General features: G+C 51.7%; 6 protein-coding genes and 1 long non-coding RNA gene across 11 annotated transcripts in view; 6 read left to right on the top strand and 1 right to left on the bottom strand.

Annotated features, from left to right (window-relative positions):
- Window positions 1–24,789, top strand: part of PLEKHM2 (pleckstrin homology and RUN domain containing M2) — a gene marked incomplete at its 5' end in the record, with an annotated part of 28,133 nt that extends 3,344 nt beyond the window's left edge. The window contains 19 exons of the mRNA XM_080358671.1: window positions 7,801–7,907; window positions 8,822–8,931; window positions 10,549–10,648; window positions 11,148–11,235; window positions 11,733–11,919; window positions 13,951–14,010; window positions 16,510–16,747; window positions 18,502–19,266; window positions 19,518–19,587; window positions 19,676–19,766; window positions 20,449–20,513; window positions 20,818–20,906; window positions 21,503–21,635; window positions 21,731–21,921; window positions 22,193–22,258; window positions 22,760–22,919; window positions 23,368–23,547; window positions 23,626–23,742; window positions 24,432–24,789. Of these exons, the coding sequence (XP_080214797.1) occupies window positions 7,801–7,907; window positions 8,822–8,931; window positions 10,549–10,648; window positions 11,148–11,235; window positions 11,733–11,919; window positions 13,951–14,010; window positions 16,510–16,747; window positions 18,502–19,266; window positions 19,518–19,587; window positions 19,676–19,766; window positions 20,449–20,513; window positions 20,818–20,906; window positions 21,503–21,635; window positions 21,731–21,921; window positions 22,193–22,258; window positions 22,760–22,919; window positions 23,368–23,547; window positions 23,626–23,742; window positions 24,432–24,569 (2,955 nt within the window). The 3' untranslated portion in view covers window positions 24,570–24,789. The remainder of the gene's footprint in view (window positions 1–7,800; window positions 7,908–8,821; window positions 8,932–10,548; window positions 10,649–11,147; window positions 11,236–11,732; window positions 11,920–13,950; window positions 14,011–16,509; window positions 16,748–18,501; window positions 19,267–19,517; window positions 19,588–19,675; window positions 19,767–20,448; window positions 20,514–20,817; window positions 20,907–21,502; window positions 21,636–21,730; window positions 21,922–22,192; window positions 22,259–22,759; window positions 22,920–23,367; window positions 23,548–23,625; window positions 23,743–24,431) is intronic.
- Window positions 24,790–26,563: 1,774 nt separating this feature from the next.
- Window positions 26,564–28,632, top strand: SLC25A34 (solute carrier family 25 member 34; the record flags this gene model as incomplete). Its single annotated transcript, XM_080358783.1, has 5 exons — window positions 26,564–27,040; window positions 27,624–27,689; window positions 27,997–28,149; window positions 28,235–28,369; window positions 28,450–28,632. The coding sequence occupies 5 exons, from the start codon at window positions 26,564–26,566 to the stop codon at window positions 28,630–28,632; spliced, it is 1,014 nt and encodes a 337-aa protein (XP_080214909.1).
- Window positions 28,633–29,518: 886 nt separating this feature from the next.
- On the top strand, window positions 29,519–33,022 carry TMEM82 (transmembrane protein 82; the record flags this gene model as incomplete). The annotated part of the gene is given in 7 exon segments (XM_080358782.1): window positions 29,519–29,564; window positions 29,567–29,668; window positions 29,740–29,812; window positions 30,045–30,219; window positions 31,152–31,560; window positions 32,675–32,862; window positions 32,960–33,022. Coding segments are annotated over 7 exon segments (1,035 nt in total). The 5' UTR covers window positions 29,519–29,539.
- A 3,117-nt stretch (window positions 33,023–36,139) lies between these two features.
- On the top strand, window positions 36,140–38,749 carry FBLIM1 (filamin binding LIM protein 1; the record flags this gene model as incomplete). Its single annotated transcript, XM_080358985.1, has 7 exons — window positions 36,140–36,335; window positions 36,684–36,805; window positions 36,899–37,010; window positions 37,098–37,267; window positions 37,375–37,553; window positions 38,236–38,353; window positions 38,636–38,749. 7 exons carry the CDS (start codon window positions 36,140–36,142, stop codon window positions 38,747–38,749), a joined length of 1,011 nt encoding a protein of 336 aa, XP_080215111.1.
- Window positions 38,750–42,488: 3,739 nt separating this feature from the next.
- On the top strand, window positions 42,489–50,815 carry LOC308049337. Of its 4 annotated transcripts, none has more exons than XR_013923277.1 (7): window positions 42,489–42,640; window positions 43,016–43,306; window positions 45,633–45,785; window positions 46,115–46,201; window positions 47,315–47,447; window positions 48,790–48,930; window positions 50,302–50,815. It is a non-coding gene; the product is annotated as an uncharacterized lncRNA (long non-coding RNA). The 4 variants fall into 4 exon arrangements; XR_013923278.1 differs by having other exon boundaries at window positions 42,490–42,640; window positions 50,305–50,815; XR_013923279.1 differs by lacking the exon at window positions 42,489–42,640 and adding an exon at window positions 42,755–42,852 and having other exon boundaries at window positions 50,305–50,815.
- Window positions 50,816–52,934: 2,119 nt separating this feature from the next.
- On the top strand, window positions 52,935–119,127 carry SPEN (spen family transcriptional repressor). 2 transcript variants are annotated; one of them, XM_080358557.1, is made up of 15 exons: window positions 52,935–53,060; window positions 70,402–70,722; window positions 73,991–74,467; window positions 94,659–94,819; window positions 96,322–96,522; window positions 97,360–97,511; window positions 99,482–99,607; window positions 100,134–100,247; window positions 101,376–101,489; window positions 102,855–102,955; window positions 104,942–112,883; window positions 113,438–113,851; window positions 114,676–114,870; window positions 116,046–116,204; window positions 117,675–119,127. In XM_080358557.1, exons 1-15 carry the CDS (start codon window positions 52,978–52,980, stop codon window positions 117,804–117,806), a joined length of 10,692 nt encoding a protein of 3,563 aa, XP_080214683.1. In that variant the 5' UTR covers window positions 52,935–52,977; the 3' UTR covers window positions 117,807–119,127. The 2 variants fall into 2 exon arrangements, with proteins under 2 accessions (XP_080214683.1, XP_080214684.1); XM_080358558.1 differs by lacking the exon at window positions 101,376–101,489.
- A 9,298-nt stretch (window positions 119,128–128,425) lies between these two features.
- Window positions 128,426–138,625, bottom strand: part of ZBTB17 (zinc finger and BTB domain containing 17) — a gene marked incomplete at its 5' end in the record, with an annotated part of 10,659 nt that continues 459 nt past the window's right edge. The window contains 15 exons of the mRNA XM_080358781.1: window positions 128,426–128,804; window positions 128,904–128,993; window positions 129,878–130,093; window positions 130,175–130,305; window positions 130,395–130,515; window positions 130,597–130,713; window positions 131,182–131,269; window positions 131,378–131,678; window positions 132,368–132,510; window positions 132,603–132,841; window positions 133,704–133,832; window positions 133,931–134,095; window positions 134,326–134,514; window positions 134,663–134,869; window positions 137,504–137,588. Of these exons, the coding sequence (XP_080214907.1) occupies window positions 128,518–128,804; window positions 128,904–128,993; window positions 129,878–130,093; window positions 130,175–130,305; window positions 130,395–130,515; window positions 130,597–130,713; window positions 131,182–131,269; window positions 131,378–131,678; window positions 132,368–132,510; window positions 132,603–132,841; window positions 133,704–133,832; window positions 133,931–134,095; window positions 134,326–134,514; window positions 134,663–134,869; window positions 137,504–137,588 (2,508 nt within the window). The 3' untranslated portion in view covers window positions 128,426–128,517. The remainder of the gene's footprint in view (window positions 128,805–128,903; window positions 128,994–129,877; window positions 130,094–130,174; window positions 130,306–130,394; window positions 130,516–130,596; window positions 130,714–131,181; window positions 131,270–131,377; window positions 131,679–132,367; window positions 132,511–132,602; window positions 132,842–133,703; window positions 133,833–133,930; window positions 134,096–134,325; window positions 134,515–134,662; window positions 134,870–137,503; window positions 137,589–138,625) is intronic.

The raw sequence follows: 138,625 nt of genomic DNA, 5'->3' as shown, positions 1-138,625 counted from the left end.
ATTGAGGCAGAAGGCTGGAGGTGCACATCTTACACTGCGTGTGCAGACCCTTGTTCACTCAAGTGCTTGTTTTCTTGCAGGAGATGGTACAGCAGTGGGATTGGAGCTCGTGCCGCAATAAGCACGCTAGAAATGCCAGCAGCTTCATATCCAGCCTTGGGCAGCCATGTCCGGGTAGCTGGGAGCTCTCACGGGTGATCTGGGCTGTGCTGAAGCCGCTAGCACCCATGTTTTGTATTTCCTCGTTGGGTTTCTGTGCCCTCCTGCCGTGGCGGTGGGTTAAGGAGAGATTTATTGTTATCCTGCTTGTGATTAGGCGGCAAAAATGCAAAGTTCTTAAGCGATGCTTGTTGCGGGCAATTCCAGAAGCTGAACTTAAATCAGAAGAGAGATCAGAATCCAGGATTTTGAGGCTTTTCTCGGTTCCCAGGAACTCTAGCGCAGCGGATCCTTGGTGCATGTCAAGCGAGTGCAGCGCTGCTTTTTGCCCATGTTGCGGGAGTTCTTGCCAAAAGCTCTGGCTCTGCTCCCTTTAGGCATGACTTTGGGAAGCTTTACACTTCCCCCTTGGTGAATTAATGCCTTTTCTGTCTGGTTCCGGATCAGATTTTCAGCATTATACCAATGAAATGCCTTGGCAGCCCCCAGGCTCCCCAAGCTCTGCATTGCAAGAGGTGGTGATGGTGGAGATGTGTATTTCGATGCTCCTCTAAGGGCTTTGCCTCTGCCTGGCGAGCAAACAAAGCCATTAGTGGTTCCGCTGAGAGCACAGCACTGTATATTTTAGGTTGCTCGAGTATTTTGAGGTTTATCTCTTTAGAAATTGCTAATGCTGCGTCCTGACGCAGGTCTGGCGACCAAACAAGGTTCGTTGTGTGCAGTTGCAAAGGGGTTGGGTTCTGTGGGTACCTAAACCCATGTTGTCTGAAAACAGAGGGGGCGTTTCTCAACAGCAGCTCTGGGTCTGGCTGTGATACCCTTTTTGGGAGAAAAAACATCTCATTTGTTCTCCTACCACTAAGGCAAAACGTTTTACTGGGAGAGAGGTTGGTTTCGGAGGACGAGTCGCCGCGGTGGGTTTTGCGCAGAGCGCCGGAGCGGCACCCCGAGCCTCCCATTGCGCAGCCTCTGCGGCCACGGAGCGTTTTGAGCTTTCCCCGCCTCTGAAATCCTGCTCTGAGAGGCGAAACTGAAATAACTGCGGTTGATGGTGAGAGATTTGAAGCCGGTGTGTGAACAGCAGCTCTCGGGGCGAGCGGCGCGGCGCCAGGACTCGCAGGGCACCAGGGTCCTGCGCTCGCTTGTTTTGGTGTTGTCACGGGTGCACCCCGAGGTTAGTTTAGGGACAACAAGGTCCAAAGCAACTTTGATTAAACGGGTGAGAAGCAGGGTTTTAGCGCTCCAAAAGTGACTCGAATACAGGTTCGGATATCAGTTGAGGAAAGTTATTAAGGGGCAGCAACAGGAGATCCACAGAGTGCATGCACGTGGCTGCACCAAAACAATGCCGGCGCCGGCCCTGAGTGTGGGAAGAGTCCACACCTGCCTGATACGGTGTGGGGTTATTGTAAAGGGATACATGTGCTTGTATTGAGTATGGAAAGTGTACACTCGTGATTCTGCGAGGGGAAATTTATAATACACTCGCAATCCTGCGAGGAGAAATACACATGCAAATGTGCATGGAATATTACATGTGCTTATGTGGAAGCACGGGAAGAAAATGCACCCACAATTCTGCGAGGATTAATTTGTACACGTGCTTGTGTTGAGCACGGAAAGTATAAATACACGTGCAAATGTGCATGGAAAGTAGATACACTCGCAATCCTGCGAGGGTTAATTTTACAACGTGCTTGTATTCAGCATGGAAAGTACACGTGCAAACGCGCATGGAAAGTAGATACACTTGCAATGGCGCCTCGGCGCTCCCTTCTCCTGTCAGCCCTGGCCGGGGGCTCTGGGGCCGAACAAAGGAAGCTGTTGGCCCCAAGCAGCGGAGACAGAGGGAGATGTGTCTGCTCCTTCCATGATGGAGGAGAGAAGGGGGTTTGCATTCTGCCACAGGTGTGTTTACCAACCGGATTTGGTTTTTTCCTTCCTGTGAAGCCTGGTTTTCGGTTGTGCCGAATGTGTGCCCTTTCCTTTGTTGGGCGCCTGGCTCCCATTCCACAGCACCCAGCTCCGAACTCATCCCCTGCTCTGCGTGCTCTGCTCGCCGTGCCACAGGAACGGGACGGCCCAGCCCGCCGCGAGGTTTGCCGCTCAGAAATCACGAAGGAAAGTGCTTGAAAAGCCTCGGCGATGTGGGAGCTGACGAGCGTACGTGTCCCAGGAGGTGACAGCCTCGCGGGCGCCGCGTTGCGAGTTCCTCCAAGCTCTGCGTTTCCAGCCACGGAGCATCTTTGCTGCGGGTTTCAGCTTCGCTTGCGTCAGGCTCCTGTCTCTGCAGGTCACGAACACGCTTTGTTTCTCTGCAGGCTGCTCTGTCGTCACTTGTGGTGCCTTCAACGTGCTGAGTGTCGATGTGTTTTGTCGGGAGAGCTACAAGCCCCAGGTGGGGTGTACAAATCAGCTGGGCGCTGAGGCCGGTGCTGGTTTGGAAGCTTGTTGTAAGAAACACTGGGTCAGATCGCGTGTGCGACCTACAAATTATCCTGGCAGAGCCGAACTTTAGGGCTTTGTGTTATACAAGTGGGAATAACAGCCCTGCCGTGAAATTCAGCCTCCTCTTCCATTCACCGCCGAGTGTCTGCGCTCTCGTGAGCAGGTGTGGGGTGGCGGTTCTTGTGTGTCCATCCTTTCCCTTCCCGCCGCCTCTTCCCTCGGGGCTGAGCTGCCATCGCTTGCCTGGGACACGCTGGGTCACCCGCTGCCTGGTTTTGGTGCTCCCTGGAGCTCCGGGTTTGCTCCCGAGGGTGCTCAGCTCCGGGTGCAGCCCCAAACCGAGCGCCAAGACCCAGACCTGGCTTCTCCATCGGCAGTCTGAAAATCACGTTGCTGCGTTCACAGGAAACAGTGTGGGTTTGCTCTTGCAGCAGAGGGTTATTCTGACTGTACAAGCCACCATCCTCATCCAGTCGTGGTGGAAAAGCAGGTGCTGGGAAGAGTTTTGAGGCTGGCAAAGGGTTTGCGTCTCCAGTTGCCGGCCTGGATGGCTCACAAAATACCGCCCTCGAAGAAAAACACCTACTTGATGGCTTGGAAAGGGTAATTACAAACCTGTGGGTCTCTCCAGCTGCTGGGGGAGATGGTGAGAGGATGGGAACTGGGGCAGAAAAAGGGGTTTGCAGTTTCTGTTTGGTTTGGCTGTCTGTATGGCTTTGATTTTGCGTTCCCATTTGCCCTAACAGGGACAGCGGGTTCCGAACCCCTCTCGCCTTTCCCGTGCAGGTTCGGGAGCCAGAACACAAGGGGTGCCCGACCGGGCTGTTTGCTTTTCTTTCACCGTGTTTGTCCTGCCAGGGAAATACCAAGAGAAGGAGGGAAATGCACTTGCTGTTGGAAAACTGCTGGTGGAACATCTGCGAGACAGATTTACAGAGTCAAGACTCCATTGTGGGCAACCGTGAGGGGTGCGGACAGGTCTGGATGCTGTATTTCAATCAAGTGGTGGAAATACCGGAGAGATTTCAACTAAAAAATGATTAGATTTGGAGAAGGGACTTTACAGCGTGCCTCCCTGCTTGATTTTTGGCATCTCTTGTAGCACAGGAGCTTTGCAAATAGACCTGGAGAGCTTTGTACTCATTGAGAACCAGTGCAATTAGTAGGCTATGAAATTGTGCAAGGAATTACCCTTTCCTTTGCCAGTGCAGGGTGTGGTGTATCACCGCAAAAAAATCAACTTGTGATTGATAAACAGCATTTAAATCCACTTTCTCCTTAATGAGGACAAGACGCGATTGTTCGGAGCGCAAACCCCGTGTTCCGCCCCGTGCGAACCTTGGGACAAACGTCCTTCTGCTCTCTCCGCTTTCTTCTCAAACGGGTTTAATTCGCCGGTCTGGAGTGTTTGGGCTTTGGGAACCTGTTTGCTGAGGAGGGTTTTGTCCGACGCCGCTGCTGGGACCCGGTTTGGCTGCGGAGCGGTCTCAGGGCATGGCGGGGATGCCTCCCGCATGCCGACAGCTCTTATTTTGGCCACAGGAATGTCTATAAATAAGCCGGGTCAGGGCTGGAGCCATTCGTCCTGCCCCACACGTGTCCCCATCCCAGCCAGCGCCAGCCCTTCCATCTGCTTTTGGAGCCACAAGGAGCCGGTCATCTCTCCAGAAAGCCCAGAGATGGCCGATATTGCTTTTGGTTGATGCTTTTTAACCTTATTTCTTGCCTCTTCCCTGATTTCTTTCCCCCGTCTCGCTGCCCAGGTATGGCAGGGATGCTTAGTGGATGCTTCATAAAGTTTGGTCACCAAACAGGTCCGGCCGCGCTGTGATGAGGGAGAGGTCACTTGCAAATTATTCCTTTGTGTTTTATAGCTATTTACAGAAGCAAACGCTCCATTTAAATGGCATTTTTTGCAGGGCCGTGCCACATCGCTCCCGCATGTGCTGTATGATCGCGGGTCATCTGTGGTCTGTGCCTCTGCCCTAAGATGCTCGCGGTTGTAATTCCAACAGGTTTCCAGCACCGTGGATCTTGGAGCAGGGATGGGGACCTGTGGGAAATGATGCAACTGGGTTTTGTTCCGTGACCAGGAAAGCTGTTGCATTGTATTTTTGCTCCATGTGTGTCTTCACCCTTCTTCCCAAGCCCAAAATGCCTCCCTGTCAGCTTTGCAAGTCTCAGCCACCCTGACTTTGGGGATAACTCCACCCTGGGGATCCTGAAGCTTGTTCTGTCTTGTTTTATCCCTGGGCACGTAGTAGCTTGGTGGGATTCACCTTCCCAATCTCCTTTTGGGGCCGTGCATGTTGTTTGCTCAGGGCTGTGAGCCGTTGGCTGTGTTTATTTAGGAGAGATGCTGGAAGTTGCTCCGTCCCTTGGTGCAGAACCATCTGGGCAACGTGGCAGCGCATCTTTGTGCCTGCGGGTGGAACGAACCCTTGGTGCGCTTCCCCACGACCGACAGTTCCCAAGTGCCATGAGATTGGAAATTGGGAACAATTTCTTCCCCAAAGGGCTGTGGGGCACTGGAACAGGCTGCCCAGGGCAGTGCTGGAGTCACCATCCCTGGAGGGCTGGACAGACGGACATGAGGTTCTCAGGACATGGGGCAGAGACAGGGGTGGGGAATGGTTGGACTCTTGATCTTGAGGGACTTTTCCAACCAAAATGACTCTGTGATTCTCTCCAAATCCGAAACTGCTGAGCGCGCGTTTCTCGCCCGCAGGGTCCCACGTGCCCGGGGCTGGTGTCACCGCGTGACCCTGAGCAGAGCACAGTCACACCAGCTCGTCCTCCGGCTCCTGCGCTCGCACAGGGGCAGAGTGGAGCTTTTTGGGGTGGGTTTGCTGGGCACAGCGCTGTGGGGCTGGGTTCTCCCTCCCCAGGAGGAGGGTGCGATGCTGGGTGGCTGGTTTGGTGGAGCAGGAGGCCGCGTGCGCCTTGCAGAGCAGCTGAAAGTAACACCGAACTTTAATATAACGCAGAACAAGCCCTCCAAAACTTTTGTGGGAGGATATTTGGCTTTTCTAGAGAAAGGAAAACTCTTTTTCAGAAATTCCCTGGTGCTCCTCGATGTTCGGAGGTGTTGAGATGAGACAACCGGTGTTTGCATCCTCTGCTGATGGGCTGTCAATCCCTGTAGGGTTGAGAGCTGTGAACTGGCTGTGAGAAGGACTGTAGCAAAGGTCTAAGTTATTTTCGGAGGAGGAAGGGAAGGAAAAAAGAGGAAATGCTTCTATTTGCTCATCTCTTGCTGCCCAGAATGTCCCTGTCATGCGGAATTTCTCTGGTCGGTGACAAAGACTCCGAGTTCCCTCCAAGATGTATTTTAGCGAGCATTCCCATGGTCCACCCATCCATCGCCTGACGGATACAGCTCTAAATTAGTATTTCTGCTTCTAGTGTCCTTCCTGCAGCTTAAAACACTGGCAGCAGGTACCTCCTGAAATAGCTCTTGAATCGTGGGATTTTAGGGCATTCTCCTCCCAAAAATGGATAAGAGCAGCTGAGCTGAAACGCTTCGGGTCTCACCTGGGGGTTGTGAAAGAGTTTGTGCGTGGCCGGAGCACCCACGGGTGCCTCTGCAAACGAAACGTTATTGCGTGTTTCCCTCCCCAGGGGATTTACCGGCTCGACGAGATGGAACAGGGACAGGCTGTGCCATCGGACGAGGGAGTTTGGCGGCGATTCCTTGGGCTCAGCAGCTCTTTCCCACGTAGGGCCGGGAGCTGCTCCATGCAGGAACACGCCTGGCTCGCCCGTCTTACCCAAGAGCTCTGGAGAGACTCAAATTCTCCAAACCAGGAGGGTTTTGGAGCTGGATATATTCATATTTTTAAGAGGGTTGTTCCCCAGGGGCCGTGAGGTGTTCTCTGTCCCCTTTGAGACCGGATTAATTTATAAAGGAGCTTCTCCGGCTCTAGTAATAACTCAGGAGGATAAACCAGTTTTGGGGGACAAGTCAGACTCGACAAGCACAATCCCGTCAAGTGTTTGGTGTTTAAATCTACCGTTTAACTGGTGAGGTTTGGCAAAGACCAGGTCACCGAAATAACATACATACAGGTGAGGTGTTGCCGTGGCTTGGCTGAACCGTGCTTGCTCTGCCCAACGGAGCGAATAAACGCGGCGTCTGGAGCGGAGATTACGTCCCGGGCGAGTAATCCCCCTGCCCGAGCGCCAGGAATGCGCGAGACGGGGACCTAAATAGATCCGTAAGCTCAGGGGCAGGAGGAGGTCAGTGGGGAAGGGATGTGGGATTTGGGTGGAAGGGGATTTCTAGGAGTTCCAGCAGGTTTCGCAGAAGCGGAAAAGCAATTTTGGCTGTTGTCAGCAGAGGCCGGGGCCGGCACTGGCTTCAGAGACTCCACTGTAGCTGCGAATGGGTTAACGAGGATGGGTTGAACTGTCCTGATTTGTTTGTTTTTTAAAAAGCGACAACTATGTGATGCGACGTAGTGATGTAACATTGCCCCAGCAAAGGACTCGGGATTAATTGAGCTGCCTTTGTCCCATATGCACGTCCCTCCGTCCTTATCTGCGCTGCCCTGTGCATTCTCCGTGTGCCCGCTGCTGTTCGTCTGGAGATCTGTACCCGCCTGGGTTTGAAAGCTCGAGCGTCGGTACCTCAAGCCATCTGTCGTAATAAAACCTCTGTCTCTTCCCGGCATCCTGAAATTTTGCTGATATCCCGCACAGATTTAGCACAGAGCGCGTGTCCTGCAAGAACGATGCTCCTGGGCCTGGAGCATCTTTTACACCTGGAAGCGACATCTGTCCCCAACCAGGGCTCCCCAGGGACCTGTGACCAGGAGGCTCCAGCAGAACCCAGATCTCTGATTTATTTCTGCTCTGAACAGCTTTGCGATGGCAGCAAAAACCACCAAAACCCCACCATAAAAGGCTGCAGAGCTGTTTGCTCAGTGAACAGGGAAGTTGGTTGCGCAGCTGTGGCCACGTCTCTGAAAAGTGCACGAATCTTTATGGGTGAGGTTCTCCCTGTGAGTTACTGCCTTTGGGGTGCCCTTAGAACCAGTTGCTACACCCTGTAAGTAACCTGCATTGAGGTTTAGCAAGCTGAGAGATTAAAAAAAGCTATTTAATGCTGGTTGTGAGCATATTGGCATCCCCATCCGTGTCCTCGGTGGCTGTAGAAGGGTGTTTCAGCCATCCTGTCTCTTCTTTTTGCAGCTGCAGAGTTACTTTGCTGCCTGTGAGGATGAGACGCCAGCCATCAGAAACCATGACAAGGTCCTGCAGCGGCTCTGCGAACATCTGGACCACGCTCTGCTCTACGGGTGAGTGTGGAGCTTGGCACTCTGGGTGTTTGTCACCGTGCGTGGAGCCTCAGCGTGGGGAAGCCATCTAGAGTCAGAGTTATTTTTGTTGGAAAAACCCTCAAGATGATCGAGTCCAACCACAACCCACCCCTGTCCCTGCCCCATGTCCTGAGAACCTCATGTCCGTCTGTCCAGCCCTCCAGGGCTGGTGACTCCAGCACTGCCCTGGGCAGCCTGTTCCAATGCCCCACAGCCCTTTGGGGAAGAAATTGTTCCCACATCCAACCTCAACCTCCCCTGGCGCAACTTGAGGCCGTTTCCTCTGCTCCTGGCGCTTGTTCCTGGGGAGCAGAGCCCGACCCCCCTGGCTCCAAGCTCCTTTCAGGCAGTTCAGAGATCAGAAGGTCTCCCCTCAGCTCCTGTTCTCCAGCTGAACCCCCCAGGTCCCTCAGCCGCTCCATCACATTGTGCTCCAGCCCCTCACCAGCTCCGTTCCCTTCTCTCCACTCACTCCAGCACCTCAAGGCCTTTCTTGGCGTGAGGTGATCCCGCCACCCCTCTGGCCGCCATTTTTTTGTGTTGTGAGGTGATCTTGGTGCCGCCATTTTGAGCCCTGAGGTGAGGGGCCCAAAACTGCCCCAGGATTCACGGTTTGGCCTCACTGTGCCCAGCACAGGGACGGTCGCTGCCCTGGACCTGCTGGCCACACCAGTGCTGGTACCAGTCAGGATGGTGGTGGCACACACTGGCTCATGTTCATCCCCTGTCACCAACATCCTCAGGTCCTTTTTCACCCAGCACTTTATAGCCGCTCTTCCCTGAACCTGTAGCATTCATGGGGTTGTAGTGACCCAAGTGCAGGACACAGCAGTAACTGGGATGGAAATAACAAAGCCCTTGCTTAACCTTTGTCTGATTTTTCTTTCTTCCAGCCTGCAGGACCTCTCCTCGGGCTACTGGGTGCTGGTCGTTCACTTCACCCGCCGGGAAGCCATCAAACAGATCGAAGTGCTTCAGCACGTGGCCACCAACCTGGGACGCAGTGAGTATCTGCAGACCTGCCCCGGAGCTGAGGACAAACCCCAGTTTGGGGACAAACCCCAGTTTGGGGACATCCGGCAGGTTGTGCTGGTGGCGTGTTCGGGGCTGGAGCTGCAGACAGACCGAGAGCCAGCGAGAATCGTTTTGGCTGGAAAAGACCTTTAAGACCAAGTCCAACCATTAACCCAAGGCTGCCAAGTCTACCTCTAAACCATGTCCATAAGAACCTCATCTGCGTGAAACATTTCATCTGTTCATTCAACGTTTGAAGACCATATTCTTACAGCAGTCAGGAGAAAATACTTGGAAATACAACAAATATAGAAAGAATACTTAATAACTAACAAATAATACAGGATTGCAATATTAACCAAGTATTCTCCTATACTATTTCAAGCTAGAATACTGAAGCCTGAAACAATTCCCATGTGTTAGCGCTGACACAGAACTGCAATGCATAAAATATACAAGCAGGGAGGGAAAGCAGCTTTGCAAGAGGTAGAAAAGCTTTTATAAAATCTTTAGGCACAATTCTTTGCGATCTTTTAAAAGCCATCAGGCTGTTACAAAGCAATAATGACCATTATACTTGTAGTTGTACGAATCTGTTATACTTTTGTTCCAAAGGGTAGAAATAATTTCATGCACTCTAATATTTTGTTTCCTTCCAAATTGTTTGAAGATTGGTTATTTTTCTCCTGTATATGTGGTTACAGAAGTTTTACAGGCTCTCAGGAAGTCTTACCACCAGGAGTTACGCAGCAAAACCGATGCACTATTATTTAACACTTTTTCAAGGGGCGCAAGGGAATGCAAGTGCTGTTTGCATAGGTTTGTGTGTCGAAAAACACACTCAAAATCCATACAAATATATTATTGGTTCTTTTAGTTTGCTCCCGCCCCAATCAAGGAGTGAATGCTTTTTGAAGCGAACTTCTTAAAACACAGTTTTCACAGATGTATGCTTTCACTGCAGTGGTTACAATGACGCTTTTACAATGTCCCTAAATCAAAACACACCAAGTTCACTACATTTACCGTGAGCTGACAGATGTTTGTGAGGCCGAGGAGGTGGAGTCCCGGTGTAACCGTGTGATGGCTATAGCTGTTGTTTGCCCCATGCTGCCGCGAGCCTGTAGCGGATTTTTGGGACCACAGAGGCCGCTTTTTGGTGCAGGACGGTGCCCAGAGATTATCCAAACACCCTTCAGCGCCCAAGCCCCGTACGGTGAGAGCGGAGCCGAGTGCAGCACCAGCGTTTGTGTGATGTCTCCAATGGCACCTGCGCTGATTCAGGGCGATTCTCCCTCCATCTCTCCCATCTCCTGATCCCCACTGGAAATGCCAGCAGGGTTCTGGGTTCTCATTGTGCTGGGGAGACAATTGTGCGTCTGCTTCTCAACAAGCTACACGCCGTCTCTTATTCCCACTCCGAATCATGAATCTGACCCTTCGTTTTTCCTCACGGATTTCCCCAACGCTTGGTTGCTCCCCTGAAATGACACGAATGCGAATGAATGATTTAACATGTCTTGACTGATTTGTGATTATTTCCAGGCTTGTTTCGCTTCTCAGGCGTTTCCCCACAAGATAAATCTCTGTGCTGCTTCCTTTTCAGGCCGGGCATGGCTGTACTTAGCCCTCAATGAAAACTCCTTGGAGAGCTACTTGAGGCTGTTCCAGGAGAACCTCAGCCTGCTGCACAAGTACTATGTCAAGTGAGCATCCCAGCCCGTTCTCATTCGGGTTCTCATTGCCACCCCTTTTTGGCAGAAGCCAGCCCTAATTTTCCAGTGTGCAACAAGCAGTTGATCAGGGTCTGACCTTTCCTTGCGGATTTTGCATGATTAATTTCAAGGTCCCAGATGTGCATGCACTGTCTTATGTAAGAGCATCTTTCCTGCTTGACTCCCAGATCTACCCTTTATATTCTTCAGTGTTTTCCAAGAAGCTGCTGTAGCTCTTCTCCAGTGTCCCTGCTCTGCTGGACACCTGGAAATTTGGCTGTAGCTCATTTGGGGACAGCACACTGTAGATGCCACACGTGTCTGCCCATAACCTCTGCCATTGCTCTTGGGAGGCAAGCAGCAGGCTCACAGCTCTGCAGCCATGTGTTAGCAGCTCAGAGACATGCTGCCACGAAAGCAGAAGGGTGTTTGTAGCTATTTCTCCTCTTTCCCACATCTCTAAAGCTCTCCTGTTTTATCCGTGCTGCAGGAACGCCCTGGTTTGCAGTCACGATCATCTGACCTTGTTCTTAACGCTGGTGTCCGGGCTGGAGTTCATCCGCTTTGACTTGGATCTGGTGAGTGTGTTATCTGCTTCCCTTGGCTCTGGGAGAGCGAGTATGTGGAGTCCTGGGTGTCAGAGGTCCAGGGTTTACTTTCTTGGAAGTGCGGAATCATTTTGATTGGAAAAGACCCTCAAGATCATCGAGTCCAGCCATTCTCATTGACCTTCAGCTAGAAACATGAACAAGGAAAATCTCCAGGCTGGGATCTTTGGAGATGCAGTGACAGGCTTTATTCCTTTTGCTCCGTTATTCCTCTGCACGGTTCAGAGGAGGAGCGAAGCAGATTGATGGGGATAAAGAAGTGAACCTCTGAAATGCTGGCATCCCTCCAGGTAAACACAAAACGGCTGGCGAACCCTCGGTGTCACAGTGGAGCTGCGGGGTTTCCTCTGAAAGGCGGCAGAAACGAGCAGTCGGAGGACGTTCAAGGACAGCCCTGTCATTTTGACTCTGCTAATAACTGTGTGCTGACTCAGAGCCTGACTCAGCCCACGCTCTCCTCTCTGCAGGACGCTCCTTACCTGGATCTGGCCCCGTACATGCCCGATTACTACAAACCTCAGTACCTGCTCGACTTTGAGGAGCGCCTGCCCAGCTCCGTGCACGGCTCGGACAGCCTCTCCCTCAACTCCTTCAACTCGGTCACCTCCACCAACCTGGAATGGGATGACAGCGCCATCGCTCCGTCCAGCGAAGGTCAGTGGTTTGTTTCGGAGGTGGTTCACACATTCGCTTCCCCTGAGCTGCTGGACCAGACGAGACACAGAACGAGGTAGAAAATGATGGGCTAGAAGAAACCAAAGCGAGAAACGCAGCAGTTAGGCTGTGAGTCTCTGTTGTCTTGCCTTGGGAGGTGCTGGGATTTAAGCTGGGATTTAGGCTAGATGTGAGGAAGAAATTGTTGGCCCTGAGGGTGGTGAGAGCCTGGCTTAGGTTGGCCAGAGAGGTGGTGGATGAACCATCCCTGGAGACATCCCAGGCCAGGCTGGACGGGGCTCTGAGCAACCTGAGCTGGTGAAGATGTCCCTGCTCATGGGCTGGATGAGCTGGGAAGGTCCCTTCAACCCAAACCATCTGTGATCCGATGATTCTATAAGCTGTGGACATCCCCTTGGCCTCACACCAGGAGAGAAGGACTTTCCCTGCCCATCACCCCAAGCTGCGTTCCCATTCTAGGGTGTGTGTTTTTGCAAGAACTGGAGAAATCTCCCAATATCTAAACGTGGTTTCCAGTTCAGAGGAGGTTCACAGGGCTGCAGAGGACATTCCTTAGGTGCTTATTTTGCAGTCCAGAGCCCCAATGTGCTGGAGGTGGCGGGGAATAGTTTCCAGAGTCTTCTCTCCATGTCTGCAGTCTGAGGGGAAGGCAGCCGGTGGTCCCAAAGGTGCTGGTTTTTCCTCTTCAGTGTCACACTCACCCTTTGCCTCTGTCATAAAGGAGCAGCTCTGCTGCTGCTGTTTCTCATCCAAAATATGTTTTCCCTATTCCTTCTTTGGTGTTGGTTTGAACAAAGCTTGACCCAGGGATTCTGGAATAGATGAGTCCGAGACAGGGGTCCACTTGTTGCATTTTATGTGCAAGATAGAAACCGCAGATACTAAAGATGCCGAGAAGGAACACCCGGGATGGGCGTTTGCATCGTTTTAGCAAAGCACTTTGAAGCCCAGCGCTGTTTTAGGCTCACCGTGGCATTCACACTCATGCTGTAAGCATGAAAGGGAGTATTTTTGGGGACTTGCTTATGCCAAATCCCCAGCATCCCAGGTAAGTTGGGGACAGCATGAGAAGCCAAGCAATAAGTCAGGGGAAGAATCGCCTTTGTCCCCAGAGGTTTGACATAAGCAGCTGTTTCAGTTCTTGCTGCATCCCCTGGGCTCGTGTTCCTGTTCCTCACTCAGCAGAACATGTCTCGGTGCCAGCACATCTGCCTGTCCCTGAGCACTGGGCACAGGCTGTCACTTGGGTTTGCCTGCGTCTGGTGGACAGAAGCTTAATGCTCAAGAGAGGAAGAGTTTGGAGGGGAGATGGAGGGCATTTTGGAGCTGAATTTTGGTTATTCCACGTGTCCAGGCAGTGATTGTGGCCTCTGTTTCCCCACGTGCAGAGCAGTTCGGTGCTGATGTAGAGGTGCTGTCCCCTGTTGTGAGACCAGGACGGTGGAGATGTCAGAGCCTGGAGGAATTAAACCCCATTAAATACTTCACTGCTCATCATTTCAACAGGAGCATCTTGCTGGGGGTGTAGGGGAGCTGGGGATTTTAGGATCAGAGAGCAAGTTTTTCTCTTTATTCATTCCCCTGGCTTTGCAAACATTAATGAGACAAACATCACAGTATCTATGGGAGGTAAGTGTGAAGTGGGGAAACTGAGGCACACTTAAATTGCTTCACAGAGAGCATCCCTGATGCCATAGATGACACCGACCATTTTTATGGTTTAGCTTTCCAGCAGCTTGTATAATACAATGGGACCTTCATCCTTCACTGGTCCCATTGTAGCTCCTGTAACACAAACACCAGCCGGAATTTTGGTGCAGCTGGTTTCCATTTTGCATCCATGTTCCCGAACTATTTTCTCATGCATTTCAGAAACCAGTGGAATATTATTTTGTTGCTCTCCTTTCCCACCCCATCCCCAGGTCCCCTTCACACTCTCCCCTGTCCCCCCTTCCCCTCTCCCCACTTACTTGTATTTCTAATCCTGAGTTTTATCCCTCGTTTTTATAGATTATGATTTTGGAGATGTCTTTCCAGCAATGCAGACCATGCCCAGCAGAGACTGGGAAGGTGGGACACGCTCATCTGTTACAACCTTTTGGTTTTTCTCTCTGCATTGCTGCCACCTGATGCTTGCTGCATGCTGCCCCGTTCAGTTCTTTTAACCAGCAACCCCCACATCTGGATGGAATTCGGTAAAGGCAGAACGGAGCAGAAATGATCCCCCAAGGTGGGAAATTGTGTGTCTCAGCCATGAGACCACGGGCAAAGCTTTCCCCAGCTCCCAGCCGTGTATCCCAGAGCGGAGGGATGTTTTCCAGCCTCTGACGATACCTCCGTGTTTTGCATCCGCCCCAGCGCTCGGTGTAACAGCTGCGAGGCTGGAATTTCGAGTGCGACTCTGTGGCTCGATACGTTATGGCGTGTGTTGATAAAAGAGCCTTTATACAAGGTTATAAAAGAAAAAGGGCAAAATCGCCCTCATGTGAAGCTGGCAGGTGGGGATGAGTGGCCGTGAGCGTGCCAGCCGACCTGATGCTGTGGATTTCCTCTTTGGGGTAAAGCACGCAGCTTGAAAAACAGATCCACCGTCATTGATTTCCCTGAAAGCCCTGGAAGACAGCTGAATTAATTCTCCCTTCTTTAATTTGGGGCCCTTTGCAGGGATTAATTTGGGAGGTTTTGTTTTCCTTGGACGCTGCTCTCCTGTATCAAAACTTCTCTCTTGAAGCCACAACATGCAGCACATCGCTGTGCTCGGTTTGGGTCACTACGCTTCCTTTTAATTTTATTCTACCACTATTAAAACCAACTTGTCTGCTATGTCTGGCTTTTACGGCCAAGAGCACGTGCCTGTTGTAGAGGAATTCATTCTCCTCCCTCCCCACGCAGCCCCTTTGTGTGTCACAGGAGCAGAACCCTCTGCTTTAACCCTGGAGGAAATACAGCCCCGCTCTGTCCTGTGCAGCTAAAAGCTGGACGGAGCCTTGGATCCAAATTGCCTTGGCCGGTACCACCTGAATATCTGGGGAAATTCTGCCTGGATTCCATGTGGATGCCTCTAACACGCTCCCTCTCATCTTCTTTCTCACCCCCCACGCAGAGATGCTCCCAGAGATGGTTTAACGTGTCCCTGAAGCTGGAGGGTGCACGCAGAGAGGACAAACCACCTTTCCAAACCCAGCACCCGGTGACCAGCGTCACCGCGGGTGTTCCGTGCGGGCGGGGAGAAGCCGAGGGACGCTGGGGGCAAATCCTGGTGGTTTTCGGAGGAGTGACGGGCTCCCCGATGCAGATTGCGGTTGCAGAGCGGTGTGATCCACCGATGCTCCGGGCTGCGTGTGCTGAGCAAAGCCCGGCCATAGCAAAGCTCTCATCCTAAACCCCTTCCAGGTTACCTACTGACCGATTCCTTGCCGTTTGTACACAGAGCAAGACATTAAGAAAGTTGGGGCAGTCCCCTATTTTCAGTGGATGCATTTGGGGTAAAATGCTGTATTTTGGACAAAGATCGTTTTATCCGAACAGAAGGAGGAGGCAAAAGAAATTACATTCGTTTTGGTGATACAGGCTAGAAGCCCAGGGCTGAAATAGCTTTTAAACATTTTATTTTCCCGTTAATGTCAATGTTATCTCCCTGGTTTCCTTCCCTCGATGGACTTCACACCCTCCGTGCTGCGGGGCAGCGTTTCAGTGGGAACAAAACCGCGCTTTGAAATCAGCCATCACAAAACGGCCTTTATTCGATTTTTTTATAAGAAGTTTCATTTTCCTGCTCAAACCCTGTGCCCCCAAACCACTTGGCCAGGGCTGCGGTTTCCTTCAGGAGGGACCTCCCTGCCTAGCAAGGGCTTTCTAGCTGGTGTAGGGTGCTGGAGTAGAGAAGGGCAGGGGTAGCTTCCTTTAAGCGTGACTTTGGGGATGGATAACTCCACGCATGACTTCTCCGCTGCTCCTTTTCCCTCTGCAGACTAACATGGGCCAAACGGGTTGTGCTACGACCTGTCTGTGCAGCCTGCTGTCCCCACACCCTGTGAATGCTGTGTGTCCCCTCTCCACACTTCCAGCCCCACGTGTGTCACGTGTGAGCCGAGAAAAGCAGCCGGCTCCGTACGGATCGCTGCTCGGCGCGCTGGTTCCGTTTCTGCCCTCGTAGCCAAGCCAGCGTCTTCCTGAGACCCCATCGCAGGGGACAATCAGCAGTGTGAGAAGTGATCTCGCTGTCACCTTGATAAGGAGCTCCGTGGCCCCAAGACCCCCCAAGTTCCTTCCCAAGGACTCCACCTCTACGTCTTAATCCAGCTGCCGGCTCCTGGGTGACCCAGCTGTTATTTCCAGACATTGTCTAAATTGCATTGGGTGCAAAATGCTGCTGGGTCTCGCGCTGGCCTGTCCGTCCCTCTTTGCAAAAAGCCCGAGGAAGCTCGGCCGGTGCCCGGGAAGGGGTCGCTGCGAGCTGCGCGGTGACCACGTAGCACCCCGAGCCCCCAGCGCGCAGCTTTGCTTGATTTGACTCGCTCCAGGTGCCCGAGCTGACGTTCACCCCGCTTTTGCTTCTTGTCTTTGCAGACGGAGACCTCACGGACACGCTGAGCTGCTCGCGCTCCACCGCCTCCGAGGCCAACGGCACCAAGGCCTCGGTGAAGAGCCCGACGCAGCGCTACAACCCCTTCAACGAGGAGAAAGCCGACGTGCCCTTGTCCTCCACGGAGACCACGCCGGTGCACACGGCTTCTCAGGAGAAGACGGAAGCCACCCCCGAAGGAACGGACCAGTCCGAGAGCTGCACGGAGCTGGAGGTCATCAGGTACTGAGCTGCCTGCGCTAGAAACACGTCCCTAAGTGTCATCTGTCACCAGATGTGCCACCTCTTCTACCCCAAGGGAGACAGCATGTGTGGTGTAGCCTTGATATCCTGTTTCCCTGAAAGTAAGACAGGGTCTGATATTAATTTTTGCTCCAAAACGTGCCTTTTTTACATTTATAGCTGTCTGGACACTTTTTAAATTGACTTTTTTTATGAACTGTAACTAAAGCTTATTCTTGGAGTAGGGCTTGTATTTTGAGGATCCTCAAAAATCCTGAAAAATCCTGCTAGGGTGTATTTTTGGGGTAGGTCTTATTTTTGGGGAGGAGGGGTACAATCACGAGAGAGTGATTTTATGCCTCCAGACACCAACTGATGCTCTGTAGGTGTCAACAAAGCAAGTTCCTCAGAGCTACATGCTGGCTCAGCATAGACACTTTCACCTGACAGTCTGTATCAGGGAGCTCAGAGGAATCTGTGGGCTATTATTTTAGGTTTTCTCCAGCTGGTGGCAGGTTTGAAGCAACACTGGGGCTCGGATCTGCTCTCCCATCCTTCCTCTTGCTTGTTGAGTTGCTGTGGCCGAACCTGTTGAGGGAGACGCCTCCGCAGAGCTGCTGGTGTTTGGCTCTTTCAGAGGAGATCCCCAGGGGTCCCTTGGAGCCTATAAACCCAGACAAAGAGCTCAAGGCTCCGTCTGCTCACACCTGGGGATAAGGACACCCCAAAACCAGCCCAGCAGGCCTGTGCTTGGCTCTGGCGCCCTGTTTTTTTTTGGGAGAAGCGGAGGAGCGGGATTATGTTGCACCCAGCACGGCAGACACAGGGAAAGGGGAGCACTGTGCTCACTGCACAAAAACAGGTGACCCAGCAGCACTTTGGGTGCCATGGGAGGCTGAACGCTTACACGGGAGAGGCCTCCAGCCCGCATCTCCCTCTTCTGGCCACCAGGCATTCCCACCTCCTCTTGAAACCTCCTTCCTTCCCATCATCTCGATGATAAATGTGAGCCAGCGCATGCCCAGGGTCAGGGAAGAGCAGCTGGAAAGTGCTGGGCGGAAAAGGACCTGGGGGTGTTGGTGACAGCGGCTGAACATGAGCCAGTGTGTGCCCAGGTGGCCAAAAATGCCACCAGCATCCTGGCTGGTACCAGCACTGGTGTGGCCAGCAGGGCCAGGGCAGCGACCGTCCCTGTGCTGGGCACAGTGAGGCCAAACCGTGAATCCTGGGGGCAGTTTTGGTCCCCTCACACCAGGAAGGGCCTTGAGGCGCTGGAGCGAGTGGAGAGAAGGGAACGGAGCTGGTGAGGGGCTGGAGCACAAGTGTGATGGAGCGGCTGAGGGACCTGGGGGTTCAGCTGGAGAACAGGAGCTGAGGGGAGACCTTCTGATCTCTGACCTGCCTGAAAGGAGCTTGGAGCCAGGGGGGTCGGGCTCTACTCCCCAGGAACAAGCGCTAGGAGCAGAGGAAATGGCCTCAAGTTGCCCAGGGGAGGTTGAGGTTGGATGTGGGAACAATTTCTTCCCCAAAGGGCTGTGGGGCATTGGAACAGGCTGCCCAGGGCAGTGCTGGAGTCACCATCCCTGGAGGGTTGGACAGATGAACATGAGGTTCTCAGGACATGGGGCAGTGCTGGGGTGGGTTATGGTTGGACTCGATCATCTTGAGGGGCCTTTCCAACCAAAATGATTCTGAGATTCTACATTGCAAAAGTCACAGGTGAGTGACATCTCTCTCGGTCTCTCACCACACAGGTTAGCCAAGAAGAAAAAAACAGGCAAGAAGAAGAAAGCGAAGCCCGAGGAGCCGGTGAACACCCCTGCACCCGTCGTGCCCGAGGCCCAGCAGGCCAGCGGTGACAGCGGCGTCAATGGGCTGAGTGACAGAGAGGACCCGCAGAGAGATGATGGTCCTGCTGCCCCGGGCGGGCAGGAGGAGGGTCGCGAACGTTCTGCCCTGGGCCAGCTGGCCCTCCGCATCCCCGAGATGAAGGACACGTCCATGGAGAGCGTGGGGCAGCCGCTGAGCAAGGTGATGGACAAACTCAACGGGCAACTGGACCCCGGTGGCTGGAACGTCCCCCTCGAGCCCCCCGGGCAGTCCTTTCGGACCGGCACGCCAGGGGAGACCCCGGATGGATCGTCCTCTGGCGACTTCAGCGAGGGGATTTCAGCCCCCATGGACTTCTACCGCTTTACCGTCGAGAGTCCAAACGCTGCTGCACCAGGTGGTGGCCACCATGACGCTCCAGGGCCTGGCCAACCGCCACATGTTTCTGGTAGCGCTGAGGCTCCTGAAGAAGAAGAAGAAAACAGAGAGGGAGAAGCAGCTGGGGCAGTAGAGGGGTCTGGAGGGACAAGTGGTGAAGCCCAAACCAGCCAGATGGAACTTGCCGCCCCCCAGGCTCCCTGTGAGCCGAAGAAGGAGCAGCCCAGCCCGTCCCCGAGCAGCGCCGAGGACTCTGGTGTGGAGGAAGGTCAGGGCAGCCCCTCGGAGCTGAGCCACCCCTCCGAGTTCAGGTGAGGATGGCTTTGCTCAGCGGGGAGAGCACCTTCCAAATGATCTTGAGCTCAGGCTGGCACTTCATCCTTGGTTTGGGGGGCAAAGCCCAGCCTTTTGCAGGATGAAGGTGATGCACAAAGTCACGAGGAGGTCTTGGGGGGACAACAAGTGCCTAAATCACGGATGAGTGCAAAAACGAAGAGGGTTGCCCTTCATGGACCCCCCCAGCCGCACGTTTACATCCATCCTCTTCGGTTTCTCTTCACAGGGTGGATAACAACCATCTCCTCCTGCTGATGATCCACGTCTTTCGGGAGAACGAGGAGCAGTTGTTCAGGGTAAGGTGGTCACCACCCGTCTCCCGCAAAGGGACCGGCTCTGTGCCAGCGTCACCCGCGGGCTGAGGGCTCTTCTCTCTCCACACAGATGATCCGAATGAGCACAGGGCACATGGAGGGGAACCTGCAGCTCATCTACGTCCTGCTGACCGATTGCTACGTGTACCTGATCCGCAAAGGTATCCCATCCCCACGGCAGGGAGGGAGCCTTGCGTGATCCATCCTTTGTCCATAAATTAGGGCACCGTAGCTCACCACCTTCACCCTCATGTCTCCTGTAGCCACCATAGGGAGCTCAGGTTGATTTGTCCCCTGGAAGCCCTGGATATACCTCTGTCCTCCTCCGTGCTTCTAAACTTCAAGCATTTCACGAGGGATCTCAGAGCTGCAATGCTTCTTGAGAGCTTCCCCCATAAAGGAGGGGAAAACTTCATCTCTTCAGGGAACTGACCCAAAAACGGACACCCCACACACCCCCAGGAAACCACATGTTAAACTGCTGAGCTCCTTGTTTCATTGTCAGGCTTTCCAGTGCTGGAGAACACAGAGCCTGCCCTCCCACCCATCCCACTTTGTTTAAAACCACGTACACGCAACAGCTACAAAAGCCCTTGCCAGTACTATACGTCTGCTCCCATTGGAGACAATAGAGTTAGGTAAATGGCAAGTGTTTTGGAAATTGCCTCTGCTGGATACCGCAGAGGATGGGGTTGAACAAAGGGAGTGTAGCTATTTGGATGTGACACATTTTGGGACACGGATTGAGTTGCAGGTCTGTCACCGCTGCTGTGCGGTGGCCCCAATCCAAGCAGCGCTGGGCTCCTTTTCCCCCCTTCATGCGTCTTTTTGTGTCTGTGCCAGGGGCAGCGGAGAAGCCGTACATGGTGGAGGAGGCAGTTTCCTATAACGAGCTGGACTATGTTTCGGTGAGTGCAGCTTGAGGGGGGTCTGTCCTCACCTCTGCTCACAGGGCTGTCAGGAGCATCACGGTGGGATGTTTTTGGGGGGCTCTCTGTCCCGTTTGACCAACAAATCCTTGCAACTGGGAGACTTAAAAGTGTTATCCCTTCCAGTGCCACCTCTGTGGGCACCCAGCTTGCTCCTATCCTTGTGGGCAGCAGAGCGACTGCTGAGCTTCTCCCCCAGGGCCAGAAGTCGGTCCAGCCCTGCTTTGCCTCGCCACCCCCTCACCCCCTGCCGGCCTTCCCTAACCGCTCGTGTGTGTCGCAGGTCGGGCTGGATCAGCAGACGGTGACGCTGGTGTGCACTAATCGGAGGAAGCAGTTCCTGCTCGACACTGCGGACGTGGCTCTCACCGAGTAAGTTCTTAGCGATGGGTGAACCGTGGCACGTTCCTCCCGGGCTGCAGGGCCTCTGGCTGGCGCCTCAGACTCCCAGCGTGATTTGGGGAATGCAGGAGACTCCAGTGACAGCCCTTCATGACAGATCCTGTGGGGATTGGTTTGATGCCACTGGCTAAACCCCACAGGCAGCTGGAAGTGCCTTGAGCATGGATAAACACAAGTATCTTCCAGGATACACACAGGAGTCACCCTGTCCCTCAGGCTCCCAGCCTCTGGGTGGTGCAGACTACGTGTCCTGTGTGTTGCTTGGGATGAGCGGGGATAAGCGAGTTTCAAGGCACGTCCCCAGGTCTCTGCATGTTGTCAGCTCAGGGAGGTGACCTCGTTAGGGCCTGGATGGTCATACTGGGCTCTGTGGGGATAAGTGTTCACCTCCCAGTCTGAACCATCTCCTTCCTGGAGCTCAGACTTGACAGCCCCCATCACATTTGGTCTGTAGGTTGGTTTCTAGACCCTTTGGTCTGGCACACCAAAAGCCCACATTGAAGGGAAGCCCAGAGATGAGGGGCTGTTTGCCGTGCTGTCATCAGAGATCTCTGCCTCCCTCTCAGGTTCTTCCTGGTCTCCCTGAAGTCAGCCATGATCAAAGGGTGCCGGGAGCCCCCGTACCCCAGTATCCTCACAGATGCCACCATGGAGAAACTGGCACTCGCCAAGTTTGTGGCCCAGGAGTCCAAGTGTGAGGTGAGTTTGGATATCGCAACCGTCGCTACACGTGGCGGAGGCTCAAGGCTCACAGGAGATTCCCTCCTGTTGACTTCTCCGCCTGACTCTCGCAGGCCTGCGACGTGGTCGTGCGTTTCTACGGCCTCGTGCACTGGGAAGACCCCATGGATGAGGCGCTGGGAACCACCACCAACAGCTGCACCTCCACTGAAAACGCCGTCACCAAGGACGGCGTCCTGCACTACAAGGCGGGGACGTCCTACCTGGGCAAGGAGCAGTGGAAAACCTGCTTCGTGGTGCTCAGGTGGGCACTGGGGCTGCGGGTCGGGACTGAGGCGCGTCAGAGAAGGCGCTGGGACCAGTTTGCTGCCCAGGAGCTGCTTGGGAGATGGGGAGGCCCCATCTTGTCACCTGGGAGGATAAAGCCACCAGTTGTGGATGCTCGGCAGCAGAAATGCAACGCCAGGGTGGAGGGCAGGGCAGGGGTGGCACTGGGACCGAAGCAGAGGGCGTTTGTGCCATTACCGGAGCTGAGCTGACTCGTTACCACCTCTCTTTGTCTTCCCAAATGGCAGCAACGGGATCCTGTACCAGTACCCAGACCGCACGGATGTCACTCCCCTGCTCTCCATCAACATGGGGTAAGTGGCTGGTGGGATGTAGCAGCCACGTTCAGCAGGGATCTGGGGATCAGGAGCTCCTGGGGACGTCCAGGGAGGTGTTTCTGGGCAAATCGTGATCCAGTCAGTTTGAGGAAGAAATTGTTGGCCCTGAGGGTGGTGAGAGCCTGGCCCAGGTTGGCCAGAGAGGTGGTGGATGAACCATCCCTGGAGACATCCCAGGCCAGGCTGGACGGGGCTCTGAGCACCCTGAGCTGGTGAAGGTGTCCCTGCTCATGGGCTGGGGGAGCTGGGAAGGTCCCTTCAACCCAAACCATCTGTGATTCTGTGAAACCCACCACGCTCAACTCCAGCTCTACCACAATCTGCAGAGACAGAGGCCGCCCTTGGAGCAACCACAGGGGATGTCAGAGCTGGGAAACAAGCACCGGGGGGAAAAGGGGCGACGTGCAGCACGGGGAGGGCAGGCGGAGGCTGTTTTCAGTCTGTCCCGCTGATCTCCATCCTCCCCCTCTCTCCCAGCGGCGAGCAGTGCGGGGGATGCCGGCGCTCCAACACCACCGACCGGCCCCACTCCTTCCAGGTGATCCTGACGGACCGGCCCTCCCTGGAGCTGAGCGCCGACAACGAGGAGGACATGGCGGACTGGATGCAGTACTTCTGCCAGGCTGTCTCTAAAGGGGTGAGCCGGGGACAGGCCCCGAACACGAGTGCATCACCCCCCTCCTTCACCTGGAGCCTTTTTGGGGCACAGCCCAGGCAGGAGCAGGCGTGTCTGGCTGGGATGGAGCAGGCAGATGTCTCCTGAGCCAAGAGATCTTTAGGACGAGAGGAAACGGCCTCAAGTTGTGCCAGGGGAGGTTGAGGTTGGATGTGGGAACAATTTCTTCCCCAAAGGGCTGTGGGGCATTGGAACAGGCTGCCCAGGGCAGTGCTGGAGTCACCATCCCTGGAGGGCTGGACAGACGGACATGAGGTTCTCAGGACATGGGGCAGTGCCAAGGATGGGTTGTGGTTGGACTTGATGATCTTGAGGGGTTTTTCCAACCAAAATGACTCTATGATTCTATCTCCCTTGTGGAGATGGGTCTCCTTTGTGCCAAATTCTAACCCCTCACTTTCCCCACCAGGTGATCCCCCAAGGTGTCACCCCTTCGCCCTGTGTCCCCTGCTGCCTCGTGCTGACGGATGAGAAGGTTTTCACCTGCCACGAGGACTGTCAGACAAGCTTCTTCCGCTCGCTGGGCACCGTGGAGCTGACGGACATCACCACTGTCTCCACGGAGGCCGGCAAGGAGTACTGTATCCTGGTGAGTGCGGCGCTTCGGGCTGGCCTGGGGCCGAGGACAGACACAGCGATGACACCTCGACTCTCTCTTGGTGTTTAGGAGTTTGCTCAGGACCGCGAGCAGTTCCTGCCCTCCTGGGTCCTCTATTTTAGTTGCACTACAGAACTGGAGAGGTTCCTCTCAGCGCTGAACGTCGCATGGAGGAACATCTACCAGGTGAGCATGTGGGGCAGCGTCACAGGAATCACAGATTCGTGGGATGGTTGGTGTTGAAAGGACCCCTGGGGATCCCCAGCCCAGCCCTGCCAGCGCAGGTCACAGAGCAGATCACACAGGATCCCAGGGGGTTTGAATGTCTCAGAGCAGGAGACTCCACACCCGCTCTGGGCAGCCTGGGCCAGGCTCTGGCACCTCCCAGCAAACAAGTTTCTGCTCATGTCCAGATGGAGCCTCCTGTGCTTCAGTCTGTGCCCGTTGCCCCTCACCCTGGCGCTGGGCACCACTGAACAGTCTGGTCCATCCTCTGACACCCACCCTGAGATATTGATCCGTTGATCAGACCCCTCTCAGCTTCTCTTCTCCAGCTCAACAGCCTCAGCTCTCTCAGTGTCTCCTCATCACAAAGATGCTCCAGACCTGGGCAAATTTTTCCCTGCAGGGTGACCCCAGCTCCCCCACGCAGGGCAGGATCAGCCCAGGCTCCTCCATGTCCGTACAACCGCGGGATGTGGCATTCGGAGCCCGTGTCCCCTGGCATCCAGGGTTGGCGGGGCAGTGCGGAGTCACCTGTGTCAGCCCCGTCCCCCTCCACCACCCGTTTGTACGACATGGGCAAATTTCCCGTCTGGTTTTGAGGTGGTTTTTCAACAGGTCCCTGTCCTGACCACCCGTCGCGTGTGTTTCAGGTCGACCTCCTGCACAAGGCCGTTCTGGACGCCGCCGTCAAGAAGAAATGCGAAGACGCTCAGAGCCTCATCGACAGCGCCTGGCAGCGCAGCGACAGCCTCTGCCGCGGGCGAGCGGAGCGGGACCCCTGGTGCTGACCCTGGTGGGGCGAGGACGCCTGATGGGGACGCGTTTTTGGCGAGCGGGGCCTGGATCCAGCTGCCCGCGACCACCTGGCGCCCCAGACCCTCCTGCCATCGCTGGGGCCGCACCAGGAACGTGCCTGCAAGCCCCGCACCCCATCCTCGCCGAGCTGGGGACGTCCAGCGCATTTTGGGGAGCAAATGGATACTTCAGCACGTTTCCTTGTGCCCTCCTCCTCACCCAGCCGCCACGGGGCAAAATAATTTGCCATTTGTGGAATAATTTCTCGTAGTAACGAGGGAGGCGGGGGAGCGGGGTGGGCTGGGGTGAGCGTCCCCCGGCACGGTGGGGAGCGGGATGGAGGAGTTGTTCATTTTCAAACAGGGTAGGGAGGTAGAGGCGGCGAGACGGGAACGTTAAATCGCTGCCGTGCATGTTTTCTCCTTACTCACAATCACCGATGCGGCACCGCTTCACCTCCAGCGTCTCCCGGAGATGCCACCCGGGGCCTCCAGACATCACCAAACCACTCCCCAGCCTGGCGATGAGATGTGAGGGTTAGGAAGAAGGACTGGGGCCAAATATTTGGCTTTGAACGTGCCAGCGCCGTTTTAGGAGATCTCAGAAGCCGGTTTGAGGTTTGGACGCTGGCTCCATGTGCCGGGGGAGAGAAGAGATCGAGTGCGATGTTCCCAAGGGACGTTGTCACACGGCTGCCACCAAGCGTGTCCCCATCTCGGCTGCCCCATCCCAGGCCAGCGAGGACCCATCATCACGAGCCCTTTGAGGCACAACCTCAGCTTTTAAATAATGATAATAATAATAATCTAGAGACCTTCTCATGTAATATACATTCACGGGGCCTTTTTCTGGGAGGAAACGTACATGACTGAATGTATATGTATATACATCTGCTTCCTTTCCCCCCTCCCCGAATAAATATTCATTGGTAACGCGGATTTGGCCCTACGACAGATTCCACGCCACGGGCTCCTGTTCTTCCTCCCCCTGTGATGCTGGAGCCGCGATGTTGCTCTGAGGACAGAAGGAGAGATTCAGGCTGGGGAGGAAGAGGAGGAGGGAAGGGGAGGACAAGGACGTGCGCCCCGGCCCCGCGCTGAGCCCCGGCGGCGCTGACCCTGCAGCGGGGCACGCTCATGGCTTCAACCCCGAATTATCCGTCCTGACGCTCCAGCCTCGTTTATCCCTGAATCCGGGGGATGTTCCCAGTCTAGACAAGGAATAAACAGCCCCAGGGCAGCCCCAGCATGACCCACCAGCCCATGGACCTGCCCTCGCCTTTAGGGATGAAAGGGGTGGATATTGGGGATGGGGCAGCCATTGGGGGGTTTCCCCCCACCCACAGTCATCACCAAAGTGGCTCGGCTGGGGTGTAAACCCGGGTCCCCAGGGGTGTCACTGAGAAGCCCTAAGAACAGGAAGCCGGGAGAGGGGACAACACACAACAGTGACCCCCCCCTGCAGCTTTTTGACCTGCAAAGCTCCAATTTCAAAGCATTTCTGTGACCCCAGAGGGGCTGGCACAGGGACAAGGTGAGGAGACCCCCCACAAACCCCCCAAACCGCAGCCACACGCGCAACGAGTTGGCCGGTCCTCACCCCCCCATGGGGTTCATGGGGGTGCGGGGGTGGATCCCTGCATGTGCCCCCCAGACCACCCTCCTTTGGCTTTTATTTCAATGTATCGCGCCTTTTGGTTTGTTTTTTTTCAGAAACAGCCCTTTTTTTTCCCTATTTGCGCCGGGCCACGTCACGTGAGAGCCGAGGACACTCAGCTGGGACTTGGCTGTGGCGCGTGTGCCGGTGACGTTGGGGGGACGCACCCCCAGGCCTGACCTTTGCCCCAAATCCCTTCTCAAATTGTTGGGGGGCGGCTCTGGATTTTGGGGGGTGTTTTGCAGGACGCGGCGCTCGCTCCCCTCTTTATTCCCCCCGCGTTGAGTGGGGGAAGCCGGAGCCCGGGGCCATCCCCGCAGGCAGGTGCTGCATGGCGGGTGCCGGCGCTCTCGCCTCCTTCCCCACACCCCCCCTGCATGAATTCCCTTATCCCCCCCAAAACAGACCCGGCATCGCACGGGGATCCCCAGCCGGGGGGGTTCCACCGGGGACGGATTTGGTGCTGGGAGCCACTGCCGGTTGCTTGGCCTGTGTCCTCACCAACCCGCTGGAGGTGGTGAAGACGCGCTTGCAGCTCCAGGGCGAGTTGCAGCCCCCCGGGACGTACCCCCGGCCCTACCGGGGGGTGCTGCGGGCGCTGGGGGCCGTGTGCCGGGCCGACGGGGTGCGGGGGCTGCAGAAGGGTTTGGCCGCCGGGCTCCTCTACCAGGGGCTGATGAACGGCGTCCGGTTTTACTGCTACTCCTGCGCCGAGGACGCCGGTTGGACGCGGTACCCCGGGGGTACCGTGGCCGCCGGGGCCGTGGCCGGGGCGGTGGGAGCCGTGGTGAGCAGCCCCGCGTACCTGGTGAGTGATGCCCTTGCACCGGGGGGGAGGAATGAGGGGGAGGGGGGCATTTTGGGGACACCCCCCGCTCCCCCCCTCCCCCAAGCTTTGGGCAGCCCTGAGCTGGCTACATCCTATAATATATAAATGCTGCCTCGGTGCCTCCCTTCTCCCCCTGCTTTGCACCCCCAAAAATATGGGGCTACTTCATACACGCACTTTTCCAAACCCCCCCCTTTCCCCTTGATCCTCCCCCTCCCAAAATGAAGTGGAAAAACCCTCATAAACAAATAGGGATATTTTTGTTACCTCTTTTTGGTGGTTTCCTCTGTATTTTGGGGTGCAGAGCTCCAAGTGGGGGAGCTGCAGTGGGTGTTTGTGGGGGGGGCTTTTTACCAAAGTGGGGGGAAGGATAAAAAAAAAACAGGGTTTAATGCCTAGAGAAGCTGTTTAGCAACACATCTGGGCAACCCACATCTGGGCAACCCACATCTGCCAGGGCGGCTCGGGACACCCCGAACAGCTGCTAAGAAGACACAGGGGAAACCACAGCCTGTCCTGCGGGGGTTTGGGGGGCGTTTGTCACCCTGTGTTGTCCCCCCAGGTCAAGACCCACCTCCAGGCGCAGACACTGGCCGCGGTGGCCGTGGGCCACCAGCACAACCACGAAGTGAGCGGGACTGGGGGGACACAAGATTCGGTGGCCGCGCGCACGCCGGGATGATGCTATTTTGGCCGCCGGGTATTTCAAGCCGCTTTTGGCAGCTCGGCCACGTATAGGTGCCGTAAATAACTGCGTGAGGATAGGGAGGGGGGACGGGGATGCGGGGCTGTGACACCAGACACCCCTCAGGACCGGTGTCACCCGTCCGTAGCCACGGCAGCTTCGTGCCACCGATGAGATTTGTACGGGGGGGTGGGACACACCGTTCCTATTTTTCCTGATTGTTTTTTAAGTAATGTATTTCTCTTCCCAGAGCATCTGCGGAGCTTTCGAGAGCATCTACCGGCAGCACGGGGTGCCGGGGCTGTGGCGGGGGGTGACGGGCGCCGTGCCCCGCGTGGCCGTGGGCTCGGCCGCACAACTCGCCACCTTCGCGGCCGCCAAGGACTGGGTCTGCCAGCGCGGGGTGAGGGGACACGCGCCCCATCCGTCCCCCCCGCGCACCCCGAGTTTCGGGGGGGATTCTCGCTGACGGCCGGCGCTTCCCGCAGTGGTTCGGGGAGGGCAGCTGGGCCGCGGTGCTGGCGGGGGGCATGGTGAGCGGCGTGGCCGTGGCGGTGACCATGACGCCTTTCGACGTGGTCAGCACCCGGCTCTACAACCAGCCCGTGGACGCTGACGGCACGGTAAGGATTTGGGGGGGGGACGCGGCTTTTCCCGGGGTCGCACCCGGCCGGGGGTGCGCAGCCGGCTCCTCTCTCCCCAGGGCAAGCTCTACCGGGGTTTTTGGGATTGCGTCCTGCAAATCTCCAGCAAAGAGGGGCTGCTGGGCTTGTACAAGGGCATCGGCGCCGTCTACCTCCGCCTTGGCCCCCACACCGTCCTCAGCCTGTTCTTTTGGGATGAGCTCAGGAAGATGGTGCAGCACCAGCAGCGCCCCCGGCCGTAGGACGGGCTCCCCGCCCCGCCGCGGCCCTTAATAAAAGGGGATTTTCTATTTATGGCGTCGTTTTGGGGGTCTATGGGGTGGCACAAATAGGGTGGGGGTTCATAATGTGCAAAGACAGGACCTGAAACACCGCAAATACTTGAGTCCTGGGGTCAGTTTGGGCCCTTCACCTCAGGGCTCAAAATGGCGGCACCAGAACAGCCTCAGGGCTCAAAATGGCGGCCAGAGGGGTGGCGGGATCACCTCACACCAAGAAATCCCTTGAGGTGCTGGAGCGAGTGGAGAGAAGGGAACGGAGCTGGTGAGGCGCTGGAGCACAAGTGTGATGGAGCGGCTGAGGGACCTGGGGGGTTCAGCTGGAGAACAGGAGCTGAGGGGAGACCTTCTGATCTCTGACCTGCCTGAAAGGAGCTTGGAGCCAGGGGGGTCGGGCTCTGCTCCCCAGGAACAAGCGCCAGGAGCAGAGGAAACGGCCTCAAGTTGCGCCAGGGGAGGTTGAGGTTGGATGTGGGAACAATTTCTTCCCCAAAGGGCTGTGGGGCATTGAGCAGGCTGCCCAGGGCAGTGCTGGAGTCACCATCCCTGGAGGGCTGGACAGACGGACATGAGGTTCTCAGGACATGGGGCAGGGACAGGGGTGGGGAATGGTTGGACTCTTGATCTTGAGGGGCTTTTCCAACCAAAATGACTCTGTGATTCTACTCCATGATGCATCAGGCTGGAAAGGACAACAGCCATGCTGGTCCCTGAGCTGCACCATGTGTGTCCCATCACCTCATCATCCCCCACCCTCATTTTCTGGTCCCTGGGGCAGCTGTAGCTCAGCTCCTCCGCCCGGGGCTCCAGCTGCCCCCGTTTACCCTGGCAATGATTTACCGGCGGGGGGGCCCCTCCCCGTCTCCACCCCATGGACCTTGGAGCTGGGGCCTGGCTGTGCCGGGCTCCTTGCCACCAGAAATGTTTTCCCCGTGGTCCTGGGTGCCGGCGTTGCCTGGGCTGGCGTGGGGCTGGGCGCTGCTGGACGCGCTCCTGCAAGGTGAGCGTCCCCGGGATGGTTTGGGGACAGCCTGGGGGATACCGGTGACCCACTGCTGCCTTTTCCCACAGGGCTGGTGGGCGCCTGTGCTGTCTCAGTGCTCTGCAGCCTCCTCAGGGTTTATCTCTACATCCAGTGCCTGAAGTAAGCACCGGTTCTTCTCCCCCCTGGGGTGCTTTGTTTTGGGGATCTGCTTTTGGGATCCACTATCGGCAGGTGTTGGCACCCATGGGTGCTGGTGTGGCCTGAGCAGCGGCTGCGCCCTCCCCTCCCCGCTGCGAAGCGCAGGGGGGTTCTGAGGCTGCCCCCACATTTCGGGGTGGTGGAGGATGATGGGGACATCCCGGCCGGCTCAGTGTCACCCCGCTGTCCTCAGCGACCCGGAGCGACAGGCGGAGAAGGCGGCGATCGGGGCGCAGCGGCGGGTGCTGGAGCTGCTGCATGTGGCGGTGCTGGCGGCGCTGCTGGCGCTGGTGGGATCCCGCGTGGCCGCACTGGTTGTGCTGGAGTTCTCCCTGCGTGCCGTCTCCACCGTCCTCTCCCTTGGCAAGGTGAGGCAGGATGGGGGAAACTGAGGCACGGTGCGGGGTGAGTGGAGGGAGCCGCGCGGCCCTCGTAGGTTTGCAAGGGGTTTGCTTTGTGATCGCGCGTCGATTCGTGACACCCGTGGGGGATATTGTGCATCCTCTTGCTGCCTCTATGGGGAGGACAGGGCGGGCTGGCGTGGAGAAAACTACGTGTGGCTTTGCAATAGTGTGTCCCCTCAGTGCTTTGCAACAGCCCTGGGGAGGACAGGGGCGGCTGGCATGCAGAAAACCCCCCGTTGCTCTGCAGCTGTGCATCCCCTCGCAGCTTTGCAGCAGCTGTGGGGTTACAGGGAGCTGCAGCATGGAGGAAAAGTCTATTGCTTTGTAACTGTGCATTCCTTTGCAGCTTTGCAACCGCTGTGGTGTGCCTGAAATAATGCACCCCCCTGCTGCTTGCAGTACCTGTGGGGCATATGAAAGTCTCTGCATGGAGGAGGCTCTGCATCCTCTCCTTCTTTGCAACTTTTGTGAGGAGAATGAGGATGGCTGGCATGGAGAAAGCCATACATCGCTTTGCATGCATGCCCTTGCAACCTGCAGCCCCTTGCTGCTTGCAGCACCTTCAGGGGTGCAGCATGGAGGAAACCATGCGTTGCTTTGCAGCTGTGCATCACTTTGCTGCTTTGCAGCACCAATGGGCGCTACAGGAGGGTGCAGCATAGAGGAAACCATGCGTTGCTTTGCAGCTGTGCATCACTTTGCTGCTTTGCAGCACCAATGGGCGCTACAGGAGGGTGCAGCATGGAGAAAACCATGCATTGCTTTGCAACTGTGTGTGCCCTTGCAGCACCCATGGGGGCTATGGGAGGGTGCAGCACAGAGGAAGGCGTGAATCGCTTTGCAGCCGTGCATCCCCTCGCTGCTCCGTGACTGATGGTGCCGTCCCGCTCTCGCAGGGCGCCCACAGCAGCCAGCTCTACCTGCTGTGCCAGTACTCGCTGGGCTGCGGCGTGTCCTGCGGCCTCAGTTTCCTGCTGGAAGGGGCTCCCCATGGGACCTGCAACCTGGCGCTGGCGGCCGGGCTGGCAGGGCTACTGGCCACCTACGCCCAGCGCTTGGCCCGGCACGTCTGCACCCTGTACGAGCTGCACAGCCGAGCGCGTTACTGCGGCGTCTGCATCCTCCTCCTCACTGCGGGTCACGGCATCCCCCGGCTGCTCCGCAACGCTCTGACCGTCGCCTTCGCTGTGGGTGACTTGGCCGCGGTGGCGCTCATCAACCGGGATTTCCTCTCGGCGGCTGAGGCCGTGCGCTTCTGGACGCCGCTCACCATCTGCTACACGCTGCTGGTCATCTACATGCAAGGTGAGAAGGGGACCGGCCCCCTAGTTGTGGGGTTTTTTGGGGAGGGAGGGAAGTATGTCCCAGTGTGGAGCATCCTGCAGGTATATGGGGCACCCTGGGGCTATATGGGGGCACTTGGGGCATCCTGTGGGTGTACAGGGCAGTATGGAGCACCCCAGAGGTATACGGGGCTGTATGGTGCGTCCTGAGACTATACGGAGCTATATGGGGCATCCTGGGGCTGTATGGGGGATATATGGGGCATCCTGAGGGTGTATAGAACTGTATGAGACATCTGAGGGTATACGAGGGCACAGGGCGCCAGGTGGGGCTGTATAGGGTGTGTATGGGGAATCATGGGGTGTATGGCACATTCTGGGGGTGTATGGGGACATGGGGCTAGCTGGGACTGTATAGAGTGTATACAGGGCATCTTGGGGGTATATGGGCCCGTATGGAGCATCCTGGGGCTGTATGGTGGTATATGAGGCATCTGAGGGTATATGGGGGTATGGGGCCAGGTGGGGCTGTATAGGGTGTATATGGGGTATCCTGGGAGTGTGTGGAACTATATGGGACATCTTGGGTTTATATGGGGGCACAGGGGTCAGCTGGGGCTGTATAGAGTGAAAGACGGGGCATGCTGGGAGTATATGGAGCTGTATTGGGGCACATGGGGCACCCTGGGAGTACATGGGGTCATATGGAGCATCCTGGGATAGTATGGGGGCATGGAAGACATCCTGGGGCTGTATGGGGGGCATATGGGGCATCCTGGGGGTATATGGAGGCACAGGGGTGAAGTTGAGGCTGTATAGGGTGTACATGGGGCATGGTGGGGGTATATGGAGCTGTGTGGAACACCCTGGGGCTGTACAGAGGCTATTGATGTATACCTGGGTGTGTATGTGGCATCTTGGGGCTGTACAGAGGTTATACAGTGCATTCTGCATGTATATCAGGCATCCTTGGGCTGTATAGAAGGCATATGATCCATCCTGGTTGTATACGGTGCATCCTGGGCATGTATGGGGCACGCTGGGGCTATATGCAAAGCCACCCGGCAGTGCAGGGTGTCCCCAGTTGTGTGGCCGGTTGAGGGGCTCAGGGTCCCCCCGATGGCACGTCCCGGCAGAGGAGCCGGGGCAGAGTGCCGGCGGGCGGGCGGCGTACCAGACGGCGCTGGTGCGGATGGGCGGCCTCTTCATCCTCCTCCTCACCGTCGGCCGCTGGACCGACGTCCTGCACGTCTTCATCTCGCTGCTGGGAGAGCTGTGGTGTCTGCTGCGCGCCGGCGCCATGCTGCAGGCGTGCTGGCGGCAGGTGAGACGCCGTCACTGCCCTGCCACCACGGTGAGGGGCTGGCGCAGCCCCGAGGCCACGGTGAGGGACCTTCCCGCGTCTCTTCCATCTCCCGTAGGATTTGGTCCCAGGATCTCGGCTGGATAGGCAGTTGGGATCAGGATCGGAAGAGACGTCGTGATGAACTACGGGGTGTAACCGGGCAGCAGAAACTCTGGGTGGCTTTGTCCAGCTCGACAAAATATGGGTGTCCCTTAAATCCTCCTCATTGCATGTCCCCCGTGGGGATGAAGGACAAAGGGCTCCTGGAAGGTGCTTGGCCCCATCCTGTGGGGCAGGGGAGGCTCATGTGGCCCCTGTGTTTTGGGGGGACCCTGTGAGGTTGGAGCGGTGCTGGGAGTTCACTCCCTGGTCCCGCTGGGGATGTGGGATGCTGATGGACGTCCCTGTCCCGGCAGCTGCAGGGCCGCACTGTTGGGGTGCAGGGCCCTCTGGGGGCATATAAATCTCAGAAAATAAAGTGCTTTCCAGCAAAATCCACAGGCAGAGCGAGCTGGGGTCCCGTTACTCTGGAGACGGGCTCACGGTGCAGCTTTTTGCACAAGGTGGGTGGTGCGGTTCCTACCGAGGTGCCTCCCTGCCTCAGTTTCCCCACCTGGCTGTGCTGTGCAATGGGGTGTCAGGCCCTATGCACTTGGGGGGCAGGATTTGGAGAGGGAAGGAGGCCCTGGAGGTGGCTGCTGCTTCCCTGGGAGGGTAGCAGGAGAGGGTCTGGGGCTGTATAGGGGCATTCTGGGGTGTATGGGACAGTATATGGGGGCATAGGGGACCACCTGGGCTGTATGGGGGCACGCGGACGTTCGGGTGTGGGGGGGTGTATGGGGCAACCTGGACTGTACGGGCGACACGGGGCACCCTGAGGGTGCTGGGGGCAATCAGGGGGGTCCATGGGACAAGCTGGGAGGGGACACGGGTTGTCCCAAAGCATTTAGGGGTCATGGGGCACCCTAAGGACCTATGGGGCACCCTAAGGACATGTGCCCCCGCCCCGGGCCGGGCTGTGGGGCAGGCAGGGGGGAGGAGGAAGGAAGGAGGAGGAGGAGGAGGAGGGAGGAAGGGGCGGTGATGCCGGGCGGTGCTGCCTCCCCGCTGCCCCCACCGCGCCGGGCGCGCCCGCGGAGCGCACGGAGGGACCCGCACGGCTGCCAGGTAGGGGACAGGGACAGGGACGGGGACACCCCCGGGGGTGGCCGGGCTGCAGGGCCACCTAAGGCAGGCGAACTCCCCCTCCGAATAGGGGACTTCCCCACCAAAGTAGGACCCCCTCAGGAAGGGGGTGGGGACACCCCAGGTAGGGGATACCCCCAGGTAGGGGACAAGGGGCACCCCAAGATTAGACATGGCACCCCCCCAGGTAATGGCGTATGGACTGTAGAGCTGTCCTGGGACAGGACGAGGGGACCAAGGGCCACCCTCAGGTAGGGGATGGGGGACACCCCAAGGTAGGGAGGCTCCCAGGTTTGGGGGACACGGTGAGGCCACTGCCACAAAAGGGACAGGGCACCCCCAAGTAGGGGACAGGGGGCTTGCTTGTGGGGGACAAGGGACTGGGGGGGACCGCAAGGCCCCGGTAGGGGACATGGGGACAGCAAGGCCACTTGGGGAAGGGACAAGGGGACAGCAATGGCTGTGTGTTCCCCACCCTATCCCTTCTCTCTTGGGCATCCTCAAAGTGCTCTCCAAGGGGTCCCCAAGGCTGGGGACAGAGTTGGGGGCCAGTTGTAGGTGGGCTACGCTCCATCCCAGTTTTGGGGGCATGTGGGGGTGCCCCATAAGTGTCCCCGTCCCCATCGGTCCCACCTGAGCTCCCACACCAGAAGACTTTGGGGAATGTTTGCAGGAAACTGGGGGGCCCTTCCCAAAGTGGCCTTGGCTGTCCCCACACAGGCTGGAGCTACATGATGTGGGAGGACACCCCCTAAAAAAGCGGGGGGACCCCATTCATGGACCTTCAAGCTTTGACCACCCTGGGAGGGGACCCCAGAATGGGGCTGCCGGGATCCCACACTCAGCCCCAGCACAAAGAGGAATGCGCTGAGCACATGGTTCCCATTAGCCCCGGAGACTTTTTTTCTTTCTCTTTTTTTTTTTAAGCGATTATTACTATTTTCCCCCTATTTTCTGCAGCTCCGCCGGGAAGGAGGGAAAGCAGCAGGAGGATCCGAGCGGCCCGGTGAAGGCTGGCAGCGCCGGAGCCCGTTTGGGGTTTGGCCGGCGGGGAGGGAGGGAAGAAGGAGGTGAAGCCGCTCGTTTTGTTGGGGTTTTTTTGTTTCTTTTTCTATTTAATCCCTTTCCTTGGCTCGAGTCGGAGGCTGAAGTCACCGCCGTGCACGTCCCGAAGCTTTTCCCCCGCCGCGGGGGTCTGGCCGTTCCCCAGAATGATGCACCGACACCCGTGAGTGGGAATTTTTGGGGAGCGGAGCCACTTCGTGCCGGGGCATGAGACCGGGCAACTCGTCACACAGGTATTTTTCAAGCCGCTGATTCATTTTGGGGATGAATCCTGCTTCACCAGCGCAGCCTCGGGGTTCTGCCCCCCCCCAGATTGTCTCGTTTGGGAAGGGGAAGCTTCGCTCCAGCTGCTTTTCCCGTTGGGAAGCTGAATAAACAGCCCTTTCCTTCCCGAGTGGGGTTTATCGGGGTCGGCGCATCCTGCTTGTGATGCTCGGGGGTGTTTCGGTGGCGGGGACACGGTGATTTGCAGCATCGTGCCTCAGTTTCCCCATCTGCAAAAATAAGGGGGGGATGCCCCGAGCTTGGGAGTGGTTAACAGGGAAATGGGGGTAACAGTGGGGGGAACGGGGAGTCAGGGGACATAGAAACACCCAAAAAAAAGCATTTGCAAAAGCAGGTCCTATTGCAACTGTGTTTTTAAGAGGAAAGGTGGGTTTTTCCTGCTGTCCGCAGGGAGTTTAATCCCAGGTGGGGGCAATGAGATGAAATAAAGGGGGTTAAAAGGCTTTCAGAAGGGTGGGGTTTGGCTACAGAGGCAGGGAAATGGGAGATTTTGGGTGCTGCTTTGCTGAGCCCCTTCACTCTGTGTACTCCAAGGCATGAGACCATTTATTGCCATGACGTGGGATGGGGACGCTGGTTCCTTCTCCCTTTCCGGGAGGGCGAGGAGGGAGGCGGGTTGAGGCCGAAGGGCAGTGCGGCAGCGGGAGCTGCCGGTGCGCCCGCAGGTTTTGCTCTCTTTGATCTCATTTTCCCCCAAATTGAACCCAGGTCTGGCCCTCCCATGGCTTCAGCGATGCTGCCGGGGAAGGTGGAGAAGAGGATGGCTTCGTCCATCTTCATCACGCTGGTGCCGCCGCGGAGGGAGGTGGCGACCAAGGACAAACCCCACCAGGAACCACAGCCAGACGGTGCCGAGGTCCCCAGCAGCCGTCACCCCCAAAGCCCACCACTGCGGCCCTCTGCGCTCCCCAATGGAGGTGAGGGGTGTACGTGGGGGGGCCGGGAGGATGATGATGGTGCTGAGGATGCTGCAGAGATATCTTGCTATAGGATGTGTGTGCAGGTGGGCAGGAATGTGGGTTTTGGGGGGGGTTATTCCCCAAATCCCGGCACCCCGCCCCAGGTGGATCCGGCTGCAGGGAAGGGCTGTGTTTGCTCTCCATTGCTAATCAGTGCCATTTGTCCCCTCCAGCCACGACGGCGTTTGCTTTTGGGGCAGGTCGGTGAGCGCTGGTGCAAAGCTGTTGGGGTGTTATTGCCACAGGGCATCCACAATTGGATGTTATTGTCCCCCTAAACCCACCGTATTTGGCTTTTTACCCCAGAAACCCACCCAGCGGCCCCCACACCCGTCCTCGTCCTCTCCGAAGCGCCCCAGCCCTTGTCCGCCGAGGCGCTGGGTCCGGCGCTGCAGCAACTGGACCTCGCGGAACCCAGCGCCCTCCAGGTGAGGATCATGGGGTGCGATCGCCCCGGTGCCTCAATTTCCCCATCTGCAAAAGCATAAATGTAAATGTGCTTTTGTTTCCCTGCTCACCAGACCCCTCCCGCCTTCCCCACCAAATTGAGGACGCCCACATTTTGCCAGGAGCAAGCGAGCAGGTCGCAGTGGCAGGATGTGAACGGGTACACGGAGAGGGATGGTTCTAGAGGTAAGGGAGCATCCAGATGTGGGCTCATCCCCAATTGGAGAAACTGAGGCACACAGCACCAAACCCCATTCTCTCTTCTTCCCCCAGATGTCTGTGCCTTTTGCCACAAAGCGCTGGGGCCGCGGGACGTGACGGTGGAGGCGATGCAGAAGCAGTACCACGCTGACTGCTTCACCTGCCGGACCTGCCACCGGCTCCTGGCCGGCCAGAGCTACTACCAAAAAGATGGTCGCCCCACGTGTGACACCTGCTACCAGGTATCTGTCCTCCCTCGGGGACAACCAGCACCCCCGGGGGTGGCAGGAGGTGCAGTCCCTTGTTGGGGGAGCTGGCATCTCATGGCGTGACCCCCTCTAAACCACAGGCCACGCTGGAGAAATGTGCCAAGTGCCGGGGGCTGATCGTGGACCATGTTGTCCATGCCCTGGGCAAGGGCTACCACCCTGGCTGCTTCTCCTGCAGCGCCTGCGGCCGGGCCATCGGCACCGAGAGCTTCGCGCTGGGCGAGCGGGATGAGGTGTATTGTGTGACTGACTTCTACAGGTGCGTGTCGTAGAATCACAGAAGCATTTGGCTTGGAAAAGACCCTCAGGATCATCCAGTCCAACCGTTCCCCACCCCTGTCCCTGCCCCATGTCCTGAGAACCTCATGTCCGTCTGTCCAGCCCTCCAGGGATGGTGACTCCAGCACTGCCCTGGGCAGCCTGTTCCAATGCCCCACAGCCCTTTGGGGAAGAAATTGTTCCCACATCCAACCTCAACCTCCCCTGGCGCAACTTGAGGCCGTTTCCTCTGCTCCTGGCGCTTGTTCCTGGGGAGCAGAGCCCGACCCCCCTGGCTCCAAGCTCCTTTCAGGCAGTTCAGAGATCAGAAGGTCTCCCCTCAGCTCCTGTTCTCCAGCTGAACCCCCAGGTCCCTCAGCCGCTCCATCACACTTGTGCTCCAGCCCCTCCCCAGCTCCGTTCCCTTCTCTCCACTCGCTCCAGCACCTCAAGGCCTTTCTTGGTGTGAGGTGATCCCGCCACCCCTCTGGCCGCCATTTTGAACCCTGAGGTGGTTCTGGTGCCGCCATTTTGAGCCCTGAGGTGAAGGGCCAAAACTGATCCCAGGATTTGAGATCTGGCCTCATTGTGCCCAGCACAGGGGAGAATCCCCCACACTGGGGGGGTCCAGCTCATGTCTGTCCCCCCTCAGAGCTCACCCCACTGCGCTTTGCTGCCATTAGGAAATACGCCGCGGTTTGCAGCGCCTGTGAACAGCCCATCGTCCCCGGCGAGGACAAGGACACCTACAAGATCGAGTGTCTGGGACGCAGTTTCCACGAGAGCTGCTACCGCTGCGAGGTACGGCTGGGGGTGCCCCCCAAAACCCGAGGGGTTTGGCAACCAACCCTTTGCAAAGCGTGACCACAGGGGTTATTTTTTTAGCTACTGCTTTATCTTGCAAGTGGCGGGGAGGGCAAAGAAAAAATCAGGTAAAAAGCACAATGCGTTCGGCCAGGAGAGCTGCAGCTTTTCATGCTTTTAAGGTAGCTTGTTGCTGTTGGGTTTTGCAGGGAGGATGGGGTGCAAGGTGTCACGGGGACCCTCAAAACATGTCCCCCCACTTTCCCCTTGTGCCCCCAGAGCTGTGGGACGCCCCTGTCGCCGGAGCCCACGGAGAGCGGGTGCTACCCCCTGGGCGACCACCTCCTCTGCAAGTCCTGCCACGTCCGCCGGAGAAACGAGTCGTCCTGCTAAAACCCTGCGGATCAGCCTCTGCTGTGCCTGGGAAAGCTGCGGAATCGGGGGTTTTATCACCAAAATGACCCTGGAGCTGCTTCTGCCACGTGGAGAAGTGCAGGTGTAACGCCCCGATGTGGCTCTGTGCTCGTTTTGAACACAAAAAGCTGCGGCAGTGGCGGAGGACCTGAGGTTTTATTCATTTGTTTCTTTTGTTTAAGTCCTTTTCCGAGGCCAGTTTGGTTTTCTTGGGTGTTTTGTTGTGTTTTTCTGTTTATTTCTTCTCAATTTTCCTCGGGGTCTCACTTGAACATTTATCTCTGTGGAGCGGGCACTGATATAGTTAAATAAAACCCTGAGTTTAAAACCCCTTCGTTTCTTTCATCCACCCTGCATCCCAATCCTGTAAAACGCAAGTTTAAAAATAAGAAAAACCCCCTTTTTAATTGTTATTTTTTTAATAGGCGTGGCAAGAGTCGGGTCACTCAGGGCGATAACAGGGCTGGTTTTGGAGTCCAGTGGTTTGGCAGATGCTGCTGTCACCCAGGCAAGAGCAGAAGGTCATTTTTTGGGGACAGATTTAGGGTTTTGTTGAGGAAAGAGAGTTCGGTGGATCTTTTTATGACAGCCTGTGCTGTCTGGGCTGTGTCTCAACCAAGTCCTGAAGCCGGCAGAGGGCAGTCCGAGCACAATTCCTCCATCAGGCAAAAAACCTCCAGCTAAACGCTTGTCTTTCCTACACCCCATAGCGCCGGGGGGACGGGAAAGACCAACAACCCTGGTTTTGCGTGTTTTTCAAGATAATATCGCTCCAGCATCGGAAGCTTTTTGACCTTCTCTCGGTCTGAGCCCCAAAGTGGCAGAAATTAGACCATTCCTCTGCGCGCCCGACATCTGCACAACCGATGTCTTGGTGGTTTTGCTTGCGAGGGCGTTGCAAACCAGCCAGAGAAAAAGGGGGTTTTCTTTATAACCGAAAGTGCTTAAAAAGCCACAAATTGAGAGCAGAAAATAGCAAGAGCATGCGAGATGATGTTTAATGTTTTCCTGATGTAAAAAGTGAGCTTTTTTTAAAAAATAACACCACCAAACCAGCAGCTATACGCTTCTAGGTCACGTTTTATGTCTCTCCAGCGTGGGCTGTCTTTATGAATGAAAGGGTTAATATATGGTTAAGGTATGTGCTGGAGTCTGGCTGATTAATCACCCCAACCCCACAACTGTTTCCTGCCAACTCTCCCCATCTACAACGCAATTTTCACAATATTAATGTGCGTCTACAGCCCATCAGTCGGGTCGGGACTTGCTATAAATTGATTTATAAATAGGAAGTTAATGTGAAGTTGTGGTCTTTCCCGATCACGTAAAGCTTGGGGTCTGGCTTGGGGGGACCCCACGTCCCTCGCTGGGGGAGTGCTGTGCTCAAAGTCACCTCTTGCCCTGTGGGGAAAACCAGGTGCTAAAATAACGCTAAAAATGTAAAAAGACGTGGGCAGGATTGGCGGTGGCCAAAGGGAAACCACAGAGAGCGAAAGTTGCCTGTTTTTTGGCAATATGGGTATTTTTCCATGGGGCTGCAGTGATTTTTTTGGCTGGACACAGACAGGTTTTTATTGATAATGAAGCTGTGAAGAAGACGCTGGAGAGGTTGGTGCCATGGCGAAGGGATGGACAAATGTCAGATTTGGTGTCGTTCTTCCAGGATGACAAGGGACAGGGATGGACAGACATGGAGGTAAGTGATAAAAGGTTGATTTAAGCCATTTTATTTTTGGATAAGGGGAGAAATATTAAAAGCTGAGGCATGAGGAGTGTTGCTAAGCCTGAAAAGCACAGCCCTGCGCTCTCCCTGAGGAGGAACTCGAGGAATTTCCAGCGCCGGCCGAGCCGCCGGGCAGAGATTTTGCAGGGGGGGAGCTGGTCCCGTCCTGCTGAGCAAACCCACGTTGGCCGTGGTGCCTCAGCCCCTTCCCCGCGTGTTTTGCAAACGCCAGCAAAAATAAAATCACGCACGGAGCAATACGGAGCTCCTGGGCACTTACAGAGCCCCCCAAGCCCACCACGTATAAAAACCTCTCTACATCTCGCTTGTCGCCTTCCAGCAGCCATACAATGAGGATCGAACACCCCCGAATGGCCCGGCCAGCCCTGCCCTTCCCTTGGCTGCTGCAATAAACCCATTTTTTCTTGCAATCCCTCTTGGCCGGGCCAAGGAGAGCGGGGAGGGACCTGGCTGCCCTCCAAGGAGAAGCAAATGCAAATATTTCTTCACTTCAGGCTGGGTGCGGCCCCCAGGATTAAATTTCCCCGGGCTTTCCCAGCGAAGGAGTCTGATATTGCACTCTGCTTGCTCCCGGGAATACAATGGTGTATCACATCTAAAAAAAGAAAAGAAAAGTTTATGTTTTCTTGCAACTCAAGGGTCAGACTTTTTTTAAAAGCTTTTAAAGGAGGAACTGATGGGCCACAGCGTCTTTAAATGAGTAGCCAAAATGTTGCTTTATAAGAAACACAAGGTCTTGTTGCAGGTTTTGTTGGCAAGCCCAAGATTTTTGAGGCAAGCCAAGCCCAGGAAGGGGAATGGGCTGGAAATGGCGTTTTCCCGGCATCCCCCGGGTTGGCTGTGAGAAACGGGAGAAGCAGAGAGGGGGAGATGAGCTGGATTCCTCGTGACCCTCGTTTTTCCATCATCACCTCTGAGGTGCCGGGAAGGAAACGCCGCAGGAGGGGAAACTGAGGCTGGAGCAGCTTCCAGGGCTTTGCTGGCTGGGAGTTTAATGCAGATTATATCTTTTTCTTCTTTTTTCTTTTCTAAATTGGGACAGAAAGAGCTGGAGGAAAACTGTTTTTCCTTTCCTTGACTCAGTTTAACTGCAACCCCGTCCCAGCCTTCTTGCTAATATCATCTTTCCTCACAGAGCGTTCAGACCCTTTTCTGCACTTTCCCCTCTTTAACACAACCTAAAAAACCAAATAAATGATCGCTTTTAAAAGTCTCAGCGCAGCCCTGGATTTCTCCAACTTCATCCCACAGCACAGGTGGGATGGATAACAATAACACCTTATTATTTTCTCCTCCTTTTCCCTGCAGGACTGAACTGCCCAGCGCCATGATTTATTTTTAATGCGCGCTGTGTTTTCAGTAACATGAGGGAAAATCGATGCAGCCGGTTACGCAAGCGTGTTACTAAGCTGCAAGCGCTACATTGGGTTATTTAAAAAAACAATAAAAAGCAAAAAATAAAAACTAAACCAACCCAGCCCCCCCTACTTCTCAAAATAGATGCACAGCACCCGCCTGAAAGCAGGGATTTGACATTTTATAGCCCAGATTTCCTGAAAATGATCGATTTTTTACCCAGACCTGGCTTCAAGTAGTTTGGTTACATCTTTGTTTTGCTGCAGTGTTCATTAGAGACCGTAGGTGAGGAGTTTTATTTGAAATATAGATACTTCTCGTTGAGGTTATCCTGTTTGTTGTGGCGGCTTATTGACCTCGGTGATTTATCACTGGGAAAAAAGCTGGAGGGAGGAGTAGGAGGGTAGAATAGCTCCTAAAAATAAATATATCCGTTAATTCTCTGTTCGCCTAACCTTTCCCTCACAGGCCAGCTGGAGGAATAGACTTTTAATCTCCTTTATCTGAGGCTGAGGCGATCAACCTCCACCCGGCGTTTTAAGGGCAGTTTTGTGAGGGGTGGGGGGTGAGAGAAATAAGCACGAAAAAGGAAGGTATTTGCCTGACAAAAAGGGGAGGAGGCGGAGGCAGCTTCACAAAATGGCGGCGGCCAGCGGCGCCCAGGCGACAAAATGGCGCCGGGCGGCCAGCGCCGGGAGGAAGATGGAGGAGCCGCGGCCGGGCGGGCACCGCGGCCGTGCCAGGAGCGCGGCGGAGGGGCTGCTCTTGATGTGCGTATCCCTCCAGGCAGGCGGTGAAAGCGCTGCGGGTGAAACTTGACCTCCTTCCACCCTCCCCTTTCTCCCCGCTGCCTTTGCAAAAGGATGTGAAAATGCCCAGAAATGCGCATTTCCACTCGGCCTCTCCCTCGCCGCCTCAGGCACCAGCGTCCCCTCATTCCCCTCACGGCGCCGCTCGCAGGCACCCATCCCTGAAATATTGTGTTGGTTTTTCTTTCTTATTTTTGTTTTCCTTACAGCGTGAAGATTTTTAACCCAGAATTGCTTTCCCCACGCCCCGCCCCCCCCATCATCACCACACGCACCCCAAGGTGGGTAGTTTTATGCCTCATTTCTTTCTCTTCTACTGCTTTTTCTTCTTCGCAGGGGTGGAAACCACCGCTTCCCGCTCTCCTCACGGCATGGAAAATACCGAAACACGCTTTAGGAGAAAAAAATAACACAGCAACAACCCCCAAAGAGCTGAGAATTGATGTTTCTTCAGGGAAGAAGCCGTCGCCGCTCGCCTGGCTCCTCACGACAACCTGCCCGCCATTTGCTTAATTAAAAGCATATACTTGATGTGATCAGATGTGGTAATACCGTAAAAAAAAACCCCAAACCAAACCAAAATACCCCGTAACATCCAAACGCTCGTTGTTGGAGGCTGCAGCCAAGGTACCACGTACACTATTTTTGTTTTTCAATATGCTTTTTAAATGTTGCCTTATTCTCTGCACCACAGTGTTCTTTTAGGCTACGTTGTAACGTTGCCCCTTCTTTGTTAAAAACCACGTACCTAAAACACTTCTGGTTTGTTTTTTTTTTCCCTGGAATTACAGATTTAGGCCTATACGAATCATCTGTTAATTCTACATATTTAGAATTATTTCTACATATTTAGAACTATTTCTACATATTTACTACGTGTTTCTGTACGTATGTATCTCCTTTTGCAGGGGCTGATTACAGAACATAAACTAAACCCCCACACCTAAAAGACCATGATTTAATAGATATAATCGCTGTCATTTTGGCTTGTTTATATGTTTAATTTTATATATATATACATATATATATTACCTTTGTTTTCCTCCATTGGCTTTCTACTACAATATGTCCTAAAAGCAGGATAAAAAAAAAGAAAAGCCATTAAAAAAATAGAAAAATATAAAAATCAACCCATCTCGTTTTTACAATCCACGGTGGAGGTTTGTGCCTTAATGTTTTATTAGTTCCACAGAGATGTAGATTTTTCCTTGGGAGACTTAGGGAGGATTTATTTTTAATTAAAAGAGGAAAAAAAAAAAAAAGACACCAGGAAAAAATAAAAAGAACCAAAAAGGACGAAAAGCAACAACAAAAAAAGAGCATACAAACCCAACCTCAGTAAGTGAAGCTGCAAATAGAATCAAATAGTCCAGATCAGACAATTCATTGCAACAAAAAGAGGACAAATGAGTTGCACTGCAATGGCAGAGCTTTGCAGCTGAGCCGGGAGGAGGGATCAGCTCCTTTATCCCACATCTACCGCTCCAAACACCACCATTTTTTTATCCTTAATGCGCTTTGTGTTTTATTTAAAGCCAAGCGGGCTGCAAACCCCCGCCGGGCCGGGGCTGCTGGAACCGCTCCTGGGCTTCATTTCTATATATTCCTATTTTTCCTCCCCCTGCACGCGCCCCATCCTTGTGCAATCCTTTTATTATGTGCTCTATTGCTCGCTCTCTTTTTTTTTCCCCCCTTCAGCGGGTATAAAGGTTTCTCTTCTCTCCCCAGCTTGGCTGCTTATTCCAGAAGTTTCTACAGGGGAGGGAGCACCCACTGCGGAGCCTTTGCCGCAGCGCCGGGAGGAGATGCCGAGGATGCGCCACCTCTCCCCTTCCCAAGCCTCCCCCCTTCGCTCGATTTTCCCCATCCTTGGAAAAAAAAAACGCTGCTGGGAGGCGTTTTAAGGGTGTTTTTTATTAAAAACTCTTCCTCCTTCCCCCTCCCCGCTTTGCTAAATGAATTAAAAGCAGCGCTGTCTCCTGATGGAGATGGATGAGGCCGCTCGCTCGCACGCACCGCTGCAGCCTCCGCCTGCCCCAGCGAGGGGACCGCTGCCACAAGTGACCTTTCTCAGGTGCCCCGACATGCCGCTGCTTGGAATTCATTTTAAATAGGCTTATTATTTTTCATCTCCCCCCTCCCCTTAAAGAACAGCTTGCTCCTTCAGTGATTATTTTTTTCTTGACGCTTCCTCACGATCGTTTTTTGTGCGTGTGTGTGTGTTTTGAATTGCGTTTTAAAACTGCCCAGCTGGAGACAGGTCTCGATTAGAGCTGGAACAATAGTTCCATTTTATTAATAACGGGAAGGATTTACAATCCTCCAGCACCTTCCTTGGAAGGCTTTCAGGAATCATTTGCAAACACGCACACGTTTAAGATCCCGCAGCCAAGGGCTGGGAGGTGGGTAAGTCTGTGAATGGTGCCACCGCCAAAAATCACGTCGGTGGCCAATCTGCCTTTCCGAGTGCTAAAAAAAAAGACAGATTGGGTGGGTTCTAGGGCTGTGACCTCAATCTGTCCCGTGTTCTCTGTAGATGCCGATTGTTTTGCTGCGTCCTGGGAACTGGGCTGTACAGAGGACCGCGCAGCTTTGCCGGAGCGCAGCTGCGGGCTCGCTTGCTGCTCAGTAAACATCTGCTTATCTGCTTTTTTTTTATTTGATTATTTTTTTCTTTAATTCATTACCTTTTTGCAGTCCCCAAGCGACCTCCTTTAGTGCTGGCTCCGCTGTGGTTTGACCGCAGCTTCGCATTAAAGCGCTAATGTGTCTGGAATGACCTTGCTTGGGGACCGGGCCCACCGGGCTGCTGCGGATGCTCCGTTTCCATTACAGAACCCCGCGCGCCGCGTTTTTCCATTTTTCCAACGCATCCTTCCCTCGCCTGGGAATGTTGCAATATTATAGTGTCTTCTGCCTTATTTTTTGTCCTTTTTTCCCCACTCTTTCCTAGGGATACACAGCATTGTGTAACCCACGGCACCATCTCAGAGCTGTCTGGGCGGTCGGATCTGGCCTTGCCGAGGCACACGTTGTGTAAGCGTCGTGTGGTACGCAGGCCACAAAACCCCACAACATTTCAGCGGTTACATCCGTCTGAGAGAGCGTGAGTAGGTCCCAGGGCTTCCCCTTCCCACCGCTTTGCTGGTTCACAAAACGAACGGCTGATGCTTGTGGAAAAAGCTCTGCCTTGTGGCCTTTAAAAAAAAAACCCTCTGTGGATTAGTCATCCTTGTTTTTAAAGGAAGCAGCGTTTGCCAGCCCCGTCCGTGCAACGCGTGTGCGACATTAACCATTGGGTTTCTTTGCGCAGGCCGCTAACGTGCTGGGCTCTGCAGTGGTGCCACCGCCGCTCCCTCGAGCTGCTCCCGGCAGGTGGAAAAGCCACCACGGTCCAGCTTTTCATGCCCTTCCCTCCGTTTTCTTGTTTTTCAGCGCTGGAAATGTGGAGAACGCACCAAACGCACGTGGGGACAGATGAACATATTCTGGGGTCACTTCAGCTCCAGAGGAGAAACACTGGTGATTAATATTACCTTTTTTTCTTGCCTGTGGTAGCTTTTATCTTGTGAGAAGACAGAGTTTGACCATTTTAGGTGCTAAAAATGGTACAGTTTTTAACCCTTCCTGTTGTTTTCCCTTCCCTGGGGTCACGTAGAAGAGCGAGCCGTGCAATTAAAGCCAAGGACAAGCTTCTCCCCTCTTTCCTCTTTCAAAAGAAAATAAAACCTTCCAGAGTTTTGTGCTCTTGAACTGCTGCATAGGCAGAAAACATACAATGCAGTTGTCAGCATTGTGCTGATGTGTGGCACATTTAAAAGAAAATACACACAAAAGGGGTGGGGAGAACGGGCGCCTCCAGGGAGCAAAACTGTGGGGCCCCTTTCCCTACACGCAATAGTATATTACTCCTAATTTTGCTCATGCAAAGGCAACGGAACATCCTAAATTGTGCTGAAGATCAGTGTCCCCTTGAACTATATTTCTCTTTTCCTGTGAACTCGCTCCCGTGAGACGCTGCTGGTTTATTACTTGATTCCTCCGAGTCGTGTGCGCTCACCGAGAAGAAGGGAAACGCTTCCTCGCTGGGTGCGATTTCTTTTGTTGTGTTGCAGAAAGTAATAAAAAGCACCTGGCGCTGGTCTCTCCTCGGTCACACATGACTCCGAGGCATCATCATTAGCGCGCAAGGAGCGTTAGGGATCGGCACCTTCTCGTTAGCCTCCCTTAATGAGAATATTGGCATCGGGGTTGCAGAAACGCCTCTGGCTGACCGAGAGGCCCTGCCTTGCTAAGCCGGAGCAACAGCTTGTGAGAAACGCTGTGATTTCAGCGGTCGCTGCGGCGATTTGTAGCACGGCTCTGACTTCATGCTCCTCTGGCAAAAAGGGAGCGGAGGGTAAATAAGAGGAGCCCGGGCCAGATTTCGTAGCGCGGTGGAGAGTTGGTGTGTGGCGTACGTGGAAATGGCCAAGAGCTCCCGCGCTAAAGCCTCGTCTGTGCTTTAACTAAACCAGCGTGGACAGGGATATTGATTTTATTCTCTCATTAGGGATGTGTTGGTTTGGAGATGCTCCTTGTGCTCACCAGAGGTACCAAGAAGCTGCTTGTTGGGGATGTTTCTATGTTTTTCAGGTTGGCAACACCCCGTGGGACTCGGAATTAACTTTTCATTGGCAGTCGAGGACAAATGAGTGAGAATCACCTTGGGAGCGCTGAACTTTTACCCCCCTCTCCTTCGCACTGAAGAGCTTCTAGAACTACATCGGTGAGGCTTCCAAGTTAAACAAAACCTGAATTCCTGGTGCCAAAAAGCAAGCGAGCGATAGAAACCTCCACATCTCCTCCGTGAGGGGGAAACCGCGGTCTCCCGAGATTATTCTAGTATCCCCAAGAATTAAAAATGCTGCATCGTGAGATCTGCAGAGGTCAAACGAAAGCCAGAGCTCACCGAGAAACTGTTCTCCGTATCGCTGAAGAGGTTTTTGAGCATAGCAGGTCTCCACGCACCATTATTTTTGTGTCTTTCTCAGGACCAAAGGAGCAATAATCGTGTGTTCAGTCTGCTTTGTTTAAAACACTGTCGAGTTGCTTTGGTATCAAAATGGTGTCTGGTGAAAGAAAAGCTCTGATGGTGGCTGGCTCGCTGGTTATTTTGTGCCAATCGATCCCTCGTGGGTTTGGACTGTGGGTTTGTGTTAAACCCTTGTCCTCCAGCGTAATGTCTGATTTTTCTTGCACGTTGCACATGGGGCCCTTAAGTAGAGATAATAAAACAATCAGGCGTTAGAAATGGCAAAGTACAGGATCCACCGCTACTTCCAGTCCTAGAGGATTTACATCTTTGCAGTGGTTGTGTTCAGGTATCGAATCACATGGGCCTTGCTTTTCTTGGGTGTATTTTCTTTGTTTTACCCCTAAAATTTAATATCTTGCATCCTAAAAGACCAAAGTCCTCTGTGTTTAGCTGCGTTTGGGAAGAACTCGAGCGAGGTGAGCGGGTACGGTTCTTCGGTACGTGATCACACACAAGTGGGGGGCGAGAGGAAGCAGGGCAGAAGCTGGCATGGTGCTATTTCTAATTTTCCCCAACAACAGGCAAAAAAAAATAGGTATTAAATCAAATATATTGACTACATTATAAGCAAGAATAAGCCCTTTTGCAGTCCTGTGATGGCACGTGGTGTTTTGGTTGCGTGGCCCAGCGATCGCGCTGCACTCCGCTGCTGACAACATGTCTCCCTTTTGTATGGCGAAGTGTTTTGAAAACAGAAATGTGCTTTTCTAGATATACAAACGGGTTCGGTGTAAACGCAGTTCCAGGGGTTCCTGAGCTGTGTTTACTGGGCTGCAGACAGTAAGCGGTGCGAACCCACTGGCTACGCTGGTGGTATTTTGTGGCAGCTCCTATTGGTGCTGTGTGGGTAAGAACTCTAAATAGGAAAAAGCGTTAGAAAATAAAATTACTAACTATTAAGTTTCAAAAACGTGATGGGATTCTGCTGGGTAGAGTTATCTCGTTGTGAAGCTTTGGAGCGCTAACCCTCAGAGAGGAAAGAACCGAAATCGAGAGCTTTATTAATACAAATCCTGTACTTTGTGTTGCTTAGGATCCAGAACCAGGCTTGGTGTTCAAAGCGTTATCGCCATGTGAGCCAGTATCCTCCGTCTTGGCAACAAATGAGCCCAAATATCAAACAGCGCCGATTCCTTCTCGGAGAAAATTATCCATTGCATAAAACATAATGGGGGTAAGCAATAAAATTAGGCCAGTAATTGAGGCTGGCTTAAAAATGAGATAAAAGCCTAGCTGGCAATTTGATATTCAGCTGCCGTACTGTCATTTTAATAAATATAGTCAATGAGCAGGAAAGGCACGTAAATACGTTTTACGATGGTGAGATGGTGGCTGGAGCTGCCCGGCTCGAACAAAGAAACGCTCCCAGCGTTGCTGGCGATGTCCGAGGGCTCCTGGCCGGGAAACCGGCCGCTTCGCTGTGAAAAGCAAAGCAAGCTGGGTGCGCACTGGGGACGATCACGGCGTGACGCTGCTACGCCCGCGCGGATCCACGCGAGTCCTAGGTTGATGTAGCAGAACCGAGTATAGAACGTTAAGGTCTTGGCTCTGGTTGCTGTCCTTGTTCTGTACCTAATCTTTGGTTTTGTTAAACGTTTGGCAAACACGTGGCAGCGAGTTCCACCCCTTGGGTAAGATGCAGTGTTTAAAAACGCATGAACTTGCCGTTTCAAGCGTTGTCTGCTTGCTTCTATTTATTGATGTTTCCTCTTGGAGGTGAAGCTGTTTCTGGCCGTTTGTGTGGACCCCAAGGATGTTTTCTGATTCTCCTGCCCTTATTTTTTCTCTCCAAACTGGAGAGCTGCTAACTTTATTAGCTCCTTATATGGCAGCACCGTTTTCTCACGCCTTTAATGGCTTTCTTTTGATCCGTCCTGCCCTTGCTTTGCTTTTCTTGACGTGGTGTTCAAGCTGAGATGGGTTTATAACCTGCTCCCTCATTAATATATGACCTGGCATTTTAATCCTCTCCGAGTGCCGATAAGAAACGTCCAAATATTTTAACTGCGGGGTTGGCCGAGATGCCTGGAGATAGCGGAGATCCCGGCTACACCCACCGCGCAGACGTGAGTCATTTAGATTGCTCCTCGCCGCGTCCTGAGGGCCGTGGGGTGACGAAGAGCAGCTCATGTCCCCTCGTCCTCGGCTGTTTGTCTCTCTGGGAAGGGTCACACGCAGGGATGTGTGTCTGTGTATTGTCCCTGGATGCTCCTTATGTTGTCACCGGTGGGCTGGTGTGAAATCGCGTCCCGTCTGCGGCAACAAGGGCGGCGTTGGCTGCTGTCTGGTGCTCGCTCTGCTCTCTAAGCCCGGCTCCATGTTCTTTAAATACTTCGATCATCTTGGAGGGATCTGGTTACAGCGGCATCGCCCGAGCGCAATCGCATGTTGCAACTCGGAACGGTTTCCCCCCAAAGGGCGCTAAAACCACCAGGACGATCCAGGGTTTCATTTTGCGTCACCGTTGGGTTTTGTGCTCCTTTTCCAGCTGGTTTGCCTGCAAATGGAGCCCCCAAAGTGCTTGTTTCAGCCCCTTTTCTGCCAGCAGAGTCGATGGTTTGGGTGCGACCCGTGGACGTCCCTCCCGATGGCGTGACAACCGTGACCCTGCGTGACTCTCTATGGCAGGACCCGTGGGTTTCTTGTGTGCCACCCTGGTAACGCCGTCACAGCGAGGACGCTCCATCGGAGAGCGGAGAATTCGGCATCGAAAAGCCATTTGATGCGTGGTTTGGGTTTCTTCTTCTCCGAAGTCAAAGGTATTGCCACGTAGCGATGGCTCTTTGGGCTTCTGCCCAGTGAAAACACAAAGTGAAGCCCATTTCCACAGAGAACTGCGGAAAGGGCTGGTGGAGCAGCTGGCAGCGCATTTTCTCATTTGTTTCTCGTAATACGACTTTGCGTGCAAAGAGTTTGGGGTTTTTTATTATGAATCGGTAGATCTGTTTGGCAGAGCAGCGTCATCGCTGGGGAAACTGAGGCACGGCGCTGGGCCGGGCCGGCAGCAGAGTTGGGTTCACCAAGGCTCGAGTCGATGTGCGTCAGAGCTCTGATTAAATCAAGAGATTTGTTAAACCACCCAGAACTCCGTGACTTGGGCCAGTTCTCCAGGTAGACTCGGATGGCCAAGGCGGCAAATTGAGCGCCGCTCGCTCCAACAAATAAAAGTGGTTTTGATGGATAGAAAAGTGCTCAGGCCGAGGAAAATACCGAAATCTGGGGTGAAAGCAGCCGCCCGGCTTCAAAAAACCAGAAAGTACCAGTGGTGCTGGGTGCGTGGTTGGTTTTATCCTGACCTCAAACAGAATCTTGCCGTGGGAATTGTTTGGGGATCTTTGTTTTCGGGCATAGAAATAGGTGGGGTTTTTATCCATGCAGAGACACATTTTGGTGGAAAACGAGACTTTCCAGGTTGAAAAACCTTTGGCTCCGTGTTGCGGAGCCGCATTTTGAGCAGGGACGGGGCGCAACACGCCAGCCGGTTCATTCTGCCATCGGTAATATTTGCAATGAGCTTTTTCTTCACCCCGTCTTAATTACAGAGCTCTGCAAACACCCAGTGGGGGAAAAGGGGGGCAACTTGCGACCAAATTCCCCCCACGGCAGGAGCTGCTTTGGCGCTGTGGCCTCCCCTGTTTTGGTGGGGGGACGAATTTTAGGCAGCGAGGAGGACTGGGTGACGTCCCTCCCCACGGCCAGTGCCGCCAGCCCCGCTCGGGGCCGCCTATAGCGCTGACCTTTGGAGCCATTACTGATAAACACACCTATACAGCTATTTTTGCAGTGCACCCCCTTTATTGTTTTGCATGGCACCCCCTGCATTTTGCAGAGCAGCCCCCCTTTATTTTTTGCAACGTAATTCCTTTATCTTTTGCATAGCACCCCAGTTGTTTGCAGAGCAGCCCCCCTTTATTTCTTTCATAGCCCCCCTTTATTTTTTGCATAGCCCCCCTTTATTTTGCAATGCAACCCCTTTATTTTTTGCACATCAACCTCTTATTTTACAACGCAACCCCTTTATTTTTTCCCATACAGTCCCCCTTTACTTTTTGCACTGTGACCTCTTTATTTCTTGCATACCCCCCGGTTTTTGCAGCGCACCCCACTTTATGTTTTGCAATGTAACCCCTTTATTCTTCCCAATGCAGCTCCCTTTCTTTTTGCATAGCACTCCCTTTATATTTGCAATGTGACCCCTTTATTTTTTGCAATAATCACCCCTTTATTTTTTTGCAAAGCCCCCCAGTTTTTGCAGCGCACCCCTTTTATTTTTTGTACAGCACCCCCTCATTTTACAATAAAACTCCCTTATTTTTTTGCATTGCACCCTCCTAATTTTTCAATGTAACCCTTTATTTTTTGCAATGCAACCCCTTTATTTTTTGCATGGCACCCCCTCATTTTACAACGCAACCCCTTTATTTTTTTCCAGTACAGTCCCCCTTTATTTTTTGCAATGTGACCCCTTTATTATTTTGCAGTGCGCCCCCTTTATATTTGTGCACAGCACCCCTTCATTTTGCAGCGCAGCCCCTTTATTTTTTGCAGCGTTAACCCGCTTTTCGCAGCGCCGGCTCCTGCACTTTGTGCGCGGCCGCCCCGCGCATGCGCAGTTCCCTCCTGTTCCTCCCCAGCAACGGGAGCGGGGCGTTGCGCGCTCGCGCTCCGCCTCCGCGCCCGCGGCGCGCGCCCCGGGGCGCAGTGCGCCTGCGCGGGGGCCCCCGTGTGGCGCTGCGAGAGGCGCGAGGAAGCGAAAGGGAGGGGGGGGGGAAAAGGGGGGGGGGAAGAGCGAGCGGAGCCGCCAGAGGAGCGGGAGCGCGGAGGGGGGGAAGGAGGAGGAGGAGGCGGCGGGGGGGGGGACGCCGCGCTGCCGCTGCCGGAGGAGGAGGAGGAAGAAGAAGCGAGAGCGAGCGAGCGAGGGCCGCGGCGGGGGGAGTCAGGGAGGAAGAAAACCCACGGCGGAGAGGGAGCCCGCCGCCCGCCTGCCGGCCCGCCAGCCAGGGGGCCCCCCCGGAGGGGATGGTGTCGTCCGCCGCCGCCACGGGAGGAGGCAGCCGGTGGCGCTGAGGGCGGCAGGGCCCCGCGGCGGAAGAGGCGGAGGGCGGCCAGGAGGAGGAGGAGGAGGCGGCGGCGGGCGGCGAGCGGCGGCCGGCAGCGCTGCGCGGGGGGAGGCGGCCGGGAGCCGGGGCAGGGGCGGCGGGTTCGCCCCGCGCCGCGCAGCATGGTCCGGGAAACCAGGCACCTCTGGGTGGGCAACTTGCCGGAGAACGTGCGTGAGGAGAAGATCATCGAGCACTTCAAGCGGTGAGTGGGGAGAGAGAGAGAGGGAGAGAGAGCGAGGGAGGGACGGGGGGTCCCCGCTGCTTCTTCCCGCGCCGCCGGGTGCTCTCCACACCCTGCCCCCGGGGAGGCCTTTCTAGCGGTGAAAATGAGAGAAAAACGTAAAAAAATATAAACCAGGGGATGAATGTGGGGAACGGCGGCTCCCGCGGCCTGTGGAGAGGAGGAGAAGCGAGCGGCTGTAAATAACCCCGCGCCATGGCCGGATCGGCCGCGCCGGGGCCGCCGGCGTGGACGGGCCCGGGGGGACCCGCCGGAGGGAGCCGGACGGGATCGCCGATAACCGCTAAAAATAACTCGGGGCGGGGGAAAGAGCCGAGGAGCAGCGTGTCGGAGCTCGGCTTTCTGAGTGCATCTCACGCCGAGGGGGTGCGCGGTGTGTCGGAGGCAACCTGGCCATTTTGCTTCTCCACTGTTTTTTAATGAGTCAACGTTTGGAGCTTTGTTGTGTTGTTGTGGAGGGTTTGTGGGTTTTTTTTTGGTTATTATTTTTTATTACCCGCCCGTTTTTACTGTGTTTTTGCTCTTTTGGGAGCTACCCCGAGGATGCCGCGTCCCCCCCGCTCTGTGCAGCGCACGGTGGGAACCGAAGCGCCCGCAGCTGCAAAAACGTGACTTTAAAACTAAATAAAATCACGCAAACCCACGAAGAAAACACCGGATCCCTCCACGCGGGAAGCGCTTTGGACTCATATTGTTTGGCTCTTTTATTTGTTTTTTCCTCTCGTCCCTTTTTTTTTCTTGCATAAATTAATCCTGCTCATAAGGAAGTAGTAGCTGTTTGCATGGTTGTATTTCTTTTTTCCTCCTTCCTTCGTCTTTTCGTGCGACGAAGAGGAGGAGGAGGAGGAGGCTTCTTCCTCACCGCCCCAGCAACACCTTTTCCCTCGGGAAATGCACAAAGTTGATGCCCGGCACCCCAAGCTAGAAGCTTTTTCTTGTATTTTTAAGGGGGAAAAGAAGGCAGCGAGCCCAGGGTGGCTGCTCAGCCCCGGCTTGTTTTAACCCCCCCCCCACCCATTTAAAAACAAGGAATTTTGAAGCTTCCTTTAATCTTCCTGCGTTGGAAAAATGACGGAGCGTCCTTAATAATGAGTCACCATGGGAAAAATAGATGCGGTGACACCGCGGCGGGCGGGGGGAAGGTCGGTTCCCGCCGGCTCTGCCCTACGGGGGGGCCGGGGGGACCTGAACGCGCGGCCCCGAGTGGCCGAGCGGCCCCGGGGGGGATTCGAACCCGCGGCCCAGAGGGTCGCGGGTGGTGACGACCGGGCTCTATAATGGCGCCGGGGCCCCGGTTTGGGGCGGGGGGTTTGGGGTCACCCCGGGGGTGCGGGGAGTAACCCCGAGGGTCTCCCGCATCCCCCGGCCTGAGCTGATTAAGCAGCAACCCCCATCTCGGCATTATCAGCGCTCAGAAATTGCCTGATTTTAATTGCATTTCGCTTTTTTTTGTTGTTGTTGCCTTCCCCAAACCTAAAATTTGTGGCTTCGTCTGCACCAGCGCGGGATGGTGGTGCTGCGTTCGGGGGGGTTTGTCGTGTCCGTCGGTCCAGCTTGCGTGAGCCTGCGTTGTACAAAGGCAGGGTTTTTGGGGGTTGTTTTGTTTCATTCCAGGCACAGCTGGCTGAGGGAATAGGTACTCAGGAGTGGAAATCTGAGATTCCTGGGTCTTATTTTGGCCAGTCCTCCAGCTTTTGGAAGATGTACTAAAGCAGGGAAAAAGTTGCTATGGTACTGTTGCTTAGAGATGGATGGGAAAAAATGGCAGGCGCTGAATTGTTAATTACCTTTTTTTTTTTTGCTGTTGTTGGTTGGTTGTTTTTACCTTTGTGAGTTTGAGAAGTAGGTTTTTCAACCCTTGTTTCTGTGGTTTCTCTCCGTTTTTCAAATCTGATTTTTAACCGGGATTTGCGTGTTTGGATGAGGCTGATCTCAGGCGAGTAAACACAGTTAAAACACGTTTCAAAACATGCCGGTGCAGCTACTAATGCATGGGGGGGATGACACGCAGCCTCCGAGACCCTTTTGGGGATGTAAACCCAGAAATACTGGTGGCTGCGAAGGGGGGATGTGTTGAGCCCGGTTTTAGGCTCGACTTAAAGGTGCTGTAGGTGGACAATGGAGCGAGGCTTCCTTTGTATGCTGGTGCTGCCTGGGGGAAGGGACACGTTGCACAAGGACTGCGTGTGGCGGGGGTATATCCATAGGGAAGGGGGGTATAAATCCATAGGGAAGGCGATGAGGTGGGATGCGAAGGCTCCTTCCTTGGAAAAGGATGGTTTAATTTGGAGAGCAAGTCTTTTGAGATGGAGCCGGGCTTGGCGAAACCCAGTTCCCACCCATCCCCCAGCCTGAGAACAGGGTGAAGAGCGTGGGGAGGCTGAGCCGGGGGAGGAATTTGGGGGAAATATCACCTAAAATCTCATCTCTTGGGTTGCGACCAGGAATAGCGTTACCCCTAAAGCCTCCCTGCGCCCCACGGGAGGGAATGTTTTGCCACTTTTGCTGAGGAAATACCGGTATTTCCATGTTAAAGCCTGGATGCAAGCGGGCTTGCTGCTGCAGGGGCAAGTTTGAGAAACAACCATTTTGTTTCTAAAGGAGCAGGAATTTAAGGGAGACTCGGAAAAAAGTCAGAACCCAACAGGCGTATTCAGGCGGAGGGGTTTGCTGCTTCCCTCCTCCCCCTTCACTTAACCACTTACTGTGGGAACCTTGCCTGGGTTTGCAGTCTCGCAAGTAATTCTCTTAAGGAAGGCATTAAAATGAGAAAGAGGTGTTTTGCAGAAAGCGGGTTTTACTTTTTTCGAAACGTTCCTGATGGGTTTTGTTCAGCGTGAATGGAAATAACGCTCCCTGCTTACAAGTTCTCCTCTCAAATGGGAGATTGCTGAATCTGGTCTCGAGAAGCACTGGCTTACATGAGCAGTGTTATTTTTTCCCTTAAAAGCCTTTTTCTTAATCCGTTGTCTTGATATTAAAGGGGATCGCAAATGAATGATTTTTATGTGCATTTTAACAAGTTGTTACAGGCTTCCTGTGCTTCTACACAGATGCTCCCTTCTAAAAAACAAACTTTGTAATGAGTTATTAAGGCATTCCCGGATACAAAAGCAAACGGGTGCCAGGACAGGAGGTCGGCTCGTAGGCTAGAATAAGCAGCGATTCTCTGTTTCAGGCGATGAGAAGCAGTGGCAGCGATCGTTTGGGTTTGTCTAATTAATGCTGCCTTAACTAGCAGGAAAAAAAGTCATTCACCATCATTGAAACAGATGCTCGGCAGCTTGCAGAACAAGGCGACTAAATATAGTAACAGTTGTCCCCAGCACAAGTGCTGCCCTTCCATATATTTATTTTGTCCCTGTGTTTTCTACCAGTTATCTGAAAGAACACGGCTTTGTCCGTTTATTGGTGTTTTAAAGGGCAAGAGGAGTAAAAGCCTCTTAATTATGAGCCGTGTGACTTTGGGATGGCATCTCCTGTTGTGTGGGGGGGATTACGACCAAGTCCAGGAGAAGCCCTGACTTCCAGGAAACCTTTACAATTGTTAGAAATAAATTGCAGATGCATCCTGAAGTGGTTTGTGTTTTAAACACAACAGCCCTTAAGAACTGCTCTGCAAAAAACTGCTGTGATGGCCAGCGTAGCTTTGTTTTCGATAACTTCTAGAAAACATTTGGTTGGTTTACAAGGGCTTTGTGCTCCGTGTGTCACCCCGATGGACTGAGGCAGCGGGATTTTGGTCAACTGCTCTCAGATGTGGGGCAGAGCGGCGATTCAGAAAATCTCGGTGCGTATTTAGGGTGATTTCTGCTAGGACAGCACCGTTCCTGTGTCTTTTTCCCACGTCTGGCAGCGGCAGGTCTCGCGGTGCCTTTCCGCAGGAACGGGCTCGAGTCAGAAGTAATAGTGCTCTATTTTTTCTAGTAAAACTGTCAAATATGTTCCCAGGCTTTTATTGCTTCTAATCGAGTAATAGCTCTCGGGTATCACTTAGGATGCGAACTCATGATGGTTGCACTGAATCAGCTTCGCATATAGAGATCTCTATTCAGGTGTATTTTTATTTTAAGAAAATGCAGAAGTCTGCAGAATGAACTGTCCCTGTTTTCTGGATTGCTATCATTTTTAGGTGACAGTGTTTTCATAAGTCAGGTACGAGCCTTTTTAGTTCAGAGCCTTTGAAGGGATGAGAAAGGTAAAACTCGTGCCCTCGCTTTCCTCAAGCAACATCTAGAATATTGGGCAGCATCAGGACCTGTTTGCGCCACAGTTTACAAATATCTGCTCTGAAGGTAATGTTTAATTTTGCAGATGAAACCCAAGAAGTTGATGGGAGAACATTTGGTTGGGGGATTAGGGCAAGGGGATTAAATTAATTACCCAGAATGAGGAGGTGCAGAAGACACCAGGCGACTCCTGCTTGAGTCTCAGTCGGTTCCTAGTGAAAGTTTCAAAGAAACATAATGAAAAGCTGCAAAGATTTGGACTAAGCTTCTATTAAGTGTTTTCATACACGGAGCCCTGTTAGATAAGATGATGTCAGTTGGTTAGAAAATTCTGTCATCTGCTGAGCTTTTCTGGCATTGGTTCTTCTCTGAAGTTTCTGTGTTTATTTGTGATTTGATGAGAGCAGCTTCTGTTGTTGCTGAGCTGCTCCGGAGCAGCGTTGGCTTTCAGTAGTTCTTTACCCTTATCCTAAACGCCTTTGGTACGATGATAAAATAATCCGAGTGCTCTTTCTTCCAGGCTGCGGGAAAGCACGTTGAGAACGTACCAGTCCTCGCGAGGCTTACAGAGCTATTAAATTCATTCATCAAGCTGAAACAGGCGACGAGAAAAGACTGAAATTTGTTTTGCGATAGCCTTGCTGACTTGTTTTCTTCCCTCCTGGCTTTTCGTAGGACAGAAAGTCACGCCAAGTCCTCCGGCAAATGACCTTATTGCCGTCTTAAAGATGTGTCCAAAATTAGGTCCTCATCTTCACTGGGGGTGAAGCGGCGCTAGCCGGCTTTTCATTAAAAAGGAAGTAAATGTCCAAATGAGTTTCAGATTTTGGATGAGTCGGTGAGTCAGGATGAACCTGGGGCTCCTGGGGACATTTGCTTTCATGAGCTGCTGTGTGACATTGCTGGCTGTCCTGCCGTAGCGGTGTTTTCACGCTGTTGTCAGCTTGTGAAGAGGAGGAGATGCCTTCTGCATGCGAGGATGCACCTGAGAAATAAGGAGTATCAAAAAAGGATGTTTGGGAAGGGGTAAAACTGAGGCTAACCCCTCTCGGCTGGTTTTAGACTGCTGAAAGGTTTGGGAGAGTCGTTGCTGGTGGGGCAGATACGTCCTTATTTTGGTAGCTACCAAAAATAAGCTCTTGTGAGATGTTTTGTCGTGTGTTTTTTATTAAGTTCGGTGAACTTGCTGAGGTCTGAGAACGCCCTGAAACCCAATACTGCAAACATTCCTCAACAATGAACTGAGGAATAAACTAGAAAGTATGATTAGTCTCTATAATAAGATTTTGAGTTTAGCTGCATCTTCGGCATGCCGATTTAGAAATCTCGTGGGAGGAATATGAGCCTGACGATGGAAATTCACAGTGTACAACCAGCCTCATGCCTTTGCACAAGCCTTTCTAGTATTCTAAAGACTGTTTGACCAGTTAATGAAAATCAGACAAAAGCTGCTTTTTTCGTTGTTCAAGTCCATAGTGTTTCCCACCTTGGACACGCAAGAGGTTTTGCCTGGTCGATAATGGCAGCTCTGCTCTTCTCGAGTCTGAAAAAAACATCTCCAGCGCTGTTCTGCAGCAATATCTTGAGATGTGGTGATGACTCTTGTACAACGAATTAAACCCAGTGACTGCTTTGGCTTCTGCATTTCCATAGTTATTGTTTAACCTGCTAACGCTGCGTAATCGTCCCGTGCAATCTGTAAAATCCTGCAGCGGGGAGATAACATCCTTTCATAAAAGAATAAACACGGTTACGAGCTTTTCATAAATACACTGGGATATATTCCAGGGCCTGCTGCAATCTGATCTGTTAGGTTGAGTATGAAGACGGCGTCTCTGAATTCGGTTGAAACAACATCCTTCTTGCGATGGATTTTTTGGAAGCGTATCTTGTAGCCCTGGATGTGGCTGGCTCTGTACTGCAGTCTGTATATTTGTGCCTTGTCTGAGGTCCAAGTGTTCATGATGACTTGGGTGAGAATGCACCAGAATCAAGATGTGGAAGGAACATCAACTTTCCGCTTAGACAAACTGATAACGGGAGAAGAGCTGCGGTTGGTCTTAATGACGGGTTTCTGTTTAAAGACCCAGGCATCTTTTGAGAACAAAACGGAGATTTGTTTTTACTTCCTTCCTCGTCCCCTTTTAGTTAAGCTTAGCAATGTAAAATTGAGAGCACATTTTTATAAGCATGCTTGTACCCGAAGCGTGGACTTTCAGATCTCATGAGAATGCCCTGAATGTGTCCTCATCTCAACACTTAAGTGCCAGATGAGTCCAGAGATCTCTGGAAGGAGTGTGGATGGATGGTCTGTTGGATGCTGGTGGCTCTCAGATGGAGACAATACCACCTTGTGTGTGTTTCTCCATCCCAACAGAAGAGCTTGCGTGTCTTTTGTTATCCCCTGACGTGGTAGGAAATCGCAGCCGGGTTCACACCAAGTTCTTGTAGCGAAGGTGATCGGGTACCAAATCAAAATTGGATTTGAAATCATCTTTTAGCTCAATGAGAAGACTGCCGCCAGGTTGTCAATTATTTCTCTTGTTTAGCAAGTCGTGAATGACCTTTAATTTTCCTCCAGATACAAAGCTGAGCTGGTCATGTTTTCTGTCCATGGGTTCGTTGAGTAACTTACTGTCTTGGCGCAGATTCCCCAACCGTGGTGTCTGTGTTTTTGGTGAGATGCTCCCAGCTTCCACACAGCCCAAAGCACCGAGCCGTGGTCCGTCCACTCCTGCGAATACTTCCCGGCCTCATTAATAGCGACTGCTGCCGAAAAGCACATAGAGGCTCATTTAGACGTTCCCTCTGTGGCAGCTGTGGGTGACTTGTGATGGTTAATAGGGCAAAATAAGAGAAATAAATTGCTGAGCTGTATGTTAAAAGTAGTTGTCTTTGGAGGAAAAAAAGTCTTCCGGTCTCATTAGCATCCTAACTGTGAGGAGAATAAAAGCTCAGGATGGATAAGTATCTCCCTTGTATACGTAATCAACATCTGATTTAATTTCAGAGGATCTGTGCTTGTGTGTGTGAGACACTGCCCTTGGAAAGCCAGCTAAATACGCATCTAGACAGCTAACGATCTGCACAGTAACTTCATTGTAATCAAAGTTTAAATAAACCTTTGCTCTTTTTCTTAACCATAAAGCAATTTATTGGAAGTATTAGTAGCAAAGAAGCTTTGCTGCATTTAAAAAATAAAGCCGGCTTCGGCACTGATGTTGTAGGTGATATGCTGGTTGCGGGTATGGTGAGATACGCTGGTTTTTGGCAGCCGCTGAGCTCAGGAAGCGTCTCTTCCTCTGCATCCATTCAGAGAGTGCCGTCCCTCGGTCGTGCTGGCAGTTCGCACTCTGGTCTACCTCGTGTCAGACTAATTTTGGAAAACAAGCATTTAAAGGCGAAGCTGATCCCAGAAACAGTATAAAATTAGGAAGCGGCTTTTCTGGCGGTGGTGCGGACGGGTTGTGGATGGGATGGTGTGTCTGGCTCGTCCTTCGAGTACAGGAGGAGCCCTGTTGGCCTGGTAGTGCCTGTACTCCTCGAGATCGTGGAATCACAGACTAGTTTGTGTTGAAGGGACCTTCAAAGTGCATCCAGTGCCCCCCCTGCCATGACAGGGACATCTTCACCAGCTCAGGTTGCTCAGAGCCCCGTCCAGCCTGGCCTGGGATGTCTCCAGGGATGGTTCATCCACCACCTCTCTGGCCAACCTGGGCCAGGCTCTCACCACCCACAGGGCCAACAATTCCTTCCTCATGTCCAGCTTGAATCTCCTTCCTTTAGAGACACAGGTCTGCTGAATTCTTGTAAAACAGGGCTGAGAAACCTCACTCGTCATTACCAAGGCATTCAAGCCAGCCTGATTCCAGCTCTGCTTTGCAACACCTTGACTTGGAGTTGCATCAGAAGAAAAGCCATTAAAATCTAGCTGGCCAAGGAGCTCAGTTGTGGAAAGTTTTAAGCTCTCGCCTGTGGAGCGAGTGCCCGGAGCGCAGGTAGTCGCTGCCGACAAAGCACGGAGCGTGCGCCGGGCTCTCCCCGGAATATGGAGTTTCCTTGGGCTGACACCTGGCTCACGCTGGGGGTTGCGCTGCCAGTTGGTTTAGTCACAGGAACGAGCACTTTCTCCAGGGTGATGGGAGCGGTGAGTCACGAACCAACAAAATAACATTGGGACGTCTGTATTTGGGTGACTGGTGGGGCAGCACGGGAGCGGCCGGCCAGTTTAAATACAGGGTTTGTGGAGGAGGCTGGGCTGGCTGGGAACTGACTTTATTTTCAGGGCGGTGGGACTATTTTTCCTGCCTGATTTCAAAGGTCGTACGCTTTTAGGAGTAGGCGAGCTCCTTTGTGTTGTGAGTTGACTGTGAGTCCTTGGATCAGTGGCTGCTTTCTGGCAGAAATGAATGTCAAGTTGTCAAACCTGTTGGCTGAATTGCAAGCTGGTCACTCGTTCAAACTGAGCTGTGGTTCGAAGTGGAAGAGCGATCTGGTCGTTTGGGACCGTCTAAGAGGCAGATAAACTCTATTTTCTTCTTAAATACCGTTTTCTGGAAGACGTACAAGCCTTGGAGAAGAGGTCTGTGTTTCCCTGGAGAAGTAAGAGCACCAGGACTTACAAAGCCTGAAGATGATGCATATTTAAAGTACTCCGCAGCATGGCGGGGAGACCATAATGTTATGACTCCGCATTTTCCTCCATCTGCTGCCGAATACATGCAAAGCAGGGCTTGGAGAAGCAAAACCGAGATGGGGAATTACCCTTTCATGTAAGAACGGAAAAAGTTGATTAATCACGAGATTCCCCTCCGGTTGTGATGCGGCGCGTTCTTAAAATCGAATCCAAACGAATCCTAAAATCAGTCACATGAGAGAACAGGCTTGAGCAATTCCTCTGCAGAAAGCATTCAGCATAGTCTGTTGCCACCGGTATTTTTGAAGCAAATCTGCAGATGATGATTTAAGCTGGAAGAACAAATGCCCTGGAGATGGAAGTCAGCGGCTCTGTGTCTAGCACGCAGTAACGCGATACCACACATCTGCGGGGGCTGGAGGATGAACAATCACCGCGCATCACACTTGACACAACACAGCTGAACGTGCCGAGTTTCTACCGAGTTTTGTAACCTCTTTAGGCTCTTACGAATAGTTATACTTATTCTCCTCTGCTTGGAGAGCAAGATTGTTGTGATTTTGCTATGCATATGTATCTTCCCTAATCAATTTTGAACCTGTTAGCCCGTTCCAGCTGTACTTCAGGGCAAAGGGGGATTCGTAGTCTCAGAGATACGACGTTCCTTTGAGTTTTGTGAAAACAAGCGATTTTAATAGAGGAGAGAGACCTGATTAGTGGCCCCATGGAGAGAAAAGCTGCAGCGGGAGTGCAACCCTTATTAGACATTAAAGAATCCACATGGGAGAGCGAGGTGTTCCTGAGCGTGGGAAAAGCTGCACTGGGAACCGACGGTTATTGGACGCCGGAGAATTCGACCTCAAGACGTGCATCCATAAGAAATGAGCCTTCGTTATTTCTGCTCACAAAGCCGCTTTGATTTCTTATGTTTTTAATAACGTATATACCAACCAGCTCTGCTGCTGATGCTTCTTAATTGTACAGAAGTGACCGTGAGGAAAAGTTCCTTAATGACAGAGCTCCTGCCCTTTTTCTGGCTGGCTGAGGCGGCCTCGCCAACGAGAAACTTGTGTCGTTCGGCTGCATTTATGCAACTTTAGCCGGGTGATTTTGCGTTAAGCCTTTGCTGACGGTTGGGTCGAGGTCTGATGCAACGTGGGGTTCAGTGGAACCGCTCACTGGGGCGAGGGGATCAAAACCAGCCCCGCCGGCTCTTGCTGAGCGCGCACCGAGCTTTTTATTTTTAATTCTTACAGCTTCATTCAATCCCAGTATCCAAAGCGTGGATTCATCTCTCCCTGGCTTGTCTTCACCAGGTTGAAGAGTTTCTAGGAGTCCTTTTGGATGTTGTTGGGTGTTGCAGTGGAACAGATTTCTATCTCGCGGGGTGGGCGGATCTATATTCCAGTTTCACCTGATGCGTACGCGCTAGAACAGCTTATCTGCCGCAAAACGTTTTGGCAGTGGGGGTTGCGGAAAAATTTCCTGCTACGTTGACTGTTGGAAGAAGTAGCTGCTGCTGACGGTAGCAACCATGAATAAATTGTTTTAAATATTCTGGTTTTTCTCTCTCGGGTGGTACGTAGTAATTTGTATATTAATACCTCAGCGGTATCGAAACGGTGAGTTTGCAATAAAGACATAAATAAGATGTCTTAATTAGGAAATCACGCTTAGTTTGTGTCTTAAAATGGAGCGTGCAGCTGAGCTGTAAAGCAAGAAGCAAGCGCTTAGTTCAGCACAGAGTTATCTGCTGGACTATCTGATATGTCAGCCGCGTTGCTCTTAAATAACAGATGTATCAAAAGTCTCGGGGAATGTGCCTGTGCTGGCTTTTTAATTTCCTACTTTGTCATCTCGTAGGGAGGGATTACGAGTGTAGACAAAGCCCCGGCTGTTTTCGGTGCGTGGCAGGAACACGTGCTGGGGCTCGTTAACAAACCCCCGTTAACAAACTCCCCTAGAGTTGGAGGTTTTTCTTTTGCTGAATGCTGCAAAGTCTCAGAGTGCTCTGGGTTGGGGTCATTTGGGTGGTGGGATTCACCCACGTCACATAAAGGGTCCGACCGAGCCCCAGGACCAGGTTGGCTGTTTCTGCTCCTGAATGTTGAGGTTTCCCGAAAGATCTTTATTCCTAGGAGGAGAGCTGTGCAGAATTCCCTCAAGATCGTCATTTTTCTCCCGCAAAGGTCGCAGAGCCAATAAAGATCGCTCTAAACAGGTTTTAAAGCATCTCAGATTGCAATCTAGAAAATTATGGGAGCTGGGTAATTAGGGCATGTTTCTGAGTCATTGCTGTCACAAGGTCTGTTCTCGGCATGGCTTGAAAACCCGCGCTCCTTGTGATATGAGGAGCTTTGATTTTGCCTGGTTTTGGGAAAGTAAAAGGTTTTCAAAGCCTTGTGTGGTGTGGATTTGTCACTCACTGTGAGCGTTCCTGCTCCTGATCATCCAGAACGCTCGCGGTGACTTATTGGGATAGAAACAGCAATTTTGTGCCGAGAAAGGTAGAATTAGAGAGGCGTTTAATTGGTTTTATTTTTAGCCATCTTTAATGTGATGTAGCAGCTGGAGATCAGGAGAGCCAAGACCATACGTTGTGTTTCTGGAAGCTGCTGGATGTGCTCCATACGTTGCCATGTGTACGTTGCCCTGTTTGTCCTTAAGCATTGGAGATGCCATTTGGCAAATCCTCTGGGGTTAAATGCCAATGCTACGAAGACAAGCGATTGTGGCTCGTTGGGTGACAGTTCCCCACATTTGTTAAAAGTTGAAGTGTTATTTTCCAAGACTCTGGAGTTCTGCTTGTTGTTTTTATGAAGGTCCATTTCAATTAAGTTGCATTATTGTCATCCCAGCCCTGTGCACATTTCTTTATGGTCTGGGTTTGCTGTCCTACATCAGTTACTGTATGAAGGAGCCCCGACCCGATAATGCGGTTTGTGCGTTTTTGAGTCTCTTGTTTAGGTTTTATTATTCTTCTGTATCTGTAAGCTCTCATATCTTCCTCCCATGCCAGACACGTGATGATATTGTCAGATTTGCGACTGATACTCTGCATTACGTGCAGCAGAGTGCAGTTCCAAAGACTTGGGCCGCTCAGGTCTGAAGGTGGTAAAATCTTGTATCACCCTTGATATGAAACCGCCTTTCTAAAGGAAAAAAATTTAGAAGCATGTAAATATTTTTCTGGGCAAGTAAAATATGTGGCTATGATGAATATGAAGCTTGGTGGTATGTATTTTTCTTAGGCCAAGCATGTTATGACTATTAAATGGTATATTTTATTTATTATAGTAATGCCCCTGTGATCAATTATGGTGCCTTATTCTTTGCGAATGCCCTGTGAATACCCAAGTTCCCTTCTGTTGCTTCGCAACTTTAACAGCGGTGAATATTTAACACTGTGCGTGTTGGTGCTGCGGGAGGGAGATGTTTACGGAGCGATTCATGCCTCATGCCGTGAGTTGGTGATGCTGGGAGCAGGATTATTTGGGACTGCGGTGCCGTGGGTTTTGGTGCTTTTCCAGCTTGTTATTTTGTATATTCCTGGGTGGGAAGTAGATAGGTGTACAGATGGTTTGTGCAGGGGGAAACACAGGCCTGGAGTAGCCCCCAGAATGGAGTATGGGACTGGCTGGGGGCTGGGAACGAGGAGAAGAGACGCAGACATCTGGAGAAGTATTATTTCAGGTCACATAATTTTGTTATGAAATAACAACAGAGCGAGAGGAACGCGATTGGCCGAGAGAAGCTTCAAGCTGTGCGAGCGTTTCACTGAATAATGCAGGCTGGGGCTTGCCTGGCTTATATAATAACGGAGGAGAACGGAGTTTGAGCACGGCACGGAAAAAGGAGCCATGCTTTTCAGCTGGCTAAAGATACCTGGCTTTAGCCAAAGGGAATCCTGATCGGCAATTCAGGCTCTTAATGAGCGGTGCAAAAACAAGCACAAAAAACCTCCTGCGTTGTTTTTGATCCTGCAAGGTGTCTTGCGTTTAGTGGGATCTGGAGCGTAACATTGCGCTGACTTCTAAATAGAAGTACAAAGGTTTTTAGGGATGTAGCTGACCTGCAGAAGTCTGCGGTGGTGAAAATGGTTGGATATAGTGTCTTCACAAGCTTGGGCAGGAGCTCAACGTGAGAAATAAGGAGGTATTATGATTTAAAGTGGGATTCAGTTTAAATTAAACAAATCTCCCCGTTTCTGACCTACCTTTTCCTATCATGTATGTAGCATCCTGTAAAGATCCTAATCAGTGTATAAAATATTGCAGCTAAAAGGTAACATTTGTTTACTAAATACTTGCTGGCCGGCTCTCTCATAGTCCATCCTTTGTTTAAAATGCGTTTTCTTTGGAACAGCACCAGAGATGAAACGGTTAATTAATTAGAAATGGCCAGGCCAGGGCGCAGCCACCCCAGCGTGGGGAAGTCGGGCAGGCTGTGGGGTGAGGGATGATTTTGACCGTGTGTGGGTGACACGTCTCCCACGGAGGAGGAACCAGGGAAGGTTGTGGGGTGAGGGACAATTTTGGCTGTGTCTGGGTGACACGTCTCCCCTGGGGAGGAGGAACCAGCCCGGTGGAGGCTGCGATTCCCAGCCCGGACGGGAGGAAGAGCAGGGAGGAGGAGGAGGAGGACGGGCCGGGGAGCCAGAGAACATGCCGAGCAGCCATGCCAAGAGCCCAGAGACATTTCAGCTGCTTGATTATAGAGGTGCTTTGATCTAGAGTGAATAAACCCATAATGCTTAAATTATGAATTCCTTTTCTTTGTCTGAAAAGCTGGATTAGCGTGGCTTTGTTCGAGCGGTGATTATCGAACAACTCTTTTTAATGTTTTCTGAAAAGGCCGCTCGATGTGTGTTTCCAGGCGGGCGCTGCGATGGCGCTGTGCTGGTGGAGGGGCTCGGTGACACGCCGGCTTTCGCACGTCCTCCTCTGCTCTGAACTGTAAACCCCTCCAAAAATACAGCCTCATCCACCTTCCTTACAAAATGGAGCTAATGATTAATCAGCGTGAGTTGCAGGCGGGAAGAGGCACCAAAAAGCCGTGTTTTCCTGAGGGTCCGCGTGTTTGGAGCGGAGCGAACGAGCCTCTTTGTTGTGCATTTGCTCTGCCAGCGATTGTGAAAGGGCAGCAGCCTTCTTGGAAAGGGCTGACGCACAGCTATAAAGATACCAGGCGGAGGTTGAGACGAGCTGCGCTGTGAACGTTTCCAAAGGTCGCAGCGGTGCCTCCCCTTGTCTTTTGTCCTCTTGCCTTTTGTCCCTTGGGATCCAGACACAGGTTACTGCTCGAAGCACGTTCGCCTCCATCTTGCCTTAACGTGCGATCCGCATAACGAACCGCGGTGGTGTCGCCGCCTCTCCTCCAAAAAGTATCATGTTGGTTTTTTTCCTTGTATTATTGTGCTGCGGTAAAGCCGTCTGGTGATGCAGCACTGCGGATCTCCCCCTCGTCCTCCTCCCTGCAGCATCTGCCAAGCCGGGAGCAGCTCGGAGAGACGCCAACGGGTGGGGCTGGGCCGGATCACTAGACAGATTAATCTTCGCGGTGGGGGACCGAGGGATGCGAGTGATCACAGGACCGCGGTGGGGCACGGCAAATGCGAACCTTCCTCTCCCAGCAGCTGTCCTTGAATACTCAGGGCTCTCTCCTTCTCGGTTTTCTTTCGCCCCCCCGCTCCGCGCTCCCTTTCTCCTCCCCCGTCTGCCTCCCTCGCTTTCAGCAAAGACGATTGTCGCAGATTATCCTCGGGGCTCGTCAAGGGTACGGTGCAGGAGGCCAAAGCGCGGCGTATATTTATGTATCCGGATAACGGATGGATTAAAACACGCCATCTCCGAGGGGGATGATTTAGGACCAGTGGAATACAGTCATATCCTTCCCCCATCCTTTTCTGATTTATTAAAAAAAAAATAAATATATTTTTTTAATTAATGGCAGCCAAAATACACTTTTCCCAATATGAAAATTAACCTGCAAGAGTTGTACATTTCCGCATGGTATTTTTTTTTGGTACATAGGGAGCATATTACGTCAATGTTCTGTATCTTCTGTGCTTTCTGGGCGGCGTTAGCTTGAGTATTTGAACATTTTAACACATTTCTGGATTTCCTGCAGCAAAAGAAAAATAATTGAGGTCTGTGCGTATGTTATAATAACATCAGGATGAGGAAATAAAAGAACAGTCAGGATGGTGAGTGGGAAGAGCCCTTCAGAGCCCGTTTGTGCTGTAACTTCATACCAGGCAGGCTGTGGTGATTGCAGTCAGAAGGTCAATTCAGATTTTAGGGTTTTGGAGTAGTACTAAGATAGTATTTCTTTTTTCCCCTGAAGATTTTAGACAAAGTATGGGCTTGTGTTGCCAGAAACTCAGCGTGTGAACAGGAAGCAAAAGGGAAGAACATGTTCTGGCCAGTCACTTCTGTAACGATGTTATTTAGAAGAAAAACTTAATGGATATGAGAGTTAAGAGCATTCTGTGCTATGACATCTTAGTTGTCTGCAGAGAACCAGCACTGAAACCCGCCTTAAAGGGTGATGCTAACTAGGATACCTCATTATCTTTCATACTTTTCGTCACGTTCATTCATGGCATGAACATTTTTTTCCAATGGGCTCTTTCCTGTTTTCTTCCCCCTTCTTCCTTTCCTGTTTCTTCTCTTTCTACACATGCCACATCCAACTGGCCATTTTTTTCCCTCACACGTATATATTAACCATATCCTCCACTTGTCTGATCTCGCCTTCAAGGTCAGATAACCTTATCCGGCCTTGGGAGAGCGCACACTTTGACAAGTACCTTTCCTGCAGTACCGTTCACCATTATTTGCTCCTTGCAGCTTTTAATTAGAATAAAAAATGACCCGTGCAGGTCAGGAAACTCCTGAGAATTAAACGTCACCGTGCTGTACCCATGAGTACAAAGGCAGCAAGCTCAGCTCTGGGCTGCTCAGAGGAACGTGTCCTCTAGGTGACTGTGCCTTTTTGGCCTAATTTTCTCTTGTTTGCGCACATATTCCTTAACAGGTCGTGTGCCGTACCGGGCAGAGTATAAACCAGGGGAAAACGAGATCTAAATCCCAACCAGATTGCGTATAAAACACAGTAGGTCAGGTTGGAATGAGAAGGCAGCAGTCAGCCGGGCAGGTTTGCAAATCGCGTTTAAGGATTAGTCACCCCACAACAATGATGAAATGGGAAGGTGTATTGAAAGCTTAGCCTAACGCAGGCTCAGCTGCGGGTTCTGACAGCGGCTGCTCCTCAGACGGGCGGTTGCGTTACGTTGTTCCTGCGTGTACCGCTGGGCAGAGCCTCTCTTTAAGATGTGTTTAGATCTGTTCAGCACGGTGCTGCCTTCGCCAGTACAAAATCTTTTGCAATAAGAGTTTACAAATAGTTATCAATGACTTTTTTATTTGTGTGTCCCGTTCTCGTTTATCAGCACTTTGAAAAATATGCTCTTTGCCTCTTTTTGTTGTGGATTAACGGCTGCACTTAAAGCCCTTCACCTGTTTTGCTCACGATCTCCTGGCCGAGAGAAGAGAACAACCAAAACGCGACCTGTGGTTCTCGGCTGTTTAAAAACATCGCTATGTTCGTACTTCCCATTTTATCCTTTCTCATTATGAGTTGATGCAAAGTGTTGGAGAAAACCATTTTAACATCACCTTGTGCGCACAAACCTGTTCGGTTTTATTTTTTTACGTAGACATTTCCTCGTCCGTAAATGCCCGTGTTGCAATTATTTAATTGAATGTACCTTAAGTAGGGTGGTGCCACCTTCCCGTGGGCTTTTCCTCAGCGTGGGGCTTGTTCTGCAGCAGGGGACCTAAAATTGAACCCCAGAAACACCCCGGTCCGGGGGTACCCACATGGGTCGCGCTCCAGAAAAGCCCTGCGAGGCTGTTGTAAATAAATGGCTTTGAGATTGGGAACGAGGAGCAGAATGAAAACTCCTGTTACAGCGCTGAGTGGATTAAATATAGATCGGAGTAGCGGAATTGCTGTGTCAAGGTCATGTTTTCCTTCAGAAAATTGTCGGGATGTCTTTATTTCTACTTGGGACACAATTTTCGTTTGATTGTGTCTTGCTCCTCACCTTAAAAATGAGGAGTGCTGCTCTCGTTGCAGATACCTTGCTATTTCTTTAGCTGCTGTTGCTCTGCTATTATAAAAAGGGTGATCTGATGGTAATTAACCAAAAGAGAGGAGTTTTGAAAATAACGCCGGCAAGTGGAAATGGCTTTTTTCCCCTTTTATTTTGCGAACACGTCTTCAGCCTCTGCTGCGCTTTGAGATTGATTTTCCTGCTGCACGGGAAGGGCAAACGGTTTGAAACGTGTTGATTTTGAAGGAGGCAATGTTATTAAATACAACCTTTTTCTACCAGCGCTAATATTTGTGCTCTGCTCTGCTTTTCTTCCAGATATGGACGTGTCGAAAGTGTCAAAATCCTCCCTAAGAGGGGGTCGGAAGGCGGAGTGGCAGCGTTTGTGGATTTTGTGGACATCAAAAGTGCGCAGAAGGCACACAACTCTGTCAACAAAATGGGAGATAGAGACCTACGGACGGATTATAATGAACCAGGAACCATTCCCAGTGCTGCTCGGGGCTTGGATGATACAGTTTCCATAGCATCTCGTAGTAGAGAGGTTTCTGGGTTCAGAGGAGGTGGCGGGGGGCCCACTTACGGCCCCCCCCCATCGCTTCATGCACGGGAAGGACGTTATGAGCGGAGACTTGATGGGTAAGTTCCAAGGTTTCTCTAGGCAGGTATTTTGTATTTGTATGGTGAGAAACACAAACTCGTATCTAGGGCCCCCAGATGGATTTAAAATTTTGGGAATTATCTATGTTTCCTATTTTGGGTTGGAAACGGAAGTGATTTCTATCCCAGTGGCTGGTACCTTGTGGATCCATAGAGGATGTTTTCCGCAGCTGGTTGGATATCTACACTTGAAATAAGGTGGTTTTAAGATGGAAGATTTCCTTTGGCCAGCATCGATATTGGAGTTACTCTTTTCTAGAAGTAACGATTCCATGTCTTGGATAATATTAAGGCCTTGCTCGGATGTATCCCTGCTGCCAGATGGAGCTATCTTACTCTACAACATGTGGTGAAGTTCTCTCTGGAGTATCTTCGGAATACTAGAACCTAAAATTCTGTGAAAGCTTGATGCCTAGTTCTCAGTTCTCACTGTACGCAGTCGGTATGTTAATTGGATTGTCACCACAAAATTTCTAGTAGACCTTAATGATGCAGCCCCTTGGATTCTACAGACAACACACGTAGCCGTGGAAATAACGTTTGGATGGAGAAGACGGAAGGCAGCTGGTGATGTTTCCATTTTGGATCTACATCATTTCCAAGTGATTGGGATTATTCTTTCTGATGGTATTGGCAAAAAGAGATGATGGACATTTACTAAATTTTGGAAATTATAGCGTTTTTTTTTTAATGCTGGGATAAGAACTACAGCCTTGAATTTATTGGATGGTATACAGTCAAGACACCAGTAACCACGGGGAGTGGATTACTATCTAGTCTCTTAAAAAGCTCTTTGCTACTCCACATTAAACATACTTTAGTTTTAAGGACGTGACGCTAATACCAGTTTGTGGATACGCCAGTGAGAAATGACTGGGCTGGATGGTTACAAAGGCGGCTAGAGGAGGCCAGCAGCGCTGAGTGATCTTCTACCAGCTGCTGGATTCAGACTTAGGGCTGGAGATTAAAATAACGGATCTATTTAAGTGCCTACTGTCTCAAGAAAGAAGTCTGGGGGTTTCAGAGTTATGGTTTCAGTCTGGGACTCCTTCCTTCCAGTGGAATTTTTTTGGTCTTGTCACTAAGATTTTTTTTTTTTCTTGTTGGTTCATCTAAAATATCATTTGACACCCTTGCCCATTAAGAAGGTGGATTACCCCTGTAAGAGGGGCCAAAATTGGGGAAGTTATGTTCACAATTCTCTCCCTAGATTTAATTGGGAATATAGGTCGTGTTTCCACACTTGGAAAAGGTTGGTATGTCCTGCCCTGTGTATATTAGCCCCTCTCCTAACCCAAGTCAAACCCTCTCTTTCCACTAACTCCAGTAGTACTTAGTACTAATAGATAAATCAAAAATGCACTGTAGCCGTTAGATTTTCAGCTCTGCTAGCTCCTCTGTCTTCTGTGTCCTTCTCATGGATAAGGACTTTGTTCTTTTATGTCAGCTATATAGCAGTAACCCTCTAGAAAATACTGCTTGTTCTCTTACCTTGTTAAATCAGCTTTCACCCATTAACACTTTGTAGGATGCTAAATGCAATCGTTGATGAAATTGTTGATCTTGGTCCTTCAAAAGGGGGAAAAAAGGAGAGACGTGTTTCTGTGCCAGATCCTGAAATGTCTTTCAAAACGCCATTGTTGCGAGCAAGAGATAATGAAAATAGAAAGGCAACAATGAATTTTAAGCAGATACATAACTTAATGACGTTCTGTTGCACTGGTTAGGTGGTTTCTTATGAATAATTTGAGCGAATAAATGCAGACAAAACATGAGCGAGCTCTGTAGAAACCTTGAAAATGAGTTAGGATTTAACAGCGGAGGGTGAATCTATTTAGAGGATTAAGAACCTCAGTGATTCATTGGAGAAAGAATGGAAGGAACTTCCTGAGATGCTAATCGAAAAAGATTCAAATCCCATTTTCAGTTCCTAAAAGATACCTGCAATATTTCTGCCATTTTAAATAGAAGCCAGACCCGTGATGCAGGAGAGGAGGAGGAAGCACAAGGCAGAATTGGGTTATTAGGATTCAGGGGATTGAAGTGACTAATCATTGATTCCGAAGGAAAAATCCAAGAGAGAAAAAAAGGTCAAAGTGTCCTTCATAAGATGGATAATTAAATTTTTAAATTAACTTTGGCTACCCTGACATATTTAGAATTTTGCCAGTATTTTTTAAACATTGAACAAATCATTTTGGATCTTGGATTTTGCGGCTATAACTTAGACGTACCGTCCTGGTACTTGTCTAAATTAGACTACTAAACTATTTGTAATGTTCTTTTCGCTTTATCTGTCAGTTCTACTATCTCTTTATTTGAGAGATCGCACTAACTTTCTTAGAACATAGAGCCTTTCTCAATGGACACACAGAACGTTTGAAATACTGAAATAAAACGGGATTTAGCTACTTGCAAGCAGTACAGTTGTGAAAGTAGAAATTCTGTAATTACAGGCAAAACCACCGACTGGAAAATGTAATTTATACTCCTTGCTTAGGGTCTTAGTATTTTGGGGGGTCTGCACCCCTGTAGTTTAAGTTGACATAAGTAACCAAGGTGTTTCTTGAGGACAGTCGAGTGTAGCAGACTGATAGAAGCAAAACTCCCTCTTAAGAGGATGAAATATTGTAGAACAGCACCAAGAAACCCCCTGATTTTCTGGGCCTTCTCTACAGGTTACGCTACCCCTTTTGAAAGCAGCTTCTTACCTCTGGGTCATGCTTTGCACGGAGGCTTTCATGGCTACAGCCCAGTTGGCGTTGCCATTTTTGCAGAAGGATAATGAGAAGAGCTCCAGTAATGACCAAATTTCCAGAAACAAATTTCTGAAGCTCTTAAGCAAAAATGGATGGGGCGGGGGGGGGGGGGAATGTTAATTATGATGTTCATAAACACGAAGTTTTCCTTGTTTAAAGGAAAAAATTAAAAACAAATGGTACTTAAATGAGATTCTGCACTGGAAAGCTGTATTTTTTGTTCCTGTGCAGGCAAGAAGCTGGTCATGAAAGCCTGATTTTGTGATTAAAACAAAATGATTGCTAAGCTTTATCGTATATGAATATAACTTCAGAGTCAAGTAAAACGTTTTTTAAGTTTGTCAGTGTTTGCTTGATAGGTTATTGCTGTTTAGTGGAGAAGCAGTCGCAAAAATAAGTTCAGCGCTGACGCGAATGTTTGCATGATTTGCTTTTAGTCGTGCTTGCCCCTTTTCTGATGAAGTATTTTTCCCCCTTCCTAAATGCAGGGCTTCAGATAACAGGGAGCGTGCTTATGAACATAGTGCCTATGGACACCATGAGCGGGGGACGGGAGGATTTGATCGGACGAGACATTACGATCAGGATTACTATAGAGATCCTCGAGAGCGGACTTTACAACACGGGCTCTATTATACTTCTCGGAGTCGAAGTCCGAACCGTTTTGACGCTCACGACCCCCGTTACGAACCTAGGGCCCGGGAGCAGTTTACATTGCCCAGTGTGGTACACAGGGATATCTACAGGGATGATATTACGCGGGAGGTACGAGGCAGACGGCCGGAGAGGAATTACCAGCACAGCAGGAGTCGGTCGCCACATTCGTCGCAGTCCAGGACGCAGTCCCCGCAGCGCCTGGCCAGCCAGGCCGCCAGACCCGCGCGCTCGCCCAGCGGCAGCGGATCCCGCAGCAGATCTTCCAGCAGCGACTCCATCAGCAGCAGCAGCAGTACCAGCAGCGACAGGTAAGGCCGCTCCGCGCGTCCTCACCCAAAGCCGCCGTCCCCGTGGGTTTTGCGTCTCGTTTTCCGAGGAGCTGCGAGCCCAGGCTGTGAAAATAGAAGGTGTTTTAGTTGTTGATGGAGAAGTAAACCAGAGTGAGATGTCAAAAGACCGAGAGCTGGGTCTCTTTAGCTTGGAGAAGAGAAGACTGAGGGGTGACTCATTCATGGTGATCAATATGGAAAGGGGGAGTGTCAGGAGGATGGAGCCAGGCTCTTCTGGTGACAACCAGTGACAGGACAAGGGGCAATGGGTTCAAACTGGAACACAGGAGGTTCCGCTTAAAGATGAGAAGCAACTTGTTGGGGGTGAGGGTGTCAGAGCCTGGCCCAGGCTGCCCAGGGGGGTTGTGGAGTCTCCTTCTGTGCAGACATTCCAACCCGCCTGGACACCTTCCTGTGTAACCTCATCTGGGTGTTCCTGCTCCATGGGGGGATTGCACTGGATGAGCTTTCCAGGTCCCTTCCAACTCCTGACACTCTGGGGTTCTGTGAGTTGGCATGAAGCAGATGGGAGGGGAACGCTGGTGCTGTGGTTCATTGTTTTCTGCGCTGGAGCTGTGCAGCATCTATAAGGTGCTGGTGGGCAAAGCGGGGTGGACGGACACAAGGCCTTGCTGCACCCCGGCTGCTCTCTGTGTTAATATAATATTTGAGTGAGGGAATAAACCAATTTTCAGCTCAACTACTTCTTACAGGACACATTTTGAAATACTTTGGGAAGTGATGAGTATTACTGCCCAGTTTCCCATCATTCCCGATCACCACTAATGTTTAAAAGGTTGATAAGTTGCCGTTCCCTTTTCCCTCGTTGCCTCACAGTGTAAATTACAGACTTGGAAGAATTAAAAAAGCCCAATACAAATCCAAGTATGCATTTCCTAGCAATACACCCGTGCCCTTGGTTCTGTAATAGCCGTGGTAGTTCTGTATTCGTGCTACAACTCATGACTGGATTTCTTTTAATAGTTTGAAAATTGATATTGAAATGCCTCTCAGATATTTAGCTTTTTAGGAATAAATTCACCTAAGAATGGAGACCAAGGAGCCACCACAGTGTACCTGGTTTCTGCTGTTTGGTGAAGAGCTCTGCTCTTCCGAAGGCTTTCCAGAGCTGGAAACGTTTCCCTTGCATCGCACTTGCTGTGTGATATATTCCAGTTTCCCATACCCAGAGTGGGCAGAAATTTCTTTGTGTCTCTGTATCCTGGGTATTAAATTCTGCTTGTGTCAACTCCAGATTGATTTCCCAAATTCCACATCTCTTTTTTGTTTCTAGAGTGGGATTTATCTGGAATAAAGAAGGATGGTTTGTTATTGTCTGCGAAAGACTTTTTTGCAATTTCCGTTGTATTTCTCAGGGGGTTTAGCAAACTAGGGATCTCTTATGGCTTTATGCTCAAGTGGAAATGGACAATTTTGTGACGTTGTGAAATTATTAAGGTCTTTATGCCTCTGAATTATTTTGAAATGGTACGTCTTGAAGAGCTTTGTCACTTAAGTCTTGTCGTGTCCATCTCTCACCTGGCAGAGTGGGCGAAAGGCACAAGAAGTTGTTTCCTCAGAGACGTGGGTGACTCACCCCGGCTCGTGTCGATGTTTGGGGACACTCGGAGCTTGGGGACACTCGTGGCTGTTGGGCACTTGTGGGAAGTTCTGTGCGTGGCGCCATCCTGTGAAAAAAACGAGGAGAAAGGTGGTGAAGTTCGGGCTTTGTTCCTTCTGTTGTGCTTTTCAAAGAGCTGTGTGAAGTAAAGATGATTTTCATTAACGGGAGATGATTCTCCTGGATGATAACGTGGGGAAAGATGCTCTGCAAAATGTTTAAACAACAAAAAACCCCTTTATTTAATAAAGATTCAGAGTTCGTTGCGTTGGATCGCAGCTAAGAAATGTATATCTGGAGGCCTTTACAGGGGATTTGTAATGGGAGCTGCAAAGGAGTAACGTAGAAAATAAATTGTAAAAGAACACGGTGCAAATCATGTGTATTTTCTGAAGCGGGGCTTTATTTGTTGTATTTCGTGGTGTCTCGGAAGCTGCGCACGGGGCTGGTGGAGGTGAACGGTTTCTGCGGGAGTTGCTTCTCCAAAGGGCATCACCTGCGTGGATTTGGGGAGCAGGATTTGTGCTCTGACCTTTTCCTAGCGTGAGATGGCTCATTCCCCACCTGTGTTACAGAAAACGGTCATTGGGGTTGGTGGTTTTTTAAAATCGCCTTGAAAGAGTCAAAAACCCCTTGAAAATTAGATTTTAACTTTCTGCCACCAGAAGCCTTAATTTCTCCATTTTGTTGAGTTGAACGTGCACCACAACTGATACATTAGCAAACATATTTTCTGTACTGTGTCATGGAAGAAGCCGAACGCGCACAGAAGCTGTGGGAGCCCATAGGACACAAACCACGTTCTGTTTGTGCCCTGCCCAACCTCCTGAAAAAAAATCTCAGCCCCTTTTTGTAGAAAAGGATCTTTACTAGGCTGCTTGTCTAGGTGTTCTAATGCGCTAAAAAAATCTGTGCATTTTAATGCCGTTTGGTGACGTTAAATGGTTTTTACACATTTCGTACTGTTCCGTGTGTTGGAATTCTTTTTAAAGCTTCGCTGCAGCGATGTGTTGGACCACACGGCACTGAGCACGGGGACGTTTCGCTGCTCAAAGTTGGGCATGTTGGCGAGAAATGGGATTTAAACTTATTTACAAAGTCCTGGCAGAAGTGTTTGATTTCCTACAGGTGATGGCCAGAATATTAAGGTGTGAACACCGCATGGGGATGTTGCGTCTGTGTGACCCGAGGTTTCCTTTTGCCATCTTTTTAAATGTATTTTTTAAGAGTGCTTATTGGGTTGTGTGATGTCAAGGATGCTGGCGGATTTACTAGTTAGATGAATAATTTCTTAGGGCTTGGAATGTGAAATAAATCTTGCTTTGGAATTAAAAAAGCAGCTTCATTTTAGACGCAAAGTGACTTTATTTTGAGCAGGATTTAGGGGAGCACGGGCATTCCTGCGGTGCTGGATTAAACAAGTGCTGAGAAGCTGCACATATAATGGCTGAAAATGGATTATTTTTCTCTATAATTGTGATAGCTATATTTAAAGTTCTAATGACAAGTGGGCAAGGATTTCATAAAGTAATTAGGGATTGGTTTTTAATTTTAGATTTCTCTGTGATTAAATTCTTCCTGGAGCAATGAGTTACAGTTGGAAGGGAATACGTATGTGTTATTTTATGTGTCTTAATATTGAAATAAACTGATGAAAAATACTGCCAAGAGAATTTTAATCATGAGAAAAACAGGCTCCATTAAACCTGCCGTGGAGGCTCCAGCGTATTCTGTTTTGTCGGATACTCTCTGAGCCTGTTTAAACAACTGAAGTGAAAGTAGAAAAAAAGTGAATTTAGTTTCATTACATAACGCAAACCTTTCCTTACCATTGTCTTCATCTCTTTTCCGCTTAGCTTGTCTGCCAATAAGCGATGAATCACTGCCGTACAATGGGATTTGGGGTTTTTGAGTGGGTTGAGAGATGCCTGTGCTGGGGACAGCTGCAAAATCGGGGAGGACGAGGTTAAATGGAGCCGTTGAGCTTTTATTGAACAATCTGTGCGACAGCCTTTGCTGATGTTAAATCATTCCACGTAAATTTTGCACTGTAGAGATCACCTGAATATTTTTAATCTCCTCTGGCAGGACGACAGGGTTGAGCACATTCCTATTTGTGTGGGAAAAAGAATTAGGCTAGAATTTAAACAAAATTGCATAGTGTAGGAAGCCACCTTTTCAGTGACCACAAAGGCAACAGTAAATCCTGGAGGAGTCGGGTGAGCCACCTCATCTTTACCTTTTGTTCACGTAAAACCCTGTGCTGCTTTGATGTTCCCTCTGTACAGGGAAATGTGATTAGGGAAAATTTAACAACCCAACTCAGAGATTCGCAGGTTTTTGTTAGCGACTGTCGAGCATTCTCACTTTGTTCTTTCTGGTGTTTCTGTTCACGTCAGCCTGTGCTGCTTCTCATCTAAATATAACTAGACCATCCTCTTAAACTTTTTTTTTTTTTTTTTACCCTTGGGAGTATATCAAGTTTCTTGAAATTGAGCACAGGCAGAAAATTTTCAGCTAGCTTTGAAGAGGGAGGAGATATTTTTGCGCCGAGATTAAAATACTGAAAGCGAAGGTTTATATGCTCCCTTCTAAAAAACGGCCGACAAAGACTACCTGTACACACACGTTTATACAGAAATAGTTCATCTAGTGAAGGAAAAAGAAGGGTAAAAAGAAAAATCTCCTGGCAGCTGGCGGGGAGATGGTGTCTCGGTGCCTTTGGGACGCGAACCAGCGCCAGCCCCTCGGTCCCCTCAGCGGGGGAGGCGCGGCCGCCCGGGCTCTCCCGCCCCGGCCCCGCCGAGCTGCTGACAGGGCGGCTGGGGGAGTGCGCCAACCCGCATTACCTCATCTGTACACTCTAGAGTAATCCATTAAAAATGTGCCTTGCACAAGAGATTTTTATCTCGCTCTGAAAAGCCGCCGCTTTAGGTCGCCTCGTAGCCTCTGGTTGGCGGCGGGAGCGGTGTAATGGCGGCCCGGTCCGTGTGGGGGGACGGACGGGGAAGACAAGGCGGCCGGGGCTGGGAGCGGCTCCCCGGGGGGTGTTGAAGGGAAAGGCGGGTGGTTCCCGGCCCCCAGTGCCTTTGTGAGGGGACACGGACGCAGCCCCGGGCCGGCGGAGCCTCAACGAGCGGGGAAGGCGGCGGGGGGGGCGGGTTGTTTGTGCCCGAGAACCGGTCTGAACCGGCGGGAACCGGCCGGGCCCGCCGCGCCGCCCCGGGGCGGGGCCGCCTCAAACTCGGCGGCTTTTCCTCCTACAAACCCCCTTTTCTGAGGGAAAAAAAGAGAAGAAACCACAACCCCTAACGCAGCAGCAGCTTTCGATCTTACGTGAGGGTTTTTTTCTCACACGGCGCAGGAAGGAGCCGCGGGTGTGCAGTGAGGCAGCAGCGCCTGTGTGAAAGCGAAGGGCTGAGGAGGAAACCGGGCGCTCCCTCTCAACCTTTGGAGTTTTAACTCGCTTTTTATTTTTGAAACCTTCATTCAGCACCTGCTGCCTCCTCGCTGGAGGAATGAACCTCAAAAATCCCCAAAAAAGGGCGACTTTGAAGCCTGCCCGCACTTCTTAACAGCACCGTGAGATAAAGGAGCATAGGACGCAGTTGTGAAATAAAATACACATTTCAACGTTGCCAGAAGAACCAACTGCCCGTCTTTTATATGAACATACAATAAAATCATTTAAAACGTTATAATCAAGCAGCTTTTTTATTTTATACGTAGCTTTACTTCCATGAGCTGCCCAAAAGAAAGAGTGGACTTTTCTGGCAATTAATACCCTCCCCAGCAACCCCCCACAGTACTCGCAATTATAGTTGGTAATTGCAGGCTCTAAATGACAAAGCAATTAAGCCTCTTCCTAAATTTGCAGAAGTAGGTGTTTATCTACATCTGGTCTGTCAGTCTTTGTTTCTGTAGCAGGGCCCAAAAGCTTAAGTGCTGCTGCTTTTTCAATTTGATTTCTTTGCCTCTGCGGGCAGAGAAAGATTTCCTTATGTTTCCTAATTAATTTCTGGATGGGAGTCTTAAAAATACAACGTAGGCAGGATGAAATTAAAGGAAAGGCGTCCTACAAAAACAGCTTTTATTGCCACGTTGACCATTTCAAACGACTGTTGTTTTGCGTTCTGGTAAATAAGCTTTTTTTAAAAAAAAAAAATGTTGTAAAGGTGTCTTGCAATGAGATCAGAGGCTTTGTTCGCAAATATGAGGTTTTCTGGTGGCTAAATCCTCACGTAAACTTGTCTTATCCTTTGCTGGGGAGGAGGACTTGCCGCTTTTCAAAAGTAACATGGTTAAGTCACCCGTGCGCAGGAGCCGGGATCTGGTGTGAGATTTGGCAATTTCAGGTCTCCTTAACCTCCTTTTTTTGGAAGGACCCGACCAGCATCAGGGGAGACACCGTCCTCCTCAGTTTTGCCTTTTTGGGGCTGTTTTTAAGCCCGCGGGAGCTGCTGAGGATTGATTTTCTTCCCACGGGCGCGCTGGGAAGATCTGGTGCTGTTGGTGGATTGGGTTTGACTTTGGGGTTGTGCACGCGCGTATTAACAAAATGGTCACTTCTAATTGCGTTTTTAAGGCTTTGATTTCCTTCCAAGGATTTTGCTTAATCATCTTGAGTAGGCTGAGGGAAGGAAAGAATTAGCTGAGGTCAGGGAAGTTGAAGCTGCCCGTGTTACTTCTCAGAAGCCGGGCTTAATTCTGAGAGATCCTGAAGGCGGGATGGAATCTGCCTCCTGTTCTCTTCATGCTGAGCAAGGGGAAATCAAACCCCCAAAAAGCCAGATAAACAGGGCAACCATCAAGCGTGTTGTGTTCGTGATCCGGATTCCCTTTTCTTCGAGGGGAAATACAACTGGGACGTGAATCATGGCTAAAATAGATTAGAGGGATCGTAGTCTAGAAGTGCCTGATGATGGAGTCTAGACAGCTTGGAGGAGACACATACATCACAGGCACCGAAAGGTGGAGGCCGGCATTCCCATCGTTGAGCCCTTTAGAATAATGGGCAGTTTAATAATTTCTAATGAATATTCACGTGGAGGGATGAATAGCAGAAGAGGAGGGCTGTATTGAACGCTTCCTGAAAAATACACCCCTCATTACGCTGATCAAAGGAAAAATCCAACCGCCGCCTGTGTTCACTCATATGTGTTTCCATTAAAGCGCAGACAGAGTGTCCCTTCACATCTTAAAGCCTGGACTTGCAAATACACTGATTTGAGGGTTTTTTCCCCAAAGAGGATGTTTTTGGCTCTGCCATACGCTTGGCTGTAACGCCTTCAGAGTTGACTTTATCCTTAAAACCAAAGGGCTGGGAGAACAGCTCTGTTCACGGTGTATTCGTGAGACTTGGGCGTTAACCTTCAAAGGACTTTAGGTGGAACATTCTGTGCTTAAACGGAGGACATGGATGGGAATTAATGGTAAATAAACTTTATTGAGGGACCCAAAAAAAGAAAACCATCCCTCAGTCTTTACCCATTGAATTAACTGCGTGACTTAGGTTAATGTCCAGGCATCAAGCGTAGTCTGTGACGTCGCAAGCGCCAAAACCACTAACGATGGCATCGAGGTTTTAAGCGTGAAAGCTCCTTAGCGGGCGATCAGATACCCCTTTCCAGATCCTTACGGGCAGCGGTGATGCCGATCGCAGAGGGGGACGCGGCACGTTTACGAGTGGAAAATCACACACTCGGAGAGAAGTGGTGGCTTGGAAGTTGTAGAGAGGAGTAACAATTTATACGTGCCAGGACGTAGCCCTAATTTTTTAAAAGCTGAGTTTCCAAAAGGAGGAAGAGGGAGATGTACTGTGCAGGTGCTACATTAATAAAAACCATGTATTATTATTTATCAAGTACCTACCAAAGGAACAGAAATAGCCCTTTTAGTGTGCATGGTGTTGAGGAACAAGGCTTGTCTGTGAATCCTTCCTTCTCGCAAGGCTCCTGTAACACAGGTAGGGACCTGGTTTTTCATTTCCCAAAGCTCGCTGGGTTTCAGAAGCAAACACCCCTCTCCTGGTTGGAGACGTGAAACCCGGAGCCTTTCACATGCTGAAAAATGTCTGAAGTTCAGTGTGCCATTGCTTTATTTAGCTCAAAGCAATGATTTTGGCTAGAAGACACTTAGAAATCTGGGATTGCAGCGAAAGTACCTTTTGGAGCCTCTTTTCTATGAGAGCGAAGTGGTTTTTAGGGCTGTCTCCTCATTTCTTCCACGCTTGCCTTATATTTCCCGCAGATACCCAGATATCATCATTTTTATAGCTGGGGAGAAAATCTGAAAGCCTCATCAAACACTTTAGAAAGGGAAATGTCTCCAGCAGGTCCTGGCAATAATGGCATTCACAGATTGTGTTGTCTTGGGTCTGTTTGGGACTAGAAAGCTTTTCGTAGCGTGATAAGGTGTGAAAGAAAGGCAGAGAGAATTCCCTGGGACCAGCAGAGTCCCCGCGGACAAAATGTGCCAGGCTGGGCTAGATGCTAATTGTCCTACTTAATTCCAGCTGCTACAGGTTTGACCTCCTTGTATCATCTGACACCTCATTTGGTAAGAGGTTGCTGCAAGATCTCAAACCCTCAAATTATGTAAGATTTACACAGTTGCTTTGAAGTTAGTCCCTCCCTTCAGTGTTTGTTTACTGCCTGGGTATGTCCTGGTGGCTGGATTGAGGAGGATGAATAGTCACAGTAAAGAAGCTATCGGGTTAGTAACCAATTTTCTGTTCCTCTCGGCTTTCTAAGCGCGCGCGGAGCCGCGTTTGTCGCTGTTGCAGAGGCTGAGAAAACGCTGAGGACGTCGTGCGCCGGTCGGGGCTTTGCTGGGGAAATGCTGGCGTGTGAGTTTGCTGTTTGTTTTTCTGTTGGGAGGTGGAGGGAAGTGCAGAATGGCTGGTTGTGTTTCTCCGCCAGAGAGATGCTATCTAAGCATTATGTCAGAGGCAGTTCGTGTTGGTTTTGCTTTTTAAGCATGCAGCTTCCCTGTAACTTGTCGAAATCCACGTGTGAAAAAAAGGAAGATGCTTAATGAACCCTGGCCGCGCTGCCGTGGGGTGGAGGTTTGAAGGCTGCGGACACAAGGCATTTTGCATTTACATTCTTCCCTACTTTTGCGTTTTTCCCACCGATATTTAAGTCCTCGCCCTCGCTTTGCCACCCCCAGTGGGTGTAATAGGACCATCTCAGGCTTTTGAGAAGGGGGACTCCTTGTCCTTCTGTCCACCTGGAGGTTTCATCGCTAAATTGTAACAAATACTGCTGAATTAGATGGCAATAAGGTGCTTTTTCAGGAGTTAAGAGACAAACATAAAACTCACTCTTCCATACGCTGCTGGTTTTGTTTTTAATTTCTGAGGCTGACGTTGCTTAACATCATTAATAAATGTAAACACATATTTTCCCCACCAATATGATATACGTTCAGTAGGCCGTGGCGCTTCACCTGTTTCATACAAAGACTGTGTTTTTAATTCTATTTTCATGACTTAAGTGTTTTCCAGCCATGTGAAACTGCACAGAAAGTTCTACTTTTAGTTGTCTTTTTATTTGCATGTGGGCAGAAAATGAAGTAATTCCCAAATATAGTCCTAGCCAAGAGATCCATCTGTTCTCTGCATTTTTAAATGGCAAATTAATCCTTAGCACACAACTCATCCGATGTCTTCTCTTTTATAATGTATGCTGCCTGAGATCACTGAAATGCCATTTTTTTCCCCATTTTAAGTATAGAGAATAACAGCCACCGATCTGGTTTGACAAAGCGCTCGTGTGCATCTTCCACTTGCTGCGGTTGGTCTCAAAAAGGCCGTTTAAAAAAGTAACAACAAAAAACCACTTCCAAAATGATTCTTCCCTTCACCTCTTTGGTGTTTCTTTAAAAGGCTGGAGAAGTTCTGTTTGAAAAACAGCTTTAATAAATGTACTCCGTCCATTTTCTTCTAGATTTCGCTCTTTGGGTAACAGTGACCGTTTTTAGAAGTGCTCAACTTCCACAGCATTATCTGCCGTAAATGGAATTTCTATATTAAGCTTTGCACGTTCCCAATTGGACTTTAGAGGCATTGTTCATCAGCTCTGTATCTCTCATTGCAGCTCCCACCCAAAGAACAATTCAATTTATTTATAAGAGAGGACGCACCGTTTACCAACTGCTCCGAATCGGGCGTTTTAACAAATGGCATTTGCTGCATCAACACAAAAATAGCACCAGGTTTGGGGTTTTTTTAAAGCAAGGTGCGATGCTTTTCTAAAACACCGAGACTGAATTAATTCTGTGGTTCTGTTTGCCACGCTACCGGCGATCTTATGTTTAAAAAGCATTTATAGCTCGGCTAAGCTGAAATAACCTGGAGGTGAATTGGAGCTGGTGCTTTTTGGGTTTTAGTGTACGTATGAAAAAGGTTTTTCTTCTGAAAAATACCCAGCGCTCAACGTGATGTGAGTGTAGTTAAGGCCTAATGCTTTAAAAATTGAATTAAGAAAGGAAATCGGTGCTTTTAGGCAAAAGAAGTTGCTTTTTACTTCTCAAGTAAACACGTAACAAACTTGCACGCAGCAGTGGTTGAATTTTCAATGGCATTTCCCTCTCCTGGCTCACGGACAGTGCCTGGGACTGGGGTTGGAGCAACAAGACTGGGGAAGGGGAAGGGACTTGAACACAAGCCCTATGGGGAGAGGCTGAGGGAGCTGGGCTTGTTTAGTCTGGAGAAGAGGAGGCTCAGAGCTGAGCTCAGCACTCTAGAACTACCTGAAGGGCAGTTCTAGCCAGGTGGGGATTGGGCTCTTCTCCCAGGCATCAGCAATAGGACAAGGGGCCATGGGCTTCAACTCTGCCAGGGGAAATTGAGGCTGGAGATGAGAAAGCAATTCTGTGCAGAGAGAGTGATCAGGCATTGGAATGGCTGCCCAGGGAGGTGCTGGACTCACCGGCCCTGGAGGTGTTTAAACTGAGATTGGCCATGGCACTGAGTGCCATGATCTAGTCAATGGACTGGAGTTGGACCAAGGGTTGGACTGGATGATCTCTCAGGGCTTTTCCAGTCCATTCTGTGATATTAAAGATGCTCAGTAGGTCCCTTCATGAAAGCAGTTGAGTTGTTGTTTAGGAAACTGCCTTTAAATGTTGCTTTCTCTGTATTTTGCAAAGATTTGGCCTCCTGCGAGCCAGGAGATCAAGTTCCTCCGCCTGCTCCCTCGGTGATTCACTGAGTGACCTTGGGCAAAGCCCTTGGCCACTCCTTACCTTATTTTCCATCTGCAATGCAGGGATGTTAAGACATACCTACCTCCCTTGAGTCTGGAACAAAAATGTCTTGTTTTTTAACACTCTGAGGTGACAGTTGCACAACATCAATCCAGATCATCTGCAGACAGCTGGCAGGAGCTGTTTACTTTAACAGTATTACGCTAATTTTGGCCAAAGGGTCGAAAGCAATTTTTCTTGCAGACCGAACGCGCCGTTCCTCCGCTGTAGCACTGAACTCTGCCCCATTGTTTTCTTTTAAAAGCTGCTACGATCGCGGGCTTATCGGTGCTGGCAGCCTTGACCGGCACCTCTTCTGCAGGCGGGTCCCGGCGACGCTTGAAATGATTTGGCTGCAGTTCGATGCAGTCGGAGGAGGTGGGAGTTTGGGTGGCTGCAGCGGGACCTCTAACAGGGCTGGTTCTTGACCTGAGGCTTCCGTCCATGAAGGTGATGTTAAAAACCTTCGGGCTCGCACGTTCTCACACCCACCCTCTTTGCATCGGTGGAGGTTTAATTGTGGGAAAGCTGCGCCGCTTTGTACTTCACCCTCGAGGCCTCGGCGACTTTAATCTTTCCCAGCACTGAGCTCCGTGGCCGTTTGCTGAGAAAGCGTTTCCTTCGGCTTCCTGAAGCTGCAGTTCTGAGCGTGAACGATCCCGCTGTTCCCCATTTCAAAAAGGCGGTGACCGGGGACGCGGGCAGCTCCAAATTCAACACCAAACCCATTCACTGCCGAGTTACCAGCCGGAGCAGAGGCTTTGAGTAGCATCTTCCCATCACTAGTAACCAGCTGTGGTTACTGAGTCAGCCGGTTGGTTGTAGTTAAGTCAATGTGTTCATAACCAAGACATTATTTATTTTTTTCCCAGATTAGTGTGTTCTATTCTCTGATGGTACAAAGTTCAAGCCTGAGGACAGAGGGACGTAGGTCGAGGTGGTGACGCCGACCATGGGTTGGGCTCAGTCTCCGTCAGCCAGGCGGGGATTAATCCCATGTTTTTAGCAATCATAATGGATTATTTAGTTGCAGGGAAGAATGAAAAGTTGCCCAGGGCTGTGTTGAGACTCTCAGAGCACGTGGCCCCAGGGGAAAGGTGGTTCTGGGGCTGAGATTATTTCTTCATCTTTTCTCCAATTCATTTCAACCTGCTGTTTCTCACCAAAGTTCAGGTGTTAGACATTCACGTGGGCCTGTCACAGAAGTGAAAATGTGATGTTAATAAGCCAGGGGTTAAAAACCAGTAAATACTATCTGGAAACTGTATCTGAAAAACCTTACTGGTCAAAGACTGAAAAAAACAGGCTGTATTATTTATTAAAAGACACCGCGTTGTCGCGGTTGTGTTGCTTTCCCATGGCCTTTAAACATCATTTAATTTCATTTCTTTCTCTTTAGGATTCCAGCCCAGCAGGAGGTTTCTTAAATCTCCTTTCTGGGCGTGGTAAGGCAGAAAAAGTTGAGGGAAAGAGGCTGCCCTGATTCCCCTTGGCTGCCGTATTTAATGTTCTTTCTTCAGAACACTAAACACCTTTGTTTGTTGTGTGCATTTTGTGACTGTTTTCCGCTTCCACGCAGTAGGGTTTTTTTTCCCTCAGTAGCTTGTTTCATCATAGCCGTGTGTTGTTAAATACTTGGGAGGCTGCGTGTGTGACATGCACAACCCAACGTTCCTTGGGTGGCACGTTCTCAGCGGCTTGAACGGGCGCCAAGAATGTCGGCGGCGATGGCGTCCCGGCCTGTGTTTCACCGCCAAGGTGCTGCAGGCTGAGCTGATGGGCACGGGGTCATTACACCCAGGGAATATTCAGCATAGCTCTGGTCCCCTGACTCGCTTTCCCCACCCTTTCACAGCCAGAGTCTGCTTGTCTACCGATTTAAAATGTAAAGCGTTGTTAGGAAATGGAAGAGCGGAGTTCAAGCTCTTTGCTGCTCGCCTGTTGTCTGCAAAATATGGTAAAGACTTGGTACCTCCTCATCTCTTCACACAAACAAACTTTACATGTCTGATTGGGCCGCCTTGTTTCTTTACTTCAGGTTCAACAACTCCTTTTAGCCAGGAGAAAAACCCCTATATTTATTTTAGCAGATCTGAGAAAGGTTTGTGGTGTTGGTTGGTTGTTGGTTGGTTGTTTTTCTCTTGTTTTTCTCCTTACAAACACACTGATGTGGATTCATATCACACACCCTGTGTACACAACAACTACCTGCTGCTCACCTGCATATTTAGGTCAGCGTTGGAATCTGTTCCTACAATGAATCGCTCACTCTCTGCTTGGATTTTTGCATTTCCATCGAGGTTTTTCCTCCTCGAATGTGGCAGAACAAACATCTCCTGGGTTGTGGGAGTCCCCCGGTCTTTGCGCTTGGTGGGAATGGGTTACTTACTCTTCTTATTACGCTCCGTGTGATTTGATGTGTGGCTTTTTTACTTGTACATCCGTGGAGAATGGGGGAGATTCTAGGTAGATGCATTTTTAGATTCATGTAGTATTTAGCAGTAGGACAGAAATAGCAGCCTGTAATAGACCTGGGCATGTATTATTTCAATATATCATTTTTCATCCAGAGGAGAAGTGAAAATGTTTCACAGGCAAAGATCCTTTAATGTGTAGCTAGAATGGAATATGATGCATTTCGTATGGTTTTTCTTTTTTAAGCAGTTAGCATCATATTTTTTGCTGGATGTTGGCCGGCAAGAATCGGCTCTTTTTAATTCTTTGTTTTTCCAAGCAACACATTAGTGCATTCAGGATAGTTTGACCCATTTCCTGGTGCTGTTTTCCCAGGTCCAAGAAATCTTAAGTGGCTGTTTCTTTCCAAAACCCATTGACAAGGTATAAAGCACCACAAAGATTTGTGTCTTCTGGACAGAGCCCATGGGACAGCGCTGTCATAGGTACCTTTTGCGGATGGTGTTTCTTGCGGATAGATAATCTACGGTGACTTAACTCAGATCTGCAAAGGGAGGGATGAGGAAATAAAGGGGTTCCCGATGCTTCTGTTCAGACGTTAATTTTGGATTTCCTGACCCAATTTGGGAATTTGCTGCTGTGAGAATAACCTGAGACTGTGCTGGGGGAGCTCAGCCTGTGTTCTTGTCCTGGATAGATCCTTCTAGGAGATAATCATTAGTTAGAGATTGTTTTGACAGGGGATTGAATCAGAGCAGAGTTCCTGATTTCACCTCATTTTGGTGGCTTGTTGCTAAACTCGCTTTCACAATCAGACGTTGTTTTTATGTGGCTCGATTTTTAAACCCACCGCGCGTGCTAATGCTCCTTCCTGCTTTATCTTCCGCAAACCCCGCCGCGTTCCCCGCTCGCCTTGCAGCTGACTCACCCTTCCCCGATCCAGCCACTGCCGTCGCCCGCGTCCCACCTTTTAAAATTGCAAAAAAGGGGGAGGGCAGGTTGTGAGATCCCTTGAATCAGCGCGGCCTCCATTGACGGAAAGCAGCGGGGATCCTGTTACATCCACTGCTTTGGAGTCGCCCTTTTATCTCCTTTTTGCCGAGGAACAAAGCGAACGGCTCACTTTGTATTCTCCTCTCAAGCGCTTTTCATTTTTCATACATAAAAGGAGCGTAACTTCATCCTCTGTTTCCCCAAAATAAGCCCTAACCCCGAAAACAAACCCTAGCGTGATTTTTCAGGATTTTGGAGGATGCTCCAAATATAAGCCCTACTCCAAAAATAAGCCCTAGTTACAGTTTATTAGAAAAGTCAATTTCAAAAGTATCCGTGCAGCTATAAATGTAAAAGAGTAAAATGAATTGGCAGTAGAAAGCAGCAGGACAGATAGACCGTTCACCAAGAAAAGCGGATACCCCCAAATAATTTGAATAAATGTAGATTGTTGTTCATGGAAAAGTAAGACATCCCCTGATAATAAGCCCTAATGCATCTTTTGGAGCAAAAATTAATAAAAGACCCTGCCTTATTTTTGGGGAAACAGGGTAGTTAAGTTCCTAATAACTGCAAAACACAATTAGTCGAAAATGAGATATTTCAGTGGAAGTGAGGGGTGGTTATATAGGATGGTTATATAGGGTTATGTAGGATTTGAAATGTCGTCGAGGGGAGAAAAGGATAATTCTGTGTGCCCAATTAGCCGCAGCATTCCCAAAACCAGGCGTTCCGGGCTCATTTTTGTGGATTCTTGTGCGTTGAGCCTTCGGGACTCTGCCCATGTGGATAAAACTTAAAGACTGGCTTACAAATAGATGTTTGTCTTGATTAACAGAAGAGATGCGCGGATAAATGCTGTAAGAACACGCGCATCTCGTGTGCTTGGAAAACATCATTGTGGAAGGCGATTAATATTTTAAAAGGGCTTGTAAACTAGACTTGTAGTAGAGCGCACGTGTAAGAGAAGGATTTCATGTCCACCTCCTTATTAAAGAACGAGCTCCTTTGGCTCAGGTTTTGCCAGCAGTAAAATCAAATCTCTCTATTGTATTGAGATGCTGTAGGAAAAAACAGAGCGAAACTTTATTTTCGAAGCTCTCTGGGCTGGACAAAAGAGCAGCTGAAATTCTTAACCTGGTTCAGACTTCGACTTTGAGCGCACGTCACCAGGAGAATCCTGCGGAGCACCCGGGAGGCCAATGCGGTGGTCAAAGAAGCCAGTTACCGGTGTGGGCGCCTCCGCCTGCGCTGTGACAGCCCATGAGTTTCGCTGCTGTTGCGCTCGGCTGCGTTTCCAGGGATGCCCAGAGCAGGTTTGCCCGTGTTGGGAAGAATGGGCTGATTCCAATGGGATGAAGTTCAACAAGGCCAAGTGCTGGGTCCTGCCCTTTGGCCACAGCAGCCCCTGCAGCTCCAGGCTGGGCACAGAGTGGCTGCAGAGCAGCCAGGCAGAAAGGGACCTGGGGGACTAATGGACAGGAAGCTCAACAGGAGCCAACAGTGTGCCCAGGTGGCCAAGAAGGCCAATGGTGTCCTGTCCTGTATCCAAACCAGCGTGGTCAGCAGGACAAGGGCAGTGACCCTTCCCCTGTGCTCTGCACTGGGGAGGCCACACCTGGAGTGTTGTGGTCAGTTCTGGGCCCCTCAGCTCAGGAAAGAGATTGAAGTGCTGGAGGGTCCAGAGAAGAGCAACAAGACTGGGGAAGGGACTTGAACACAAGCCCTATGGGGAGAGGCTGAGGGAGCTGGGCTTGTTTAGTCTGGAGAAGAGGAGGCTTAGAGCTGAGCTCAGCACTCTCTAGAACTACCTGAAGGGCAGTTCTAGCCAGGTGGGGATTGGGCTCTTCTCCCAGGCATCAGCAATAGGACAAGGGGCCATGGGCTTCAACTCTGCCAGGGGAAATTGAGGCTGGAGATGAGAAAGCAATTCTGTGCAGAGAGAGTGGTCAGGCATTGGAATGGCTGCCCAGGGAGGTGCTGGACTCACCGGCCCTGGAGGTGTTTAAACTGAGATTGGCCATGGCACTGAGTGCCATGATCTAGTCAATGGACTGGAGTTGGACCAAGGGTTGGACTGGATGATCTTTTCCAACCCAAGGTCTTTTCCAACCCAGTCCATTCTGTGATTCTGTGAAAGGGCCAAAAAAAATCATCGCGGCTTTCGGACCGGTCTGGAAGCACAAAATGAAGTTACAAAGCCATTTTCTCTCTGCTGTTTTTGGCCTGTGCCAAGACCTATTGACTACTCGAAATACCTTGAAGAAGGAGGTTAGAGCCGTGCTTTTAACCTCTCTGTTGTATTCCCATGGTAAAACTTCCCTAGCTGGTTTTTCTAACATTAACTTTACCAGAATTTTTAATAACTCCTTTTTCTGCGAGTTGGCAAAGGGCAGTTGCTTCCAAAATGACAGGGAAAAGAAGAGCCATATTCTCATTTTAATATGCTACGAACATATCTTCGTGCAGCATATTTTTGTATATTTTTAAGGCTGAAAAGGAGTTCTGTTCTTCTGCTCGAGTCTCCATGTAATTCACTGTCAGCTGCCTTATTTTGTTTGTACTCTGCACTATAACTGGGTGACACAGCAGCTATAATTAACTCTTCCATCATTCTGCATTTCACAGAACACAAAACCTTTGACTTACTTTTGAATTATTATATCTATGTGTCTTCCATTGGAAAAATGACGGGGCTTTCCCTAAAGAAAGGGGAAACATGCTGCTTTTTCTTCCTTTCTAAAAACAGAGGCAGGAAATAATGATTTTATTTATATCGATTTCCCCTGGAATGTCTCAGTCTTGATTTACATAGGGAAATGAAGCCCTGAATCTGCCTGGGGACGTGGAAATTCTGGGCGTGATCTTTGTTTCTAATCGTAATGTGGAATTCAAACTCTTGCTGTTGAATTTATCACCTTGTGATGCTGCTATTTCATTCTTTTACACCGTTACCTGCAGATAATGATTTTTCTTTTCCCCAGTGGCATGCTGTGATTTGAATAGTAAGTTCCATATTTCAAACATCCTCATAAAATAAAAAACAAACCTAAAAATATCCTTTTCTCATTTTAAAGCGCTGCTTAAATAGAAACTCAATGCTACCTCTTACTGAAAAGATACAATCTTAGCGGAGCGGGGTATTTCAAATGCTTTAGGAAGCACGTAGTTGGTGGTAACAGCGAAGATCAAGGTGCGAGAAGGGAAGGTACAAATGAGTGTGGGGCAGAGGCTTCTGCAGCCCTAAAATCTGATTGTAGCCTCCCCAGGGGATGGTAAAACCACGCGGTGCTCCTCTCAGCTTGGGAGTTATGTTCAGATCGCCCCCACATGCGTTTTCAGACTATATTTGTGTGTTAAGTTGCTCTGTTCTTTGCCAGTTTATTTCCCAGTAGCAGGCGATGACTGATGTTACCCCTTGAGACCATTGAGGGCCTGTTTACACTTCAATTCAATGAGGACTTGGGGTGGTGCAGCGTTAGCAGGAAGGTGGGAGGCAAAGGGATAAACAGGCAAAAATGAACTAGTTGCTCAATGAAGACGACATAAAAACAGGTTGCACCAGTGCAGCTGAGGCAAAAGTAGTTTCGAAACTGAGATACAAAACAAGGCTGTGAACAGGCAGGAAATCACACAGAATCACACACAGAATGGACTGGGTTGGAAAAGCCCTGAGAGATCATCCAGTCCAACCCTTGGTCCAACTCCAGTCCATTGACTAGATCATGGCACTCAGTGCCATGGCCAATCTCAGTTTAAACACCTCCAGGGCCAGTGAGTCCAGCACCTCCCTGGGCAGCCATTCCAATGCCTGACCACTCTCTCTGCACAGAATTGCTTTCTCATCTCCAGCCTCAGTTTCCCCTGGCAGAGTTGAAGCCCATGGCCCCTTGTCCTATTGCTGATGCCTGGGAGAAGAGCCCAATCCCCACCTGGCTAGAACTGCCCTTCAGGTAGTTCTAGAGAGTGCTGAGCTCAGCTCTGAGCCTCCTCTTCTCCAGACTAAACAAGCCCAGCTCCCTCAGCCTCTCCCCATAGGGCTTGTGCTCAAGTCCCTTCCCCAGTCTTGTTGCTCTTCTCTGGACCCTCCAGCACTTCAATCTCTTTCCTGAGCTGAGGGGCCCAGAACTGACCACAACACTCCAGGTGTGGCCTCCCCAGTGCAGAGCACAGGGGAAGGGTCACTGCCCTTGTCCTGCTGACCACGCTGGTTTGGATACAGGACAGGAATCCAGAGCTGCGAAACAGAAGGGGCTGTAGATTGGAAGGAGAAATGTTATTATAATATAAATGAAATAGCAGGCTGGGTGATGGTGCTGAGGGAGGGCCCGGGTTTGCACTCCTTTCCTCCCACGGCTTTATTTCCTCTCCCCTCCCAAAGCGACACGGAATTTGCTCCTCCGAGGAGCGTGGGAAGGACAGCGGCTGTGCCATCGCTCCGTGTCACCTGCCCGGGACGGGCTGGGGCTGCCGGCAGAGTTCCTCCTCTTGCATTTTTCACCTTTTTCTTCTGTTCTGGCCTGGTTTTATATCCTCCTTTGATTGTTTGTAAGCATTTTGGGACAGAAATTGCCTTCTGCGCCTCCAAAAATAACTCAGACAGAGCCCAGAGGCTTTTAGTACCATCACAGTTCTTGTTACAACACCAGGATCTTCATAGAGAAAATGAGTTTTCTGGAATGTTTTAAGAAAAACGACTCTGACGTTGTATAAACTGAACACCAGCAAAAAGGTGAAGGAGTAGAAGAGGTCACAAGATCAAATAGTGAAAATAATATGAAGGTTGAAATGGTTTCCCGGAGAAAATAGTAGAAAAGGTTAAAACGGTTTTAATGTAAAGAGGGAATATAAGAATATAATGAGTTTATGAAATAATTTAGGAAAAGCTTTCTTATCTTATTCCTGATGTGGAGAGGAACAATCGAAAGCAGCACATTGGAAATAGACGGGGTTATTTTAGTAACGTGGCAGCTCTCCCCCCTCCAGCCTCCCCGTCCGAATTCCAGCAGGAGTTTTTGGAAAGGCTGCTTGTGTAATGGAGAACCAGAGTCTCCGGGGTTATGTCAGACAAAGTTATTCTTAGCGATGTCATGAGCCCTCACGCCTCGGGGGAGAAAATGAGCCACTGCAGAAGATGACGTGTCCCCACCGGGCAAGCTTTAATAACACCATTCGCCGCATTTCTTATTCTCCTTTAACAATCTGCACCGTCAAGAGTCGGCGGACGGGATAGACTCCCCGTATGGTCTAATATGCAAATCCTCTTCGGCCGTAATTATAGTTTATAAAAGATCTTCTCAGGTCTGGATTATTGAGGTTGGAATCGCACCTTGCCTTGGTTATTCTGCAGCAATAACCTGCCGTGATTTTCTCACGCGAGGTTTTCACGTCATTGGAGGCGCGGATCTGTTGTAAAAGGCGCGCAGGAGGCAATGGGGAGCGCTCCGCGGTCACCTCCTGGATTGACAGCGATGCCTGAGAGCATGATAATATTTCTTTCTTGTACATGAGAGCACTGGGAGGGGTTTTAGGCTCTACGCACCCTCTCTGTATTTCTCCAGTCTTCCCACACAGCTCCTAAGCTGATAGAATGCTGTATTACGCTTAATTAAATCTCCGCTATTGTCACTGTGCGTAACAGGATCTGTGTGACATTTTACCCATATTCTGTTTCCTTGACTGTCTCCTCTGAGGACTCTGTAGGAGAATATGTGTAGAACGACTTCAATTGCTGCATATAACCAAGCTGTGTTACAGAAACCGCATGTTTTGCATCAGGCAAAGATGAGCAAAAACCTCTTGACATTTTGCTTTTTAATCAAAAATACCTGTGTCCTCTGGCCGTGTCGCATCTCCGTGCTCTCACCTGTCGCTTTTTCGTGCCGTTCACAGCAGCGACTCCAGCAGCAGCTCGAGCGACGAGTCCCCGGCGCGGTCGGTTCAGTCCACGGCCGTCCCCGCGCCCGCGGCCCAGCTGCTGCCCTCGCTGGAGAAAGATGAACCCCGCAAGAGTTTTGGGATCAAGGTTCAGAATCTTCCAGTGCGCTCAACAGGTACGTTCACTTAGGAAATGAGGGGAAAAAAAGGAATAGGAAGCATGTGAAGGGTGAGTGTCAGGAGGATGGAGCCAGGCTCTTCTGGGTGACAACCAGTGACAGGACAAGGGGCAATGGGTGCAAACTGGAACACGGGAGGTTCCACTTAAAGATGAGAAGAAACTTGTTGGGGTGAGGGTGTCAGAGCCTGGCCCAGGCTGCCCAGGGGGTTGTGGAGTCTCCTTCTCTGCAGACATTCCAACTCGCCTGGACACCTTCCTGTGTAACCTCATCTGGGTGTTCCTGCTCCATGGGGGGATTGCACTGGATGAGCTTTCCAGGGCCCTTCAACCCCTGACACTCTGGGGTTCTGTGACTAGTTAAATAACCTTTATGGTGTCTTTGACACGGCAGCCACGTGCAGCCTCCAAGGATGGGATTCTCTCTCTGCTTCTTCCTCGGTTCTTGCGTGACGGTGGGAAAATTGCTTAATTAGTGACCATCTGTCAGAAATCCTGCAGGTCCTCAGCTCCAGTCCCTGGCTGCAGCGCTTGCGGCTACCGGAGCTGGTGCTTTGGAACAGCAATGTGGATTTCCCCGGGGGAAAACCTGAAGGATCTCCAGTTTTTCACTTCAAACTTGGGCCGTTTATTCTCGTCCTGCTTCGGTTTCTTTTTTAATACAAAACTTGGGGGTTTTCTGCTGCAGTGTGAAACGCCTGTGAGCGTATTCGTAATGGCATTGAGTATTGCATGGTAAATAACACGAGGCGGCTCACTGAGGAGTTCACATGATCGCTCGCTGTTCCCTGTGCTGAACGCAGGAGAGATCCCAGAGAAAAAAACATCATTTGTAAACCACTTATAACATAAATCACAGATCCAAAGGCGCTGCCTAAATCAAAATAACACAAATTAACTTTGTGAGCAGCGCACCCCACGATGGTCGCATTCTTTCTATCGATTTTCTCTCTGTCATATTCCTTGAAGTGACGCGATGCGGAGGTAAATACCCCACAGATCCCAGGCAGATTGTGTCATCGTGAGGCAGACTTCGCAAAATCTGATCAATCTACCTGATTATCTTTCTGAATTGACTGAAGGGAATGCTACATAACGTTGATCTCCATTCCAGGTGCCTCAGCCCAGCTTTGGAAAACTGCTCTGTGCAGTATCCGTGTGGGATTATTCATGAAGTAACACTCTTTATTTCTTCTTCATCTTGAATTGGGTGTCTCTTAGAAGTCATAGGCGCACACCACCAGCTTTAGCAATGTAAAACCTTGCGTGTGTAGTTCCTTGGGTTTAAAAATCAAGGCAAAGATCAGCCAGAAGCTTTTGACACGGTCAGAATGAACATCCAAAATTCACAAGGCGCCCCCATGAACACTGAGATTCAGGTTAAACTGCATGAAGTCACGTTTCAGAAGGCAAATCGGATTTCTTCTTACGCCTTCTGTGCCGCTGTTAAATTGGTAAAACAATTGTATATCTGGTACTAACGTTTATTTGTTGGTTTAGATACAAGCCTTAAGGATGGACTTTTCCATGAGTTCAAGAAGTACGGGAAGGTGACGTCGGTGCAGATTCACGGGGCTTCTGAGGAGCGGTATGGCCTGGTGTTCTTCCGCCAGCAGGAGGACCAGGAAAAAGCACTAAACGCCTCAAAAGGAAAACTTTTCTTTGGCATGCAGATCGAAGTCACGGCCTGGATAGGACCAGGTAAGGTCCATGTTCTTCTTGTAATGACCACGTGGCCGCTCTGGGGGTATCAACGGGTGGCACAGGAGCAGGGAATGTAAGAACTGCCTTTCTGCAGGGAAATGTTGTAAAGAAACTGGGAGATACACCAAGAATAAATTGCAGAGCGAGAGGAGTGGATGCTCTTAGGTCAAACAGGGTGAGATCCAGCCTCGAAACCTCAGCGACCTTCCATCCTCCCCAGTGGTGGGATCTGCGGGAAGAAACGTCTTGTCTTCCATGTCTCAGCGGAGCAGAAGCCAGTGGGTGGTGTGAGCAGAGCACCGAGTCCTCACAGGCTGTATTTTTTCTGCTTTTAATTAAAACCGCTAACGACGGCTGCGTTTTCGAGGCTAAGGCAGCACAGCCTGAATGACCGACCAGTGAAAACCAGGGCGTTGAGCGCGTGGTTGTCAGCCTGTACTTGAGTTGCTTGTTCAAAAACCGACGTGTGAAAACAAACTTCTGTTCCCCAACTACAGTGAAGCCTTATTTGAATTCATGCATTCAGACGTTAATACTTGTTAAAAGAGTAAATTTCTAGAGAAGCGGCTGGAGAATGCCGCTGCCTTTCACCTGAGGATGCTCAGGTTCCTCAGCACTCACGCGGTGGTGTGATGCAGAGATTTCAAACTCCGCGTAGATAACACGATTCACAAGTGTAGCACTGCTTATTTTTTGTCAAAGACATCGCTTACTCTCATTCAGATCGTATCTGCTCATCAGGAAGTAGATTTGAACAAACAAATCAGCATGAACCAAACCCACATGAAAAACACCTCCCTGAATTACACATTTCTTGCCCTCTTTTGCTTCTAGAAACAGAAAGCGAGAATGAATTTCGTCCTTTGGATGAAAGGATAGACGAGTTTCACCCAAAAGCAACAAGAACCCTCTTCATCGGCAACCTGGAGAAAACAACAACCTACCATGACCTTCGCAACATCTTTCAGCGCTTCGGTGGAATAGTGGTACGTGAATTCTGTTCTGTGTAGGGTGTCACTGCCTGTTATTTCTGTACAGACCTGTAAAATGCTACGAGCGGTGGTAGATCGTGCCTGCAGAAAAGGCAAACTAGGTAAATACACCTGGTGTTATCGTCATGTTGAATCTATGAAGCCGATTTCTGAAACAAAAGGGTTTATTTGCCATCAGCTGTCACATCCTGTGCCCCGACACCAGGGCTGAAGAGGCGCAGAGTGGCTGGATTAGTGATAACACACATAGGATTTGGGTTTTCTGAGTGAGACAGCAGCCATCATCCCCTTCTCCTCTCCTCGTGCCATTTTCCATCCATTTTCCAGAAAAGTAAAGTAACTCTCTGAATTTAATCTGGGCTTCTGTGCCAATAGTTTATGGAGTCGCTGGTACCTGTGGCTATGCCTTATTCATTCTGCTCTGAAATCGTTTCATAACCATTATATGAGTCACAGATACCAGGAACCCCGTATGTCCTTCTCCCCTCGAAAGAAAGGGATACATGCTTCCATATATGATCTGGACAGATACAAAATGTACATTTTATGATGTCTGGCAGCCCTTGTGCATCCAGCCCCTGCTCTGTCCGTGACACCAACACCGATTTATGAATTCACACAGTGTCTGCGGCTTAAACCTTTTCCTAATGTTAGAGCAGCGGAGCCGTCCCGATCAAGATGCTTATCAGTAGTAGCACCATGTCTTGTAAATTGGCTTTTCTGTGAAATAGCGCTGTCCTGTCAGCGTTATTAATCGGTCAGTGCTGCCTTGCACAGTTTCCATGAAAACTTACAAGCTCAGGTGCAAACGGGACCAGCTTTATACCCTTTCTGCTGGATAACGAGCAAAGTAATGATATTTTATTTGCCTGTCAGAAGGAATTGCTTGCCCAGGGTGAGTGGTCAAGTAGAATTTGCCACGGTTGCAATAGCGCTGCTTCTGACTCTTGGATTCTGCTTAAATCATTAGGCCAAGGCTATACAAGCCCAATAGTTGTGTAAATCTCCCTGTTTAACTCCTGTTTTCCCAGATAAAGGGCTCTTGAGTGAGACCGTATCAAACTACTGCCCTGTCCCTACATTCATTAACCATGAAATGAGTCTGTCCTGGAAGTTGGAAGGGTTGTGCTTAGGCGCGTGTGCTGGCGTTGGCACGGAGCTCGCAAAGGAAACTTGCGCTATTTAAACAAATAAACCGAAACACTTCACCTTCTATTTTCAGCTCGGAATGAATCATAATATCATGAGTTTGTTCAGAGGCTTTCGGTACATTTGCCAGTACTAGTGCTGAGCTTGAATGTTAACCAAATGTCACCGCCAAGCTTGCTGGGTTTATAAAATCAATTAAAATCAGCCTTTCTTAGGCTTCCTCGTGACTGCGCTTCCTTTCGAAAGGGCCTGTGTGGCTCGGGATCAGACACCAGCAGCAGGAGGAGTTGCGGATCCTTTTTGCCTTTGCCGCGTCGGTGCCAAGTTGGTTCACGAGACAAGTCCAGCGTCCCTTTGCGCTTCTAGGAACAGGACGAGTCGTGCTTATTGGGAAAAGAAACCCCTTGTCTCTTGACTCAGACATGAGGATTGGAGCAGGTTATTTTCTCTTGAGCCTTAGCGAGCAAAAATTAATCTATTTGATTCCGATTTGTCTCTTCTTGACATAATATTAACCAACTGAAGCTACTGTTTGTTGATCAGGTCAGGGTTACGTTTTAAATCCGCATTACGAAGAGCTTTCCCTACATCAGTGAGGATTTGGGTTTGCCGTTGAACGAGATACAGCGCAACAGTGGAGTTTTTAACTGCCGACTATTGTTTAAATCCTCTCTCTGAAGAAAATATTAATTAAAGAACGCTTGCTGTGCCACGTGTCTCTCAAACCACCCCGCTTAGATCTCATCGACGCTGTTGAATGTCCTTTTCGGCCTGTTGCTGACTCTGGATTGTTCTGGTTTGTGTTTTTTCCCCAGGATATCGACATTAAGAAGGTGAACGGTGTTCCTCAGTATGCGTTCCTACAGTACTGCGATATTGCCAGTGTGTGTAAAGCAATTAAGAAGATGGATGGGGAATATCTTGGAAATAACCGGCTCAAGGTAAAGAAACCCTCCCGTAGACTGGACTGTGGGGTGTTCTGTGTAGTTTATGGTAGTAAGATGCTTTTTAATGAATAAGTCAGATTAGAGCTCAATGCTTTCAACCACCATAATTAGGGTTAATCAGTGTTTTGGTTGGCTGTCTCAGCATTGAGTGGACTTGGATACGGACATTCCCTGGCGTCCAAGGGCCGTGTCTGGCTTCCCAAGGCTGGGAAGCTGTACCGGTACCGCTGAAAAACAGCCCGTCAGTCCCCAGAGCTGTCAACCTGTCACTTCTCAGAAGCATTCAAATCATAGAAGAAACAAATGTTGTCAAACACTCTATTTGTTTAAGCCAGCAGAATTATTTTCATTAATTACCATTTGATTCTTGTCTCGCTTGCACCTGCGCGAGATGCTAATTTTAGCAAACCCGTACAAATGACTAGCTTGCTTCTAATAACTCGTTAATTAGGCGCGCTCTGCTCGGTTAGTTTAACGCCTGCGAATCGTACTGACGGAAGTTTTGCCCTTTTGTGTCCAGCTGGGCTTTGGGAAGAGCATGCCCACAAACTGCGTCTGGTTAGACGGGCTCTCCACAAACGTTACGGATCAGTATTTAACTCGTCATTTCTGCCGATACGGGCCCGTGGTGAAGGTAGGTGGGAGACGCCGGCGCGGGGTTTGAAGCCGTTACTCGTCTTCCTTTCTTCCCGTCCTGTCCTTTCAACCCCCGCTCTCCAGGGCTTTGTAGGTCAGGTAGAGAAATTCTCTCTGGGGTGTCATTTGGGCTCTGTAGCTTCGCATCCTGTCCATCCCGTACGTAGTCGCTTCAAAACAAAACACTAAAGTTGTTTTGAATGAGCCGAGATCACGAGTATTGGGAAGCCATTTGTTGCTCTTGTGCAATCTCTCCCCAACAAAATTTCTTTAGCAAGCTTAACATTGGAGAAACAGCAGTCTAATGACGTAGTTACACTCATGCGTGCTAATTACGTAATTAGATATACGTATTTTTTCATCAGACCGAAAAAAGACTTTTAAAAGCCGTTAGGGTGGTCATGCTGATGACAAAAGTACATGAAAACAAGATAAGAAGTCAATGATGGTGCAAGAGACGTGCGTTACGCAGTGGGAGCGTGTTACCTGCCCCGCTGCGGCTCCACACCCGTGATTTACACATGTGCTTAAAGTGAAGCACGTGAGTTGTCCCACGTGTTTCTGTTGGACATTGATGTGCTTAAAATTAAGCAACGTGTATAAATCTTGACAGGATCAGGGTCTTGCCTCCTTCAAGGATCTTTGTGGGTTTGTGTTGCAGCTTTGACGTTCTTTATTGTAGCTGTTGTTGCTTGAATAATAATAGTGCTAAAGGAAGGTAATATTTGGCAGTTGGGCGTTTAGCAACTGCAGGCTGTGATAACCAAAACCATTTCCATTTGGGGATTAAATGTTCCCTTTACCTTTTTTCCCCCCTAAAACACATTGGAAATTTTTCCAAAAATAAACGTTAACAAACTCCAAAACTCAGTTATGAAAGAATACAAGTAAAATACAGAAAAACAAAATAAAGGCATAATATACCTCAAGCCACAATATCCACAACTGCAAGCAGTCCCGTGTCCTCTGATTGTCTCTTGGTTACAATACGCCTCATCGGAAAAGCCTTGCTCAAAATTATTTTCTCCCTGGTATCCTCATGACTTTGGATTTTGTTGGGACTGACGTTAAGTCCTGTGGATGAGGCTCTTATTTGGTTTTTGTTTTGTTTTTTTGTTTTTTACAGGTGGTGTTTGACCGCTTAAAAGGCATGGCCCTGGTTCTCTACAATGAGATTGAATATGCACAAGCAGCTGTAAAAGAGACCAAGGGGAGGAAAATCGGTGGGAATAAAATTAAGGTGTGCAGAATGACCTCCAAACCAAACCAAACCAATTGTATTTAGGCCCTACCCCTCAAACCTGCCATTTGAAAAGGAAATACTTAGCGGGACATCTACATCCCAGATATCAAAGGCTTAAATTGCTTATTTTATACTCGGCTTATCAAGATGTTAGGGTGTCTTGAACCGTTACTTATCAAGCCTTTTTCCAGCCGTTTGTTTCGCTGAACTTGTCTCTCTAAGCTCCTGAGTGTTGGTGTCAGTGTAACCGCCTCATTTACTCGAATCCAAGGCAAACTTTTGTCTATTTTGTGTTAGAAAAGTGGGATCGGAGGGTTCGACTTCCTCCGGGATAACACGTCGCTGCCTTTCCAGGTGCTCAACCCGGCCGAGACAATCTGCTAATTAAAAAAATAACAATTAAAACACTACTTAAAGATAGAAACTAGTTTTTCCGGCAGCAACCCTTAATATTTAGGGGGATGTCTTGGATTTGGGCGAATGCGGTAATACCCGTTAACGACTGTCCCGCTAACTGGGGACATGAGGTGCCAGCCAACCCTCTGAATTATCTTCCTCCTCCTCTTTTCTTCTCTCCTAAAGAGCGGGTGATGATTTCAAGCATGATCTGCTGTATTAACCTTGCAGCTTCACACCCCTCGGGATCCGGAGTTGGCTATACTGTTGCTTCTGAGCACAGTGGTTGGATATAAGCAACCCTTCAATGCAATAAAACCTGTGGTTGTTTAAAAACGTCATAGCTTGTGTTTGTAAGAGGGACCTAGAATGTTAAACAAATTGCGTTCTGTGGCATACGCTTGATTAAATCCATTCTAATCCTTATTTTTTGCATCAGCTATGCCATTAGCTTCTTAATATTGTCCCCCTTGGCTAGAAAACATCAACTCTTTGAGGAGTTAGAACAAGGAGCAACAATTCAGGAGACTTTTGTTCCCTCCCCATCCCTGCTGTTGCCATCCTGTATAACCCCAGGGCAAGTAATGTGGAATCTGAACTAGATTGATAATACTGACCTGTTGTAGCGCTGCACGGAGATGAAAGGGACTTTGGAACTGTAATTGGAGTCATAGTATTAAAAACATCAATACCACGATAATAATGTGTATTTTTCCTGCTGCTTTACTGAACAGGAGTCTCTGGTCTGGCAGCTCCAACATCACCCGGTAAGGAGATGGTTCTACAGTCCACGCAGCTGCATTGAGTTAAGAGAAAAAGGGATGTGTAGGGCCAGTCCTGAGAAGTATTTACTATCATCACCCCCGTTTTCAGTTCTGCTCCCATCCTCAGGCTGCAGCAGGCAGTGAAATGTTGTCCAAATGGGCTGTTTCTCTCCCTGAATGTGATTTACCCTTCGTTTTCCAGGTGGACTTCGCAAATCGAGAAAGTCAGTTGGCGTTTTATCATTCCATGGAGAAAACGGGTCAAGACATCAGAGACTTTTATGAAATGCTGGCGGAAAGGAGGCAAGTGTCAATACCTTTAGTACAGCTTTTTACCTTTCCAGCATCATCTTCAGTGCAAATAAACTTTCTTCAGGCCGTAATTATTAAACAAACACTTGGTTTTGTTCCTCGCAACTTCATCTTTATTTTCCAAGTTTTATTAATGACGTTTTGGCCTATTTTTAATGCCTTTTGCCTTTCAATATATATATTTTAAAGACAAATCTAACTGCAAATCACCCATCCGAAGTGTCGCCAGTTACTGAAGTTCATCCTTAGGTGCAGGTTTCAGCTCTGAGCGTGATCTATACATTCAGTATCCAGTTACGGTGATGGGTCACCAGGACACAGCTGCAAGTCGTTCATCATTTCTTACAGTATATCTGTAATGCCTCCCTATACCCTCAAGAGAAATGTATATGTTAACAGGTGTGTATATATGGTCTGATAAACCACTGCCGCTCATCTGTTGGGCAGAGAGGAAAATTTGGGCTTCCACCTTCTGGTCTAGCAATGAATAAGCCCAGTGTGACACTGATTGTACCTGTGAGCGAGACAAACCCAATGGAAAATAGATTGGTCTTGCATATATGCGAAATTGCCAGATTTCAAAGCGAGAGGAGGGTTTGGAAATTGGCAATCAGGATTTGCATAAGGGAAAAAGCAATGTATGCGTTCCTCGGTCCTTGCCAGATGTGATGTGCCAGCAAGCTGTCAGTAATAATTCCCTTTGAAAATGTAGAGAAGAGAAACGCATTACTGGATGTCTTCTAACGCGCGGGAGTCAGCTGGGCTTGTCTCCTGGAAATAACTCCGAGTAGAGCGCTGATTTCTGGAGCAGCGTGATACTCGGGTACATGTTAGTCTTGTTTTTCCCTTTCTGTCATTCGGCTCACACAGTCATTACGAGATGCTCAGGAATAATGAATCACGCAGTGATTGAGCGAGCTCTGCAGTGAGTCCTGTAATCCTGCATCTTCTGGTCCTCCTCACGGTCCCTCGCAGCGACGCTGAGATCTGCACTAACCGGCTCCTCTCCGGTTGTACTTGTAGCCAGTCTAAAAAGGACCCAAAGGAAACAAAACCCATGATTAATTTTTATTACTTCACAGTCGCCTTCCGCAATTCCCCAGTTTGCTTGCGGAATGAGCTCTTTGTCTTCCGTGTTTTGTGTCTTGGCGTTCTGGTTCAATTTTGACCATTTCTTAAGATGTGAAACCTGTCAGCTTTTAGCAGAAACCATCAATTGTGAAGCCAAATAAACATCAGCGAAACAGAGTGCGCAGAACAGTCTGTAATGGTGGAGAACTGGCGCTCTGTGCCCCCCGCTGCCAAAGAGGCGTGTTGGGTGTTACAAATGGCTCATTTTTGCCATTTGGAGGTGTTGAGATAATAACACTAATTGCCTGACTTATTTTGCCGAGTGCTTCCCATGAATTCACCTGCTCTCGGAAACAACCCGATGGGTGTTGTTGACTGGCTCTGTAAATAGGCAACGTCAGCACATCGAATGCAGCGAAAGAGCCAATTTTGGAATGAAATGATCGCTTACAGGGTTTAGGATTTTAAAAGAAATCTTATTACCGCTTTACTGCTCGATAATGGAGAGGTTCCAACCTTGAATTTTGAGCTGACTCATGTTTTCAGAGGTGGGTTTCAGGTTCATGAGATGGGTTGGTCTTCACCAGCACAGACCGTGGATGTTATGTGGGTTTTACCTTCATTTAATGCAATGTTTGAATTTGGCCAAAAAGAAGCAGTGAGGGCGGTAAAAAGATACTTGACAGAGCCGTCAAAAAATGATTAATTAACCAGCAACGGTAGTTGATAAGCCAACAAAGCATTTAATCCACTGCGCACCGATGCGTTGTTGTTAAGCCTCTCTAGGCAGCTGCGTACAGTCGCCTTGATGCACGTCTAAAGAAACGATGGTAAAAGTATCCCCATACATAGAATGTGGTTATGTTGGTGGAGAAGGAAAACGAATCTGTTTATTCTTCTATTTAGCAGAGACGAAAGAAGAGGATCTTACGAATATGCCCCTGATCGTACTTACTACGAGACCGTTCGCACTCCGGGGACGTATCCTGAAGATCCTCGGCGAGAATACCCGGCTCGGGGCAGAGAATTTTACGCCGAGTGGGATCCCTACCAAGGCGACTACTACGACCCGCGCTACTACGACGACCCGCGCGAGTACCGGGATTACAGAGGCGACCCGTACGAGCAGGACATCAGGGAGTACAGCTACCGGCAGCGCGAGAGGGAGAGGGAGCGGGAACGCTTCGAATCCGATCGCGACAGAGACCACGAGCGGAGGCCGATTGAACGGAGCCAGAGCCCGACGCACTCCAGGCGCCCGCAGAGCCCTGGAGCGTCTCCCTCGCAATCGGAAAGGCTGCAGAGCGATTCGGAGAGGAGGATTTACAGCAGGTCGTCGGATCGCAGCGGCAGCTGCAGCTCGCTGTCTCCTCCGCGATACGACAAGCTGGAGAAAGCCCGCGTGGAACGCTACGCAAAAAACGAGAAAGCGGAGAAGGAGCGGGCTTTCGAACAGGAGAGAGTCGACAAGGAGAAACGCTTGGTGAGAAAGGAGAAGCCGGAAAAGCTCGAAAAGGAGAAAACCGATAAGCAAAAACGAAAAGCAAAGATCCATTCGCCCAGCTCTCAGTCTTCCGAAACGGATCAGGAGAACGAGAGAGAGCCCAGCCCTGAGAAACTGAAGGGCAATAGTAAACAAGGCAAAGAGAGAGGTGACAAAGAAGGGACGGCTAAAAACCGCCTGGAGCTCATGCCCTGCGTCGTGTTGACCCGAGTGAAAGAAAAGGAAGGGAAAGTCATTGATCAGCCCGCTTTGGAGAAACTGAGGGCAAAGCTTGATAACGACACCATGAAATCCCCGCTTCTTGAGCAGAAAACGCAGACGTCTCAGGCTGAGCAAACCAAGTCCGATCAGTCCAAACCGGAACCTGTCAGAACCAAGGTACAAAAAGAGAAAGCCCTCGCCAGTCACGTAGAAGTGGTGGATAAGGAGGGGAAACTGAAACCCAAAAAGCACTTGAAGACGGAGCAACCTTCCGAGGGGGCCAACGCGATAGATTTAGACAAGTTGGAGGCTCGTAAAAGACGTTTTGCTGATGCAAACCTGAAGGCCGACAGGCAAAAACTGGAAGCAAAGAGAAGCAGCCAAGATGAGGAGGATGCGCGAATGGGTTTGAAAAAGCAGCTCGACGCGACGGCTTCGTCTAGAGAAGCGACCATGCTAAGGGAAGGAGAATTGGAGAGAAAACCCCCGAGGAAGGAGATGCTTAAAAGGGAATCTAAAAAACTCAAACTGGAAAGACTTATTCCTGTTACTAGTCCCAAAGAAATTCAGGAGACTCTTAACGTGGGTGGGATTGGCATGCGTCCCACCCTGGATCTGCAGGCGAGGCTGATGGAGGCAGCCGAGGAACCGGCGGAGGTTCAGGAACTCTCTTCTAAAAAGCTGAACCCAGTAAAACCGCAGCATAAACCAGTCCAGCTCCTCGACGACCCGGGAACGGAGAGAGACGACGCGAGGAAGAATTACTCCGGTCTTCCCGAAGACACACCCGACCACAAACTTGGCCAAGAGAAACCTCCGTTGGCTGATACGGAGGAGAAAATTGGCATCGACATCGATCACACGCAAAGCTACAGGAAACAAATGGAGCAAAGCCGCAGGTTGAAACAGCAGCTGGAAATGGAGATCGCAAAGTCGGAGAAGTTTGGCAGCCCGAAGAAAGATGTGGATGAGTATGAAAGACGGAGCTTGGTCCACGAGGTGGGAAAACCTCCGCAGGACGTCACCGATGACTCTCCACCAAGCAAAAGGAAAAAGACTGACCAGTTTGACTTTGAAATCAGCACTAAAAGAGAGAGGAACTACCGGAGTTCTCGTCAGGTGAGCGAGGACTCGGAACGAACGTCCTGTTCCCCCAGTATCAGACACTTCCCTTTCCATGAAGACGACGACACGCTCGATTCGCCGAGGCTAATGCCGCTAAAGGAAACCAAAGAGTCACCTAAAATAGAAGAAAAGGGTCTTTCATACTCCAATATGACCGTGAGAGAGGACTCGCTGAAATTTAATCCTTACGATTCCAGCAGAAGGGAGCAGATGGCAGAAATGACTAAAATAAAGCTCTCCGTGCTGAGTTCTGAAGACGACTCGAGTAGGTGGGAGACGCAGGTGAAGCCGGAGCCTGGCAGGGTCGATATCAGCTTTCCCAGCAGCATCGTCAAGAGAGACAGCATCCGCAAGCGCTCCGTCCGCGACCTGGAACCCGGCGAGGTGCCTTCGGATTCGGATGACGACGGCGAAAACAAACCCCATTCCCCAAAGGCCTCGTCCTTGCTAGAGAGTTCTAGGTTGTCTTTTTTATTAAGGGACAGAGAAGAGAAGTTACGTGAAAGAGAGGAAAGACTGTCGAGTTCCTTAGAGAGGAATAAATTTTACTCTTTTGCGTTGGACAAGACAATCACACCAGACACAAAGGCCTTGCTTGAAAGAGCTAAATCTCTCTCTTCGTCCAGAGAAGAAAACTGGTCCTTTCTAGACTGGGATTCAAGATTCGCTAGTTTTAGAAACAATAAAGACAAAGAGAAGGTTGACTCGGCTCCCAGACCTATTCCATCGTGGTATATGAAAAAGAAAAAGATCAGGACTGATTCAGAAGGTGGAAAACTGGACGATAAGAAAGAAGATCATAAAGAGGAGGAACAAGAGAGGCAGGAACTGTTCGCTTCTCGGTTTCTGCATAGTTCAATCTTTGAACAGGACTCCAAGCGCCTGCAGCATTTAGAGAGAAAAGATGATGATCTGGACTTTATTTCTGGTAGGTTGTACGGGAGACAGTCTTCCTCCGATGGCACTAACAGCGCGGCCGATCTGGTGCAGGAACCGGTCGTTCTCTTTCACAGCAGATTTATCGAACTGACGCGAATGCAGCAGAAAGAAAAGGAGAAAGATCAGAAGCCGAAAGAAGCGGAAAAACAGGAAGATAAAGAAAACCGGCCAAAAACCCCAGAAGCTGTTCCTGATAGTAAAGAACCAGAACACAAAACTTCCTCGGCGGTCGGTCCCTCTTCGGTCGCCGTCCTACCGCAAGAACCAGCTCCGGTTGCTTCCGAGAAGGCGGCGAATGAGAAGGTGGCGGTGGAAGCAGCTTCTGTAAAAGAAGAAAAGCCATCGGAACCTGCTTCTGCAGCAGAGGAACAAAAACCTTTTCCTGAACTTGCTGCTCCAGTCAAAATCGAACCACCCGAGCAAACTGAACCCCCACCAGTCGTAGAAGCTACTAAAGAAGTTGTCGCTACAACCCTGGCACCGGAGGAAGATGCCGTCACGACGGAGCATCCTTCGTACTTGGACACCAAACCTCCTACTCCCGGGGCTTTGTTTGACCAACCGGACATCAGTGTAGATCCAGAACCTGAAGGTGCCCCGTTGGTTCCACCTCTGCCCAAGCTCATTCAGAAGTCTGATGAGGCCGCTGAGCCTAAAGAAGAAAATCCTTCACCGTCGGCCAACGCTGATGCTACCGCGAGTCAAAAAGCAGAGGCGGCTGCCGAGGTCCTGCCGCCTGTTTCCGACAACGATATGGAAGTCGAACCTCCGGTGGTTGTAAAAGATAAAAAGTCCTACAAGAGCAAACGCTCCAAGACTCCCGTGCAATCGGCTGTGGCTAACGTGACGGAAAAGCCCGTCACGAGGAAGAGCGAGAGAATTGACCGCGAAAAACTCAAAAGGTCGAGCTCCCCTCGTGGGGAGATGCAGAAGCTTTCTGAGCTGAAAGTGGAGGCGGAGAAGGTTTCGAGGAACGCTGCGAAATCCCCCAGTTCCGCCGCAGAGCCGGAAAACGTGGAGCCGAGCTTGCCAATAGGCCGGACTAGGCGCAGAAACGTCAGGTCGGTCTACGCTACCACGGGGGACAACGAAGGACCGTCTCCCGTCAAGGACTCTGTGGAGGTCACTAGATCCACCAGGAAAAGAGGGGAAAAGGAACCGCAGGAAACGGTGACAACCGTTCCGACGACCCCAAGGAGGGGGAGACCCCCGAAAACCCGCCGTAAGCCAGAGGAGGACATCTCTCCCATAAAGACAGAACCGGTCCAGCAAGAGGCGGAGGAGGCTGAAACTAAAGATGCTGTGGAAGCTCCTAAGCCCGCGGAAGGCTGGAGATCTCCTAGATCCCAGAAGATCACGCACGGTCACTCGTCAGGTGCCACCAGCCAACAGGGGAAGAAAGGGAAGAACGACCCGAAAGCCGATACGTCGGCTGAATCTGAAGATGCCGCTGAAAGAAGCGGTCAAGAGTTGAACATCGGTGACAACGGCAATAAAGCAAAACCCATCGAGAAAGAGCCAGCAGCCAGTGAGCAGAAACGCGAGAGGAAAGAAGTGGATGTGGAGAAGAACCAGCTGGAAATCCCCATGGTTGAGATCATCGAGAAGAAGCCGGTGCCGGAGAAGGTTACGAAATCCAAAAGAGGAAGGTACAAAAATACCAAAACGGTCGTAGATAAAGCGTCCGTGTGTCTCAAAAATGTGGAAATACGCCTCAACGTGGATGAAGTCAAAGGTGCCTTGCGGCCCACCGAGGAGGAGGCGGAGCCGGTGGCAGTGTCGCCGGCCAAAATGAAAAGCCCCCCAAAAGAGGACATCTTGCCACCCCATTTTGTTAAAAGTGAGGTAGAAGATTCCTTCCCAGAGACGGAAAAAGAGGTGGTGCGGGAGCCAAAGCCGTCCCCCGAAGCCGCCCAGTTAGCAAAACAGATCGAACTCGAGCAGGCCGTGGAGAACATCGCAAAACTCACCGAAACTCCTCCAGCGATTGCCGCCTACAAAGAGCCGACGGCAGATGTGCCTGAAGTTCGTCAGGAGGAGGAAGGAGACAAACCCACGCATCAGGCGAGCGAAACGGAGCTGGCGGCGGCCATCGGCTCCATCATCAATGATATTTCTGGGGAGACGGAAAGCTTCCCCGCGCCCCCGACGTATCCAGCTGAATCAGAAGCTGAAATGCCCGCGGAGCCCTTGGTGTTACCGTCACCTCGGGAGGAGATGGAGCCCGAGACGGATCAGGCGGTGAATAATATCCTGGAAACCGAGGCTGCCGTCGAGCCCGCGGTGCAGGCGGTTCCCAGCTCGGCCCCGTCGGTGGTAGAGGCCGAGAGCAAAGAGGCCGAAGTCAGCTTCAGCGAGTCTTCCAACTCCGCGCAGGAGGCCGAGACTCTGCAGGAGGCTGAAGTTGCTCGGAAAGAAAAGGGCCGTCAGAAAACCACGCGGCAGAGGCGCAAAAGGAGCACGGGGAGAAAGGGCGATGTCGCTGAAGTCAACACCTTCGAGCCGGAGAGGGTGCAGAGCAAGTCGCCCCCCGCCAGCGAAGTTAAAGCGAAACCTGAAGAAGTCTTGAAGGAGGAAAAGCAAACTAAAAACGCTCCTCAGGCGCCGGCGGAGCCGAGCGCTTCTGACGCCGGCAAGGCTGCAGCCGCCGACGTTATCATGGCTGTGCACGAAGCCGTCGCCGAGAGCAGCACCTCTCCGAAAACTCCTGCTCCAGCTCCTCTGGACCTGCCCGCCCCACCAGTTCCGCTCGACGAGGGGGCTCAGAGCGGCTTCAAGATACAGTCGCCCATGGAGAATGCACCCATCACGCCGCCGAGCGCCCCAAATCCAGCCCTTCCCACCATCCCCGCGGTGGCAGCGGCCAAGCTGCCCACCCCGGTGCCCGCAACCATCGTCCCCCTTCACTCAGGCGCTGCCAAGGTGCCGGAGTGGATGGTGCGGCACGAGGAACCCCGCGCCCGTTCCACGCCGCCTCCCGCTCTCCCCCCGGACACAAAGGCCTCGGATATCGATACCAACTCCAGCACTTTGAGGAAGATACTCATGGAGCCCAAATACGTCTCGGCGACGAGCATAACGTCCACGCACGTGACGACGACGCACGCCGAGCCCGTGAGCGCGCCTCGTTTGGAGGAGGCACCTCTCCACCCCGCCATAGAGGCCATCAAACCCGTTTCGGAGGAGAAACCGGCGGTTCCCGTCACCAACGCCTTGGATCCGCCGGTGGCCGAAGCTCCGGTGTTCAGCGAGAAGGAAAAAATAAGCACCGTGATCGCTCCCAAGGCCACTTCGGTTATCAGCAGGATGCCCCTCAGCGTGGATCAGGAGGAGGCTCCGCGAATCACCTTGGTGAAACAAGCTCCCCAGACCCAGACGTGTCTCGTCAATGCCCCCTCGTCGAAATTTAAGCAGAGGTCAAGCACAAATGATAACAGTAGGTTTCACCCGGGATCAATGTCTATTATCGAGGAGAGCCCGGTGGAGGCCGGGTCCAGCCCGGGCCTGCGGGTCAACACCTCGGAGGGCGTCGTGCTGCTGAGTTACTCGGGGCAGAAGACAGAAGGTCCTCAGCGAATTAGTGCCAAGATCAGCCAGATCCCCCCTGCCAGTGCCGTCGACATTGAGTTTCAGCAGTCAGTATCCAAGTCTCAGATTAAACAGGAACCCATCACGCCGTCTCAGCCGACGCCGAAAGGCTCCCAGACGTCGGCGGGCTACGGGACTGTTTCCACCCATTCTTCTTTGGTACTAGGAACACAACCGTACAACACGTCACCCGTCATCTCCTCCGTTAAACAGGAGCGCGCTGTGCTGGAGAAGTCTGACTCGTCCCACCTTTCTGTCCAGACTCCGGCGTCCCAGCCCGGTAAAGTCCTCACGCAGACTGTAAACACTCCACCCGTACTCGTGCACAACCAGATGGTTGTGAACAAGAAACTGTCCGATCCGGCTGCTCTCAAAGTGGAGACCAAGACTCTGCAACCCTCCAACTTGAGTCCCGGGGTCAGTCCTCACCACCCTTCCCTCTCTGGGAAGATGCATTCGGAAGCAAACCACGTCAGCTCAGGCCCCAGCACCCCGACCGACCGGGCCATTTCCCACTTGGGGGTCACCAAACAGGAGCCGCACTCGCCGCGCACCAGCGGGCACTCTCCGTCGCCGTTCCCCCGGACTTGCCACCCCGGCAGTACCTCCTCTCCGGCTTTATCCAGCAGCACCCCGGTGATGCTGGCGCCGGGGATCCCCGTTCCGCAGTACATCTCCAGCATGCACCCCGAGCAATCCGTTATCATGCCCCCTCACAGCGTCACGCAGACTGTGTCCCTGGGCCACCTGTCCCAAGGCGAGGTGAGGATGAACACCCCTCCTCTCTCTGGCATCCCTTACGGCATCCGCCCCGAAGCTCTCCACTCGCCCCGAGCCGCTCTGCAACCCCAGATGGAGATCAAACCCCAGCGATCCAGCACGCCCCAGCCAGCTCCCATCCGAGACATCGTCATGCCTCCTCTGTCCTCGCAGCACGCTCCCGAGGAGGAGATGCACTACCACCACGCCACGGTGTGCCGCGGGCCAGCGCCGGTGCAGTCCGACGTGCTGGTGATGCAGCCCGATTACCGCATGCACCCCACGAGCATCCGGCTGGACCAGTACAACGTCCCCCGGGACGTGCGCATGATCATGCACCCGCACATGGCCGCCGTGGGCGAGCACCACTCGGAAACGAGACAATCCCGGACGCCCGAAGGGGCCGGGAAGACTCCCCCTGTCAGTAAAACCCCGCAGCCAGGAAAAGAGACGCCGAAATCCTCCGAAGGCAAGATGGCACATTCTCCTCACAGCGAAGCGCGGCTGCTCAGCGTCCCCGCCAGCAGCCAGCTGCCCGGGCTGCCCCTGACGCAGCCCGTGGTGGTTCCGCACGGGGTGCAGATCATGCACCCAGCCAGCGGCTCCTTCCATGATTATCGGTCTGTGTACGGCGACATGAGGAATTACCACACGGCGGCACAGCTTGGGCATCCTCAGTTCCCGGGCGCCTCGCCGATTGGGTTGCCTTCCCGGAGCATGACCCCGTCTCAGGTGAGAAATGACACTCTTTTTACTCTGTTTGCCTAAAATCTGCAGTGCTTGGAGCTCATTACAGCCCCAGCGCGGCTCTGCGTGGCCGCAGGAGCTGAGTTTAGCGCTCTGTGGCTGGTCTCCAAGCCCTGCCTAAGTTTGTAGCACAAATGGAGCTATTTTTGTTTGGGTGATGGGGTCTGAACATCGCTTGGCGTTAGGAAATAAAGCCCATTTATTAACTGCTTCAGGACTCCAACCAGCAGGTGTGAAGCTGCCTACAGATTTCTAGACGTAGAGGTGTTGTCAGCACCATGGGTCGGGCATCCTGGGATGGACGGCGTGGCCAAGGACGGGCTCAGGGCAAGATTTGGGGGATGCAGAATGAGCTCTGGGATGTGAGAGGCTGGTGAGGTGGCTTTGGAAGGGGGGGATGCTCTGGGCACCGTCACAGCTGGTTTGGTGGGGTGGGGACGCACCCAGGTGGTGCCCCAGCAGCTTTATCATTGAATGACTGAGTTTGATACACCCGTGACCTCAAATCTTCCCTTTTCCCCCTGCCGCCTGCTTCCCAGGGTCTACCGGAGGGCGAACACTCGCACCCCAGCCAGCCCGTGCGCAGCAAGACCCCTCAGATCCCGCAGGATCCCAAGGGCCCGCCGGCGGCAGGACCCGAGCAGAGTCACCACCCCACCGTCAACAGGCACGCGGCCCCCATGGACCCTCACGTCCACCTTCAGAGGGCACAAGCAGACACGGGCCAGACCTCCTACCCCTCGCCTGTCGCCATCTCCATGAAACAGGAGCTCCCGTCACCGCACCAACCTCCGGCCGTTGCCAAACAATCCGTGTTTATCCCCACCACGTCGGGTCCCGCGGCTCCGCCGGGGCTGCCCCTCAATCGCCCCGAGCCCCAGCCCGCTCTCAAGCAGGAGCCGTCTCCTCACCCCGTGTCGCAGAGACCCGTGGACATGGTTCAGCTCCTGACGGTGAGTATCGCTCCGGCCTCTTCTCTTGGCCTCGTGCTCCTCGTCCTGGGGAGAAATAATCAGATTCTACTTAATTCATCTCCCCCGTGGCACCAAAGTCTGACCTTTTTGCTTCAGATGCAGAGAAGGTGATCGATGTCTGTCTGCTTTCTGGGCTGTTTCTTGTCCCTGGTGAATTTTAAGCCACGTTCCTGTTTACGTGGCGTTTACTAGATCCCCACACTAAGGGACCGTTAATGCGGAGCAGCCTCTGCTTCTCTCGTTTTGCTCAGACAGTGCTGCATCAGTTTTACAGTCAGCTGCTTTTTGGAAAGGTTTTATTGGTGGGCAGGAAAGAGTGGTATATATTTAATTTAAAGAAAAAGGAAAAAAACACACCTTTCCAAAGCCTAGAGACTAAGGAAGAGGGAGATAGTGAGCAACAGGCACTGATGAGGAACTGAAAGTTGGCTTTAAGTGTTACTTCCCACGTAATCTTGAGCAACTCTCCTGCTGCCGCTCACTCTTAATTCTCTCATTTTACAAAGAGAAAATAGGGTTTGGTAAGAGCCTCACGCTTGTGTGGGAGGCTGGAGGATTGGGAAGCGCTGTGGTGTTAACGGTGAAGGGAGCCGCCCAGGCACCTCTGCCAGCTGGAAGAAAAAGGACTCAATTCCTGATTTAGCAGGACCTGACCAAAGCCTGGACCAGCACGTACGAGGAGGAATAAGATATAACATCCGTCCTGAGCCCTTAAAGCGGTGGAAGCAAATGAGCAACTCAAACAGGATTTAATATCCCCCTCTCCTTCATTTGTGGTTTATATTTCTTCTCCGTCTTTCCAGAAATACCCCATTGTCTGGCAGGGCCTCTTGGCTCTCAAAAACGACACGGCCGCCGTTCAGCTCCACTTCGTCTCCGGTAATAACGTCCTGGCTCACCGGTCGCTGCCGGCGCCGGAGGGCGGCCCACCGCTGAGGATCGCCCAGCGCATGCGGCTGGAGGCGTCGCAGCTGGAGGGGGTCGCGCGCAGGATGATGGTGAGAGGTTGGGGGGCGGCTGAGGGACCTGGGGGGTTCAGCTGGAGAACAGGAGCTGAGGGGAGACCTTCTGATATCTGAACTGCCTGAAAGGAGCTTGGAGCCAGGGGGGTCGGGCTCTGCTCCCCAGGAACAAGCGCCAGGAGCAGAGGAAACGGCCTCAAGTTGCGCCAGGGGAGGTTGAGGTTGGATGTGGGAACAATTTCTTCCCCAAAGGGCTGTGGGGCATTGGAACAGGCTGCCCAGGGCAGTGCTGGAGTCACCATCCCTGGAGGGCTGGACAGACAGACATGAGGTTCTCAGGACATGGGGCAGTGCTGGGGTGGGGAATGGTTGGACTCTTGATCTTGAGGGGCTTTTCCAACCAAACTGATTCTATATAACATCAGAAACAGAAGCACAGCAGCCAGGATCTCCATCTCCTGCACCACGACAGGACAGGAGGGATGCGCTGGGAAATCACCCAGTTTTTCTCCCCGTGCAGCAAGTCTGGCGGCATTCGCTGCATTAACAGCACGTGCTTCTAAACTGCACTTTGCAAAAGCGCCCAGAGTGCTGAAGAATCATAAATTACCCAACGGCAGGGAAAGGAAACAAAACCCCAACCAGCCTCAGCAGAGCTGCAGAGGTTCTCAGGACATGGGGTAGTGCTGGGCAGTTGGTAGTTGGACTTGATCATCTTGAGGGGCTTTTCAACCAAAATTATTTTATGATGCACCTTTAGGAGAAGCTCCATCTATGTGCTGAAAACCGGGCTGTCCTTGCCAGCTGTGGAACAAAAACCCAAGCGATTCTCCCAGAAACTTTGCCTTTTGTCATATTATTTTGGGATTCTATGCGATTCCTTCATCCCAAAGAGTGTGAAGTAGAGATTGCAGGTCACCAGCAATAGGTGTTACTGTTAAAAAATGGGATGGGGGAGTTGGGAAACCCTTGAAATCACCCATCCCTCAGCCCCGGAACAAATTTCTACCCGTTTCTGTAAGGTGGAAAGTGGAATTCAGGTGTGGAAATCAGTGATTTTCAGTCATTTTCACCATTTAAGCCGGCTGAGCTTTCACCACATCCTTGTAACTTGAAAGGGGTTCAAAGAGAGGATTTTTCCGTGCAGATTATGTCACGAACGAGCCTGTTCCCAGCAAATATTTGATGGATTCCCTGTGTTTTCTGCCCAGGTGGAGAGCGATTACTGCCTGTTACTGGCCTTGCCGTGCGGCCGAGACCAGGAGGACGTGGTGAACCAGACGGAGTCGCTCAAGGCCGCGTTCATCAGCTACCTGCAAGCCAAACAAGCCGCAGGAATCATCAACGTCCCCAACCCCGGCTCTAACCAGGTATCGGAAAAGCCTCAAACGCCCTTAGTGAACTAAATTAACAGATAACAGGACCAACAACCATCTGCTCTTTGCTAAAGGTTGGACTTGAGCTGCCGGTTTTTATTATTAAAACAAAAGATCAGTGTTTACCCTGTTGGTTTGTTACATCACCGATCAAAACACACCCATAAAATTGATATCATTGTTGAGGATTTATTGCAAAGCCAAAAAACAACCATATATTCAGTTTGGGTGAAAACAAACCAAACCCTTTTTCCATCTTTTTCTGCATTGGAAACAGAGTCCTGGTTTCTTCCTCTTGTCATATCCTGATTTTTCCAGGACACCTGATGATTTTTTGCTCCTAACATTTAGGGTTTATTCCATTCCGAAGCGTTTATTCCAGATGCGTTGCTGCATCAAATTGTTTTTAACCCGTTCCCTGGGTGCTTGGAGCCATTGCTGAAATTATGATGATGATCATCCATAATAATGATCAGCCATTAATAATAATTAATAATTAATGGGAATTTTTCTGCCTTTCCCAATAAAACCAGCTCCTTCTTCCGTTCCTACCGCAAAAAAACACCCCACCTTGGCAACCACACCTGCATTTATATCTCACTTTTTATACAAATGTGCTGAGTTACGAGCATCTGGGCAGGAACAGCCCCAGGTTCCAGTATAGGTTGGGGAATGACCTATTAGAGAGCGGTGTAGGGGAAAGGGACCTGGGGGTCCTGGGGACAGCAGGGTGACCATGAGCCAGCACTGGGCCCTTGTGGCCAGGAAGCCAATGGGACCTGGGGTGGGTTAGAAGGGGGTGGTCAGTAGGTCAGAGAGGTTCTCCTGCCCCTCTGCTCTGCCCTGGGGAGACCACACCTGGAATCTTGTGTCCAGTTGTGGCCCCTCAGTTCCAGCAGGACAGGGAACTGCTGCAGAGAGTCCAGCGCAGCCACCAAGATGCTGAAGGGAGTGGAGCATCTCCCGTGTGAGGAAAGGCTGAGGGAGCTGGGGCTCTGGAGCTGGACAAGAGGACACTGAGGGGGGACTCATTCATGGGGATCAATATGGAAAGGGGCAGTGTCAGGAGGATGGAGCCAGGCTCTGCTGGTGACAACCAGGGACAGGACAAGGGGCAATGGGTGCAAAATGGAACACAGGAGGTTCCACTTAAAGATGAGAAGAAACTTGTTCGTGGTGAGGGTGTCAGAGCCTGGCCCAGGCTGCCCAGGGGGTTGTGGAGTCTCCTTCTGTGCAGACATTCCAACCCGCCTGGACACCTTCCTGTGTAACCTCATCTGGGTGTTCCTGCTCCATGGGGGGATTGCACTGGATGAGCTTTCCAGGGCCCTTCAACCCCTGACACTCTGGGGTTCTGTGATTTCAAACACCCCAAAAAATCACCCAAATGTCCTGTTTTTAGCCATTTTAGCCCATCCCGACGCAGGCTTTGTGCCTCACTCGTTGTTTCTGTTCTCCCCTCAGCCCGCCTACGTTCTGCAGATTTTCCCACCCTGCGAATTTTCGGAGAGCCACCTGTCCCGCCTGGCCCCGGACCTGCTCGCCAGCATCTCCAACATCTCCCCGCACCTCATGATCGTCATCGCCTCGGTATGAGCTCCTTTCGCCGCTGACTTTTGGGATTTCGGTTCTTTTCGACGTTTTTTTTTTTCCCTTTTCTTTTTTTCCAAAGGCCCTGCAGCAAAAAACCCACAAACCCAATTCAAAATAAGTAAAAAAAATAGAGAAAGAAAGTGATGGGAGAAGAAAAATGCTGCCAGCACCAGCCTCCTGCCCGGACCGGCCTCGATCAAACCCTCGCTGGGCGGTTCTGCCGCCCTGGATGTTTACATATTGCTTTAGCTTATGGACAACGATGCACTCGGCAGGCGCCTGGCGGGGGGTTCTGTGCCTCCTTTTGGGGAAAAAAACACAAAAAACAAGAAAAAAAAAAAAAGAAGAAAGGATGGCTTATTTTTTTTAACAAAACCCGAAAAAAAAAAGGAAAAAAATATTATTACAAAAAAAAAAAAAAAAGAAAAAAATAAAAGAGAACCTGAACTGCCTTTGCACTAAATCAGTGACTCGGACCTTTGCACAGTTGGGGACACGCTGTGACGTTCTGGATGTCCGGACACGCGCCGGGGACCGAGCGCGGGACCTGGGGCCTCCGCCTGAGCGCTGGGGGTCGAGGATCATTTCACACCTTGGCTTTTCATTCTTTTTCATTGCTTTTCTTTATATTTTTTTTTTCCTTTATTATTTTCTTTTCTCTTGATTTCTTTCCTTTTTATTCCTTTCATTTGATCTCTTGGATTTCCCGCTGGGTTGATCCGTTTGGCTGTGCCCCCTCCTCTGCTGCAGCCGCCCCCGCCGCCGGCTCCTCTGCATCTGGGATGTACAGTTTACACTGAAAAAGAAAGACAAGAAGCAAACGCAAAGACAAAACCAACTCAAAGGGAGAGCTATTTTCCTTCCTGGTGGGATATGCAGAACTCAGTGGGTGTGTGTATATATAAATATATATATAATATATATAAATATATATAATACTGACTTTAAAAAAAAAAACGGAAAAAAAAAAACCCAACAAAAATGGAAAAAAAAAAATAACCCCCCCCCCAACATACATTTTTTTTTAATCTGTGCCAAAAAAAATGTGTTTTCAGAGAAAATCTTATTTTCATACTCAGACTTTGTATCGTCACTCATTTGTAAGTGCGCTTCAGTTAAACGCCCCCCCCTTTCGTCGCGGCCGCTGTGGAAGTGTTATACACTTGTACAAAGATTCCCGCCCCCCCCCCCCAGCCACTTATTAATTTATGGAACTGGTTTTTTTTTTTGTTTTGGTTCTTTTTGGTTTTCGTTCGATTTTCGCAGCGCAGTTTTGTTTTGTGTGTCCATTGGATTACAAACTTTATTAAAAAATACAAAACACCTCGCGGCCCAAATCTCGTCCCTTTTGGGGATGGGGGGGAAGGAGCTTTGGGGTCCCCCCCCCGGGAGTCATCACTGATCTTTAGTTGCAAAAACAAGAAGGAAAACCAGATAATAATATCAGAGTAAACTCAAATCTCTGCTCATTCACATTTAGATGTTGTAAGTAATGGGTTGAAAACCAAGGTTGCAATTTATTTGCTCATCGTTTCGACGCGCACCCAAAAACACCCCAATTTTGATACACGCAAAAGCCGGACTTGATGTTTTTCACCCGTTTTCCACCCAAAAGCCACGTTGGGTGCTGGTTCTTCACCAGCGGGGCGTGAATGGGGTAAAATCAGGAGGAGATGGTAAAAAAGGAGATATAGGGGAGGAATTTGGGGGGAGAGGGAAGAGCCGCCCCCCCCATGTGAGCTTGTGGGGGGGAAGGGACAGGGGAGCCCAATTTGGGGTGAAACGTGGGGAAAATGGAGCAGCTGGTGCCCATGGATCTGGGGGAGGGGATGGGGGGGGTCCTGGAGGCAGGATCGGGCCCAACAGCCTCCCCCGGTGGGGAAGGGATGGATGGACAAACGGACACATGGATGGTGGGGGAGAAGGCGAAGGGCCCGATCCTGCCCCACCTCCTGGAGCAAAGAGTGTGTGACAGACACACGGAGAGGGGGACAGACAGACAACTGGGGGAGGGGGGAGGGTTAAAATGTCTGATCCTGCCCACGAGTGGGGGGTGGGGTGGGGCTGTGAAATTACTGATTTTCGAGTGGGACCTTTGGGGCCAAAAGTCCATTTTTGGGGTGGGGTTGTGCTGAGGGAGCAGCAGGTGAGAGTCTGACCGGAGGAACAAGAGTCTGGCTGGACGTGACCGGACGGACAGACGGACCCTTGTGGACAGATGGACTGACACCTGCCCAGCCGGACACTCATTTCCTGCACCATAGAGGACAAACTGCCCAAAAATGGACATTTTTAGCCCAATGTCCCTGCTCGAATATCAGCGATTTCACACCCCCGCCCCACCCCCACCACACCCCTGACACACCCCTGCCCCACCCCCACTCGTGGGCAGGATCGGGCCCCTTAGCCCGCCACAAGGTCTGTGTCCCCATCCGTGTGTCTGTCACCCACTGGTGGCACTGGGGGCGGGGCAGGGGTGTGTCAGGGGTGTGGCGGGGGCGGGGTGGGGGTGTGAAATCGCTGATTTTTGAGCGGGACCTTTAGGGGAAAAATACCCAGTTTTGGTGAGTTTGTGCTGGGGGATGGAGGAGGTATCATGTGTGTCCAGACAGATGGACAGTTGTGCATCCACCCGGACTGACGGACACTTGTACGTCCAGCCGGACACTTGTACGTACCACTGGACAGACGGACACTTGGACGTGCAGCCGGACAGACACACACCCAGCTGGACACTCACCTGCTGCACCCCCAGCACAAATGCACCAAAAATGGACATTTTTGCCCCAAAGGTCCCCCTCAAAAATCAGCAATTTCACACCCCCGCCCCACCCCCACCACACCCCTGCCACACCCCTGCCCCGCCCCCACTCCTGGGCAGAATCGGGCCCTTTAGTCCCCCACAATGTGTCCATCTGTCTGTGTCCCCGTCCATGTGTCTGTCTCTCACTCATTGCAGTGGGGGCGGGGCAGGGGTGTGTCAGGGGTGTGGCGGGGGCAGGGCGGGGGTGTGAAATCGCTGATTTTTGAGGAGGCCCTTTGGAGCAAAATGTCCATTTTTGGTGCACTTGTGCTGCAGGGTGCGGGAGGTGAGTGTCCGGCTGGTGTCTGTCCAGACGTACGTACAAGTGTCCGTCTGTCCGGCTGGACGTACAGCTCTGCACAGACAACTTGGACACTTGTACGTGCAGCCGGACAGACGGACATGTGTACGTACAGCTGGACAGACACTTGCGCACCCAGACACTCACTGCTGCACCTGCAGCACAACCCTCCCAAAAATGGCCTTTTCATCCCAAATGCACCGCTGGAAAATCAGCGATTTCACACCCCCGCCCCGCCCCCGCCACACCCCTGACACACCCCTGCCCCGCCCCCACTGCAATGAGTGCATGACAGACACACGGACGGGGACACAGACAGACGGACACATTGTGGGGGACTAAATGACCTGATCCTGTCTGCGAGTGGGGCGGGGCAGGGGTGTGGTTGGGGCGGGGGTGTGAAATTGCTGTGTGATTTTCACACCCCTGCCCCACTCCCAGAGCCACCAGTGGGTGACAGACACACGGACAGGGATGCAGACAGACGGACACACATGAACAGGCTGGGGGATCTAAGGGGCCCGATCCTGCCCCTGAGTGGGAGCGGGGCAGGGGTGTGTCAGGGGTGTGGCAGGGGCATGGCGGGGGTGTGAAATTGCTGATTTTTGAGTGGGACCTTTAGGGGAAAATACCCAGTTTTGGTGAGTTTGTGCTGGGGGATGGAGGAGGTATCATGTGTGTCCAGACAGATGGACAGTTGTGCATCCACCCGGACTGACGGACACTTGTACGTCCAGCCGGACACTTGTACGTACCACTGGACAGACGGACACTTGTACGTCCAGCCGGACACTTGTACGTACCACTGGACAGACGGACACTTGGACGTGCAGCCGGACAGACACACACCCAGCCAGACACTCACCTGCTGCACCCCCAGCACTAATGCACCAAAAATGGACATTTTGCCCCAAAGGTCCCCCTCAAAAATCAGCAATTTCACACCCCCGCCCCACCCCCACCACACCCCTGACACACCCCTGCCCCGCCCCCACTGCAATGAGCGAGAGACAGACACACGGACGGGGACACAGACAGACGGACACATTGTGGGGGACTAAAGGGCCCGATCCTGCCCAGGAGTGGGGGCGGAGCAAGGGTGTGGCAGGGGTGTGGTGGGGGTGGGGCGGGGGTGTGAAATTGCTGGTTTTCCAGCGGGACCTTTCGGGCAAAATGTCCATTTTTGGTGCATTTGTGCTGGGGGTGCAGCAGGTGAGTGTCCGGCTGGGTGTACAACTGTCCATCTGTCCAGTGGTACATACAGGCATCCATGTGTCCAGTTGGACGTACAGGTGTCCGTGTGTCCGGTGGTCCGTACAGCTGTCCATCTGTACATGTAACTGTCTGTGTGTCTGTCTGGACCTGCAACTGTCCATGTGTCTGCATGTCCAACCATCCATTGAACTGTCTGCTTGTCTGTCTGTCTGTACATCCATGTCTCTGATGCTGTGACACCATCTGTACGTCCAGCTGGACCTGCAGCTGTCCCATGTATCCATCTGTCTGTCTGTGCAGCTGTCCATCTGCCTGGATGTGCAGCTGTCCATCTGTCTGTGCCCCCGTCCGTGTGTCCGTCACCCACCCAGGGTCCTGGGGGATGAGTGAGACCCCATCCTGGCTGCAGACACATGGACGGGGCACGGACAGACGGACACATGGATTCTGGGGGGCTCTGGGGGTGATGCTGTGTTTTCACGCCCAGTTGGACACATGAACAGTTGCACGTCTGTCCGTCCATCCATCCATGTGTCCGTCCTGGTGTCTGTCACCCTATCCTGGGGCGCTGGGGTGGGTCAGGCCTAATCCTGGCTTTAATGTCCCCAGTTACCCCCTTGTGTGGGGGGGTTGTGCCCCTTGTCCTGCCCCGAGGTGCCCTTAGACAAACCGGGACCCCCGCAGGGTGTCTGTGTGTCCCTATGTGTCCGTGTGTCCCCTCCCATGCACTGAGGGGGACGGGGCTGGAGCCACCGCTGCCCCGAAAACCCCAAAACCCCCCAGCAGGGGCTGTTGAGCTCCGCAAGGCTCAGCTTTGCTAGTCGGGGCTTTCCCAATGCACTGATCTCCCTCAAGGGCCAGCGGTGGCTGGAGCAGGACCAGAACTCGCCCTTTGATCCACGCGGTTCCGATCGTGCGGTTCTGAGCCGGCCCGCTGTGTCCTGTGCTGCTCCGCTCCGCACGCGGCCCCGCAAACCAGCTGTTCCACATCTGGGGCCTCAAAACCGGCCCCTGGGGCTTCAACTGTGCTGCTCCTGCTCTTCCTGCCCTTGTCCAACGTTGTCTCTGCCTCATGTCCTGAGAACCTCTGCAGCTCTGCTGAGGCTGGTTGGGGTTTTGTTTCCTTTCCCTGCCGTTGGGTAATTTATGATTCTTCAGCGTCCTGGGCGCTTTTGCAAAGTGCAGTTTAGAAGCACGTGCTGTTAATGCAGCGAATGCCGCCAGACTTGCTGCACGGGGAGAAAAACTGGGTGATTTCCCAGCGCATCCCTCCTGTCCTGTCGTGGTGCAGGAGATGGAGATCTTGGCTGCTGTGCTTCTGTTCCTGATGTTATATAGAATTGTTTTGGTTGGAAAAGCCCCTCAAGATGAAGAGTCCAACCATTCCCACCCCTGTCCCTGCCCCATGTCCTGAGAACCTCATGTCTGTCTGTCCAGCCCTCCAGGGATGGTGACTCCAGCACTGCCCTGGGCAGCCTGTTCCAATGCCCCACAGCCCTTTGGGGAAGAAATTGTTCCCAGGATGTTCTGGGACCCCAGAACATGTTGTGGTCCATCCTTCTCCCCTTCCCACCTAATGTTTTTGGGAGTGTTCCCTTGGGCACTCAGGGCTGATCCTCAAGGACAGGGATGACTGGGGAGGACGGAAACCTTCACCAACACACACGCCTACTAGATGATGTGAGGTTTGGAGGGTGTTGGTCTCTTCTCCCAAGGAACAAGCACCAGAGGAAACGGCCTCAAGTTGCGCCAGGGGAGGTTGAGGTTGGATGTGGGAACAATTTCTTCCCCAAAGGGCTGTGGGGCATTGGAACAGGCTGCCCAGGGCAGTGCTGGAGTCACCATCCCTGGAGGGCTGGACAGACGGACATGAGGTTCTCAGGACATGGGGCAGTGCCGGGCTGGGTTATGGTTGGGCTCTTGATCTTGAGGGGCTTTTCCACCCAAACCAATTTGGTGATTTTATGACATTAAATGTCTGCAGGTGTCCTGGGGCTCGTTATTTAACTGGTTTTCCTGCTGGGGGTAACGAGGCGTCTCCGGTGCGGGTGGGTTTGGTTGTCCCGGGGCGCTGGGGTTGGGCTGTCCATGGAAACACCGAGCGCCATCTCGGCACCATTAAAACACCGTTATTTTGGGTGGGAATATGTAGTTTTCTTATAACAAAACAACATGAGTGCCTGTTCACAAACACAAAAACCAACCGAACAAACACGGAAATTAAAAGATAATAATAAAAAAGGCAAGTTCGCCAAATAAGTTAATTCCCAAACACCTCCCAGTATCAAAAGTGCGTAATATCAAAAGGTCAATTTCTCACCCGGCCGCACAACCGTCCGTCTGTCCATCCATCTGTCCCCTTCCCCTTCCCCTTCCCTGCCCTGGAGGGGGCTCTGCAGCTGGATATCCAGCCGGACAGACGGACATTTGTACATGCAGACAGACGGACAGACGCCCGCCCAGCCGGACATTCACATTCACATTCACCTCCTCCATCCTCAGCACAAACTGCCCCCAAATAGACATTTTTCTGCCCCAAAAGCTCTGCCCAAACCCAGCGATTTCACACCCCAGCCCCCCGAGGGGGTGACAGACACACAGACGGGGGGACAGACAGACGCACATATGGACAATGCGGGGGGGGACTAAAGGGCCCGATTCTGCAGATGAATGGGGGCGGGGCAGGGGTGTGGCGGGGGCAGGGCGGGGGTGTGAAATTGCTGATTTTTGAGCGGGATATTTGGGGCAAAACGTCCGTTTTTGGAGGTTGTGCAGGGTGCAGGAGCTGTTGTGTGTATCCAGACAGACAGCTGCGCGTCCAGCTGGACACATGGACATCAGGACAAACAGATGGACATTTCTACGTCCCACCGGACACATGGACGTCCAGTCGGACAGACACACACCCAGCCAGACACTCACCTGCTGCACCCCCAGCACTAATGCACCAAAAATGGACATTTTTACCCCAAATGTCCCACTCAAAAAATCAGTGATTTCACACCCCCGCCCCGCCCACAGTGCAATGAGTGGGTGACAGACACACGGACAGGGATGCAGACAGACGGACACACATGAACAGGCTGGGGGGGGTCTAAGGGGCCCGATCCTGCCCCTGAGTGGGGGCGGGGCAGGGGTGTGGTGGGGGTGGGGCGGGGGTGTGAAATCGCTGATTTTCGAGGGGGCACTTTGAGGCAAAAATGTCCATTTTTGGTGAGTTTGTGCTGGGGGATGGAGGAGGTGCCGTGTGCATCCAGATAGACGGACAGTTGTACGTCCAACTGGACACATGTGCAGACAGACATTTCTATGTCCAGCTTGACACATGGACACTTGTACGTACCACTGGACAGACGGACACTTGGACGTGCAGCCGGACAGACACACACCCAGCCGGACACTCACCTGCTGCACCCCCAGCACTAATGCACCAAAAATGGACATTTTGCCCCAAAGTCCCTGCTCAATAATCAGCAATTTCACACCCTCAGTGCAATGAGTGAGAGACAGACACACGGACTGGACACACAGATACACATACGGGCAATGCTGGCAGTAAAGGGCCCGATCCTGACCAGTGGGGGTGGGGCAGGGGTGTGTCAGGGGTGTGGCGGGGGCGGGGCGGGGGTGTGAAATCGCTGATTTTCCAGCGGTGCATTTGGGATGAAAAGGCCATTTTTGGGAGGGTTGTGCTGCAGGTGCAGCAGTGAGTGTCTGGCTGGGCAGGTGTCTGTCCAGCTGTACGTACAAGTGTTCATCTGTCCAGCTGCACGTGCAAGTGTCCGAGTTGTCTGTGCAGAGCTGTACGTCCAGCCGGACAGACGGACACTTGTACGTACGTCTGGACAGATACCAGCCGGACACTCACCTCCCGCACCCTGCAGCACAAATGCACCAAAAATGGACATTTTGCTCCAAAGGTCCTGCTCGAAAATCAGCGATTTCACACCCCCGCCCCACCCCCGCCACACCCCTGACACACCCCTGCCCCGCCCCCATTCAGCTGCAGGATCGGGCCCTTTAGTCTCCCATAGTACGTCTGTCTGTCATGTCTCTGTCTGTGTGTCTGTCTCTCACTCATTGCAGTGGGGGCGGGGCAGGGGTGTGTCAGGGGTGTGGCGGGGGTGGGGCGGGGGTGTGAAATCGCTGATTTTCGAGCAGGACCTTTGGAGCAAAATGTCCATTTTTGGTGCATTTGTGCTGCAGGGTGCGGGAGGTGAGTGTCCAGCTGGTGTCTGTCCAGACGTACGTACAAGTGTCCGTCTGTCCGGCTGGACGTACAGCTCTGCACAGACAACTTGGACACTTGTACGTGCATCTGGACAGACGGACACTTGTACGTACAGCTGGACAGACACCTGCCCAGCCAGACACTCACTGCTGCACCTGCAGCACAACCCTCCCAAAAATGGCCTTTTCATCCCAAATGCACCGCTGGAAAATCAGCGATTTCACACCCCCGCCCCGCCCCCGCCACACCCCTGACACACCCCTGCCCCGCCCCCACTGGTCAGGATCGGGCCCTTTACTGCCAGCATTGCCCGTATGTGTATCTGTGTGTCCAGTCCGTGTGTCTGTCACGCACTCATTGCAGTGGGGGCGGGGCAGGGGTGTGGTGGGGGTGGGGCGGGGCTGTGAAATCGCTGATTTTTCGATCAGGACTTTGGGGCAAAAATGTCCATTTTTGGTGCATTAGTGCTGGGGGTGCAGCAGGTGAGTGTCCGGCTGGGTGTGTGTCTGTCCGGCTGCACGTCCAAGTGTCCGTCTGTCCAGTGGTACATACAAGTGTCCAGCTGGAAGTACAAGTGTCCGTCAGTCTGGGTGGATGCACAAATGTCCATCTGTCTGGACACACATGATACCTCCTCCATCCCCCAGCACAAACTCACCAAAACTGGGTATTTTCCCCTAAAGGTCCCGCTCAAAAATCAGCAATTTCACACCCCCGCCCCGCCCCCGCCACACCCCTGCCACACCCCTGCCCCGCCCCCACTCAGGGGCAGGATTGGGCCCTTTAGTTGCCCCCCAATGTGTCCATCTGTCTGTGTCCGTGTGTCTGTCACCCACTCGTGGTGCTGGGGTCAGGGTGGGGTGTGAAATTGCTGATTTTCAAGTTGGATCCTTGGGGAAAAAAAATGTCCTTTTTTGGGGCAGTTTGTGCTGGGGATGCGGGAGCCGAGTGTCTGTCTGTCCAGTTGTACACGCAACTGTCCATGTGTCTGAATGCCCACTTGTCCTTGTGTCTGTCTGGATGTACAGCTGTCTGTCTGCATGTCCAACCAGCCATAGAGCTGTGTGTCCGGCTGTACATCCAACTGTCCGTGTGTCTGGCGGCTGTGACAGCGTCTGAACATCCAGCTGGATCTGCAACTGTCCCATGTGTCCGTCTGTCCGTGCATCTGTCCATCTGTCTGGATGTGCGGCTGTCCATCTGTCTGTGCTCCCATCCGTGTGTCCGTCACCCACGCAGGGTCCTGGGGGTGATTCAGGCCCTGTCCTGGCTGCAGACACACGGAGGGGCAGGGACAGACAGACACATGGATTCTGGGGGGCTCTAGGGGTGGTGCTGTGATTTCAAGCCCAGGTGGACACACAGACAGTTGCACGTCTGTCCATGTGTCCGTTACCCTATCCCGGGCACCTGGGCGGGGGGGAGTCAGACATGATCCTGACTTCAATGTCCCCATTTCCCCCACCAGAGGGTTTTGTGCCCATTGTCACCCCCAGAAGAGTCCAAACCCCATGGTCCTGTTGGGTCCCCATCGGGTTGTCCGTCTGTCCCCATGTGTCCTCCCCAAGCACTAAGTGGGACAAGGGATGGGCTGGAGCCAGCACTGCCCCCCAGTTGCCCCTCCCCATGGGGTGTCCCCATCTGAGCCCCCCAGGGGCAGCACAGGGCCGGGCTGTCACCCCTTGATGCCGGGTCACCAGCGGCTCCCTTTTCTCCTTTTATTAACCCAAACGGGCTCCCCTCCTCCTCTACTCCACTCGCTGTAACACGGGGGGGGCACAATGAGGATCTCCCCCCCTTTAATCCCAAAACCCCATTGGCAAATCCTAAACGACATTTTTTTGTTGCTTTTTACCTTTTCATCTCAATTAGATCCATTTCCAATCAATTGCACTTTAAACAAGGATTTCTGCAACCCCCCAGCTGAGCTGAGGGGGTTCGGGGACCCCCCCTCAGCAAGATCAGCCCTAAAGCATCAAATGTGGGGGGTCACCAAATGCCTGCAGTGTCCCCCCCACCCCCCGAACATCAACCATTAGAAAATATTGCAATTTATTCCATCTCTCTGCATTCAGAAATACACTTTTTACACCATTTCCAAGCAGCTTTTAAATAAAGGCAAAGTGGGGGGCCGGGGGGGGGCGGGCAGCAGGAATCGCAGGAATCACTCGGGGGGCGGCTGCCCCTCCCCGGTTGTGGGTGCAGGGGGGGCTAAGGGGGTGTTTTGGGGTTCAGGGGGGGGTCGGAGGAGCAGTTCCCCTGCTGGGATGACCTGCTCGGGGTGCCAGGGGGGGCCGGGGGGGCCGTAGTGCTGCTGGTAAAAGTCCGTGTCGGCCTGGAACATGACGAGCGCCTGCGCCGTGTGGAGCCGCACGTGCTGCGCCAGGCTGGACGCGTCCAGGAACTTCTCCCCGCAGGAATCGCAGGCGTAAAGGATCTGGGTGTTGGGGTCTGCGGGGGAAAAAACGGGGGGGAAAAAGGGTTTGTGAGGTGGGGGGGTCGGAGGGGAGTCACTCCCGCACTCCCCGCGCCCCGTTTCACTCGGCTCACCTGCTTCTTGCACTTGTTTCACGGCTTTGGTGATCTCGGCTTTCAGAGCTTCGGTCTCGTCCGCTGTCACCGCGGCTGTGACGGGGACAACTGGGGGGGAAAGGGGGACGGGGTGAGGAGATGGGGGGGGACACCCCGGGGGGAGCAGGACCCTGTTTTTGCCCGTATGGTGGTTGGGAGGGGGGTCTGGATGGGCTGTGATGGTTCCTGGCCTCAGGTTATGGCAAAGGGTGCTGCACCCCGTGGGTAAAACCCCCCTGCAGATTTGGTGGGGCTCCAGGACCCCTAAGCTACACCCCAGGGATAAACCTCCCTTTGGGGGGGCTCTGGGGCACCCAAACTGCACCCCTAGCATGAACCCCAGTTTTGGGATGGTGCTGGGACCCCCAAAGCTGCACCCCAGGGATAAACCTCCCTTTGGGGGGACTCTGGGGCACCCAAACTGCACTCCCAGCATGAACCCCAGTTTTGGGATGGTGCTGGGACCCCCAAGCTGCACCCGAGGAATAAACCTCCCTTTGGGGGGGACTCTGGATCACCCAAACTGCACCCTAGGCATAAAGCTCCCTCTTAGGATGGCTCTCAGGACCCCCAAATCTGCAGCCTATGGCTAAACCTCCCTTTTGTGGTCACTCTGGGATCCCCAAGTTGCACCCCACAGATAAGCTGCACCCCAGGCAGATAAACCTCTCTTTTTGGGAGGGCTCTGGGACCTCCAACCTGCACCCCGGGGGATAAACCTCATATTTGGGACAGTTCTGGGACTCCCCAGCTGCACTCTGGGGGGATAAGCTTTGCTTTTAGGGCAGTTCATGGGGCCCCCAAGCTGCGTCCTAGGGATAAACCTCCCTTTTGAGACAGTTCTGGGACCCCCAAGATGCCCACGGGGATAAACCGCCCTATTGGGACACTCTGAGACCCCCAAACTGCACCCTGGGGATAAACCCCCTTTTAGGATGATTCCCCGAGCTCACCCGTGAGCTGTGTGACAGCGGTGGCAGCCAGTGCTTCGGTGGCCAACGTCACCATGTCATCAGAAGCCACCGTGACAATATTGACCTCGTCGCCTTCCTCCGGCTCGAGGATTTTGATGCCGGCTTTGCCTTGATGCACCGTCTTCACGTGAGAACGCAGGTTGTCCACGCGGTTGAACCCCCGGCCGCACTTGTCACACAAAAACGGCTTCTCCCCTGGGGATAAAATAAGGAATTTGGGGTTATTTGAAGATTTGGGGTTGTTAAAAGATTTGGGGAACCCTCGGCGGTACCCACCGGTGTGGATGATGATGTGTTTGGAGAGATCGCCCACGTTGACGAAGGCTTTGTTGCAAACGGTGCATTTGTGGGGTCGGATGTTGTCGTGGTGACGGATGTGGTTGGCCAGTTGACTCGATTGTACGAATCTGGGGAAGGTCGCCAGGGTTTTTGTCACTCGTGAGGACACTCCGGCACCTCCACCCACCCTTAAAAATCCGTGGGGTTGGAGCCTCACCTCTTGCCGCAGCGCTCGCAGACGTACGGCTTCTCCCCTGTGTGCTGGCGCACGTGGGCGATGAGGGAGCTGGCTTGGGTGAAGGCTTTTCCACAGATCAAGCACTGACACGGCTTCTCTCCTGGAGGGAAAAGATGTGGGGGATCGACAACCCCAAAACCTTCCCAAAATCCCTTAGGGAAAAGAGCAGCCGTGTCCTTACCGGTGTGGATGCGGACGTGGCGCTGCAGAGCCCCCGGGTCGGCAAACTGGCGCTGGCAGTGGACGCAGACGTAGGGTTTCTCCCCGCTGTGGATCCGGAGGTGCCGTTTGAGGTTCCCTGAGAGCAGAGGAGGCTCGGACGGGGGTACGGGGCCCCCAACACCCTCCCTTCGTCCTTTCCAGCACCCCAGGAGCTCCCTCGGGAGATCCTGTCGCTGTTTGCGGAGCTGCAATGGCTCCGCTGATCCGCAGATTGGGGGACAGCCCGAATGAACACCCCATTTTTGAGGGGATGGAAAGACACCATCAAGCTCATCTGGACCCCTCTGGTGTTTTGGGAGACAGGAGGAAATGTCCCCATCCCCAAAAACTGGATCAAGGGCTCCTGCCGGGAGCACCTGGGATGCGATCCCATTGGGGACGCCAGCCCGGCCCCGCAGAGGGGGAGAATTTATGCACCACAGTTTGAGGTTTAAACCCCTGTGTCCCGGCTGAAATCCTTCCTCTGATTCCAAAATCCCCCTGGAGCGGTCCCTGTCACCCCCAGAGCAGTTCCCGTCCCCCGTCACCCCCCACCCTGCGCTACCTGACGTGGTGAACTGTTTGCCGCACTCCCGGCACTTCAGGGGCCCGTCCGCGATGTGAATCTTCAAGTGAGCCTTCAAATTCCCCACCTAGGGGACAGACAGATGGATGCAGCAAATCCCCCCATATCCCCACATCCCCCTCCGGAAGGGCCCAAACCCCACTTGGTCCCAATTTACCACCCCCAGCCAACTCACCTGGTTGAACTTCTTGTCGCAGTGGGGACACTTGTGCTCCTTGTCGGTGTCGTGGGTCTCCAGGTGCCGCATTTTGGAGGTGGGGTCGGAGAAGGAGCGCCCGCAGTAGTCGCACTGGTAGGGTTTCTCGCCGCTGTGGACCAGCTGGTGCCGTTTGAGGTTGCCCGAGGTGGTGAAGAGCTTGCCGCAGTCATCGCAGCGGTATTTGGCCTCCCCCGTGTGCCGTTTCTTGTGCAGGTTCAGCAGGCTGATGAGGCGGTAGCTCTTCCCACACTCCTCGCAGCCGTAGGGCTTCAGCGGGCTGAGGAGGAGATGAAACCATCAAACCAGGGGAAAATCATCACCAATCACCCCAAAATGAGCTCCATCGCCCCAGCAAAACCTGTCCAGATCCCACAGGACGGCTTGAAGCAACGCAAAAGGGAAGGACGGGGCAGAAAAATAATTCTCCTCCCAGACCAGCCCACCGTGCTGATGGATTTCACAAGGATTTGGGTTTTTGCTGCAAAAAGCCGCTTTCTCCCAAGGAACAAAGTGACGGGATGAGAGGAAACAGCCTCAAGTTGCACCGGGGAGGTTGAGGTTGGATGTGGGGAACAATTTCTTCCCCAAAGGGCTGTGGGGCATTGGAACAGGCTGCCCAGGGCAGTGCTGGAGTCACCATCCCTGGAGGGCTGGACAGACGGACATGAGGTTCTCAGGACATGGGGCAGGGACAGGGGTGGGGGAACAGCTGGACGCTATAACCTTGAGGGGCTTTTCCAACCAAAATGATTCTGTGACTCTATAAGCCACATTTTCTTGGCACTCTTGGTGTCTTTCCACCATCCAACCAGCTCCCCCAGGCCAGTGCGAGAAGCAAAGACGCAGCAGCTCCTGCACCAAATCCTCCCACCTACGGCATCATCAAAAACCCTTTCCCCACTCAGCTCATCCCAGTGGCACCTCAGGGCTCCCGGTGGCCCCTCTGTGTCCCCAGCATTCCTGTACCTGTGTGTCTTCTCGTGGGCTTTGCAGGCAGCCGGGTCGGAGAAGGCTTTGTTACACTCCCGGCAGGAGAAGGGTTTCTCTCCGGTGTGGATACGGATGTGGCGCTTGAAGTTCCCGGTGTGGGTGAACTCCTTCCCGCAGTCCTGGGGACGGAGACGGGAGCAGACGCGGCCGGTGACACCTGATGTGTCCCCAGGGGAGCAGGGAGCCTCACTGGGGACATGAGCAGCCTCACCTCGCACTTGTGTGTGACGGAGCCGTAGGCTTTCGACTCGGTCCTGTCGCTGTAGGTGCCTGAACGCAGCAGACGGGTTTCACCCAAGTTTTCCTGCCCAGAGTCAGTGCTCCCTGATTCATTATCTTCAGCGTTTTCTCCGTTTTCTAACCGGGGTTGCTCTTCCTCAGGGATTTTTGCCTCCTCTTCATGCTCTGCCGTCACCTCCCCCTCTTCCTCCTTCGCTTCCAGCTCCAGCTCTGCAGGCAGTTGGAAAAGAGGGAGGTTAGAGATCGGGAGCAGCATCAGCAATGCAAAACCTACTTGTATTTCCTAACTCTAAGCCCAGTTTTAAGGCAATAGGGATTAGACCTGTCCTACTGTACTTAGGAAAAACCCAGTTCTCCGTCGTACCATGCAAGGGACAAAAAATCTACCCAGAGTCAGTTTATATTACAGGTTATTGAGGGATTTTTCAGATTTTAGGCCTAATATCATGGAGTCCAACCATTCCCCAGCCCTGGCACTGCCCCATGTCCTGAGAACCTCATGTCCGTCTGTCCAATCCTCCAGGGCTGGTGACTCCAGCACTGCCCTGGGCAGCCTGTTCCAATGCCCCACAGCCCTTTGGGGAAGAAATTGTTCCCACATCCAACCTCAACCTCCCCTGGCGCAACTTGAGGCCGTTTCCTCTGCTCCTGGCGCTTGTTCCTGGGGAGCAGAGCCCGACCCCCCTGGCTCCAAGCTCCTTTCAGGCAGTTCAGAGATCAGAAGGTCTCCCCTCAGCTCCTGTTCTCCAGCTGAACCCCCCAGGTCCCTCAGCCACTCCATCACACTTGTGCTCCAGCCCCTCACCAGCTCTGTTCCCTTCTCTCCACTCGCTCCAGCACCTCAAGAGTTTTCTTGGCGTGAGGGGCCCAAAACTGCCCGCACGATTTGAGGTTTGTCCTCCCCAGTGCCCAGCACAGGGGAAGGAAACAGTGTTTGCGCAGCAAGACTCAGAGTAAGAAAATTAACTGAGTGGAAAATGAGGGTTCAACCCTCATCCAGCTTCACTCCAGCCCCACTGAAGGAAATGGGGGTCAGCAAAGTCCCCAGTGCCGCCCTCGCTCACGCACCCACCTCCTGTTTCGGCGCTGGCAGGGACGCTGCTCTTTGTCGCGGGGCTGCCGCTGCTGACCACGCTCTCCACCAGCTGCGGGGGGGCAGGAAATTCGGCGTTGGGGCCCTCCTGGATGGCAACCTCTGCTCCTACAAGGGTCAGGGTGTCTTGGACTTGCACAAGGAGACATCGGGCAGTGGGACGAGGTGTATCAGGAGGGTGACAGGGGGATTTTGGGGTGTCTCACCTTCTTGGCCACCCAGCTGCTCTGTTTGTCCCTCGGGTTGTGTCTCTGCGATCACGGGTTTCTCTTCTGTCCCCTCCGGGTCAGACGGAACCGGTTTTATTTTGTCAAGATCACCCGATGCTTCTGCAGTCGACGTCTCGTCCTTGACAGTCACCTTGTTGGCCCCTGCAAGGGAGGAGGCAAAGCGCTCCAGATGCCAGAAGGGTTCTCAAATCTCATAAAAATTCAAGAAAACATTGATTTGTCAACTTTTGCCTCCTCATGAGGGGAATAAACCCCACACGGACACCACTGATGCACCCAGTGCGTGGGTTTGGATGCGGACAGAGAGCGCGGCCACTTCCCGGGGTGATTTCCAGCCTCCCCGGGTGAGGGAACGCGAGGAGGCTCCGTACCGGGGGCAGCGGGGGGTGGTGGGCTCTCCGGGGGGTTCTCTGCCGGCACGGCAAGCGACTTGAGAGCGTTGCAGGCGCTGACAATCTCCTGCATCTGGAGGAAACCCGCCACGGCCAGCACATCTTCCACGTTGTCGCGGTTTAGGCTGAGCTTAGCCGTATACATGAACTCCAAAACCTGACCCAAGCCTGGAAGGGAGGCAACAAAACCACAGATGAGCTCTCACCTCTGTGTGATTTTAAAAAGCCCAAAAATGCACTAAATTGCAGGCTGAAGAGCCCTGGGGCAACAAATGGCTTCTTTTAAGCAGCAGGGAGGGATATGGGATGACCCTACCTGCCGCGTTGCTGATGTCAAGATGCACCACGTCCTTCTGGTCAACAAAAAGCATCCTGAAATACTCGCTGCAGGCGGCCAGCACAGCTTTGTGGGCTTTGAAGTCGATGCCGTCCACCACGAAGGTGCAGTCGCAGAGCAAACCCAGCTGCCGCTGCTGGTTCAGCTGTTCCAGGACTTGTTTGCTGTGCTGGGGGAAATCCATGGCTGCGGGGAGAAAAAGAAACAGGAGGGGGGTGAGACGGGTGGCAAAACCCTGATGCTGTGTCAGAAGGAGCCACAAAACAGGACAGGGCACAAAGCCACAGAAAAACAAAAACGTGATCAAGCTGTTCACTAAAAAAATGTGGCCAAAAAGCCAAATTTCAGCTCCTTGCTACAGCCATCAGTCTCCCCCACCAAACACCACCCCAAAACCTTCCCTCAAACTGGCATGACACCAAAGAGCAGCAAATGAACAGTCAATATATTATTTTGCCACCCTAACAGCACTTAAAATACATTTATTGCTCCTGAATCACCCCAAGCTGTGAGCAGGAACGCTCTTGCCTCTGCAAACACAAGTGCCACCCTCCCTTCATCATCAAAATCTTCCAGCTCCTTTTAGGTGCTCGCGTCGTAGATACTGAGGGATGTTTATTTTTGTGTTGTGTGTTTGCAGGGAGCCGTCCCCGTCTGGAGCATGACTTTGGCTGAGGAATGCTGCAAATTCCTGGAAACACAGCAAAATCCCGTTTTTCAAGCAAGTCCTCGTCAGCAAAGGTTGAGGCGCAGCAGGAGCTCGAGCTGCTCACGTGTTGGGAGTTTTCTCCTGCACGGTGCAGGGTAAAGAACAAATGGTTTTGGGTAAGGAATGAAAGGTTTTGGGCAGAGAACACGGGGTTTTCACTCAGCTTCACTTTCCAAAAATGATTCCTGTGCGAGCCAGAGGGATCTTTTCATCAACAGGCGAGGGGGGAGGAAGCAAACGTGAATTTATCCACAGTTATTCATTGGAGGAAAACCTTCAAGTTCCAACTGCTGGAAGAAACAAAGTCACGGTCGGGCAAATGCTCCTTGTTTTGATGCTCAGCGTCTCTCTGATGGTTTCCAGCTCACAGCAGTTGCTTTTCCACTATCCCAGCTCTTAAAACCAGCTGGAAATCTCAGGTTTGGGGAAAAGCGACAGGTTTAGATGCACACAAGCAGGTCAGTTCCAAGAACCTGAGAGCATAGAGCCTGAGAGCATGTGTAGCGCAGAGTGAGCCGAGGGAGCCTCCTCCTGTCTGCTGCCAGTGCCGACAACGCGCTCGGCGAAAAACCTTCCAGCCCAAGGATCCATCTGGCTTCCAAAATCATTCCTGGGGAGGAGGAGAAGCCCAGACACCTCCGACAGCATCGGGTCCCACACAGAGAGGGTGTTTCACTCCCAAAGATATGATTTGCCTTTGCAATTAACTCACCGCCACGACTTTCCCCCAGTTCTTCAAATATCAGGGTGTTTTTAACCAAACGCCCACAGCCTGTCCCAAAATACATCCCTCAAGAGCCAGAAAAATCAGTGTTTGGATCAAAATCTGCCTAAACCCCCACATACGTCTGACCCTGCAAGGTTTGCGGAAGAAATTTAGGGGGAAAAAGGGGCAGATTGTTGCAGCAGGACGAGCAAAGCTGCCTGTCATACGGGGAAAGCTCAGCGCAGCAGGATCTGAGAAATCACGACGGTTTGATGCACTAAAAACCTATTTTGGGTAATTTGTGGGAAGCACTTCGCATTTGAACGATGATTTTTATCACTCACCGATCAGGCTCGCCTCAGCTTCGTGCCCAAGCTTTGCAATGAATGAAAATCCCAAGAAATTTAACTCCTCCCCCGAAAAATCCATATTTTCTGTGGTTTCCTCTGTAATATCGCATTACAGCTTCGTCGGCGCACACGAGCACAGCAGGGTCGAGAGTGAAACGAGCTTCGTGTCACCAAAACCCAGTGACCAATGTTCCCTAACACTTTCATACACTAAAAGCCCTGACTCCAAGCCCGAAAACCCTCAAATATATGGATCAAAAAACCCCACGTTGCACCCAAAATGCCCCCCCGGTTCCTTGTCACTGCTTGGGCAGGGCCAGTTTGTGGCTCCAGCACCGAGATCCATCCCCACGCCCGACTGAATGGGATACACCAGAGATGAACCCAGGGAGGGCAAATACCATGTCTGGCATTGCCGGTCCATTCAACTGCTAAATTAACGAGCCCTCGTCGCCTGAAAACCCCAGATAAGCCCAGCGCAGAGCCCGAGCTCACCCCTGTGCTGCGCGGAGTGGAGATATCCCGAGGAGCGAGGCGGCTGCGGCTCTTCTGCGGAGTTTTCCCCCTTCACAGTGCTCACGTCAGTCTCTACACAGCCATCCTGGGACCAAAAGCTCCGTTTTAAAACCTAAACCTCGTGTGTCAAAGGCACCACAGCCCGATGTCACCGACCCAGGACTGGGCACCCCCCAGTTTTGCTGTTTCTGAGACACGTGAGCACCGTTTCCCCTCCCGATCTCCCCCCCCGCGACGTGGCTGTTGAGTCTCTCGTTACCCGATTAATCACAGAAAAGCTTCATTATGAGAACACCCACGCCCACGGAGATAAATATAGCAGCGAGAGTCCCATGGAGCTTCCCACATGACCCCTGTTAAGCTCTCTCGCTTATTAATCACATTAATCTCTCCCCATACCTGCCATCCGAGCATCTAAAAAACCTCAAAGCCTCAATAAATCGGTAAAAAATAATGTTTTAAACATTGCCTGTTACAACCCAGCCACCCATTCTTATGCTGAGGAGATAAAAAGGACAAGGGGTTTATTTTCTGCCTACCGTCATCTCCCTTCTTGCACGTGAGCAGCCGCGATCCGTCCAGTCTCTGCGAACAGGAGTCTGTCCTCATTTCCAGTAACCGATTCTGCAACGTTTTCAGTTAAAAAAAATGAAATTGAGAGCCGATCGGACCAGCGCATTCAAGGTACAGATGTGCTAATAATACAGATTATGAAATAGAGACGAGCTCTGGACTTTGCGGTCGGCGGCAAAACCGGAAAGCAAGCTTGGCTTCAGCTGTAAGGAGAGGAAAATAGTCAGAAACTAAAACAGGAAGGAAAGAGAAGTGGTGAAAAGGAACTAAAAGGAGAAAGACATGAGGAGAGAGATGAGTAGAGACACTCCAGACCCACCCCAAGTGAACAGACGCCCCGCAAACCCCTCAGTTATTTAGTTTTTGGGTCCAGGGATGTGCTCATGCGGCTCCTGACGTGGCTGCAGCGGGCAGGGAGCCAGCGGAGCCACCGAGACCTCGCAATTCCCAGGTCTGCCAAGAAAATGAGCTACAAAACATTTACCTTCTTGCAAAAAATAAAAACCAGCCTTGGAACGCTGCCCAAGCGCTGGAACTTCAGCAGAGGCTCCTGACGTGGAAATGCAATCAAGGAAATGCGGCTTGTCCATAAAATGTGTCACCTGTGCCCAAAAGGTGACGCCCATGGAGGGCAAGTACAGCCGGTCCGGGCTGTCACCGCGGCAAGAAAGATGCCAGAAAGTGAGGAAAACCCTTTTTTGCCTTGAGTTGCTGCACGATGCTTTGAAGTTTTCTCCGCTCATCTGCTGGTGACAGCCCTGACGTGCAGGCAGACGGTGTGGGGACTTGTCTCAGGCCGTGGTGGCCACCAGGGCTGTGTCCCCCTGTGTCCCCAGCGGCTGGCAGCTGCCCCGCGGGTCGGGGCACGGGGCTTTGCTCCTGACCTCGCCCCAAAATCCCCCCAGGGCTCCGTGGGGACACAAACACCTCCCATGGACACCCTGGGAAGCGAGGGGACCCCAGCAAATCCCAGCAGCGCCCCCGCCCCCCTCACCACAACCCCCCGTTCCTGCAGCACCGCGGCCTCAGGGGTGTCACAGGGGGTGAGGGGCGCAAATCGCGGGGAGAAGAGCTGCCACAGCCCCTCC

The sequence above is a fragment of the Nesoenas mayeri genome (assembly GCF_963082525.1).
Source record: "Nesoenas mayeri genome assembly, chromosome: 24".
Lineage (NCBI taxonomy): Eukaryota > Metazoa > Chordata > Aves > Columbiformes > Columbidae > Nesoenas > Nesoenas mayeri.
The sequence above is the reverse complement of the archived record's forward strand: the minus strand, read 5'-3'. Positions and strand labels throughout refer to the sequence as shown.

Bases quoted from the DNA above. Each gene is read 5' to 3' on its own strand.
- SPEN (XM_080358557.1), top strand. From the start codon at position 52,978: ATGGTCCGGGAAACCAGGCACCTCTGGGTGGGCAACTTGCCGGAGAAC. The intron at 74,468-94,658 runs GTAAGGCCGCTC...TGCCGTTCACAG, and splicing joins AGCAGTACCAGCAGCGACAG to CAGCGACTCCAGCAGCAGCT. The intron at 116,205-117,674 runs GTATCGGAAAAG...TTCTCCCCTCAG, and splicing joins CCAACCCCGGCTCTAACCAG to CCCGCCTACGTTCTGCAGAT.